Source organism: Lissotriton vulgaris, chromosome 1_1, assembly GCF_964263255.1.
Source record: "Lissotriton vulgaris chromosome 1_1, aLisVul1.2, whole genome shotgun sequence".
Classification (NCBI taxonomy): Eukaryota; Metazoa; Chordata; class Amphibia; order Caudata; family Salamandridae; genus Lissotriton; species Lissotriton vulgaris.
In genome coordinates this window covers 1851470773-1851614951 of record NC_141685.1, presented here as the reverse complement: position 1 = coordinate 1851614951, position 144179 = coordinate 1851470773, and the positions used below count along the sequence as shown (strand labels likewise).

General features: G+C 46.5%; 1 protein-coding gene across 1 annotated transcript; it reads left to right on the top strand.

Moving 5' to 3' along the window:
- The first annotated feature begins 22747 nt into the window (after nt 1-22747).
- SMIM30 (small integral membrane protein 30) lies at nt 22748-95646 on the top strand. Its single transcript, XM_086919343.1, has 3 exons — nt 22748-22882; nt 47302-47381; nt 93810-95646. Exon 3 carries the CDS (start codon nt 93879-93881, stop codon nt 94068-94070), a length of 192 nt encoding a protein of 63 aa, XP_086775469.1. The 5' UTR covers nt 22748-22882; nt 47302-47381; nt 93810-93878; the 3' UTR covers nt 94071-95646.
- Nucleotides 95647-144179: the final 48533 nt, after the last annotated feature.

The window sequence follows — 144179 nt, the reverse complement described above, 5'->3', positions numbered from 1 at the left end:
CACTGACGTGGGATACCAACAGGTGAAATGTTTGCTGTATGGTTTCCTTCCTGACTGCTGACCCTGCTGGGAGCTGCGTTTCGTCTTGCCTGCCTGTTTCCGGTCCCTTCGCCACACCACGCCTCGCGGCCCCCGCTCCACGGGCGCCGCTCGCAGGCGGAAGACACTGGTGGGGACTTGGTATTTGCTGACCCGGTAACGTGCATAGGAGCACCAACGCGGCCAGAGTACCTGCTGATCCATCTACCCAGGCAAGAGGCAGGACTGCGAGGACCAGCCTGCTGAGCGGCGCTCATCGGCCGCAGCTGGTCCTCTTCCCGCCCCCTCCACTGGATAAAATCAGTGTGGAGTGTCATTTCCTTGGGTTTCCTTCCTGACTGCTGACCCTGCTGGGAGCTGCGTTTCGTCTTGCCTGCCTGTTTCCGGTCCCTTCGCCACACCACGCCTCGCGGCCCCCGCTCTGCGGGGGCCGCTCGCAGGCGGAAGACACTGGTGGGGACTTGGTGTTTGCTGACCCGGTAACGTGCATAGGAGCACCAACGCGGCCAGAGTACCTGCTGATCCATCTACCCAGGCAAGAGGCGGGACTGCGAGGACCAGCCTGCTGAGCGGCGCTCATCGGCCGCAGCTGGTCCTCTTCCCGCCCCCTCCACTGGATAAAATCAGTGTGGAGTGTCATTTCCTTGGGTTTCCTTCCTGACTGCTGACCCTGCTGGGAGCTGCGTTTCGTCTTGCCTGCCTGTTTCCGGTCCCTTCGCCGCACCACGCCTCGCGGCCCCCGCTCCGCGCGTGCCGCTCGCAGGCGGAAGACACTGGTGGGGACTTGGTGTTTGCTGACCCGGTAACGTGCATAGGAGCACCAACGCGGCCAGAGTACCTGCTGATCCATCTACCCAGGCAAGAGGCGGGACTGCGAGGACCAGCCTGCTGAGCGGCGCTCATCGGCCGCAGCTGGTCCTTTTCCCGCCCCCTCCATTGGCCCCTCTCTTTGATAATCTGAGACAGTAACGCGCACGCGGGACGCGCGCGGGGCCAAGGCCGGGGCGAAGACCGGGCAAAGAGCGGGCCGTTTGAGGCCATTCGAGGTCTAAGAGGTCTGGGCTGGGCCACGTTACTTGGTTCTACGGTGGTCTAATTGTATGTGAGTCTGTTTCTTCTCATCTGTGGTTAGCTCCCCATTGTTCATTATGTGTACACGAGCCACACGAAGTAAAACTGCTAGGGGACTTAGTAGACCTAGTGGGACCCTGGATGACTTTTTAACAAAGACCAATCTGGCCATTGACGCCGAAATTAACAAAATGCAACACAGAGTCTCCCTTGAACTTGATGCTGCCCGCAAACTGTCCTTAAATATTGCCTCCTCAAAAAAATCATCACTTGGCAACCTTGCTCTAGCTCTTACCCCTGAGCGCACAACAGGCCCTCGCCCCCTGCTTACACTGGCAGAAATACATCACTGCCCATCTCTGCCTCCATGCGACCAAGTGAAGGACCTTTCACTAAATCCTCCGGAGGAGGTTGCGCCATCCAAACCTGTAGTTGGTGTAAGCTCACAGGCAAAGAGCAAATCACCTAGGGCTGCTACAAGGGATAACAATAATGCTTAAAAAATGGCGCTTCAGCAAAAGAAAAGCTTGGCCAGGTCTGCATTTGCCCGCAAAAAGGCTAAAATTGCGAGAGCCCAGTTTTTTAATTGCCGACGCCAATTAAACGCCTCTGCCCCTGGGGAACCAAATGACAAAACTTACATAGACTTGCCTGTTAGTGCTACTACCCATGCCTTGGAGGGAGTATTGAATGTTCAACAGGTGGTATCTCTTCCTGGTTCGAGCAAAGATGGGTCAAGGGAGGGAAGTTTGAGTGGGGTTGAGGGGGATAAGAGGGGTGATGAGGAATTTGTACAAACTGTTTGGGACACTCTTAAGAAGTTACTCACCCCCTTGGAACTCAAACTTTCTAGAATAGAAAACCATCTGCTCGAGATGAACAGGACAATTGTCACATTTGCCAGTCTTAGTCTCAAGCAGATGGAAGCTAGATTTTCACAGGGGGAGGTTTTACCTTCACAGCCTTTAGAAGTAGATGCACCAGTTGCTCCTTCTCTGGGACCCAAACTGTACCTAAACCTCGCACAAAAATAGGGAATAGCATCACCACTATCCCAAATCCCAGAGCATGCCCTCCGAAGGAGCCCTCAGTGCCACCTAAACCTAAGCTCACTGCCTCTCGAGCTGGGGCTGACTCACATCCCCAGCAGAGTACTGCACGATTAAAACCTGTGCCCTTAGCTGACCGGCAACCTAATCAGCCATCCCTCAATCCCCAGCCACCTCTTGAACTTAGTAGACCCAACTTCCGTGGTGGCTATATTGATCTACCACCGGAAGCTAGTTCATACGTCATTGTATTAGCTGGTGTACCAACTCTTGACCCACTAGCAAAAGAGGACCACTGGTCCCTTAAAAACAAGGTAATACACTGGCTAAATACAAATAGACAGCTCCCAAGCCACCAAAGAAGCCGGGTACTAATGGTGCGAAGAGTACCATGGGTCGGACCGAGCCACAAATCCATCATGGGCGACTGTATAGTGGTGACCTTTGCTGACCCCCATACTGCACAGCACCTCTGTTCATTGGCCCCTTGCGAAGACGACCAGACAGTTGTTGTTAGACCCCATACTTTTTTCTACCCTCCTAGAAATCAGCATAGGACAGGTGGGACTTGGACAACAATTCAAAAGTCCAGGAACAGGGGTTTTAGGAATGGGGGACCAAGCCAGAGTACCTGGTGGCAGGGTGCCCCTATGTCTAATATGTTTGGCTGTCTAGAGGAGGTTGATTGACTTGGGGGGGAGAACACAAAAAGGGAGCTGGCAGACCCTATTATGTACACCACGAAAGTTGTTAGTGTGGCTTGTCCAATGTTGCCTTCAGTCCAACAAACAACACTTGCCAATGCCCATAATCCCCTCCCGGCTGAAGTAGGAATTTTACCTCAGCATGTAACCCCTTGTACTAGCATCCCCGCTAACCAAATTAAAATAGCATCCTGGAACATAGCGGGTTTACGGGGTCGCCTGGATAATGATGATTGGGCAGATTACATCTCATCCCATGACATCATCCTTTTCCAGGAAACCTGGTCAGTTGCCCCACTGTTTAGACTAGGTTATCTAAACTTCTATAAACCGGCAACACAGGGCATGAAGGGCAGGGCCTCGGGTGGTCTCTCCATCTGGATAATAAATAGCTTGGGATTCAACACAAGAGAAATAGTGGGGATGAATCCTGATCTTCTTTGTATATCCTTAAGTAAGGTGAACTGTAAAGATATAATCCTTATTAATATCTATGCCAGAGGATGCCAGGGCGGCAAGAAGCAACCGATCCTTAATGATCTGGAAGCCTTCCTAAACGAGCACAAAAGCGACCAGCTCACTATAGTGGCTGGTGACTTGAACTGCTCATTTGAGCCCATCCTGAACCTTGCTAAGGATGTTGGTTTAGAAGAAGATTCCACATGGAACATTCCCCCGCTAGCAATTACCAAGGGTGTCAGGGGTACGGAGGCTGCTTTTAATTGGCTTGGGCTCTGCTTGGAATGGGGGCTCCGAGCAGTGAATGGCCGTAGCTTATCTGATAAGGAGGGGAAGCCAACTTTTGACAATGGGTCCTGCGCAAGCCGCATTGACTACATACTAATTAACATCGAATCTTGGGCATCTGTAACTGACATGACTATAGATACAAGGTCGGAGAGTGATCACAATCCCCTCTCACTTGTACTCAAGGTCCCAGGGCTAGGGCCACTCCAGGCGGAATCAGACTGTATCACATCTGACCTCGTCTTGTGTGACAACAGAAGACGGGTCAAATGGTCCAGGGTGATAGCTGACTCAGAGCTTGTCACTCAGATAGAAGAATTGGTCCTACATACTAAAGATATGATGATGGCACCATCTCCCAATGACTTGCCTAAGATTAATAACGTCGACCTTCACGAGGCATGTTTTGCGGCAATTAAGGAACTTCTCACTAGACCATGCCGGAAACAGAAGGCTAAGCAATCTAAAGACTGGTACAACAAAAACTGTAGAGAAGCCCATGGCATCCTTATTGCTGCGGTCAAATCTAGAAACACCCCGGACATTAGGATAGCGAGACAGGTTTATAAACGCACTATCTGGGAAGCCAAAAGGGATTGGGATGACTCATATTGGCTTGACCTTCTTCAAGCATGTGAGTCTTCCAACCAAATTAGATTTTGGGAGATAGTCAGGCGGGGCAGGGGTTTAGATTCATTATCCCCTGAAAACCATGTTTCAGCAGCAGATTGGTAAATTGAGCAGAAAAAAATTTCACCCAATCAGAATGCCCCCCAGTCGGCTGAAGGGCCCTTAACAGGGACCAAATTAGCTCCGCATGGGGACAGACTCATTTTTAGCTTTTCAGACACTGAACATGCACTAGGTTCCATTCAGTCTGGGAAAGCTCCAGGCATTGACGCTGTACCAGCTGACCTTTTTAAATTGAACTTAGATTTGTGGGTCCCTTATATCACAATCTTAGCAAATTCCATTGGAAAGGATACCGCAGTCCTGGAAAGGGGCCGAGATAATCCCGGTCTTTAAGAAAGGGGATCGATCCTTACCAAAAAACTATCGCCCCATTAGCCTGATCGATACCATCCAGAAAGTGGTATCACGAATGGCCCTAGCTAGAATACAGGGGTGGATTGAGCAAAACAACGTACTCTCCCCCATGCAGGCAGGGTTTAGATCAGGCACCAGCACCCTTGACCAGGTGTTCCGGCTTACCATGATGTACTGGAAGGTGGTCTTTTTGGGCGGTGGTGTCATCTACGCTGCCTTTGTCGACCTTCGGTCGGCATTTGACCTGGTTCCCAGGGCAAAACTCTGGGATGCCCTGAGAAGCATGGAATTTCCTCCAGAACTATTAGACCTGGTTAGGCGCCTTCATGAGGATAACTTTGCACGCGTAAGATGGGGCAAACAGGGTCAGGTGACCGCTAGCTTCCCTGTCGAACATGGCGTCCGGCAGGGCTGCGTGCTGGCCCCTACCTTGTTCCTCCTGTTTATCAACCGGGTGGTCGCATTCTTCAACGACACTCATACTGATGCACCTACCCTGGGGGGTTCAAAGTATCCCATGTTAATATTCGCCGATGACACCCTGCTCCTTTCAAGAACCCGTAGCGGCCTGCAGGCTGCCTTAAATAGATTTGCTGAGTTTTGTTCATTAAATTACCTCCAAATCAATGCTGACAAAACCAAATTTATGATTTTCAATAAAAACAAGCCTATCACCAGCTCATTCTCATTAGAGGGTGTTCCAATAGAACAGGTCAAAGTCATGTCTTACCTGGGCGTGACCTTGGACCACCAACTTACATGGAAACCCCAGCTGGAAGTGTTAACCCTTAAGTTTATTCGCCTTACAGGTTGTCTGATTAAGGAGCAGAAAAAAACCATGACAAAACGCATTACACCCGCGTTAAAAATATACGAGGCCAAGGTGAATGCGGCTACCCTGTATGGTGCGGATATCTGGGGATATAAAGGTTTGTCGGCCCTTACTAGTGCTCAGAATAAGTTCCTTCGGAACCTAGTGGGACTCCCCCAATCTTCCCCCATTACACCTCTGCTTTTAGATTTAGGTTGCAAACCGTTGGATGAGATGGCACAGTACCGTCTTGTTGCTCTTTGGCTTCGCCTCTGGACGACCCAAGAACTTAGCTTATTTGCCCAAGAATTAGGTGAGGTTAGAGCATTGTGGGGTGCCCAGAAAATTCCATGGCTACGGGAGGTTAAGCAGATACTGTATTTGATGGGCCTCCCAGAGCTATGGCTACATCCCGAATGTTCAAGCTTCCCATCGAAAGCGGAATTTAAAGAGCTTTATTGGGCTGTTAAAAAATCCGTACTGGTCTCCCTCTCCTCTGTTAATAACCTAACGGGACAGTTTCTAATGCACAAGATAACCCCATTTCTCGAACCTTACTTGGACTTGATATGCAAATCACTTGATCGCAAGCTGTACCATCAGTTTCGGGTGGGAACCCTACCGATCAAGTCTTTTACTGCAAAGTGGGCAATAAACTCAAGCGACAAATGCCCCTTTTGTCCTGATCAGGTAGAAAGCCTGGGCCATGTATTTTTTGCATGTCCTGCCTATCGATCGCCCAGACTAAAATGGTTGAGACCGATCTGTAAAACACTAAACTGTGGGGGTAGCCACGCAGCCCTGCTTAAATTGAGAGATCTACGCACTGCTAAATCAGTGATTTGTGTTGCAAAATTTTGGGGTTGGCTGTGGCTTATCCGTGTAAAGAAACTGTAAATCGCTTTTTTATTAATTTATATGTTTATGTATACTATATTTTATGTACTGGGGGATCCAATGTACAATGCTGTATACTGAAAATGCTTTTTAAAGATATTTGTTGTCTTTTATGAATTTTTTTATTCGAAATAAAGACTAATTGAACTGAACTGTTTGCTGTATGGCTGAATTAGAAAGCAAGCAAGCAAATTGGCTAAGAAAAGATCCCCCATCTTCAGTGTCTTGCATCTGTGGTAATTTTTCTTGACACCCCTCCAAACGCACCCCCATCCCCTCCTCCAGTTAAGTCATATATTTCATGACCACAGCAAATACCCCAGATTGCACTAGTGCCTTTGACATCTGCAGGTTAGGAAACACCCAGGCTAAACGAGATGCTGGCAGCACCTGGTATTTCGAAGGAAATCTGAAGGCATAATGGCCCTATTTCAAAACAATAAGTTTGCTTTATTCATACAGACTCCCTTAGATCATACCTCAATGCCCCCAAGCCAATGGGAAGTCAAGTGCCTCTTGAAGACATTGCACAAAGTCCTGAGAAATGCTAAGCTAGAACATGGCAACATTAAGTGGACAATTATACAAATGTCTGCTGGAATATCACAACACTCTCAATGCATCCAAATCCGACAGAGTGATGACACCATCACATTCACCTTTTGTGGCGGCCTAATGTAAATTACTTTTTAATAACAATTCTCTTCTGAAAAACACAACCTGAGAGGGGCATTGAATAGAGCTCTTAAGTTTACCAGGTTCATGGTTTAGGGGCAGTCACATCTCTTTCCCTTGCATTCTGGGATTTGTAAAATCAGAACTGCAAATCTCGGAATACAAAAAAAGAAGTACTGAGCTACTAATGTATGGACCAGGCAACACGAGCGATCTGTGGATATACGAGAATGTGCTGGCCTATTTGATATCTATCTGCATAACCACTAATCCTCGGAAAAATACTGAAATAACACTCGGAGCAAATCCTGGACGTCTGGTGGCTTTCATCATTTCTGTGGAAGCCTCTTCTTTTTCAAGTCAAAACTTTCCTTTCCTGCCTTTCAACCCCCCTCTTAACTCTGCGGTACGAACAATGGGATACATCAGCAGGGTAATATGCCCCCTTACTCTTTTACCTTTATAAGTGCAACGGGGAGTTGTGTTGTCTAGAAACTAGGCCGGGGGAGTAGTAGTCATGGTAAGTAAGTTATTTTACTTACCTGTATGTGAAACTGCACTCCCTCTTCTCCTCCTCTAAATGGGAAGACGCGCACCAGGCGATTTTTTTCTTTTACAGAAATAATTTTTATTTTTTTAAATAAATATACATAATTGATTGTACTATCCCAGTTACTTACCTGTGTTGTGAAATATTTGGGGTCTCAGCGAAAACCCGTTTCCATTGCTCCTCAGCTGTCTTCGGAACAGTGCCCTATGGGTAGTTGGAACGGATCTTCCGGAGGTCCGCCCAATCAGGGAGAGCAAACCTCAGCCCTTTCTCTCGTTCAGGCAGAAGCAGCTGCACGCCGAGCTGAGCCGAGATAACCCTGCCAATCAAATACGTCTTGGGCAGTGCTGTTCAATTCCCTCTGCCAGGTTATCTGTTGTACCTGATCTGTTTATTTATTTGTTTATTTAATGCAGTTTTACATATTGTGCGGACAAAGGTAAACTTCACAATTGAACCAGCGGACAAAGGTAAACTTTAAAATAGAACCAAGTACGTTACATAAGGAGATAACACGCTAGCAAGTTACAAGTACAATTAGTCTAATTAAAAAAGTAAACAAGCGTGCGCGCCTCGTGTGGCAGTGAGGAGGGGGCCTACGCCGGTTTCCCTTGTAGGAGCAAGCCGGAACCATTTGTCAAAGCTTGCTCCCGCAAGGGAATCACCAAAGGTGCATGCATTGCCATTGAAGGCAATAGAACGTGAGCACGTTTTTAGCTGAAAAGCCGAAGCGATTGCTAAAGGTCTTTGGCCTATGGAGCGCATGCTCGCTGTGTAGGCGAGACCTACAAATTAAGGGGGACAACGAGCAGCCCTTTCTGGCATCATGCAGGAGCTGAAACACAGAGGACATTCCTCAGTTTACTGTCACCTGTGTGAGGGGATCGCTGTAGAAAAGCTGTACCCATGACAAAGGGTAAGCCAAAGCCCTGCCAGGTAAGTAACCCGAATATGAACAGCCACATGACCGTATGAAATGCCATTAGCACCTCTAGAAAGAGCACAAGGGCATCCTCAAAAATCTCAGTGGCACGTCCTAGGACCCCATGCAGACACCGCAGATTGAGAGGGATGTTTAGACCAGGCACAAAACTGGATTGATCCGGATGGATCGCCTTGATCACTCGGATCCGCTGAGAAGCTACTAAATTGGTCAGCATTTGACCTCTGCATTTAACAATGAGTTGGGCTGTCTATAGTGCAATCCTCTGGTGTTTTGCCCTCTTTATGTATGACAACTATATTGGCCAACCTCTGATTTCTGGGCAGAAAGACCGGCTCAAGGCTTTCCCTAAACATTTGTAGTAGGTAAGGGGTGACCATAGAAGCCATCAGCTTGTACAACTCAATGGGCAAGCCATTAGGGCTCACTGCTTTACTGGAGTTCATATCACAGACTGCCTTCACTACTTCGTCTTCAGTGAGCTCTGTTCTAGGAGTGCCCTGTCTTATTGTGAAAGGCCTGGGAGTTGAATGTCTGTCAGTTATTCGTGAGATTGTTCTGTTGTGGCGGGAAGTGCCAGGGATTACAGGTGCGTGCAGTAAGCCTCGAAGGTGTTTGCCACTCCCTGTATCTCACATGCTCCTCCTTATCAGTCAGTATTTTCAGCACCCACCAATTTCCTCTCTCCCTCTTGACAAGTCAGGCCAGGAGCTTTCCAGCCCTATCACTCACCACATAGAGGCAATGCTGAGTTGAGCGATGGCTAGCTCAAGCAGCCTCCGAGGCAGTGACTCTATAGTGCTTCTGTTTAATGGTTAAATTATTGTGGGAGCCTTCCGGTTCGGGGTTAGTGAGCTTGGATTCTAAGTTGTAGATCTCCCGCTCATGTGTTTCTATAAGGGCCTTTTTGTCCTTTTTGTTCCTCACAATCAGTGAAGGTTGGCACAAAGCCTAACCGCACCAGATTTCTTCCTCACCACCACAATGGAACAGAGTCATTCAGAAGAGTCACAGGGCACTATGTCCCCTTCAGCACACAAAGTTTTGAGTACAGTTTTAAGTTCATCTCTCGCACTTAGGGTAAAGGGGATTACCTTGTGAACCACCGGTTGGGCATCTGCGTATAGACTAATATGGTGCTGAAATCCTTTGATGGTCCCAAGTTTGTCAGCCAACACATTGGCAAATTATCTCAACACACCTTCAATGTCTGAAATGTGCGTGATGTCAACACAATAGACATGAAGACCCTCTTCATGAAGAACTTTCTCTCAATACCCATCAGGAATATCTCCGAAAGTGATGAGGTGATCCGCACCAGGTATAAAATATAGACCCAACCGTACTAAGTCCTGACAGCCAATGACTACTTCTTAGCTCACAATGACAATCTTACACTGCAGCTGCCTTCAAACGTACGCTTAGTACTCCAGTACAGTACAGTAAGAGGGTTATCTTCCTACCCTCCCCTACAAAACGAATGTAACCAGGTTCATACGCTGTAGCAAGAAGGATACCCTCTTCACGTTTGTTGCTCGTGGTCCTTCACACGCTGGGTATCGTGAGGTTTCTCTGTCCTCATGTTCAATGTTACCCAGAAGGCTGAATGCAGGCTGGCTAGTTGTCATCAAAATATTGTAAATAGATCACCATACAATCCGCAAATCTGTTCATAGGATAAAGCTTTAATCAGCCTACCACAGCGTGAATTCCTCTTACCAGACCCAACAGTAAGCTAACAATATAAGAATAACAATGACATTCTTAATGGAACCCGAGAAGAAAGCTTCCACTTACTTCATGAATATTACATAGGCTTCACTCCAGTGACACAGGGTCAAAATGTCCTATTCACTACTACTGATGACAATCAGGTATGCTGCCAACACCGCGCTTGTGCTGCTTACCTCCTGGTAAAGACAGTAGCCTTCACCACTATAAGAGGAGCGTTTTGGGTACCCCATCCCGGTACAAAAAGACCGCAATCCGTGAGACAGGCCTATGTCATGGTGCACCCGCATTATCCGTGTTCGCCTATGACAATAAAATTAGTTTTAAGGATCCAGACAGCAGTCTAGTTGGGCATTCATGGCAGGGTTACTGATCGCTTGCCATGCAGAGGACTTTACGTACCCAAAAGCAACCAATGGTTAAGCAGCGACTGGCCTCTGAGCAGACTGGAAGCTGACAATAGGTCATTACGCCAAAGCCAGCTTGGGCTGTCGAGAAGATGCGACTTTAAAAGGGGTAATTTCTGACAGGCCTACTAACTGAAAGTCAGGATTCAAAATCCAAACCAGACCTAATGGTTTTGCCAGTGGTTGGTACATAGTTCATCAGATCTGCATGTTCCCTACTTCATTTACAACAAACTCTTGTCAGAATCAATAAAAGTAATCGGCAAGCAGCTACACACTGCCTCATAATTAAGTCTCCCTGTTTTCGATTTTTTTCTGATTTTTACAGATAAATACAGACAGAAAAACATTTATTTTCTTGTCTGTATTTATTTTTAAATGTGGATAAAAATGGAAATTGGGTGCTTTTTGAGTGATTCTAAATACACTTTGTCATGACTGCTAGGCCAAAAACGGTGTGGATTGATAAGTAAAGGGGTTTTAAAACAAGCATTGGAAATGCATTAGGTCTCACATTTGTTTGAGTTAGAACTATTGGAACTGTAAATAGCAATGTCTTTTACCCATGTGTTATGGAGTGTATGTGGTGTGTAGAATTTTGTGGGTTGGATTGGAATTATTTGCCGTGGAATTGTGTGGCATTGAGTTGTGTGGTGTGGAGTGGATTTGTGCAGTAGAATTGTGTGGCATGGTGTGCAGTGCAATTATGTGGATAGTGATTAGGTAGTATTGAGTGTAATGGAATTATGTGGAGTGGGATTGTGTGTTGTGGAGCAGTATAGTGTATAGTGGAGTTTATGTGTTGTGCTGTTGAATTTTTGTGGCATGATATGGAATTCTGTGGTGCCGGTGAAATGTATGTGGCATGTTGAGAAATTGTGTTGTTGAGTTGAATTATGTGGTTAGGTGTTAAATTTTGTGGTGTGGAGAGGAAATGTGAGCAGTTGAATTTGTCTTGTGTGGAACTGTGTGGATAGCATTGCCTATTTATTTTTGGTTTATTGTTAATTTGTATGGTTGCTGTATTTTATGATTATACCTATTTGTTGTACTGGGGTGTTGAGTGTAGTTTAGTAAATTTGAGTAGAGGGTAGTGTTAAGAAGTGGTATGTATTATAGTGGTGTTGATTTAAGATGAGTAGGGTGGTATGCTATGGATTTGCATGTTGTGTTTTGTTTATATATGGAGTATAGTGTTGTTTAGTTGAAGAGTGTAGTGTTGATTGCAGTAAATAGAGTGGAGTATAGTTTTTGAGTGTATTAGAGCATTGCTATGTTGTACTAAGCAAAAGTCTGAAAGCATTCCCAGGGTAGTGCAATCATTTTCGCAGAGCTACATACCCTTTATAATAACGCTGAGTGCCCACCAAAACTTTACTCTAGTTTTGCGATGGCAGACACCACTTCCACCTTTAAATCAAAGTTCTGTGATTCACATGCACCACAAGGGCAAGAGAAAATTCCCAAATGAGGATACATTAATGAGGCATCACAATGCAACGGACAGTATACAATGACTCATTCCTACACTAAAGACCATGGTGGCGCTGTCTGTTTGATTTTGAGAACAGTAAAACAACGTTTAACAACTCACTATACATTATAAGTATGTGTGTGACGCAGCGGCCATAGTGCCTGACTCTGGACTACGGGGTTCATGGTTTGATCCCCGGTGCCGGTTGCAGGTTAGCCCAGCACCATGTCACCCTTGGAAATAGCTTGCTTAATCTTCCCGAGGGCCCCCAGCACTGGGACACCACTTTGGAGGTGGCTGCGCGCCTTACTTTGGAGGTAGCTGTGCGCTTTACAAATACTGGTATTTCATTTCAAATAAATAATGTCTGCCCCCAGGCCGTTCTCATAGCTGTGTGTGGACTACAATAGCCTAAATTGTAGGAATGTGATTGTTAGCAACTGTTTTGGTACTGTCACTGGAAGCTCATGGGGCTGCAAGCTGCAGTGATCCTCTGAGAATGTATATATCTGGCACTTCCTATTTTACAAGCTAAGCTGGTCCCCCAGAAAATTTGGGTCTCATGCTGGAGCCGGCCATTAGTAAATCTTTGCCTCTGTCTTCGTGTGGGATCGTGCACCTTCTGCTGCGTCCACTGATGTAGGGGCAGGCTGGCGATAGGCCATCACAGCAAGGGCTGATTCCCATATAATGATCTGCCGGGACAGGGACTTACCATCAGGCACGCTGTGTTGTCTGTGAAGAGCTGGAGCTGGTAATGCTCACAAAGCACAGGGGTACAGATGAGGTGTTCAAGTGGACTTAAAACCCTGTCCACTAAAAAAAAAGTAATATCTTTTGAGTAACTGTATTACACACATAGTACCTGCACCTACAAGTTTATACACAAATAACACACGTATGATGTTTTTTTTTTAAGTATTATTTGTTAACCTCATTTTGTAATTGGGAGAATAAAAAGCTGAAGAGGCCACAAGTGATCTCAACCTGGGACCTTGAAATTACTCACCGATTTCCTCAAGATCAGCAGTAATTTGTGAGTTATTTTAATGGCAATATCGACTGGATAAGGATATCAGATAGTAATGTAACTTAGCGGGTCAAGGTGCGGAGCGCTGAAATCTGTGTGTAAGCAGCCGGTCTAAGTAGGTAAGATAATACTTTTGGTTAATGTGCTTGTTATGAAGCACTGTGTACAACTGCATGTTGCATGCTTAAACAGGTTTTTTTCTGGTTATGCCAGACATTGTTTATGTTAAGATCAGTGTTGCAGTCATACTGATGTCCTTAGTGACCCCTTTTTTCCCACTTGGGTGGGATTCCCTGTCAATAAGGGTGATTATCATCAGCAGCCATGGCAGGCGAATGAAAGGGTGTTGCGGATTTTAGAATAGGAAGTAGTGGACACTCCAGCTAGGGAAATCTATCTATATAAAGATGGAATTCAAGTACAACCATTAAATGAGCGAAAAAGAGCAATAGGGGTTGAGGCTGAGGTCTGAGAGAGCACAATAGGATGCTGTGATATGAGGGGCAATGTTTGGAGATTTCGCAGTCAGATAAACAAAGAGGCCACCTGGTGCCAAAGCCTCTGAACAGGGTAGCGGGCCTCCATGGCGCAGTTTACACACACACTGCGATTTGCATCTAAAAAGAGAGACCAAGCCGAACCAAAACTAAACTAAGGTGCAATGACAAGTTGGTTTTAAACACAACGTGGAGTGGAATGAAAACAAAAGTATTGCTTCAATAAAGAACAAATTAACTTGCAGAGTACGAGAAACAAAGACACTGGTGGAAAGCAGCTGATAGTGATAGATAGCATTGCAGCTGAAGGGAGGCGGAAGGATCACACAAGGGCAAGAAACATCAAAAGTGCTGACAATCCTAAATCACATCAGAAACAGAAGAAGTGAAAATGGTAACAAAATAGACACAGGAGGGATAATACTTGTAAGAGGGCCAGTCGCCAGGGACAGGAACCGCCCACCAAAGAGAGGTTGTTGGACTTGGCCCTTTTGCAGGCTCACCCCTGAACTTTTTGCCTTTTAATATGATATGATGTTAGTTGATTTCGGGTCTCTGCGCACTTTAGCACTGTGGCCCAGTGTAAAGTCCATGAGCTCTCTGAGTGCGTGTGGTGAGATTGGCCTGCCCTCCCAGAGGAATGCATTGGGGAATAAGTGTGTCCATGGTCGTTTCGTGATGTGTGGGGAGTGCAGGGTCGAGTTTGGTATGTGCGTACTCATGAGATTAAATGCTGCGCGATGGTGTGTGCAGCTTTATTGTGTCTAGTGGGGAAGTGCCACTTTTAGAAGTTGGCATGTCTGTGCAGTGAATGTGAATTGACTGTCTGGCTTGTGATTGGCTGGCGCTGGCTGGTGTGCCTGGCTCCAGGAGTCAGGATGCGTCTGCCCGGTGGTGAATGGGGAGATCTGCATGTTGATGGGAGGGAGGAGTTGCACCTGGGACCTGGGACCTGAATAGAGCTGGGCCTTCCCTCCACAATGCTGGCTCCACCTCATGTGGAGCGTCTGATGTCCCTGGCCTGTCCTGTGAATAGAGAGAGAGGCTGAGCAAAACAAAGTGCTCCAGAACCAATTGCATCTGGTTCGCCCCTTGCCTGCACCTTTGGAGACAAACGATTTCTGTGTATAAAAATGGGCTGTGACCCCATGTAAAATGTTCTTGTTCTTGACTTGAATCTACCAGGGGTGTGCTGCTGCTGGGGCCCAGGGGAATGCTTGCCTCCCTGGGCCCTGCTCAGCCCCTGGATGCCTGGAGGATTTTCCTTGTGGGGAGCTGTTTTGCCCCATCTTTGCTGCCCAGGACTTCTGGGACCTATTGCCTCCTTTTTGGATTTTACCAAGGCTTGTTAGAGCCTTCCTGCTCTTCCTTTCCAGACTGAGCGCGCCCTTTGAGTTGCTCCCCCCAGTGAGGGAGAGCCTGGGGGCTGAGGAGCGCGGTGCTGCAATCCTCGCCGAGGGAATCCCCTCATAGGGATTGCCCCCTCCTTGTGGGCTTTTGTGGGTGCCCACCTCGCTTATGTGGAGTTCCTGAATGCAGGTGCCCACCCTGCATAACGGTTGCCTATTTGAATCTAAGCTGGTGCCCACCCGCTATGTATTTGGTCTTATGAGGGAGCCTACCCCTCTTATTCCTGGGAAAGATATCACCGCCGCGGCCCACGGCGAAAAGGAAGTCAGGCCACCAGGTGCCTGATGGCAGGCGGGACTCCCGGTTTCAAGGAGGAAGTCCCGCACCCACCCGGCAGCCTGGGGGAAGTCGCCTGAAGCCGCCGGAGCCTCGCAGGCTCTCACCCGAAGTACCAGACCCCGAAGGAGGAACCGGGTGAAGTAAGAACGCTTCCGCAAGAGCAGCAGCGTGATCTCTGCGGAGGGGGCTCGAGGCACATTGCCGGTGCCTGCCCTCGCCGCATGCTGATAGAGGAGTCCCCCGAGAGCAGCCCGGTAAGTTCAAAAGGGCTGGGGGGCTCCATAGGTGCTTTGCCCTGGCTGATCACAGCCCAGGAGGATAGCAGTGCAGAGTGGTTGCGCCAGGGAGCGGTCCACTCCAACGATGGGCACCATTTTTAGTACGTCCTCACACTGGCCCTGAGGGGCCCCCGCTTCCCCGTGATGGCAGTCTGAGCGGGCAAGCCAGGAGAGTGGGCCGCTCCCATGTGGGGTACCATTGTCCCCAGATCCAGCACGCACCAACGTCGGCCTCATTATGTCTTTCAGAGCCCAGATGCCCCCCCCCCCCAAGTGGCCATACATGTATTCCTGGGTCCTGAGGGGCCCATGCTGCATTATTAGGATGGACAGTTCTTCCCCTTGAGAGGCCCCATTTTTCAAGGAGCCAGTGTGCTCCCGGGGGCATAGCTGATTTCAGAGCCTGGAGGGCTCCAACATGTGGCACCTTTGTTCCTAATGGCTAGTGAGAACCCATGCCGCATTTTTGCTTTCCCAGCTGCCCAGCATGTGGTGGGCAGCTACACCTTTTAGGTATTTCTTTCAGGGGACATATATTTGTGAATCTAGGAGTGAGACACACTCCTTTCGCCCCTACCTTGACTTCCACCGCTGCGCAGCACTTAGTGCCAGCCGCAGCATTTAGGCCCCATGTCATTGTTTTCAGCTGCCCAGCAAGTAGTGGGCAGCTGCAACTTTTAGGTTTTGGTGCAGTGGCGCAACCTGGACTTTCACTGCCTAGGCAGCAGCCCTGACTCTCTGGACATAGGGCGTTTGAGCCCCCTTTTTAGATGGCCAGTTGGCCAGGGGGATGGTTACTGTTATAGGGCGCAGGCCCTAATGCGATTTATGTGCTAAAGTGACTTATGTGCTAATGCTTTGGGTGCTAGGAAATGTATTGCGTATAGTATGTTTTGCGCACCGTTTGATACCTCTAGATATGAATTATGCATAGGAGGTTGTTTTACCTGTTTAGGTTTGTGTAAGGGAGATTATACTTCCCTGTGTGATTTACGCCCCTAGTGTAATTCTTACTTAGGTGGTTAGGGTCTAATGTATTTAGACTTGTGGGACATTGTGCCTGTTATGATTTACATTACAGGTTGACACTGAGTATAGTGTCTGCTAGTGATTACTGGCTGTGTTCTAAGTTCATATATTCTTTTCCTATTTCTTTACCAAGTGCTAATTCTGACAGTGGCCCACGTGGCCCTGTCATGTGTAAATAATCCCTTGTAAATATTGCCCGTGCCAGTTGGCACAATGTATATTGTGTGATTACTATCTGATGTGTTTTGAGAATACAAAGGCTATTTTTGATATAGTCTTGTGTGGTGTTCCTTTTGTGGGGGGCCTAGGATGTTGTTGCTGGTGGATGCGTGGGCAAATGCTTTACACATTGCCTCCGGGATAAGCCTTACTGCTCGAGTCACGTTGCCAAGGGGGTGAGCAGGGGTTATCTTTGGCGTGTAACTCCCTTGCCCTGACTAGAGTGATGGTCTCTACCTTGTTTGGGCGCAAGCCAAAGCCGACCAGAGATCCCATTTTTAACAGAGGTACAAATGCAAAAACTAGCTACTGAAAGGAAGGGAATTAACACAAGCACACAAAGTAGCAAATGGGGAGTGAGGTGTGTAATTTATGTCACTTGAGGAGCTACATCTTTGCTTGCAGAGCAGCGCATGCGCTGCTAGGCTTTACCTAAAAAGGAATTTTTATAAACAGGCTTAAAAAGCAGTAGCTATGCACATGGGCATCCGCAGAAATGTTTCCAGGGGGGGGCAACATTTTAACTTCATCACCATCCTCCGACATGATTGAGCACAAGTATTAAATACATTTAAAAAAATCTTAATAAGACAAAGAGCTTAAATAAACAAAGAAATACATAGGGGGAAGAAAAAAATCTTGTGAGGCGCCAAATCAGACAACCTGGCAAGTAATAAAACAGAGGAAAAACTAAAAATGACCAGAAAAAAAACAAAAACATTCTAAATCAGGTTGATGCGGTTCTAGAGCATGGGTACTCACAAACTTTCTCTCAGGGGCCAAATTTACAGTGTGGTTTGTGGCCGAGGGCCGCACTGGTGGGGGCGGGGTCAGGGAGGGAGGGGGGTGGGACTAAAGCAACAAAAAAACTCTGACCATGAGGTTGAACACAGGTCCCTGCAGCGGACGCCTTCATCTGCTGAACCATCAGACCCGGCATACACACATCTTTCTTTCTCTCTCTCTCTCTCTCTCGGTCTGTCTCTCTGTCTCCCTCCCTCTCTCTGTCTTCTTCCCTCTCTCTCTGTCTCCCTCCCTCTCTTTATCTCTCTCTCTGCCTCCCTCTCCCTCTCCCTGTCTTCCTCTGTCTCACTCACTCTGTCTATCTCTCTCACCTTCCCTCTCTCTCACCCTCTCTCTCTCTCTCTCTCTCTCTCCCTCTCTCTCTCTCCCTCTCTCTCTCTCTCTCTCCCTCTCTCTCTATCCCTCTGTCTCTCTCCCTCTGTCTCTCTCCCTCTGTCTCTCTCCCTCTGTCTCTCTCCCTCTGTCTCTCTCCCTCTCCCTCTCACTCCATCCCTCTCTCCGTCTCCCTTCCTCTCTCTCCCTCGCCCTCTCTCTCCCTCCCTCCGTCTCTCTCCTTCCCTCCCTCTCTCTCCCTCTGTCTCTCTCCCTCTGTCTCTCTCCCTCTCCCTCTCTCTCCTCCCTCTCTCTCCATCCCTCTCTCCATCCCTCTCTCTCCATCCATCTCTCTCCATCCACCTCTCTGTCTCCCTCACTCTCTCTCCCTCTCCCTCCCTCTGTCTCTCCCCCTCCATCTCCCTCCCTCCCTCTTTCTCCCGCCCTCCCTCTCCCTCCCTCCCTCCCTCTCTATCCCTTCCTCTCTACCCCTCCCTTTCCATCCCTCTCTATCCCTCCCTTTCTCTCCCTCCCTCTCTCTCCTTCTGTCTGTCTGTCTCCCTCCCTCTGTCTGTCTGTCTGTCTCCCTCTGTCTGTCTCCCTCCCTCTGTCTGTCTGTCGACCTCCCTCTATCTGTCTGTCACCCTCCCTCCCTCCCTCTGTCTGTCGCCCTCCCTCTGTCTGTTGCCCTCCCTCTGTCTGTCTCACTCCCTCTGTCTCCCTCCCTCTCTCTGTCTCACAGTCTCACTCCCTTTGTCTCACGCCCTCTGTCTGTCACCCTCTGTCTGTCTGTCGCCCTATGTCTGTCTGTCGCCCTCTGTCTCCCTCCCTCTGTCTCCCTCCCTCTGTCCCCCCCTGTCTCCCTCCCTCTGTCTCCCTCCCTCTGTCTCTCTCTCTCTGTCTCCCTCCCTCTGTCTCCCTCCCTCTGTCCCTTTCTCCCTCTGTCTCCCTCCCTCTGTCTCCCTCCCTCTGTCTCCCTGTTGCATTCAAAAAAGTACTTAATTAGGTAAGTAGATCCAGTAGTCGTTGGTATTCTTAAGTAGATATTTATTGGTTAAAGATGGTAAATAGGAAGGTAAGAAGGAGGTAAAAAGGAGGCCCCACCGGGAGCAGCATCCAGCTGCTCAGCCCACTCAATCAAACTGACCACACATTCAAACCATGCACACAGGAACATTCCAATGACATCACACACACAGGCTGAGCAGCAGGGAAAGAGATAAACAGGATATAACACTCCCTCCCTCTGTCTCCCTCTCTCTGTCTCCCTCTCTTGGTCTCCCTCTCCTTGTCTCTCTCTCTCTCCCTCCATCTCCCTCCCTCTGTCTCCTTCCCTCTGTCTCCCTTCCTCTGCCTCCCTTCCTCTGCCTCCCTCCCCCTGCCTCCCTCTATCTCCCTCCCTATGTCTCCCTCCCTCTCTGTCTCCCTCTCTCTCTGTCTCCCTCCCTCTCTGTCTCCCTCCCTCTCTGTCTCCCTCTCTCTATGTATCCCTCTCTCTATGTATCCCTATCTATACGTCTCCCTCTCTCTATGGCTCCCTCAGCCTCCCTCCGTCTCCCTCCCTCTGTCTTCCTCTCTCTCTGTTTCTCTCTCTCTCGGTCTCCCTCCCTCTGTCTGTCTCCCTCCCTCTGTTTGTCTCCCTTCCTCTGTTTGTCTCTAACTGTCTCCCTTTATCTGTCTCCCTGTCTGTGCCCCTCCCTCTGTCGCCCCTCTTCTTTCTGTTGCCCTGTCTCCCTCCATCTATCTCCCTCCCTCCCTCTCTCTCTCTCTCTCTCTCCCTCTATCCCCCGCCCTATCTGTCTCCTTCCCTATCTGTCTCCCTCTCTCTGTCTCCCTCTCTCTGTCTCCCCCTCTCTGTCTCCCTCTCTCAGTCTCCCTTGTGTGTCCCTCCCTCCCTGTCTCCCTCCCTCTGTCTTCCTCCTTCTGTCTCCCTCCCTCTGTCTCCCTCCCTCTGTCTTCCTCCCTCTGTCTCCCTCGCTCTGTCTTCCTCTCTCTGTCTTCCTCTCTGTCTTCCTCTCTCTGTGTTTCCCTCTCTCTCTGTCTCCCTCCGTCTGTCTGTCTCCCTCCCACTGTCTGTCTCTCTCCCGGTCTGTCTCCCTCCATCTATCGTTCCCCTCCCTCTGTCTGTTGCCCTCTGTCTCTCTCCCTCTGTCCCCAGCCCTATCTGTCCCTTGCCCTATCTGTCTCCCTCTCTCTCTGTCTCCCTCTGTCTGTCTCTGTCTCCGTCCCGCAGTCTCCCTCCCTCAGTCTCCGTCCCTCAGTCTCCGTCCCTCAGTCTCCGTCCCTCTGTCCCCCTCCCTCTCTCTCGGTCTCCCTCTCTCTCGGTCTCCCTCTCTCAGTCTCTCTCTCTCTCTCGGTCTCCCTCTCTTTTTCTCTCTCTCGGTCTCTCTACTTCTGTCTGTCTCTGTTTGCCTCCCACCCTGTATCTCCCTCTATCTGTCTGCCTGTCTGTCTCCCTCCCTATGTCGCCCCCTTCCCTCTGTTGCCCCCTTCCCTCGGTCTGTCTCCTTCTGTCTGTCGCCCTCTGTCTCCCTGCCTCATTGTGCTTATCTATAACTAGCTGCCCGTCCCGACCTTGTCCGGGAGCAACAGGCTTTCCCGACCCCCGCCCGTCCCGACATTGTCCAGCAGTCCGGGCCCCCGTCCGGCCCGACCCCCGCCTGCCCCGACATGGGTCCCCTTACCTCAGCCGCCTCTCCTCCCGCCTGTCCGCTGCTCGCACCGCCGCTGGCCTGTCCGCTGCTCCTCACGTCACCGCTCCTCCCCCGTGCCATGTCCGCTGCTCCTTTACCTCAGCCGCCGCTCCTCCAGCCTGTCTGCTGCTCGCACCGCCGCTGGCCTGTCCGCTGCTCCTCACGTCAACGCTCCTTCCCCGCGCCATGTCCGCCGCTTCTCGTCACGTTCCTGGACGCTGCTCCTCCCCGCGCTCCTGACGTGAGCACGCACGTTGCGGCCGGCGCTACTTCGGAGGGACTACTTTTTTTTTTACTGTAAATTTTTGAAATAACGGTTTTATTTTTTTATTTATATAGCCTATAACCATCTACACACCCTGACGATTCCAACCGTGTATCGGGTGTGTGGATTGGCGCTGTGGTTCCCGAGTTTACCCGCCTCAAAGGCTGAAAGTTCTTCCTTTATTATAGTAGTATAGATAATGTCCCCCCCTTGCCTCTTTCACTATCTTCTCTCGTCAATTATTTCTCACTCTTTCCTCTCCCCCTCTCCGTTTGTCTCTACTCCCCACTCCTTCTCTTATTTTTCCTCTTAGCTCTGTCTCTCTCTTTTATCTCTCCTCTGCTCGTATGTCTCCCTTAGCCTCAACATGGAGGGTTAGTTACATTTTTCCACTACAACATTGTCAAAATCGAATTTTCATTTTTTTCCATTTTAAGTCATATTGTTCTTTAAATGTAGTTATTTCAGTCCTTAGTGTTTTTTCTGGAGTATTTCCACTCTTAGCTGTATTAGCACTCTCCCCATTGCACAAATTCATAACAATGAAACTTTCAATTTCAATCCGGTCTGTCAATTCACAGTTTTTAAACTAAGAATGTTGGCACTAACCCCGCTCCCCAAACGACGCCCCCACCCACGCCCCTTAGCTTTGTATCTGATCGTTATGGCCTGCTGTGAGGGACTAAAGCTCACGGCCCCTGCTAATTGTGCTGCTTGAAAGCATCAGCAGCCCCCCAAGAGCTCAACGGTGTCTCCTGAGGCCTGGGATGCAGGGAGATGCTACATGCTGTGTCTCCTCTGCCGGCCCATTGTCATACTGCCCATGACAATGGCACGGCTGCCTCTGTGACCTGCTGGGACTCACACTCGGGCTGTACTGTAGCAGCCTTTCAGGTGTCGCCCCAGCAGGAAAGTCGGCCCAGGTATGTGGGCCCATCTAGAACTGGGCCTGGATCCAGGGGGGGGAGCAGCGCCCCCTCTTGCCCCACCCCCCCCACCCTCGGACGCCCATGGCTATGCACAAGGCTGATACTGAAATGTGCATATTATCATATAAGTGCATTAATTTATCTTCTGCTGGTGTTCATGTCAGTGAAACATGGCAGGCATTGGAGCATGACTGCATATTTTTTGGTCAAATAAATGCGGAAATATACCAGTTTAGCTTTTTTTTTCACAAAACCCATAATAAATAATGATACAGATAAAGTTGACAAAAAATAAATGTGGCTAAATACAGACGGAAATGACAAAACATAAATAACATTAAACCGGGAGCCCTACTCATAACTGCCTTTCAGCGACATAATGGCCCTACTTATTTAACACATTTCATCAATATGCAAAAAGTTCCACTAATATTACCAAAACTCCGCCGAAAATTGTAACAAATAACACAAACGTGTGATTTATTTAGGGGCTCATTTAAATCTTTGCCCTTCTCAAAGTCGGTCTTATTACTTTAAACACTTATTGGCTTAACTAACAAGAACTAAATTTGCTTAAATCTATAAATTTTCAATGTTCGCTCTAAATCAATGAATCGCCACAAGCAACACACCAATATGGCGATCTACATAATATCAAAGAAACGTATTACGTGCTTCCGATATGAGGGGGAGGCGGGGGGATGGAAAGCACGTGCTCAAGCAACGTCACACCGGCAACTTGCCGCCCCGCCCCCTCATGGAGTTCATGGTTTTCATACGGAATGCATTTCATCCACAAGTGAGAAAGAAAACAGTTAACTGTCAATAGCTAATGCGCTTTATGGGAGTTGTAGGCAAATGTCTTCATGGGATTTGTAGTAAAACGCTCATTTCCGCCTTTTCCGAATCTTGTTACGCATGTATGTGCTGAGACGAACGTCCTGTGCCGTGCAGTTACACTTTAATTTTGAACCGACAAAGACAGATATCACGTAAGTGGTCTTTATATATATATTTTAATTAAACAGGAAACGTACTGTTTTGCAAATTACTTGATCAATACCTATTGAATAGAAATTATCTTTTTTTAAATGTCTTCATTTGTCATCGTATTTGCACATTTACTTCCTGTTCCCTTAAATGCAGCTCTTAGCGCACTTTGCATGTTTCGCGTCAACATCAGTGCTGCGAGTATTGTTTTGTTTCGCACAACATCTTGACTGACAGTCACCGTCGTTTTGAACGTGCAGTTTTTGCAGATAAACCAAGCTCGCGGATACGTGCCTAGCACACATTTGAAGTGGCATTTCATTCTGGCAAGTTTTTTGAGTCCTTATGTGTGACATTACCTTGATCTTAGCCTGCTTATATGTGACATTCCATTGCCTATGTGTGACAGCTTAAGTGATACTTTATCACGAGCTATTCCAAGCAGTGAAAATCGATAATTGTCAAAAGCACCATCTTCAGTCCTGCCATGTACCACGCATCAAAGGTTAGACTAACGCATGTTAGTGCTGATGTCGGTATCACTGCAATAAAATGCATTAGTTGCGCACAGTAGCACTCCGGGGGCCACCACAGACCAACAATGGGTGCTGAATGAAGCTGCATAGCAAAGGCAGCAGGCGCAGTAATTAGCTGAACTCTGGCAGTGCTTGCGTGGATATTACTGGTCAGAGCCTGCCAAAATTGTCTCAACTTGCATTAATGCACACAGGGCAGACCGCTGGTGTCTGTGTTTTCAATGACATTTGCTTTAAGGCAGGCGGGGACTTGCTGTTTGTAATTATGCAGAGCCCAGGCTCACCCCTGAATCTCTGTGGGAAGCTACGTGGTCTTTCTAACCAAGGCTTGGGTTTGAACATAGAACAACACAGTTGGATGGTTATCTGAACATTACTGTGTCTCTGCAGCACATGGATCATGGTGGTGCTTTGCCTGTTGTTTTCCGGCTAGGCACCACCCTACTGTGACATCTCAGCGACGTGAGCCGATGATTGGTCCAGAAAAACACTAAGGCGGCAGCTTTGGTTTTTCCTTGCTTGCCGCCAAAGGAAACAATTAGCGCCTTGTGCTGCTGCGATCCCTCACAGTGCTCTCTGCTTCAGGGGACGTCCTGCTGGCAGAGTCAGTTTTTTGACCTGATAAGTGAGCTTCCATCTTGAGCCCTCTTGTCATGCCCATGCTTTCTCAGCAGCCTCCCAGGCCATATATTGAAAGCACCACTGTCTGCTGGGTGAGCTCCGCCTGTGACACTGCCTGCAGCCAGGAATCACTTGTTACTACACGGCGGGAGACAGAAAGACCAGAGCCTGCCTCAGCAGTAACAGCGCCTCAGCAGTAGCGGTGTGGTAAGTATCACTGTAGCATGGAAATTGCATTAAAGTGACTTTATTCTGTAAAAGCTTCACCCACAATGGGAAGCGACCAGCCGGCTCAGATCCAAGGAGAAACTGACACCGTTAGCTAGAATCTTAGCCACCCGATCTAGGGCACGGGCCGCGTACAACAACAATACATTTAAATGCCACCACAGAGTTTATTATAAACACACCTGAGTCTCAATCTCAATCAATCATTTGTAAAGCGCACTACATACCCGCGAGGGTCTCCAGGCGCTGGGGGGGGGGGGGGGGGGGGGTGGGGGCAGCGCTACTGATCGAATAGACAGGTCTTGAGTATCCTCCTGAAGGTCAGCAGGTCTTGGGTCTGTCGTAGGCTCAGTGGGAGGGTGTTCCATGTCTTGCTGGCGAGGTGGGAGAAGGATCTCCCACCAGTGGTTGTTCTTTGTATACGCGGGACGGTGGCGAGTGAGAGGTCTGCGGAGCGTAGCTGGCGGTTGGTGATGTAGAAGGAGAGCCGTCTGTTGAGGTAGGCTGGGCCAGTCTTGTGGCGTGCCTTGTGTGCGTGGGTGAGGAGCTTGAAGGATATCCTCTTGTTGACGGGGAGCCATTGCAGGTTTCTCAGGTGGGGGGTGATGTGGCCATGGCGTGGTTTGTCGAGGGTCGGTCCAGAGGAGTTTGGTGGTGTGGCTGATGGAGACGTACGGGCTTATACAGAAGACTGGGTCGAGCGAGTGGCCGGCGGAGTGGGTGGGCGTTATGACAAGTTGCCTCAGTCCGAGGTTGGCATGGTTATCGATCAGGGTTGTGGAGTTGTTGTTGTTCTCAAGGTGAAAGTTCAGGTCTCCGAGGAGGATGTAGTCTGTGGAGTTCAGGGCATGCGTACTGATCAAGTCGGCGATGGAGTCGCTGAACTGGGGGTGGGATCCGGGGGGTCGGTAGACGAGGGTGCTTCTGAGGGTAGAATTAGAGTCTGTGTGGATCTGGAAATGCATGTGTTCGGCAGTCCTGAGCGCGCCGTCAATGCTAGTCGAGACCCTGATGCTGTTCTTGTGGACGATGGCGATTCCTCCTCCGACTCCGTTGGTGCGGTCTCTGCGGGAGATCTTGTAGCCGTCTGGGATGGCTATGTCGATGTCGGGTGCGGAGGAGTCGTTAAACCAGGTCTCTGTCAAGAAGGCGACGTCCATGGATGTTGTGTCGAGCAGGTCCCAGAGCTCGACGGCATGCTTGCGTGCGGAGCGGCTGTTCAGTAGTATGCATCGGAGGTGGTTGGTAGTCTTCCTTGGAGGGTGGTTCATCAGCTCTGAGGCTGGTGTAGCTGCTGTTCCGGCAGGTGAAGGGGCCGTGTGTGCGTTTCGGGGCGGCCTTGAAGCAGGTGTGGCTTTGTCCAGAGTTGAGAGCGTGCAGAGTGCTGGCGTCGTAGTGGCGGCGGTCGTTGTGGCGGGTGTGGGAGCCAGGGGTTCTGGCGATGGGCACGGTCCAGGCACGGACGGGCGCAGACGGGCTCGCTTTAGGCGAACCACAGGCCTACAAGCAGGAAGTGCACCATGAGCCACACCGCTGTGCACCACACCATCTTCCCCTCCAACAAAACACAAAAGAAAAAACTTACAAATTCCCAGCAAAATCAAGAATTAAGGCAAAAGGCAAAACCAACATTAATACATTGTATAGTCCTTACATTTACCTAGTCTCCTAACTTTGCGAGACCTGATGCATGCTACTGTAGAGCACCACTAACAGCGGGTACTCTCAGAAGCACTTGTGAACAGATCACAACTAGGGGTGGTAAATTCGCTGTCTCCAGTAGGTTGTACCATCACGTCCAATTTAAGCCTAAACCAGTGCATTTCTTCTTAATATTGATGTTGGCCTGCTGAGGAGATAACCTCACAGTATTCTGTATATTCCACCAGCCTTTGTCTTCTAGTAACAGTAACACTGAACCTTTACTGGCCCTGACTGCTTTAGTTAGTGCTGAAAAAATTGATTTCCCTTTTTTCACCATAATGTTTTTTTTGATCAAGACATAATCCTCCAACATGGGAAAGTGGCTTGCTTGTGAGTGTTGTTGCCAGGCTGTGCCATTTTAGTCTGTTCGCCACAAACCTATGTATAACCTTTTCCTTAACAGTTGAATCAGCTTCTTTATCCTTGATGACCAGTTAGTATTTTAACCAGGAAGGGAACAAAGTAGAATGAACTTTCCTCCCTCTCAGCGTAAGAAATGGGGTAGCTCCTGTGGTGCAACGTGGTGTTGTTCTCCCAGACTTTCTGTTTGATAAACTCGTTCACACTCAACCCTGCTGCAATGCCTGTTTGCACACCCTCCTTAATTACCTTGTTCCCTCTCTCCACCAAACCATTGGACAATAGTGAATAGATATCAACCTTTACCTGTTTAACATCATGTTTGGCCACAAAATGAAGCATTTGCTCTGATACCAAATGTGACAGATTGTAAGTAACTAAAGTTCTAAGAGATCCCTCTATTGAGAATACTTGTTCCAGGAATTTAACAGCTGAGTCTGCATAGGAAGAATTGGCAAAAGAAAAATGTAGCCACATAGAAAAATAATGACCCAAAAGAATGACCTACTTCAAATATCATGGCAAAATATAAGTTCCTGAAAAGCCAAGACCTAATTTGTCCAAAGGTGTGTCAGGAATGTGAACTGGATGCATAGGTACTTTGGTTGGATTTCAGCGTTTGTCTGACAGTAGGCACTCAGGAAATTGTCCACTGATCTAAGGCAGTCCACCAATAGTGTTCCTTAATGCACATGCATTTCTTGGTTGTGCCTGGATTCCCCTGATGTGCTTTGGAAATAATGAATGAATGCATTTTGGAAGGGGGAATATGTAAATCACCTCTCAAAATTAGTCCACCAACCAGTGAGACTACCTGTGCATATGTTTTTAAATTGCCTTCTAAGCATCTAATAACAGGGCCAACCTTTAACAATTTATGTGCCAACGTGTATCAGCACCTCATCCTCCTGACACGATTTTAACCAGTCATCAGCAGTAAATATGAAATCACAATCCTGCAAAGTGTGAGCAGCATCAATGAAAGCAACAAATTGTATTTCATTGTCCTTTTCCTCACCAAATTCTGGTAATGGCATGCGTTAGTCATTCTGCTCTGAAATTCTTTCCGCAACACACACAACTAAGTGAAGTTATATTCTTGTGATGACTCTACAGGTTCTATGGTGCCTTGGGTGCATAAATCCTTAAGCCTGTGGTTCCCAAACTGTGCGCCGCGGCGCCCTGGTGCGCCATTATAAGTAGCCAGGGGCGCCGCCGCACGATGTGGGAAAGATAGTATCTGGCTGCGTTAGGCCCACTGTGCAGCGATGTCAGAAGTGCAGAGCGCCAGAACACCAGAGTGATTATGCGCGATTAAGACAAACAAACACACGATCACACGCACACTCGTGCACGAATAAACACACAAACGCTGCGTACAGGCTTCATTTCTAACAAGCCAAGCCCCATTTTCTTTCTTTACCTACATGGGGAGACTGGAATCAATCGGGTGTCAAAAAATTTATGAATCTCCTCGGTGCTATTATTGAAGTTGACACACCTCCTCATCTGAGCAGAAGAAGGATTATATAATTCTATGGTATTCGAAGGGCCTTCAATGTTGTATGTAGACCAGTAAAAGTCATATTGTCAGGCGTGCACATGAAAAAATTGTTCTGCATGTATTTGGGATACGTTACAAAATAAAAAGAGATATATGCAAGAAAGATTCTAGACTTGAGAAAACTATATATAGCAGAGATCAAGGTAAAAAAAAACGGAGGAAAGACACAGAATGAGAGTGAACGGGGCAAATTGAAATGAGGGGAAAACAACAGAAAAGTGGAAGAAAGAGGGGAGGAATGATACAGAGGACACAGGAGAGTGAAAGGAAGAGATTGAGATGAGGGTAAAAAACGGAGGAAAGACACAGAAGGAGAGTGAAGGGGAGCTTGAAATGAGGGGAATCAACAGAAAAAGTGCAAGAAAGAGTGGAGGAAAGAAACAGAATGAGAGTGAAGGGGGAACTTGAAATGAGGGGGAAACGACAAAAAAGTGCAGGAACGAGTGGAGGAAAGACACAGAGGGCACAGGAGAATGAAAGGGGGAGATTGAGATGAGGGTAAAAAAACAGAGGAACGACACAGAAGGAGAGTGAAGGGGGAAGCTTGAAATGAGGGAGAAACAATAGAAAAAGTGCAAGAAAGAGTGGAGGAACGACACAGAGGACACAGGAGAGTGAAAGGGGGAGCTTGAAATGAGGGGGAAAACAACAGAAAGTGGAGGAAAGACCCAGAAGGAGAGAGAAGGGGAGATAGAAGTGAGGAAAAAAACAGTGATAAAGGAGAGAAAAAGCGGAGCAAGAGAATAGAGGTCCACTGGACCACCAGGGATGAGGCGCAGGTGAAACCTGCAGGTGGAGAAGGGCCTCCAATATTCAAGAGTGCAGGGACTTGGGTGGGGAAAGGCCTCACTTAATGGTGGAGCTGGAAGGGAGAGCAATTTCACTGACGATGAGTCAGTGGTTCTAGCCCCACATCTGTAGCATCCACTGATGCCCCTCGGCTAATGTATTTATTTGTTACAACTAGCAGCCAGACTCGCCTTTCATGTGTGAACGTTTGAAAATGATTAGTCCAGTGTGCTCTGCCAATATTTATCAGTCTTTGGCATGGTCCTGCAGGTCAAATTCAAATCCTGAATAAAACATAAAAAAAGAAACTTGCTGCATTGAGGATAGAAATACAACAAGCATTTGCAATGCAATAGGGCTCGCATTAGTAAAGTTAGAGGTATTAGTATTGTAAATGAAAATTTTTTTATTTATGTTTTTGTTTTGAAAATAGCTAAATTAATAACTTTGTCATTTACAATGCCAATAGTGTTAACTTTTGCAAACGTGACACCTATAGCATTTGTAATGCACTATGTGTTGTATTTACATGACTTAGATGCATTAATATTAAAAATAACAATGGGTTGTATTTTTTTCAATATTTAACACTTAAATAAAAGTTATTGTAATTTATAATGGCAATAGCTTAAACTTTTGCAAGTAACTTTTTGAAAGATTATGTTTATTTTATTTTATTGTGATGAAAATACAAGAACAGAAGTGAAATATTAAAAAATGTTTGTGACATTTGTAATAAAGTTTGAAACATTGAGAGAACATATTTGAATCAGTTGTTGAATGGTTGCACAGATTGATGCTGTGGTGGCTCTGAGTGATGCTGTGGTGGCTCTGAGTGATGCTGTGGCGTTCAGTGATGCTCTGGTAGAGCATAGTGATATTGTGGTGCCCCTGAGTGATGCTGTGGTGATGCGATGGATAGTGAGGGCGATAGATAGATAGATAGATAGATAGAGGGAGGGCGAAAGATAGATAGAGGGAGTGTGAAAGATAGATAGAGGGAGTGTGAAAGATAGATATAGGGAGGGCGAAAGATAGATAGAGGGAGGGCGAAAGATAGAGGGAGGGCGAAAGATAGATAGAGGGAGGGCGAGAGAGAGGCAGGGCAAGAGGGCGAGGGATGGAGTGTGGGCAAGGGATGGAGTGTGGGCGAGGGATGGAGTGTGGGCGAGGGATGGAGTGTGGGGCGGGGGAGGGATGGAGTGTGGGGCGGGGGAGGGATGGAGTGTGGGGCGGGGGAGGGATGGAGTGTGGGGCGGGGGAGGGATGGAGTGTAGAGCGGGGATGGATGGATGGATGGAGTGCAGGGATGGAGGGGGGATGGATGGATGGATGGAGCGGTGGTGTGGAGTTGAGCGGTGGTGTGGAGTTGAGCGGTGGTGTGGAGTTGAGCGGTGGTGTGGAGCCATAAAAGCACTTCTATAGCAATAGGCGCAGGATAACTATTATTGTGCGTGAGGTGTTACCACGAAGGTAACACATTTGAAATGTGGCTCATGCGTCAAGGCTGGATTAGTATATCATTGCGTCATATTGGGTATACAAATAAGCAGTACGGCATTTATTTTCATAGTTTTATAATGCACTAGTAACGGCAAATGAACTGTGTGCACATTACACACGTGTTTTTTAATATGGTGTGATAACGGCAAATGAACTGCGTGCACATTACTCACATGTGTTTTTTAATATGGTGTGATAACGGCAAATGAACTGCGTGCACATTACGCACATGTGTTTTTTAATACCACACGCATGCTGTGCTAGCAATTTAGCACAACATGCTCCTAACATATAGAGCAAAAGGGTTAAAGGCAACTTTATATACAAATTTTACTGAAGCGCTAGTAAAGGGAAATAAATCACCAATATGGCGCTAGCTGGATGCGCCACATTGACTGTCTCGATATATTTAAAAAGAGCCAAAGCTGAAGGGTGAGGCAACTTTATAGACAAAATGCTATTAACAATGCAAACTATAGGGCTCACCACAGAAAAGCTACAAATAAAATGCTAAGAAACGGATAACTAGTAGATTATTGCAGCATAATGGGCATACAAATAAGCATTACAGCATTAATTTTATGGTTGATAATGCACAAATAACGGCAAACGAACTGCGTGTATATTACGCACATGTGCGTTTTAATATCACATGCATGCTGCGCTAGTAATTTAGCACAAAATGCTTTTAACAACATATAAAGTAGAAGGCTTAAAGGCAACTTTATATGCAAAATGCCATTACCGATGCAGAGAAGAAGACGTTCTATAGAAGCACTTCTTTTGTAGCAATGGAAGCCAGCCTAACTCAATTATCGTGCGCTAGGTGTTACAAGTATAGGAACAAATGGGATATGTGGCGAGGCGCCAGGGTAACTTAACTGTTAGTGTTGAGGTGCTAGCAGGAAGGAAATAAATGACCGATATGGCACTAGTTGTACGCGCCACATTGTCTGCCTTGATGTATTTCAAATAACTAAAGCTAAAGACTGCAAACGCGCTAGCAAAGCTGCATACATAGCTAGATCGTAAATTTAGTCAATGTATTTTAAACCTGTTAAAGCCGAAAAGTGCAAATACGGCAACTAGCTTACATAGGTAAAACGCAACTTTAGCGAATGCAATTTTAATCATCGAAAATGTACAGCTGAAAAAGTGCGCGTTCACAGATTGATGTGCAACATTGTCTGCGCCCATATATTTTCAACCAAAATTTGTAAAAATGCTTAATAACGCATGTACGCCAAAGCACAAGGCCTGGCACAGAAGCAGTTTTTGTGTAGCAATGGGCGTCAGGCTAACATAAGCATTCTGCATGAGTTGTTATCAAGAAGGGCAAATATTAGAAAAGTGTCGGGCCGTAGCAATTTAATTGCTATGTTTTGAGGCGCTAAGAAAGAGAAACAAATCACCTATATGGCGCTAGCTGGACGCGCCACATTGACTGTCTCGATGTATTTAAAAAGAGCGAAGGGTGAGGCAACTTTATAGACAAAATGCTATTAACAATGCAAACTATAGGGCTCACCACAGAAAAGCTACATATAAAATGCTAAGAAACGGATAACTAGTAGATTATTGCAGCATAATGGGCATACAAATAAGCATTACAGCATTAATTTTATGGTTGATAAGGTGGGCACAAGGAAGGCCCTGATTACAACTAAAGGTTTAAAAATCGCCTCGTTCCTAAGCGAAAGGGAGTGCCAAAATAGCAAAATACAATTTATCTGAATTTCTGAAAACACTTCTACAAGATCTATAAACACCATGGGGCTTATTTACAAGCCCCTTGCGCTACTTCGGTGTCGCTTTTAACATGGGAAAAGTGATGGAAAAGTGGCGCAAGGGGCTTGTAAATCTGCCCCCATGTTCCGTTTAGCGCACCTTAGATTTGTGATGTTTATGCAGTAAGATTATTCTCCGACAGCCTCTCTGCTGCCTTTTGAGGCAGGTATATACTAATTCAAATACCTAAAAGTAAAATGAATTAATTGACCTTATATGCAGGAGTGAGCCCAGAAGTTGCATGTGTCTAACAGATTGCCTAACTTATGCCTGAGATACCGATAGGGGAAGTTTGACTGACTGATTATTTGTTTTTTTTCTAATAGAATGTATGATGCGTTCTCCTCAAAAAGGGTTCCACAGTTCCCCTTCCAAATGCAGTAGCAGGTCGAAGAGTCATTTTTTAAAGAACATGAGCAAAGCGTAGCCCACAAGCAGGGATCCCCGAAACTGGCTACCAAGCATGTAGTGCGTGTAAACTCTGTTTTAGTGGGTAGGGAGAGCTGAAAGTGCAGCCTTCTATTGCCTACGGATCCATGACAGAAAATAGAAGCCAGGATGCTGTTCACAAGTGGAGCGTGTTCTTCTGATAGTGGTGTCAGAAAAACCACTAAAGGGCTTCTGTGCCTGGATCTGAGGAAGTGTAGTTTAAAATAGTGCAGAAAGCTATTTCTGTGCCCGAAGACTCCTGCCGATAATGCTCCATCACCAGCAGGGGGTGCCGTTTCACCCACAGTTACGTGCCTTGATCTTGGTTTGAATGGTTTTATATGTTTGCTCTTTCAAGTGCTTGCTTGCAAGGCTAACGCCCTTTTAAATAACCACGCAAGCAGTATTAATCGCTGGCTGATGCAAAGATCAGCAGACAGTCTGAAGGAAGAAAACAGGTTCCGATTGCGGCAGGGCCTACTTGGGATTTCATCATTCTAAAACAGATTAAATCTGGAGCAGTCTTTTTCTACACTAGACGTTCTTAAAGCTTTTGAAAAGTATGTGACACTGTCTGACCTTAGGGTTTCCATGTTCAGCAGACTGACTGCTCAAGCGAACTTGAGAGGGCGCATTCATTATTGGGTGATGCTCATGCGGCAGAAAGTGCACAGTCGGTGTGAGGAGGGTGCAAACTCTTCCTGAAGAGTGACTCACTCTGGGACGATGCACATGCTCTGTGGAGACGGCGCATACATACATTTGCTAGAGCCAGCCAGCTGTCTCGGAAGGTTGGCAGTGCGCGCAGTCTAGGCCGAGGGCACATGGTTGGTACCGGTTGGTTATGGGCTGTGGTGAAGATGAATGGATGTTGAAATACAGAACGTTCCTCCCCCGGTCTACTAGGCGTTTTCCCCCTCCGCTTGGACCACAGAGCACGCAAGTTCAGATTAGTGCTGCTTATGTTATGTGGCTACTTGAAAGTCGGGAGCAGTCGGACCCCACTGAAAAAGTATAGGTGGTGAGACCCGTACTAGGGGATGGCAAATGCCTTTCCGCCCTCTTTAAGCATCATGTGCAACGTGCTGCAATGGTCACGCATTTTGTTATGAATTGTAATATTCATAGAAACAATAATAAAAAAACCAAATAAAAAATAATGGCATTATTAATAACCGCAGCGAACATAAGTAAGTGTGTTGAAAGAAAATATAGTAGTCCAATGGCATGGCAACACTAACATCAAATCGCTAGATAAATACAGACGGTAAGATTTTCCATGGCTAAGATCTTAACCTTGAGGACTCTGATTTAAGGCAATGTATTCTTTTTTTGTTAACTCTTTTTTGGCATCAGATTTCAACCAATAATTATCGTCCAACCCTGATGCTATTCACCTTACACCATGGGGCAATTTATGCCGAATCCGCAACGTATATCTAACTTGTTGAGAAAGCGAAATCATAATGATAGTAATGTTATTATAAAGCGCTTCGCCAGAGGGTTTCAAAGAGCTGTACATGGCAATGGGGGTAGAGTGAGCTCCAACTTCAAATGAAAATCCGCGTGCGCCTTTCTTACCGATTAGAAGCATTTCGGGTACCCGATTAGTGGGTGAAATCCATTTTCGTCCCGCACTCGGCAGAGTAAGGAGAAACTCTCAGATCCAATTATTGAAAAGGAGCATGCAGCAAGTTCCTCTTTTCATAATAGCGCAGAGAAGCACTGTCAGCGCTTAGAGGCAGACGAGGCGCTACTCTACCCAGAGCACGCTCAGCCTTCTCATAGCTGCAGCTTATTTACATACGATTATTGTCAGTGCTGTTAAAGGCAGGCCATCTACTGTAAATACCACTGGGAGAAAGATAATAACGTGCTGCACTGAGCCCAATGAGAAGGCAAACAATGTCACGGAAATAGAGCGACAGACGTGATGTAGGCAGAGAGTCCAGGCAGGCCCTACCACAGATCACTGGCACGTTCTAGCTGATTAAGCAACATGTATATCTGTCTCCCCTGAGCCACCGCAAGAAAGTGCTGTTTGACAGGACCACTGTAAAGCCCGACAGGCCAGTTAAAAGTACCGAATGTGGCCAGGGTAAAACCACAGCCTGGGATTTAAATGGCTGAGCTAGGTTGTAAGCAATTAGACGAAAAGGGAGATTGGAGAAAGAAAATAAAGCGAGCACATTATGGGGGTAGAGAGAGTGGAGAAACAGAGGTGTAGGTAAAAGAGCGTGATAGAGAAAATAAAATAGCAGAGAGGTGCTTAAAATAAAGAGACATGGCCTGGCGGCCGTGAATAATTAGGGGGGAGGAGAAATGCGAGACCCGGCCGTGAAAGTGAAAGTACGGGGGAAGCTTCAGAAGCCTGTGGGAGGGAGGCTGATTGCTTTGATGTGGACACGAGGAGGAGGGGGGGGAGAGAAATGCACGGCCGTGAAAGTGGCTCTTGAGGCAGGCTGGTTAGGAAGCAAATGGCAAGGGAGGGAGGCTGAGGCTTTGATGTGGGGAGTCACAAGTGAAGTGAATAATTAGGGAGGAGAACTGGCAGGCTGATGGGCAGAAGGCTCAGGCAAGCTCGTGCACGAGGCGGCGTGCACTTCCCAAAATCCTCTGACAGCCCTTGGCCTTTAGAAATGGTTTGACTGCATTAGGGCTCGTTTCCTATTCCTGCGTAATAGGAAAGGACGAGCCCTAAAAAAAAGGATTGCTTTGACCACAAAATGCATGTATGAAGTACAGATTTTTAATCTGTGTGCTGTGTAGCATTAAAATGATCCCTCCTGCATTCCAGTGCACAAACTCCATATTAAAAGGTGAAATGCCAATGGCATGAGGTGGGAGAGTGGGCTCTGGGTGGGCCACCATGTCAAGTCAACCCAACAAATACGTGAACCACTGCAATATTTGAGTACATCCTGTATCTCTCCCTCGCTAATGTGCATCTATAAAAAATATTTTTTGTGTTTACTTTCAAAATGAATAAAGTGCTGTAGATGTGCACCCCAGGTCTTGCCAATATGCTACTCGTCACCTTTAATTTAAAGAAAAGGTGAAAAATCATCTGTCCAGTGTTCCAAAATTTGCAATGTGATGCTATTCGGATACTACTTGATGTGCTTCTGAGAATGACTAATGGTTTGTGAATAGCTAGCTAGCAGCTGCTATCATTTCTATCCATAATACCTTCATTGCATCCCAATTAACAGGAAGTATTCCAGAGGTCTTGCTTACATTCCAACCCCCCCCCCCCCCCCCCCCCACCCGCCGGTGAACAAATGGTGGGGAGCCACGGCCAACTGCCTTTTAGGTCAAGGGATCCACTGGTTAAAAATGTTTGGGAACCACTGCCTTAAGCAATTGTTTAAGCTTTTCTCTGACAGACAAAGTAACTTTTTACCTTTCACTCTGATATGGTGGACAAAACCCTCAACAGGCCCAACCCATTCTGTGAAGAGTTCCTGGTGTTACACCCCCACAAGGCCTATAGAAAACTGAGGCTGGCGGTCCAAAAGCTGCCCAAAAGGTCACTTGAAAGCTGAAAACACACATCAATATCACACTTCATTCATTCATTAGTGACCAAGTCCAAAGGAGACTACCAGCCGGTTCCAAATCATAAACTCATCAATCAACAAAAAAGATAGAAGAGGAAGGAGAAAAGAGGAATATCCCACGTGTCATTCAGAGGCAACATCAAAAAAGCAAAACCACAAAATAATACAAACTACACAACAGAACTGCAAAGGTCCATAGTGAGGGTAGGGGAACTAATTAACTCTGCAGGAAGGCCGCTACAATCAAGAGAACCAAGAATTCAAATTTAAGAATCCAATTTAAGAACTTAAGGTCTCAAGAACCTAAGAATTACAAGAATCATAAGAACTACCGAAACACAGGTGCATTAAGGCTTGAGGAGATGAGATCAGGACGTGAGAGATGTACGGTCACATCCATACCCAACAAAAGGAAAAAAAAGAGCAAAAGCTTAACCGATATAGCCAGCATGGGGAACTCAATGATGGAAGAAAATTCCCTTTATATTCTGGTTTATGTTGTAGGGCCCACCGAACAGAATGCAAAAACCACAACAGCTAGTTATCAACCACAGATCTACACAAAATGTGCATTTCTAAGGGACGCGGGGCAGCCCTCTGTACAAGTAATAAAGTCTCACAGGTCTTCCCTCCCCTTTGTGCCCCTGTGAAAACAGATCATCAACACCTCAATGTAGACATGCTTGCCCAAGGCAGCAAAGGTAGAGAAGGTAAAGAAGGAAAGGAAGGTAAAAGCGAAAATAATGCCATAGTCACAATTACCCCGAATTTAGAAAGCCAGAAAGGAGGACCACCGCTCAACGAAAAAAACAGTAACCCAACAAATGGGGACTCCTTTGGACTCTGACAAGCAATGAAAACTGCCCTTGGGGACAACCAGATGGCAACAGTAAGAGCCAAAGCTTTTACTGTAAGGACTGAGCTAGATTTGGGTCCACCACTCAATCCAACTGTCACAATTCTTTCAGGGAATCCAAACTCTATTTGCGATATGCACAATATCAACTCTAGTAATGTCATTAAAACTGGAAAATTGCCAACAACAGCCTCTGGCTTAACCCTTTCATCAAAAACATCCAATGAGGAACCCGTAGGGAGCCTAGCAAGTTTGAGAAATGGACTTACACCATCAAATAACAAGGCCATTCACATTGAGGAAGGGAATCTTATTGATCGTCAATACCCACAGCTCCAAAAGCCCCAGAGGCAAAAAAACTCAAGCTATTCCTGCCCAGAGACAGGTTCGAAAATTTAGCATACTGGGACCAGCCCTGGTGGGGCAAAGATTCTAATGAATATCGACAACACAATACAAAAATGGGATAACCCAACAGCAACAGATTGCCTCAACACTGTCTTTCCCTCCTCTTTTAATACACAATCTACTAATTCCACTTGTAGTACACATCAAATACCTAGAGAAAGAGGATTGGGAATCACAGACGTCCTAAAGGACGATGCAACTGGCAATCAAGGGCAAAAGTCTTTTAGCCAAGATAAGCAAGAGATTTCCCCTACTTCCAGTTTCTCTGATTTCTGGCAGGCGAAGGCTATTCCCGCTCCTATAAACAACAACAAAGGAGCCAATCGATTTGGATTCAGATAAACTCTGAGTATCCTTACTGGACTCCATGAAGCTCACCATCAAGTCAATGCAGTACCACTCCGACAAGATGGACATCCAACTATCTATCCTCAACTCAGTGGCCATCCATATCTCTAACATTGATGGCAGACTAGCTGACAGGAACAATTTGATTAAAAGGGCCAGGCAGATACGGAATTGGTACCAACACACTGCACCTGCATTGCCATTGTTGACAAACTCCCCACCCTCCCGGTGGTTATGGGGGATATCCTAGCAGACATCAGGAAAATAGCAGAAAGCTCCAGCGAACCATCTCAGGAGGCTCCAATAAATGGCCCTTCGATGGGATCACCCTACTGCGAGAAGACGAGGTCAACAAAAGATGGGTAAAGGGACCTTCAAACGACTCTCAAAACTACATACGACCAGCCAATCGCTCGGGCGTCAGGCAGTCCACTTTTGACAAAAAAGCAGCCCACTACAATAGCAAGGATCATGGTGCAGAGTTTCAGCTGTTGCATGTCAAACACAAATCACAGCAATAGGCAGTACGCTCGCAGAGCTATCCTACCAGCTTCATGATGCATTAACTAACCATGAATGGCTATATGCAGAGCACTAGTGCCGGTGCTCAGCACGAAGAGACAACAATCCGGTTGAACGCTACCAGTATCGTAGCTCTGAACAGCTCACCCCGCAAGAGCACACTGAGGTCACCACAAGAGGGGGAGGTTTATCCACTATACTTACTTGCCCCAGGCCAACCCCCTCCCAGCAAGAGGGATCTGTGGGCTTCTGAAGGCAGCCAAATGAACAGGAGCTGAAAAGCAATTAAGGGCACAGGCAAAGTCAGAAAACAGAAACCACAGAGAAAGCAGCATGTTAGCCTTTCAACACCTTCAGCATACATACTCTCCAGCCCATTTCAGTTGGCAAATATTTCTACTTGAAGAAAATATACACCACCACGATTCATAGTAGAAAAAAAACCTCAACACAGTTGGGCGGGATACAGTCTCACTACTACAAGGTGTAGTGACCTGTAGCACAAACTCGATAGTTTATCCCTCAAATATCGATAAATTGAGTCGACTTAATTTGCCAACACTTGTTGCACAGATGGTAAAAACTGCTATAATATGCGCTGACATTGTCTTAATTATTTGGCTGGACATAGTGTCTGCCGAGCACTGCGACTACTGCAAGCCTGGAAAAGTGAAATGGCCGCCGAGTGAAATGAGTTGGAGCTCTGAGCTCGGCCGGTTCCCATAGCAGACAGCCGCTGTGTTGTTTGTTTTGTGTGAAAGTGAAGAATAAAAGATCCATGAAATAGCGAGAGAAAGGACGAACAGCAGAAAGGAGCGAGGGCCCTTCATCATCGCGCCATCTCCCTTCTGAGCGGAGAGAGCTGCCGTGACTCACAGAGGTGGTCAGAGAAAGTGACCCGCTGAGCGGACAGAGCTGCTGATGTAAATCGCGCTTTTTGGAAACTATCTTCTAAATAACAACAGTAAACTCCCTTGTCTCGGTGTGTGCCTCGGTGCTGTGACTAACAGAGGCGGTCAAAAAAGTTCCCCGCTGGGCGGACATTGCTGCGGGCTAAAGAGACACGGGGAGGTCCATGGACAGCCTTTACCTTGCGGGAGCGAGTAGCGATAGTCGTGATAATTGAAAACAGATGGTGCCGCTGCTCGCTCCCACAAGGGAAACGCCAAACGTGCACGACTGCCAATAGAAACCAATGCAAAACATGCACGAGTTTCAAGCAAAGTCCTGAGCGATTCCGAAAGGTCCCCTCCTCAGCAACGCTTGCGCACTGCGTAGGCAAGACCTAAAATGGGAGAACGGTATGCGGGTCTTCATCCACTGCTCCAGGAGGATGACTCTATCATTGCCCACTGCTCCCTCAGGCAGCCTCGCAATCTGGATGTTATTGTGCCTGTTGCATCCTCCCGCATCTTCAGCCCTGTACTTAAGGTCCACACCCGCATGACATACATTTGTTGTTGCAATGTGTGGTACGCCAGTCATAGTTACTCAATTGGCTTTTAACTTTATCAGCCAGTTTGTGATTATCTACCCTAAGAAGACTCATTTATGTGGCCACCAAGGCCACCACTCAAATCTGGTGCTGCAGTGTTTCCTTGGAATCCGCAATAGCTGCCAGTATTTTATTCAGTGTGAGCTGCAGAGCAGTCGTCAGAGCTTCTAGACCAGGTCCCGGGGGCGACCCCCTCCTGGGTTGCCCCAGTGTTTCTGAAGATGGGCCGCTGTCTTTTTGCCTGGTTCTGCCCATCGTCCTGGCACTACCAGGCCACCCACAGGCTCTAAATCGGCAGTTTGCTCAGCAGCTACTCTTATCCACCTGGTCCGTGCCCCAATACCCTAGATCTGTTCACTGGGGCACGCAGCCACTCTCCTTCAGTCTCAAACCACCTCCTCCTCAGGGGTTTACAGTAGGTGTAGACCCACGCCAAGCAACCTCCGATCCAAGCTCATAGGATCCCTACAATGCAGCCAAAGCTCTATCCTGGACCCCTGCCGAATCTCCATGCTACACCGGTCCCAGACATTTTCCAGGGCCGCAAGAACCAATCCATGTCAGTGGATGAAACCAAAGTCCCTCGCTTCAGGCAGCCCTCCTTGTCGTTTACCACAGGGGTGCTCTCGAGGTGCCATCTGCAGAAATTGTCAGGAGGTGGGCCTCCCCGCCACCTCCTGGGTTCTCCTCTAGGTCACCACTTCTTGTTCAGGCCTCTTCTCTAGGCGGCGTCTGATTTAGCACTAGGCCCCAGCCACCTCGTGTAAGGGGGAACCTTGTTGTCCCACAGGGCAATTGCCCTGTGTTCCGTTTTCTCACCTGCCATGCAATCTTTAGCTGCTGGTGGGAGGGAGGGGGGGGGGGGGGTTGGTGTTTGCTGTCACCACCAGGGACTGGGGAGAAAGGGGGTTCAGAATTGGGCCAGGCCCGAGGCCGTGCCATGCTGCGTCTCTCCAGGCATGGGCGAGCGTTGTATGACAGTCTTGTTTCGTATCAAACAGACCCCAGACAGACAAAGGTTCTGGTTCTTCGGTGCAGTTCAAGGCTGCAGTCTACTGGCCCAGGGCATGCCGCTGCAGTCCCAGCCCGTGATGCCCAGCATGATCTGGCAGGGTGCCTTCAGATGTGCCGTCGTCTTACAGTGCTCCCTCTGCGATCGTTCTCTCAATGGACTGCCTACTGCCACAGTGGCACACCCTTGCGCGCTGTGTACTCCTGTCATCCGCCGGGGTCAAGATTGCTTCCCAGGTGGCTTCCAGGGGATTGTTAGTAGATATAAGAAGATTGTCGGGAGAGGAGTGCTCGCTTTAAGTGTCCACCATCTTCTTCGGCCAAACCCTTGTTGAGTCCTGCTTCCCGCATCTTGCTAACGCTGCCCACCTCCTACCCAGTGCCCCTTCCTCCTCTCATGACTCAACAAACAGAGAGGTGGAATCGCCATCATCCACAAAGAAATCATGCACTGCTCCACCAGCACAGACAACACCAGCCCAATCATAGAACACCTCAACTTCAGAACTCCAAACTGACTGCAAAACATCCAGGACCTCCCCCCAGCTTTTGCGACTTCATCCCAGAATTTATCGCCCTACTCGCCATTGACTCCAAACACTACATCTTCGTCTGAGACCTCAGTTTTCACCTCCTCAACCTTAACAACACCAACAACGCCAACCACCTCGAAAGCTTAAACAACTGCTGCACGGGTCCCAACTAGTTATAACCTCACACACATCGAAGGACACAAATTCAACCCCATCTTCCCGGCTAGCAACAGAGTCCAGTACAACTATGTCACCAAGCTCACCTGGACAGACCATGCCATCCTCCACATCACCATCACAGAACCCCCTCCTGGCACCCTCACCAAGCTGCCCAGCACCTCACCCTGCAACTGGAACAAAGTATCAGAAAGCCAGTGGACCGACACCTTCAACACCTCACACCCTGATACCGCAACCAACCTAGAACAGGCTGGCCATTTATCTGCCCGGATCAGCGATTACTCCAACAGTCACCCCTGTCAAGTCTTCCAGAATCGAGAGATCCTCCAAACAATACAGTTGGGACACCACGGTACGGGGAACCACAAAACGCAAGCAGCTTGAAAGGAATTGGCAGACCAGCAAGGAGACCACAGACCTAGCCTCAGTCAGGACATCTCTCAAGCAATACCATCAACTCCTGAAGGAGCCTAAAAGGAGCACCCATGCCTTCGGCAATTAAGCTAGTTCTAACCACAGCGAAGAACACCTCAATGTAGAGAGTTCTCCATCCCCTCAGATACCGAAAACGTTATCACCTTATCCCAGGAACTCTGCTACACCCTGGCACGATTCATCCACAACAACATTTTCACCATCTACAAAAACCTCAAACCCCAACCCAGTGCCTCTGACATCCTCGGTCTCCTTGCATCCACAGATGCAAACCCTGACCACCTGCTCACCACATGGAACCAACTCACCACACAAACTACCACCTCAACGCATAAAATACTACAGCCATCATGAACTCTGTCCACTCAGCAGCACCCACGGAACCCCTGTCCCTACCACATCTTCAGCCTTGGAAGCAAGATGATCAGCAACAAGTTCACTGTCCTCTTCAACGCATCCTTTACCACAGCCACCTTCCCCAAAGAATGGAAACAATCAAGAGTCAAACCCTTTCTCAAGAAACCGTCCGCCGACCCCAGCGAACTCGATAACTACTGTCCCATCTCTCTGCTTTCCTTTCCTGCCAAAGTTTTCAAAGGCCATTGTTCGACCTGGCATCTTTGGCGTGGTTATACCCATCTTTTTGCCTCTACCTCCTGTATTTTTTGATGCTGTGCTGGATTTAGTTTTTCGCTGGTTTAGATGCTTTGGACACTCTGACACTGCCGATCAGTGTCAGAGTGTAAGTGCTTCCTGTGTAAATTGTTATTGTTATTATGATTGGATGTACATGATTGGCATATTTGTATCACCATGGAGTCCCTAGTAAAGTGCACTGGGTGTGCGAGGGCTGGTGATGACAAATGCTACTAGTGGGCCTGCAGCACTGATTGTGCCACCCACATGAGTAGCCCTAAAATGGTGTCTCAGGCCTGCCAATGCGGTGCCTGTGTGCAGTCTGTGAACTGCCATGTCCTCCTGGTCAGTGTTTCCACTGACCAGGCCTAACCCTTCCCTTTTTGTGCACATTGGTCACCCCTATGGAAGGCCCAAGATACCCCCTTGGGCAGGGTGCAGTGTATGTGAAAGGTAGAGCATGTACTTGTGCAGGTGACCTGCTCTGGTAGTGAATAACAGCCATTTTTGTTTTTCACTGCTGCAAGGCTATCTTGCTCCATAGGCTATCAGGGAGGATTTTGGCTACAGTGGCTACCAGCAGATCTTCCCATAGGAACAAGATAGGACATAAAAGTCTGGTATCGCTGAACTCAGAATTTAATAACACATCTTTTAGGAAAGGTTGTTTTTAAATCCTGTGTTTGAGAACAGCACTTTTAGAAAGTTGCTGTTCTCTTGTCTGACCTTTCTGTGTGCCTTGGCCTGTTTGTGTATGGACTGTCTGGTTTGAGAGTGACAGGGGCTTGGGATTCCCCAGGAGGCCTGCTGAGTCAGCCCTAGGATGAATGACTGCATTGCAACTTAAGTGGTGGGAGGAGATAGCACCTGGGCCTGAATAGGGCTGTGCCTGCCTTCCACAATGCTGGCTCCACCTCCTGCTGGGCGGCTGACGACCCTGCCCCTCACTCTGAAAGAAAAGGAGAAATCCGAAAAACAAAGTGCTCAAGGAACACCCATAACTGGTTCAGACCAGGCTCAGGGCCCACTTGCACAAAGATAACAAAGTCTTTTAGGGGTAGAGGAAAAGGACCCCTGACAACAGAAAATTAGATCATCCTGGAATCAAGAAGAAACCTCTGCCAAATAGAAAGCTGAATCTGAAGAAGGAAGACTGTCCGGCTGTTGCTTTGCTGGACTGACCTGCTGTTGCTCTGCTGCCAAGGAGAGGAGAAGGACTTTGCTGTTGTGCTGTGTCCCCTGTCTTGAAGGAATCTCCCAAGGGCCTGAGAAGAGCTGGCTCCCTGTTTTTGAAGTCCCAGGAACAAAAGGACTTCACCCCCACCTTCCCTGAACTCTGCTGAGAGAGTTTTGTCCTTCCCAGAGTGCTTGGGCCAGTTGTGGTGCCTCTGGAAGTTGTACTTGTGCTGGGAAGCTAGAAACTAAGATTGAGAGACTTTTGCAACTGAAAAGTTATTGCATCACTCGCTGCGGAGCGCATCCCCGCTCAGGGAGCGGGGCTGTCTCAAACGACTCCCCAAGGTCTCAGGAGCAATGCATCGCTTGTTTTCCACCGCACCAGCTTCTGCTTTTGGAACTTTGTCGCAACTAAAGGTACTGTTGACTCAACGTGTCGCAACTGTGAACTTTTCACGCAACTGTGGATTATTTTATCGCAACCTAAAGAACTCTTTCGCAACCATATTCTTGAACTGTGTATGTTGGATTTTTGTCGCTTTGGTCTTGTGTAGTTTAGATTAAATGCCATTATTTTTCTAAACTGTTGTGGAGTCAGTTTGTGGTGTTTTCACTGTGTTACTGTGAGTGTTGGTACAAATACTTTACACATTGCCTTCTGATTAGCCTGGACTGCTCGTGCCAAGCTACCTAGAGGGTGAGCAGGGGTTATCTCAGAGGGTTTCCTCCTTACCCTGACTAGAAGCAAGGGTCCCTATTTGGACAGTGGTACCTACCTCTGCCAACTAGAGACCCCCAGTTCTAACCGCCATCAACCACCAACTCATTGAACACCTTGAGAACAACAATTTCCTGAACACCTCCCAATCCGAATCTTGCACGAACCACAACACCGAAATCGCCCTGATCGCTGGCACCGACTACTCAGAACCCTGCATGACCGGAGAGAAACGGCTGCCCTGATCCTCATAGAGCGCTGAACACCATTTGACACCATATCTCACCGCACTCTTATCAAGAAGCTTCACCACATTGGAATCTAAGGAGATGCCCACAAATGGAACACCTCCTTCCTCACTGGAAGAAACTAAAGAATTTGCCTACCACCTTTCACCTCTGAACTCAAGAACATCATTTGCGGCGTCCCTTACGGCTTGTTCCTGAGCCCTACACTGTTCAACGCCTACATTACCCCCTTGGCCAATATAGTCAGAACCCATGGCCTTAAAATCATATCCTACACCTACACCCTGCTCATCCTTGTGCTATCAGAAGACCCCTCCACCATGAGGTCAACTTCCCCAAGTGCATAATGAGTATCGTCAACTGGATGAAAGACAACTGCCTAAAACTCAACACAGACAAAACAGAAGTGATGATTTTCAGGAACAACACCTCCCAATGGAACAACTCCTGTTTGCCTTCCAAACTAAGTCCCTCGCCTACTTTGGCAGACCATGCCTGCAACCTTGGCATCATCTCGGGCAGTAAGCTTGCCCTATAAAGCCAGGTCAACACAGACTCCTCTGCCTACTGCCTCACTCTACGCATGCCCAATAAGATCTTAAAATCGCTCCCCGTCGACACCAGACGTACTGTAATTCCAGCTCTAGTCACCGTCCGGCTGGTCTACGCAACGCAGGAATACGTAGGAATCATCTAGCGCTTCCTGAAGAGACTGTAACCGTGCATAATTCAGCAGCCAGACTCTACCTCAACTTCCCAAAGTAGACTCACATCACCCCCTGCCTCCGGAAGCTCTGCTGGCTCCACATTCAGAAGAGTTGTCAATTCAAGATGCTGCTCCACACCTATAAAGCCCTACACAACCAAGGACCAGCATACATTAACCAATGTCTGAACTTCCACCAATCCTGTGGACACCTGCGCTCCCCAAGTGTCTCCCTCAGTCACACCCCTAACATCAGCCTAAGCAACAGTAGATGACCCTCCTTCTACCTCTTTGCGAAGTCCTGGAATGACCTCCCCCTTCATCTACGGGCATCATCCGCTCTACTGGAATTCAGGAATGACTCGAGATCTGGCTGTTTAACTGTACCGTCCCATCGCAGCAGGGCCTTCATCAATTGGAACCTAATAGGTGATTAGCCATGATTTATAAGTCTTATTTGATTTAAAGTCATATATTTTACTCTTTATTTCAGGTAAAAAGGTACAAAGCCCATCCACCAACCCCATATAATGCACAAGGTGGTAAAATACTCCAAATAAAAATGTACAGCGTTAACATCTGGATTTAAAATATTTTGATCTTTGCAATAAAAATATCTACTTTTCAACTTAAAAAAGTTTTTCTAAGGGCATGTTACAACATAAAAAAAATTTCACTTTTGTTATGCTGGAAATGGAAGAACAATTACTTCTGGAACTCATAAATTTGGGGCTGAGGTGTGGCAGTGATAAGGACATGGAGTCATGAGGGGCGGAGTCATGTAAAACAGCGGCTGACCTTTAACTTCTACATTTCCGCGCCTGATTTAGGCAGCTCAACTTACTGCAACCTCCCCACATTGGGTACTTTACATAAAGACGGATTGTCGTCCCTGCATTTTAGTTAAGGCTAATTGAGAGTTCAGCCATTTCACCATGGGAATCTACTCTGGAAACAGTATATCATTCTATCAAATTTATTAAGGCCAGCACATTTGAGCCTTCCTGACTGCCAGTACCCCTCCCTGTGATAGATGCCCGGCTGGGCCCTATGCGAGTACCCTTTCCTCCTTTCTTCCTTTTCACTCCCACAAGGTGCACATCACGCAATCTTACAGTCATCCCCATTGTGAGGTCCTGATGATACCCCATATCAATAGTTGGGTCGAAACATCTGTGAATTCTTGAAGCGGTCCATTTTGTCAGCCACTATTATTGTATGAGTAGGCTGCGAGTACCTTTTATGTATTGATTTAATGGTCGTCTTTGTACAATTTGCTGAAATCTCGTTTTTATGTCAGTCACAACCTTAAAAATATAGGTTTCACAATCACTTGGGACACGATGGACTGGATTTATAATAATGTCATTACAGTATATAAACAACATGATTTCATACTAAATTTGTGTTATATGCCTTTTCTCATTCAGACATCTCTTTGCCTTCGATTATTGTGATTGTGCTATTACATAATAAGTATTAATTGTTGATTGTCCACAGGAAGCGTTGTTTTTGTTAAGCCAACTTACTGGAGGACATAAACTTACAGAACATAATATCACGTCCTTATTTTGAATCTTCTCTCTATTTCTGCAAAACATCTTTCAGTGTCTTATATTTCTCTTTCTGTCTCACAAAGTATCCCATAAAAATTGGAATTCATTATCTCCTCCATTTTCTTTAGCACTCTTGCTATTTTCCTGACATACTTTAGTGTACTTCTTCCCGCATTTTATCTATCTCACCATAATGTTTTGCTCTTTTGTTCAACATCAATCATTCTTTGTCTGTATTCAGACTTGTCGCAAGCGTTTTTTTCTGTTTTTCTTTGCATCACTAAATGCATTTCTCTATTCACCTGCATGCCACCCTTCTGATTCAATTATTCTCTCTTCCTGTATACAATTTCCTTCCCTGCCAATTCTTACTGTGTCATCATGTTACCACTTTGTTGTCACCCCTAATGGGGAGGGTTGTCCCTTATGTTACAAGTCTGTGTAAATACTTCCCCGCTTTACTCACTATCCCGTTTTTTAAATGTATTTTTGTGTCTTGCTTTTCTTGTAGGTGTTGCCTGACAGCATATCTCTTTTCTGAAGTATTGTTGCAGATTCTTTAAAATATACTGTGTCTTTGACTCTAGCCTGGTGAGTATTGCCCTCTCACCACATGCTATTGGCTGTTTTTGTGTATCATTCTAACTTCCATACATTGCAGTGCTTAAGGGACTGTTTAACATCTGAAAATTACATTTAAATCACACATTCTTTCTCATAATGCCTTGTATACAGTTGGCAATCCTCTTGTATTTATTTGATTTCTTTCAACTTTTTTAAATGTCTTTGGCAGTGCGTGTGTGCAACCCTGACATTTACGTAATTACCTAATTGTTTTTTTTGTTTTCACACAGGGCTGTTTCTTTTTAGATCATAACCACCACTTTTACCACAACCCTTACCACACTCGCCATTATCAGAACCACCTATATACATCTACCACCATCATTACGACCACAATTACCTTTGTGATTACAACAGTTAACCCCAGCATTACTACTATCCCCAATAACAGCACTTCCACCTCCACTGTTTCTGCCACAACCACCATATGGCTCTCACCACCATTATCCCCACCATCATTTCATCGACGACCAGTAACACTACCGCCATTATTACTAGAAAAGCTAATGTGTCTGGACTTAAAAGGCTAACACATACAGATGCTGGCATGAAACCTTTTTGTTTTCATGGATTCAGTCTTCAATGCAATATTGTATTTTCAATTCTGGTTTATTTATCTGTCATCTTTTGCACTTTATTACATTCCTGTTTTCTTTGGACAGCCAGTGGGCTGATCCTGAATGTGCTAGTTAGGGGTGGTGGGATGATGTGGTATTACAGGTTTTGGAAGGAACTTTCTCCTTGTATAACTCTCCACTTCCATTTTAAACCCTATTGAAATGAAAGATAATTTGTGAAGAAAAGGAGCAAAAGAAGAATAATTGAAACACTTGGTAGGTAAACCCCTTTCTATTGTAAGAAGACCCTCTCTTGACTTGTACTCCTGAAACGTCTGTCCAACGTGAGTATAACTCATGCCCCACCAGCCTCTTGGAGCCCATAAAGGGTTGACTACCTGGGAACCCTAAATGAAGAACATCTGTAGACTGGTCTTCATGGGTGCCCTTAGTGAGTGAACAACACTCCTGCTGAATACACCAGTACCTTGCAAGTGGCTTAAGGCCTCGGGGTGTACTGCACAGAGTGATCTGCCTTGAGGACCATGGGAGTGCCTCTGTAGGAAGACCCCTACAAATAATGCAACTACCATGGGCTGGACTGGAGGTCTATGCTGTTAATTTCACCAGTTTCTTCAGTAGAAGACTCAACAGTCTGAATGATGCACGAAGAACCATCATGATGTCAGCAGCTAAAATTTGTGAAGCGGAATGCTGCAAAAGAGCATTCCATGTGGCTAGAGTGTGGTATTAGAAATCCACTGCGGAAAAACCCATGCTATTTTGTCCAGTGAGTAGAAGCTTCCCTAAAGCAAAGGAAGACGCTCATATGTGCCTTTTTGAAAGGTTGCTGTAAGAATTTGTAAGTTTTTATTGAGGTGGAGAAGGATACCTCTCAATCAATAATTACAGTCCTGGAGGAGCTTCGCGGGCGACCAAGATGGCCGCGTAAGCTCGGAGCTCCGTGGACCGTCCGATCCACCGCAATCATCCTGCTTGAAATCCTGACCCACGTTGGTGGAACTGTAATGCTGGTGGCCTACTGAGGCGGGGACTGCAATCGGCTTCCAAATCGGGGGCTCCTGAGCAAAGTAACGTCGAGCTGAACTCCGCTCCGTGACGGTGCCATTGTACCTCCGGACTTCGTCACTTCGCCACTTCGCATGATCGGACTGTGTGGTGCCCGCCTGCCGCCTCCTTGGTGAAGACACAGCGTTCCTGTCTTGCCCTTGTCGACCTGGTCGAGACTTCTTGATCCGTCTGCCTCTCGGCTGTGGACCCAGACCTGCTGCCGCTCTGCCTTTGTTCTCCCGTACCCATCATGGCGGGCAGAGGTGATCCGGACAGAGCATCGAATAAAGGTGGTCGGGGCAAATCGCAAACACAGAACAATCGCATGGAGCGATATGTCAACCTCAAGTCACCACCTACATCTGGGGCCGTCTCTAAAGGGACCCCATCGACTAGCCCGCCGGATGGCTCGGATCCTACCCTCATGGACATCATGGGTGCCATTACTAGCCTCCGTGCCGACGTACAGCAGCAGCACGAGACTCTGTCCCATAAAGTGGACTCCATGGCTATTGACGTTACCCTTATCAGGGCCGACTTGGGCAAGACCAATGAGCGTGTGAAAACTCTTGATATTAAGACCGCCAGTCTGACCTCGGATGTCTCCGAACTGCAGATTGAGGTTCGCAATCTGCGGTCGACTGCTGATCTGTTCTCAAAGCGGCTGGAGGACTTTGAGGGGCGAGCCAGGCGGCAGAACGTCCGCATAGTAGGGGTACCGGAAGGGTCCGAGAATGGCGCAGCGGACCTGTTTGTGGAGGACTTGGTCAAGACTCATTTGGCGCCCTCTGGACTGAGTAATTTCTTCTCAGTGGAACGTGCCCACCGTGTACCAGGGGGCCCACCTAAAACGGGAGCGACACCGCGACCGATCGTGGCGCGCCTCCTCAATTTCAGAGACCGAGATGCGATCCTCCAAGCATCCAGATCGCATGGGCCGCTCCACTACCAAAATGCGGAGGTGCACTTCTACCCGGACTTTACCAGGCTGGTACAGCGTCAGCGGTTGAGCTACGCGGGGGTGAAAAGACGCCTCGGACATGGGTCTCAAGTACTCCATGCAGTTTCCGGCGAAGCTCCGCGTTGAATACAAGGGACGTGCCTTCTTTTTTGACTATCCTGAGAACGTCAGCGAGTGGCTGGACACTGTTTCCCCTGCGCGTGATGAGCAAGAAGATGATGTTGGGGGCGCCTCGGGCGGAGCGGAGCGGCAAGAATGAACTGGGAGCTGATGCTACCCCTGCCTCGAATGACCGCCGGACTGGTGCTATTGTTGTTTCTTATTCTCTCCTTTATTTCCATGGTGGGTGGCGGGACGATTTCACGGGGATTCCTCACTCCTCTGGGTCTTTTGTAGAGTAGTTAATGGGGCGACAGGCACACTGCTGGTTGGGGGGGCTTTTTAGTCTAATGCAGGGGTGCAGGGTGGGGGGTTTGTTGGGCACGTTTATGGTTTGTGTTGTTTTCCTTTCTCTTTCTCTAGTGTGGCAATGGGTCAATGTTGCTTCTGAAGTGTTTCTTATGCGGGTGTCTCTGGGCTCTGGGTGGGGCGGGCAGTGGAGGGATGAGGGGTAGGATGTTAAGAATTCTCAGTTGGAATGTTAACGGGTTGGGTGATCGGATCAAGAGAGGGGTGGTGATACAACTGATTAAACAACATATGCCAGATATTGTCCTTCTTCAGGAGACACACTTGGTGGGCAACGCTTGCAAAGCTCTGAATCGTAAGGGTTATAAAATGGTGGCACATTCGGGGTTCTCTTCCGGCTCCCGGGGGACGGGCATACTTATGCGCGCGTCCCTTCCCCTAGAGATAGATACCACCTTGATTGACGATAGGGGGCGGTACGCCGCCGTAGCTGGTAGATGGGAAGGGCGTTCCCTCACGTTGTTTTCTGTGTACGTCCCCCCAGGGCTCCAGTCTAGTACTTTTCATGACCTTGGTGGTGCCATCTTGTCTATGCCGGCTGGTCGTTTGATAGTGGGGGGTGACTTTAATTCCGTTTGCTCCGGTCTGCTTGATCGCCAACCGCCCCGCGACCTACGTGGCCCGCAGCTGTGGCTGCCGTCCTTCCTTGAGTCTATTGGGCTGGTGGACGGGTGGCGACTTTTACATGCCACGCTCCGCCAATTTTCCTTCCTATCGGGTGCACACGGGAGCCTTTCGCGCATCGACTATGTTCTCACATTAGCTTCGGACGCACTTGCCGTTTCCGAAGCCCGCTTTCTGGCGCGGGGCATATCCGATCACTCCCCTTTGTGGGTCTCCTTTGATTTTGGAGTGACTCTGTCGGAACGTCCGGCAGTGATCAACCCATGGTATTTCCGGGATTTCAAGACCCGCTCCCTCCTGGCCAAAGCCATTGATCTCTACTTCTCCGAGAACGTGGGCTCGGTGAGGTCGGCCGTTACACTCTGGGAGGCTTTTAAGACGGTGCTCCGTGGCGAGGCCCAGGCGCTCATCGCTGAGACCCGTCGCACTAGAGACTCTGACATGCTGGCTATCGAGCAGGAAGTACTGCGCCTCGAGGCCCAATTGGGGCCCGAGCCTGACCCCTCTGTCCTCCATACTCTCTCGCTGAAACAGGCGGAGTACCACGCCCTGGCTACTAATGCCGCTCTCATCCTGTCCAAGGAACAGCGAGGCCGTATTTACGATGTGGGCGATAAGGCTGGGAAGTTGTTGGCTTGGCTCGACAGCAGGGAGATGGCCAGTCGTGTGGTGCCCGAGCTCGTTGGAGACGACGGTGTGGTCCTTACGGACCCTAGCGCCATTGTTGACTCGTTCGCTGGCTACTTTCAGGGGGTCTATGAGTCTGCCTCTGACTTTTCGGAGGCGGACTCGTCGGCCTTCCTCTCCGACATTGACCTGCCCAGTCTTTCCGAGGAGGAGAGAGAGGACTTGGATAGAGACATCTCTGCTGAAGAGATTGACCTTGCAATCCGCTCCCTAAGGACCGGGAAGGCCTCCGGGCCTAACGGTATACCGGTGGAACTGTACAAAATCCGTTCGGACGCGGTCTCCCCGCACCTCCGTAAAATGTTCTTGGAGTCCTTTGAGAGAGGCTCTCTCCCCCTGGATCAACGACTAGCTACCATCGTGGTCATCCACAAGGAGGGTAAGCCGCGGGACGTTTGTCGTTCGTACCGTCCTATTTCTCTCCTTAACGTGGAACCCAAGGTCCTCGCCAAGTTGCTGGCTAATCGCTTGGTTGGAGTTATCAGCGATCTCGTGCACCCCGACCAGTCTGCCCTTAACTTGCGCCGCCTCCATGGTGTCATGGCCAGGGCCCACACTCTCGAGGAGCCGGCTGTCCTAGCGTCCCTGGATGCCACTATGGCCTTCGACTCGCTCGAATGGCCGTACCTGTGGGCAGTGCTGACCAAACTCGGGTTTGGACCTGTCTTTGTGAGCTGGGTGAAGCTCTTGTATGCGGACCCGATGGCCAATGTCACGGTCAACGGTTGCCTTTCGGCGCCATTCCCCCTGCGTCGAGGTACCAGACAGGGTTGCCCCCTGTCCCCCCTCTTGTTTGCCTTGGCCCTCGAACCACTTGCAGCACTATTGCGTGCGCATCCTGACTTGCGAGGCATTACATGGGCCCCTGGCTTTGAAGACAGGGTCTCCCTTTACGCCGACGATATACTGCTTTACCTGACTTCCCCCTGCAGATCCCTCATCGTGGCCTGCGATGTCATCAGACTTTTTGGGCGATACTCTGGCCTGATTATCAACTGGGCCAAGTCCTCCCTTTATGTCCTCAAGGGGGATACTCCGCGTCTCCCCAGAGGCTGCGGTATTCAGATTGCCACGTGCGGTTTCAAATACCTGGGCATTTACATCTCTGGTAATCCCAAGTTGAGACATGACAACAACCTGCTTCCTCCTCTACAGCGGTTGCGGCGTGACGTGGACAGTTGGCGTAAACTGCCACTCTCCCTCCTTGGCCGCGCCGCTCTTTTCAAGATGATGGCCCTGCCCAGATTCCTGTATGCACTCCAAAACGCCCAAGACCCTGTCCCGGCGCGCTATTTTCGTGACCTCGAAGGCCTTCTCCGTACCCTCCTCTGGGAGGGTCGCCCCCGCATTGCCTTTCACAAACTCACGCTCCCCTGGTATGATGGGGGCATCGCCCTCCCAGACGTACGCCGTTACTATTGGTCCTCGCAGTTAGCTGCCCTAAACCATGGTTTCTATGGCCCAGTGGCGAGCCCCGGCTATGCCATGGATAGGTGGCTGATGGGCGATGGTAATTATTATCGGGCCCTATACTCGAAGTCCTTCGACCGACGGTTGACGGGCCCCACCCGCACGGCGGTCCGCACCTGGCGAGCGATTACTAAGGCACAAGGGTGGCAGGGCAGACTCACGAAGTTCACCCCCCTCTTTGATTCCGACATCCTGGGTAGACTGTGGCACACCAAGGGATTTGATAGGTGGGACCTTATCGGCATCAGCATGGTTGATGATATGCTCTCTAAGGGCTTGATTAAGACCTTCCCCCAGTTGCAAGCTGAGTACCAGCTGGGCGCGACAGAGTTTTTCCGCTACGCTCAGCTGCGACATGCGCTGCTTTCGGCCTCTCCGCCGGACGGCGTCATTCCCGAAAGTTCCCCACTGGAAGACAGGATCCTAGATGGGCACATGCCGGACAGCGCGATCTCACTCTCCTATAAAAAATGGATCAATGCACGCACGGACCTCCTCCTTAGTTTGAGAGACCAGTGGGTAGCAGATGGCCTTGAGTTGGACGATGAGGATTGGCAGAGCGCGGTTTCCTCTCCTAAGGAGGTTGCCATTTCTTCCCGTCTTCGCCTCGTACAATTTAAGGTCTTGCACCGGGTGTATATGACAGGGCCCCGATTGATGCGCATGGGTTTCTCGCCTGACGGTCTCTGTCGCAGGGGCTGTGGGGCTCCTGCCACTTTTCTACACATCCTCTGGGACTGCCCGGTGATCGCCTCCTACTGGAGAAGGGTACACCGCGTTATGGAGGAGGTGACTGGCGTGGCTGCCCAGGCGGAGGCCCGTCGATGCCTCTTGAACATATGGGAGCCTTCTGACCACAACGTTGCACAAACTAGGTGGGTTACCCTTGGGAACATGGTAGCTAAGAGGGACATAGCCCAGAGATGGGGTGCGGCCGAGGCCCCCCTGCTGGTTCAGTGGAAGGCCAACATGGACTGGTGCATGTTCAGGGAGAAGACAGTCTATGTGGCTAGAGGGAGACCTCGAACTTGGACTTAAATTTGGGGAGCGTGGAATGAATACAGGGGGGATGTGTGCTTACCGCCTGAACCAATCAGTCAGAATGACAATGTTTCTCCCTAACCTGTGACGCCAACTGAGCTCTACTGTACTATATTCTCCTGATACCTTCCCCCTCCCGCCTCTTTCCCCATCCTGCTATCCATCCTCGATACGTGTTTCCCTGCCTCATACCGTACCCATCCCTGACACCCAGCGTCGCATTACTCACACTGCCACTTTCGCGCCCGTGGGCGCTTGTTGTTGTGTTTATATCATGTAAAATTAACCTTCGGCGATTATGTCTCAATTGTTTGACACTATTTTTCTCCTTTCTCATTGCTGCCTTGCCTCCGGGATGTCAGGCTGAATAGCTGTGTGTTCTGATTTCAATAAAGGTTTTCAAAAATTAAAAAAAAATAATAATAATTACAGTCCTTGTCAGGGTTACCCACTAAAATCACAAAATGTGTCTATGTAAAGCATTTATACAGTACTCTAGCTGTAATAAAGAAAAAACACAATACAAGAAAACCACAAACCAATTTAGAAAACCAAAGTAACGTTTAATAAATAAAGCGACTCCAAAACGACAAACACTGAATAAGAGGATCCGGAGTTATGAATTTTTCAAGTTTAAGGTTCAGAATAGTACCAAAAAGCATTACGTGGTTATCTGGTAGCACTTGAGTGATACCAAGAGTAAGTGATGGCTGACTACAATGAAGAGTAGGTTGACTATAGAAACCAGATTCGATCCAGTCAGAAATTTTACCTTCGGCCTCGGGAATGAAGGTTCAGAATCCTCAGTGGGTCAAAGCAGTAGTTTGCGGACAAAGAGAGCCATCTGTTAGAAAGCCGTTGGATGAGGTCTTGGTTAAGCCTGTTTACTTTTGGCAGGGAAAAAGAGTGGGAGAAAAGGCCCATCACCAGCCCAGAAGCTTTTTGCACCTCTGTGCGGTAAAGATTTCTACCTTCTAACAATCTCTTTTTTGGAGCTGACATTCTTCAAGTGGGGCCACACTGCAGGCTGCAGCCAAACGGTGCACCACAAGGCTGCATACCTTTTACGTATACGTAGTGAGAGCAACCTGAATTTTGGACCGAGCAGCAGTGCGCCTTCAGCGAATCAGCTTTGCAGGTTGGACATGATCCCCCACCAGTTCTCAGGGCAAAAAGTTGGCAACTTTTTTTTTAGGTTTCAGGATTTCTTAGGAGGAATAGTCTTTGACACCAGCGAAAGGACCGCCACCATGGAGATAGCACTTGAGGGTCAAGGTTCAATGCATCAGAGGTCAACAGCAGGGTCCACGGCAGGTCCAATTGGAACTGGTCAGCTGGTAATGGAGGTAAAATGCCTCTGGAAGATTGTTTTGTCCCTGTAGGTAAAACTGGAAATTTGCTTGATCACCCTTGTAGTCCACTTATGTATGGGAGAGGAGGTCCACACTTCAGGGCTCTTCTCAGGTCACAGACAACAGGTCAAGTACTCTGCTTTTCTTCAATGGGTTCAGAAAATGTTTTGTGTGGGGTGCTGGGGATGCTACATTTATGCCCTGTGCCAGCCTGTGTGTGGGTTAAACTTCTGCCCACTCCCTTACCAATTGGGTAAAAGTTCTCAGGGATGACCATACCTGCTTTTACAGTATGTCATCTATGCCCTACTACAAGCAGTCCCACACTGCCTCTCTCTGCTTCATGCCAGTATAGCAGAATCTTTTGTCTCTTGTGAAGAGCACCTGTGCCTAGGTGTGGCTAGAGAAAAGAGCAAACCTTCCCCTGAGGTCACTCTAAACTAGTTGGTGGGGCAACTCCTCTCCCACTGGCCCTGTTGCCTGCATGGGAAGGGGGCAGGCCCAGGTGTTAGCTTCATATGCCTGTCACAGGGTAGGCCTCTTTGAAGTTAAATGAGTTCCTGGGCACAGCCCAAAATCTAAGCCTTTCAGAGGAACAGAACATCTCCCCACACTCAAGACCTCTGTCTCATCTCTGGGAGCAGGTTCACACCTTATCAGAGGGGCTATTCAGCTTCTGAATGACAATGGGAAGATCATTCAAATGGGCGTCAAGGGGCTTTGAGCAGGCAACAGGCAACATTCTAAAAGTAATTATTCTAAAATATTCATTACATATCCGACATTACCAAATAATTGGGCTTGTAATAAATATTTTATTAAGTCCAAGAAATAATTTTGTAGCTGTGGCCTATGCGTAAATAACATCTTTTTATTATATTTTTTTTAAACATTGTTTCATTTTAGTATTGGATCTCAATTCTTTTCTCTGAACAGCCAACCCTCTGCAGGGAAATTAGCTTTCAGAGCTTTCTTTTACTATAAGAATGTGTTTAACATAAAAATCTTATGGTTTACATCTTTTTATTGTGTTTTCAAAACAAAACCACCACCTACATCCAACAGGCCGGTGGGGAAACATCATAAAGTAGATGAGAGGAGAAAGGAGATTATGACTAGAAAGAAAAGGAAGAGGCGAGAGAGGGGGAAATAGGAATCCCAGCGCTGGCTATTAGCGTGTGTTACGAGGGTACATCATCTTATGTCTTTAGTTCCCTGTGTGAAGCTGTCTTCGGGTCCTGGGAGAATTCCCTAGTGAGTCTGAGCACCTGTAGGTACATGTAATTTTGTTAAATTCAGTAGAGGAGAACTCCAATGTGGATCTCCAGGTTTTATCAAAGTGGGGGAGTCTACATGATATGCTAGCTGTTATCTTTTCCATACCTACTATCTCCCATAGCTTATGGAGCCAATCCAACTTGGTTGTGATACCCTCCTCACCGTACTTAGCCAATATCACCTGCTTGGCTGCCCCCACATCCAGCGTAAAAGCTCTTCCACCACATGATGCCAAGTGGTATGTTGAAGTGTTGGGAAGGCAAAGTAGTATGTAACTTGGGAATCATGGCAGGTCGGTGTCGTAGGTAGTATTTATTTCAGGTAATATGGAGTCCCAGAAGGGATGTATCTTGGGACATTGCCACATCAGATGGGTCAAAGAGTCTACTTGGCCACAGCGTCGCCAATATTAAGCGTCTCCCCCTGGCTTCCGGCGCGCCGCCCAGTCTGGAATATAGTACCAGTAGTGCGCTATTTGGAGGAACATCTACTTACCTGCTGTACTGCAGGAGGAGGCTCTAGCTCTGTGAAAGATGTCCTGCCATTCTTTTGGAGAAAATTCCTGAGCACATTCTGTTTCCCATCTACGCTGCCCTGGTGTCTTACTTCGCTGTGTGGGTTTAATAATAAATGCATATATATATCTTAAAGTAAGCGTTTGCCTGAATGTCTAGTTATGAACCATTTTTCAAATTTTGTTAAGGAGCGACCTGCATGTACGCTAATATGCGGTTGTGAAACCCAGTGCCCTAGGGCCAGGTACTGCCAATATGTTGTTTTAGGTAGGCCGTAGCTCCCTGACCGCTGGGGAAAGTCCATTATCCCCCTTCTCATCAAAGAGATCGCCCATTCTTTTCCAATTGGCTTCTTACCATGTAAGGTAATCCTGTCCAGAGCAAGACTCTGGGTGGGAACTCTGGGTGACATATGGAAAGAGTCAAAGGGGTTATGGGAGTAGATAGACCCTGAGCCACCTGGACCTTATCCCATTCAGTCATCGTGGCCTTCAATACCGGGGAAATGTAGTCCCCCACTGGACGGTGTCGCCTGGGAAGCCATGGTACCTTCCACATATGTATAGCTGCTATTGCCCAATCATTGAAGCACAAATTCTTTTCGGACATTTGCCTGTACCATTCTATCATGTAGCACAGTTGGGCTGCTTGATAGTACCACACTAGGTGTGGGACCCCCAGCCCACCATCCACCTGCTTCAAGTTTGTTTGTTGGCATGCCATACAGGCCTTTTTCCCACCCCAAATGAGGCCCACCAGAAGGTGCTGCAGTTTGGCAAGTATCTGAGGGGAGGCTGCAGCGGGAGAGTCTGCATTACATACAGTTTGTGGGGAAGTATAGTCATTTTTATGGCGGCCAGCCTGCCTAACCAAGAAAGCGTGAGTTGACTCCAACGTTGGAGTTCTGCCCGAGTGTTTGTCAGTAGGGTGCCGTAGTTCTCGCGTGTTGTACGGTCAAGCGAGCAGAATATTTGGAGGCCCAAATAGGGGATGCCTGACTGAGTCCACCCAAAGGGAAAGTCCGTTTTTAGCTGCCCTAGGTCAGTGTTGGAAATGGTTAGGCTAAGAGCTTGTGTCTTTTGAATATTAATCTTAAAGCCCAAGACCCGGCCAAACTCTATGAATTCCTGCATGAGTGGAGGTATAGAGGTAAGTGGTTGAGTGAGAAAGAGCACCACATCATCAGCATAAAGAGAAATCTTGTGTTCCCTGTCCCCATATAGATCCCAGTGATTGCGGCGTTTTGTTGGACACGCTCCCCGAAAGGATCCATGTGCAGAGCGAATAATAGGTGTGATAAGGGACACCCGTCAGGAGCCTCTCCAGATTTGAAAGGTTTGAAACTTGACCCCATCCACACTAATCCTTGCCTTCGGTGCTTTATATGTGCTATTGTCCCACTGTAAAAACTGCGGCCCCAAGCCAAATCTCGCCAAGGCCAGGCGCAGGCATGGCCACTGGACCGGGTCAAAAGCCTTCTTGGCATCAACTGACCGGAGCAAGGTCGGCTTCTGGAGTGCTGGGTCTTGTCGATGAGGTGACGCAAGCGTCTGGTGCCGTCGCTACAACCTCAGTCCAGATTCATCCCAAAAGGTCAGGATCCACAAGCCCTTTCAGGCGAGCTGCTAGTATGCTAGTGAAGATTTTTATGTCTACATTCAGCAAAAAAATGGGGAGTTATGACGCCCACTTCTTCAGGTCCTTGCCTGGGTTTGGCACGACCACCACTGTGGCCATGCGAATGGAGGAAGGTATAGTTCCTTCTTTGCTGAAGGAATTGAAGATTTGTGTAAGCAGTGGGACCAAGATTGGCGCGAAGCTCTTGTGTAACTCTGAGGAAAACCCATCCTTCCCCAGAGCCTTGCCTAATGCAAGGCCCTGAATCACTCTCAATACCTCATCTGGCCTGATGTCCGCATCTAACTTTTCTGCATCCACAGACAGGAGAGGGGCGACCTGTTCCTGAGCTACGTATGCCGCAGGCTGCTTCCTCATCTAGGGAATCTGCCATATAGAGAGCTGTATAGAAGTTTTCGAATTCAAGAGCTGTTGGAGAATCTTCTTGCACTGTACTACCATGGGGGGTTTCAATCTCTACTATTCAGCGTTTAATTATTTGGGAGCCTACCTGGCAACCAGTAGCTTCACAGCCTTATTCGCCCATCATAAAAGTGGAGAAGGTAGTATTAGGCCCTATCGGGGTCCAATGATTTCAGTTGCTTGTGGGCATTCGTAAGTTGGCGGCGTGTCTGGACAGCACTTATGTGGCGGTGTACCATCTCCTGTTCTTTGACCCGAACCTCCAGTTGGCCACTTTATTCCTTCCTGTCCCTGTTCAGTTTGGCCGCTATTGCAAGAAATTGTTCCGAAAGAACCGTCTTCAGTGTGTCTCGCAGTAGGTGTTCATTTGTGTGACCATCATCGTTGGTGTCCGGAAAGGTTTGTATGGCCTTGTGGACTTTTTTAATGTTGGCCTTATACGTAAGCAATTGATCGTTAAATCTCCACACCTCATGTCTCTGACAGTCCCCCTCTAACTGGCAAGAGAGGCAAATAGGAGAATGGTCTGAAAGCGATGCAGTGCCTATGGTAGTGTCTAGTTTCCTTAGAGTAATTTGTGGTGTAGGTAAGAAGAAGTCAAGGCGAGCATAAGACTGTGCTGCTGAGAAAAAGGTGTAGTCACAAGCCATAGGATTGCGCTGTTGCCATGCATCTACAAGTCCAACCCCCGCCTGCCACTATTGCATCGATGCCGATAGCGCCCCAGGGTGACCCGTCCTCTGTGTGGTTCTGTCCAGGGCAGGGTCCTGTACTATATTGTAGTCTCCCCACACTATAAGATTCCCACCTGAGGTTTCCAGGACCGAGTTTAATGCGTCCCGAAGAAACGCCTCTTGTCCCTCATTTGGCCCATATACCGTTGCCAGTGTATAATCGTGACCTCGCATGACCACCCGTAGTGCCAGCAACCTCCCTGGTATTTCTGTCTGCTCATTTAGTATCTTTCCGGAGAAGTGTGTAGCAAATAGAGCCGCAACACCTGCTTTCTTCCCTGCCATAGATGAAAAAAATTGGCGATCAAACCAGCGAGACCGGAGGCAGATCCAGTCTGTGCGTTTAAAGTGAGTTTCTTGCAGAAAGCATATATTCCATTGGATTTCCTTGAGGTATGTCAGGAATGCCTGCTGTTTTGCTGGTGAGTTAAGGCCCCGGCCGTTGAGACTCACTATTAAAATGCTAAGGGGCGCCATTGGCATATTGTGGTACGTCAAGCCGGGGTTCCCTTCCCTCCCGACAACCAGCAGCCCTTTCCGCTTGGTGTCCTCCTGGTGAAGGGGGCTACCCAGATCTTCCCAGTTGGGGGACTCCCAGCCTCGTTCCAATAAAGTAGCTATCCCTCCCCTCATGGTGCATAGAGAGTGAGAGGGCCCTACCTCTAGCTATGTTGGTCCCTCATTGGCAGGATGTCCCTCCCTCGCCTTGTCCCACCCTTAAATGTATCGTCCGGGACTTATGAGAAGGCCCTGCGTAATGTGTATCCAGAAATACATGTTCAGGGTCATACTCAGTCCCATAAGCCTCTCGCAGTGTAGGCAGCCATGAGTTGTCCATGAATTCTCAGTTCCTAGCGGGTGTGGGTTGCAGCAAAGAGGCACACGAGAAAGAAGAAAAACAAGAAATATCTACAGGAGTTGAACTTAGAAAGTGTCAACAACAACCAGACTGCCCATACTTGGGCACCTGTAGCGCCATGGTGCATGGGTCTGTCTGGTTGGTGACATTGCAGCACCATCTTTTCGTACAGTGTGTGTAGGGTGGGCTCTGCCCGCGATGGCCATTCTTATAGATTGTCCGGGATCTGCCGACAACCATCAGGTCACAACGGTCTGGCAGACGTGCTTAGGACACCCTCATTCTGTTGCTTGGTCTCCCCCACCATTCCTGGCCTGCAGGGGAGTGCCTCTCATCCCTTCTGGCTCTCTTTTTTTGAGGGTCTTGTTCTTGAGTCATCGCGCGGATGTTGGTCCTCCAAACCACCGGCCACAAAGTCAACCCCCAGGGCTGTCTGCGACTCCTGCAGGGACCTCAGTGCCTGTGTATCTTTATTCCATACGAAGAGTAGACCAAAGGGATGGCCCAATCTGTAGCGAATCTTGTGATCGCGCTGAAATGTGGTGACAGGGAGCAGAGTCCAGAGGCGTTGGAGTGTTAGTTGGGAGGGGTCCTGGTAGATACCCACTTGTAGGCCTTTGAACTGGATGTTTGCCTCACCCCGGGTGGCTGCCATAATAATTTCTTTTTGCCAATAGGAATGAAGGCATGTGAGGATATCCTGGGGCTGGACTGTGTTCTTTGCCAGGCTGCCAGCCCTGTGCGTGCAATCCCAAATGATCTCCTGGCCGTCTAGTGCCGGGGCAACTCATCAGAAAAGCCGGAACACATCATCCTCCAATTTTCTTGCATTTGCGCGAAGGGGAACTCCTTTAATGCGAACATTAGAGTGCCGCAACTTATTTTCCAAGTCTTCAAGTCTCAGACATAATTCTTCATTACGATCTCTTAGTTTCATCAGCTCCTGTGTGTGCGAGCTGAATTCTTTCTCCCTACCGTCGCCTGTCTTTTCCAAGGTATCCAAGCGGTCCCCTAGCTCGCTAATGTTCATTCTGACCTGTTTGTGATCTGTGGAGATCTCTTGTCGAAACCCCACAAAGTCGTACCGTAGCGTGGTAAACAGCTGTTCCATGAACCGCTGGGTGGTGGGCTTCTCTTTCTCCTAGTCAGACGCGCCTAGATCCCCTTCCCGACTTTGAGAGGGTGGCAAACACGCAGCTTACCCGTTGGGTCTTTTGCCCCCTAGTTTCTGTAGGAGGGCTTTGATGTTATCCTCCTTCCTGGCACGGCTGGTCCTCTTTTTGGTAGATCCCCCGGTATGTGTTGAGCAGGTCCCAGGCCATCTTTGAATATGCCTGACTCCAGGTGAGTTCAGTCAGGCGGTTCCAGTGCGTCCTCTCTGTGAGCCTTAGCCTTGCCACACTGGCTTCCCTCGTGCTGGGTCTCTCCGGATTTCGGCCTTAGAGACCAGTGAAGATCTGGCTTTAGGGATCTATGTGTCGCTGTGTTTCATCAGCACATACGATAGTTCACCGTATCCAGATGGCCCTGTCCGCCTTCCATTTCCAGGGCAGGCCCCGGCTTCACTTAGACCCTGTCGCCACCACCTCATCTAGGCCTGAGTAGATCTCCGGGTCTAGGACAGGCCCACCTGACCTCCCAGTCGGAGTTTCCTCTGTCCCACATGTAGTTGCCCTCTGGCCAGGGGCCTCAGGCAATAGCTCCTAGGGCCTTTGCTATGGGTCCTTTTTGCTGTGGCTGTGGCTATGGCTCAGGTCTCTCACCTGATGCTGACCGTCACGCTGCCTGCAGTCTGAACTTGCGAGCCGGCAGGCCCGAAAGACCCCAGTGTCCTTTCTCGCAGACCCCCGCCGCCTCACCTCACTTTTCAGGGGAGCAGACTCCCAAATTCACACTGGAACTCCCGGACCACTCCTCCAATCGGCAGTCAGGGAAGGCCCATCCGTCCCTGGGCCAAGATTCTTTCCACTCTGTCGCCACCTTAAAGCTAGTCTGCTGGGACTCGCCATGGCTCTAGCTGTCTCTGACGCCACCCGCTTTGTTGTGGCTTTGCTATGCTCCACACCCCAGAAGGGCCTCAATCTCTCTACTGTCCACGGATCCAGCAACCCGCCTTCAGTAATGGGGCCGCGGCTCCACCGGTCACCCAGGTCCCGAGGTGTCTCCGTCGATCGTGGGGGCTGCAAGTGACTCGCCAAGCAGTTCTCTTCTCCTACACTGCAGCTGCTTGACATGCAGGTCACCAACAGCCCTGGGCGGCCACCAAAGCTGCTGAATTTCGGCCTCGCTCCGCGAGATGGCTGCTATTCTAGCTCCATCTTGGCCATGCCCACAACAACATTAAAATTGTATATGTTCTGCTTTTAACTACCATGCCTTAATATAACTAAGGCTTACATAGAGGATATTTTATTCACATTTAAAAGGAAGGTTTAGGCCTGTCAAGAGAATTATTTTTACAGGTTGAATTTGCAGTTCAAACCTGCACAGCCAAGCTACACAAGGTAGGCGTGTAGTCATGTTTGCATTGTGACAGCAGGGGGTAGGTAGCCCAATGAGAGGTGCCGCCCACTGGTGACTAAAAGGCCCTGGGTGCACTTTGCGCACTATATACTAGCAAATTATAGGTAAGTTAAATATGCCAATTTGGAGGGATGACCATTTTATCATGTTGAAAGAGGGGGCACAGGCCCTTTTCTACTGGACAGCCGTGGTATAGAGCAGAGCATTCTACAGCCAATAAAGCAGTCAAGTAAAGAATCTATGGGTTCATTAAGCAAAAGATAGTCATTTCTAAGACTGGTCCCTCACATCACCCTGCAGGGTGACTTACCCACTCCCATGGGAGTTCTCATCGCTGAGGCATAAAAATCTGTAAAGTCAACAACAGTGATGTAGTCAGTCCCAGGAAGATGCTTCGTGAAGTCCTTAACCTGTAGTAAAGTGGGCCACCTCAACAGTTTAGGATTCTCACTCCATGTTTGAATCAGCCATCTCAGGGGTCAATGGCATGCCTGAACCTGAAAGTGTACCATGAACAAGCATGATTTCAGTTTTTTCAGTGCCCAGATCACTGAAAATGCCTCCCTTTCAATTGCACTCCACCTTTCTTCCTGGGTGAGTAGCTGATTAAGGCTACAGGTTGGTCCAACATTCAGCTTCTAGAAAAACGCTCCTATCTCGAGCCCTGAAGAATCTGTCTACATGAGAAACTCTACTGAGAATTCAGGTTCCTTTAACACTGGTGCAGAATACATGGCTTTCTTCATGGTGTCAAAAGCTTTCTGACACACCTCTTTCCAGACTGCCTTCTGAAGCTGCTTCTTGGAATTCAGCTAAAGTCAAGGGAGCCTGGTTAATAGAGTTAAAGTGTTCAGACTTCCACAGCCAGCAAAAATAGTCAAGACAAAAATCTGGGGGTAGTCTATGAAAAAGATAGTTATTTTAAACAGTTGCTGAGTACACTCTGTGACAGAGGACACCCACTGAAGCAAAGAAATGTCAGTCATGATACAGTGTTCACCCATGAAAGCCTGTGTGGCCACATGGCAACAAAAAATAAAATATACACCCTTTCTTGCTAGAGGTAGCCTGCCAAATCACCTGCCGAAAGACTCCTGTTACAGACAATGCTGGTGTGCTTCCTTCCATCGTAGTCGGGACCTGGAAGCAAGCTGGAGGAGGAGGTAAAGCCAGATGCCCTTCCAACACCGAGAAGAGAGTGTAGGGTGGAGGTGGAGCCGATCTGGACTGTGTGTGTTTTGGGACTTAGAGCTGGTCCTTGGCAAGCTGTGTGTGTGTTTTTATTTATGTATCTGTTTATTTGTGCCCCATGTAGACAATGACACCCTCTTGTGAGCACAGAACACCACTGGATGTATCAAAAGCGAAAGTAGAAAAAGTTACACTTTCGCGTCCACATTAAACAAACAACCTTGCCACAGATCAAAGGCATAACAAGTCACACTTTTGCGTCCACATTAAACAAACAACCTTGCCACAGATCAAAGGCATAACCAACAGACTCCAAAACGACCATCCAAGATTTACATATAGTGTCCCAGAAGGGCAGGAATAATGGAGATAGTGTTTCAATGTTTTGGGGAGAGCCCTGGAGGACCAGTGAGGCATCCTACCCCCTGGCAAGCATCCTGTGCAGGGAGAAAGTTGCAAAAGTCACAAGGCATGGAGGATCAATGATCCCGGCAGAATTTTAGCCTGAATTCAGTTGCTCTAGTGGCTGAAATTTTGGTGTGTCCTGGGAATTTATGGGACCCACTGACTTCTGGTTTGTGGACTAAGCAACCAGGCACAGCAGTGGAAATCTAATTTTTCATTGGTATATTCAATTTTTTGTGATGGTTGCTTTTAAACATGTGTCAATTCAAATAGGTATGTCTTTTCGAAAGTGTAAGGAGAATTATGATAAGTTTGTGAAATAGTACTGCCATTCTTATGTGCAGTGAAATGCCTGTTTTCCTAATATTGAGTTCATTATGTACACTCGGTGACAAAACCATTAGTGATGACTTTTTTTCATAATTGCTACAGGCGTATTTGGGTGTATTGAGGCTCCAGGGGTTATCAGAAACAATTAAAGGTGCTTCAAGCATATGGGCTCTGTTAGACCTGGCACCATTGGCTTGGGTGCTCCCTATTGTAATTGTTGTAATGGATTAGTGACTCCATAATTGGCTTATTTGATTTACTTGTAAGACCCTAGTACAGTGCCCCATGAGTGCCCAGGGCTTGTAAATCAAATGCTGCTGGAGGGCTTGCAGTGCTGATTATGCCACCCACCGCAGCAGCTTGTAACCTATGGCTCAGGCCTGCCATTGCAGAGCCTGTGTGCAGCCTAGTGCTGCCATGTTGAATTGGCAAGTGCACCCACTTGCCAGTCCCTAAACCTTATTTTTTCTACATATTAGTCATCCCTGAGGTAGACCCAAATGCAGGGTGATGATAGTGAATTACAGCCAATTTGGTTTTTTACTATTGGAAAGCTACCTGTTCCCATAGGCCAGAATGGGCAGTTTGATTATAACATCTTATAATCTCACCTGACTCTGGGAACTAGGTGGAAATTCGAGTTTAGTATGCCTGAACTCAGAATGATGAAATACATCTTTTATTAAAGTTGGTTTTAACATTCTGCGTTTGAAAATTCAACTTTTAAAAAGTAGGTATTTTCTTGCCCAACCATCCAAGCCTGCCTCTGCTAGATTGTGTATTCCATGTCTGGGTTGTGAGTGACAGGCGCTGGCGTGGCTCCAGGAGACAGGGTGAGTCAGCACAAGGCTGAATAGATCTATTTCCTTGAGGTGTGGTGGGAGGAGTAGCACCTGGGCCTGAATAGGGCTGTGCCTGCCTCCCACAATGCTGGCTCCAGCGCCTGTGGTGTGTCGGATGACCCTGACCCACACTGACAAAGGAAGAAGTTGTGCACTGGCAGACTGCACCCAGGACTGGTTTGGACTAGGTACAGACACTCTCTGCCTTCAGAGACCAAGGATTTTGCAGTATAACTATTGGTGCGCACACCCCAGAACTTTAGGTATCTTCTGGGAATCAAGACGACCCTTTGATTAGGAGAAGAACCAGAGAAGCTGAAGGAGGAGACACCCCTGTGCTGTGTGTTTGGGGGTTGGCCTGCAAAGGTTGCTTCATTGCCAAAGAATGGAGAAAAAGGACGGAGTGTGCTTTCATCATCTTGAAGAAGAATGTCCAAGGGCTTGAACTGTGCTTGCCTCTTGCTTGAAGTCTCAGGGATACAAGACTTCACCCCCAGCTCCCCCCTGAATTACCTTACTGGGAATTGTAGTGCCTGCTGTTGTGCTGGGTCTTTTGAGAGACTGTGTTTCGCTGGGAGCTGGAAGCGTGACTCAACGACGAGAAGCGTGTCTCCACCACAGCAGTTGCCGTCGCATCACTGAAGAAGCTTGCCGCCGCTGCCGGTGTCGCCATCACATCGTCGAAGCACGTCGCATCACCTGAGAAGCGGGCCGCAGTGGTCGCCATCACATCACCGGAGAGGCGTGTCGCAGGGCCTGTTGCTGCTCCAAAGTTCATGGAGTCTCCCCACGGCCATCTGGTGTGTACGCATCGGATCTACGTTGTCGCACCGTAGCCAAGATGCCATTTTTGTCGCATCGCCCCGGAGCGTCATCGCATCAGATTGCAGTAAGAAACCGACACATCACCTCCCCACACAGTAAGGAAGCAGGCATCAACTCCCTGCATTAAAGTACTTTTCTTTTTTAAAAAGCAGAAGCACTGAAGTGGCAGTGATTTATTGTGTTTTGTAGGACCTGTCATCCTTCTGGTGGTCTTCCCCAGCTTTCTGCCTGCTTACCTCTAATTTTTGCTGTATCTTTCTGTTGGCCTTCGAACTGAGAACGGTACCACTACTACCACCAGTGCTAAACTGCATCTGCTTCTCCCCTACACGTGGTGACCTTGTTATATACCCGATCGACATATTTAGTTTATTTAAAAGTCCCTTGTTAAGTGGTACACCATATGCCCAGGGGCTCTCATCTAAATGTTACCTGTGGGCTTACAGTACTGGTTTTGCCACCCATACTAGTAGCCTTTCAACCATATCTCAGACCTGCCATAGCAGGACCTGTGTATTCTGTTTACTGCCATTTGGACTTGGCATGTAACACCACTTGCCAAGCCTTAACCTTCCCTTATATTTCACATAGGTCACCCCTAAGGTAGGCCCTAGGTAGCCCTAAGGGCAAGGTGCTGTGTAAGTACAAGGTAGGATAGAAAATGTTAAGTTTTACATGTCCTAGTAATGACAAATGGCTACATTTGTTTGTCACTACTGTGAAGCCTACTCCTCTCATAGACTAGCATTGGAAATTCCTTAAACACTTTAAGCTGTAATTCCTGATTACAAAGGATTAGCAAAATCATGTTTCATATAATTGAAATGGTAATGATAAATCCTCTTTAGTGGGTATATTGGATTTGACATTGCTATTTTAGAAATGCCTCATAGAAAATACAATCAAAAAATAGGGGGAAATAGAGGTTAAGATTAGGTTCACCCTACTTACTGAATACAGTTCCCCAGCATCCAGAATACCGGAATAAGAAACCTAACTATAGGAGGAACAGAGATTCCACTGAACATGTGTGAAAAAACCCTCTTTCCAGAAAGAAAAAATATTTTCTAGAGTCCCCTCACCCACCATGGTTGCCCCTAGGTTGCATGCTTCATCATTGGGGTCCTCTCAATCCGCTGCGGATTGAGGTTTGCTGCAACTTGCGAAACTACATAGGAGCACTTTGTTTTGAAAATATGTGTGGTGGAGTGGGAAACAAAAAGGTTAAAGGTTAAAAATACCTTGCTAGTGAGCTAATATTTTATTCCTGCTCCTAGTTGGTATGTTTAAAATCGGGGGTTAATAATAAGAAAAGACCTAACTTTAACGAGTATGGTGTCCCTAGTATTGGGTCAACATGCTTCGCGCTATCCCCTAAAAGCTCCTCTTCAGGGCCACACAAGGACCAGCCCTGTGCGTACCACTCCTAAGCAATCCTATGTATAGGAAACGATGAGGTGAACACCTAATGTGTATACACCTAATACTTAATACATACGGGTAAACACTGACGTGCGTTATCTGTAGGAAAGAAAGCAATAGGAAAATTAAGTCGCCTGCTTACCAGCCATGCTCGCAGGCCCTTAACACATGCAGCTTCTTATCTCGATCAATGTACTCCTCTATAGTGGGTGCATTTATCAACTAATTTGTGCGATCATCCAACGTGGAAGAATACTTTCATACACGATGTCTGGTGAAAATAAGTGGTTACGAACAAATTAAAAACACTTGTGAAGAGAGACACCAATTGACATACAGCATATAGCAAATAACTATATGCATATTGATGACACTTACTTTTGTTTAGGCAGTAATATGCCTCATGATCTGCAGGGGAAGAGGGGCTTGTAGTCACACTCTTAAAAAAAAGTAATAGGGATATAGAGTTGTAATTGGAGTGGAATGAGAGAAGAAGAACCGGGGAAGGTTTGCTCCCGGTACCTTGACTTGCCCTGGAAGTAAGATTAAAAACCATATTAGTTCCTAGGGAAAAACGGAACTGAAGGAACAGGTCTAGAGAGACTTACTTCGTCAAAGCGCACCTCTTGGCATATCACCTAATGGCACCCCTGGAGACCCGTTCTTACTGCGCCGGTCTCCTGGTGGCTATTACGTAGTTCCGATCCGCCTAGTCATGCTCGCTCGGATGACTAGACTGTATCTTACACAAAATGGCCCCAGGATCTGGCATTGCAGTGGAGCCATCTTGGGCGAGTGACTGTGTGCCCAGATGGTCGTGACCGATCAACTTGGTGACCAATAATTGAACATTAAAAAGGAAGAAATGACAAAAACAACCCCCGAACGATGGGATATCCAGACGGGTGGATTGTGATTTGTACAGGACGTTGCGAGTAAAGGTCAACCTGCTTGATGTGCAAAGAACGCGAAAGCTAGACTTGGGCTCATTTTAAAAGTATGGAATAGAGGTAGGGCCATCTTGAAATGTCTAAAAACGTATTGTATTTGGCGAAAGTCACTGGCTTGTACAGGTTTAGGTGGTACCAAATACATAATTGTATACACATTATTTTCTTTCTGTGAAAGCCTGAAAAACCACAGCTATACCTTGTTACTCGTTGATTAGCCTGACCAGAACAGAATAACTAGAGTCAGTGTTTATCGACCTTGCTCACAATGTTCAGACTAAACTCCAGGAACAGGCAGAGCGCGAGCGCTGCCGAGAGTTCTCATGTGAGAGGCATAAACAGAGCTTTGTAAAAATAAAGACATGTAGTGTTGTGCCCAAAAGTAGCATCATGGCTACAGGGCTCATGTTAACCTAAAGATGTCGACAATGAGTCTAGGAACCACGTGACACAAGGGCCTGTCTTAAAAAGGCCCTAATATTTGTTCAAGATTTTAAGATATGCTGACAGGAGCTTGCATAGGTTGCTATAAATGCAATCCACTCCCTACCCTTGTTTTATTGTGTTTTTTTTTTAACCACTGGAAGCGTGTTTGTTCAATTCAGTTGTCTTGACAAGTCTCAGTAACAGTAAGCACAGTAGTGTTGTATCTCCTAGCTACTGGGAATGCCGCTATCTATAACATTACTACATTTCACTTTTACATTAAAGGATTTTAGAGTTAGGCTGACTAGCCATCTATTTGTAGTGACATTTCACTGTACGAGCATGGTAATATTTAAGAAGTAGTTTCTGACATTCAATTTAAAGTATATGTCACCAAATTGCAATCAATTCAGCAAAATACAAATGTCTGCTAGCTCCACATGGCTCCAGAACAAAACAGTGGTCCAGAATACTTTCACCTATATTGAGATGAATGTGTGACGAGGCATAGCCCATCTCTAATGCCAATGCTGCTCTTCAGAAATGTACCTGGTAGTTGCAAGGAGCCAACTTCTTGTCAGAGAGCTAGCAGAGAAGCGAAGCCACAGTGAAGACGCAGCTGAAGCCGCTGAGAGGTGCCACACGTGAGAGGTGAGCGGCTGAAAATCCGATAAGCCGAGAGGAGCCAGCGCCCGAGCCCGAGCAGGGGGAGCGGGAGTGCAGTAGCGGTAGCGGTCCCCTCTGGCTCCTAGCACCGGCAGCTAGAATGGCGGCAGTTACCAGCTGCTACTGGCGGCGGAGGAGAGGTACGGTGAGCAGCAGCAAGAGGTGAAGACGGAGGTTGGCGGGAGAGGAGAGAGGATAGAGCGGAGCCCCACGACCCCACGGCCTGCCTCGCCTCGTTAGCCTAGTACCATCTCGCCTCGTATCGCACTGCACTGCACCTTGTCAGACGGGACTGGCGAGGCCTCAGTCCATGTTTGCCGTCAGCTAAGCCAGGATTCAGGAGTCTGCAAGGCGTGTGAGTGGCCAAGCGGCCGAGTGCGTGCAAAAACGCCGAAAACACCGTAAATACCACCGAAAGCCTGAGAGTGAGCCGGGGTCGGGAAAGGGACCGACTTGGTCCTCCATCTAGCCCTCCATCTACCCCTCCTTCCAACAGTCAGACAGAGGTGAGGCGACCGGACTGTCACTTTGCGCAGTAGGTGCCGTAAAAGGTCGTATTGAGCAGCAAGTTCCCATGTGCCCATGTGCCCGAACCAAGCCGGAGCTCGAGTTGGGGCTGAGGCTTGAATTGGAGTAGAGGCTGGGGGCAAGTGGAGCCGAGCGTGGCAAGCAGCCAGCTGTGGGCCGAAACGACCGACCAAGCAACACAGGCAACACCAAACCCCACGAAGGAGTAGCGAAGGAGTAACAGCACCAGCTCCCAGCTTCCAGCAACACTAGGCACCACCAAAGAGTGAGAACTAAAAGTTATTGAGCAGCTGAACTGGTGAGGAGCGGCGGGGGGTTGTGCGGTAGAGGCGAAAGGACGGTAGAGGTGGTGTGCAGCTGCCGTCTAGGGTGGTAGTGGAGTGTGGAGTGTGGAGGGGCCGTGAGTGGACAGATTGTGTAACGACTGGACCAGGCCTAAGTCACTGCTCAGGCCAGGAACGCCCTGTTCACTCTTTGCCACCACTTCCGCCTTCTTCTCAAGCTAACCATCACCACCTTCTGTTTCTGCCAACGCTAAGTTAACCCCAACCCCCCCGACCCCGTCCCTGCCATCCTGATATTCCATCTCACAGGAATAAGCGCAAAGGTCCCAAAGGGCAACCAGAGGACCTGACACCAGGGCGGTGGAAGCAATGAGGTCTGGGAGGACTCGAAGGAATCCCCCACAAAGAAAATCCAAAACCAAAACTCCTATTTTCTCCTCCGAGGATAGTGCAGCCAATCTCCCAACCACCACGTTATTATCTCCGATCTATTCCATCTTTGACTCAATGAACCCTACTGGCAAATTTTCATTTTTGAAGGGCCCTTTATCTGCAATTTATCTGCCCTGTTCCAATTCCAACTCAGGAAAGAGCACTGGAACAGAAGAAACAAGCAAGTGCATGCAAGCAACTCAGGGGAATAATAAGTTACAATACAAACACAAGCTCAAGTACTCATGGAAATCAGAAGTCATGACTCAGTGCAAGAACAAGTGAAACATCCAACACCACCAGGTGTCATCAACAGAAGTATGGACAGCCCCAGAGAAGAATCATCAAAAAAAGCACATCATACAAAAACCCAAAAAGAACCACAAGGATATCTATATCGTCAGTTCCATCAATAAGCGACATAAATCTAGATCATTCAATGGCTGGAAGCCCACAGGTCATAGGCAATAATGATGGATGTCATAACATCAGCACTCAAGACGCAGCTTACAAGGAACATCCAAGCAGCCATTCAACCCCAAGGCTGGAGTCACGCTTAAATCAAGTAATGATAAAATCCAATAAAAAGAGTGATGTGTGTAACTGTCTGGAGCCCCAAACCCTCCCAGATAATAAAGGAAGCACAACAACGCATAAAGAAAAGCTAGACAGCAAAACAAGTACAAGTGATTCCAAGCAAATAAAACCGTATAATAAGTCAATAACCACCACAACTGAGGTACAGGAAAAAACACTAAGTGGACGGCGCCCAAACAACCTATCGATCCTGGAACTATTAAACAAAAACCTAATTGAGATTTCCAGTGGGTCGAATCAGGACGTAGAAGCCCACCCGCATACAGATTTATCCAATGGCCCAGATGTTGATTGCTGTAAGGAACCATCACTATTAAAAATCTCAAGTGCATCGGCCTTGTCCGATCCAGCTATTGCAAAAAGCCCTGAAAACACACATAAAAAAAGTGTGGACCAGCGAACCGCCATGACACCTAAAGAACACTCACACCGGAAACCCACCATAAACAATAATAAAGCAAACCAGTGCAAGCAAGCAGGGAAGCATGGTCTCAACGAAAACTTGGAATCTATAATCACTCTACACAGCGCACTGGGCAGCATACTTGAAACTTCAATCAAAACCCTTAACATGCAGTCTGACAAACTTGACATTCAAATACATATCATGAGTACAATAGCTGAACATATATCCAGTATAAACAAAAAATTGGACACAATGGTTAATACCTTTGACATTTTTCAGGACCAGATTCACCCCTGGGTACCGCCCCCGACATGTACCTGTAGTCCCATCCTGGAAAAATTGAAGGACTTGCCATTAATACTCAAAGACATCCTATAGGAATGCAAGCACGATAACCAGGGCACCAACAGTATATTAAATGGAACGGACCTCATTACCTTAGCCCATTGCAAAAACATATCAAAAGAGAGGCAAGATGGCCGCTACTGGGTTGTAGAAGATAGTCGCACCTCACTCCCACTCCTGAACAGAATCTAATACAGACATGCTGCTGACCTATTGGTTAATACAGAATCAGGCAAGGATAGGCATATGCACAGAGCTCCGGATACAGCGTGTGATATCTGCGGCATTGAAGGTTCTAAAAGCCTGCTGGAGGAATCTGTACTGCGGCTTCAGAATATCCAAGGAGATGTCTCCGCGTACGAGGCAAGAAAAGGAAAAGGAGAAACACCCACCGGCCCCAACCAGCACGATTAAGGCGCTAGGACAACGAGACGGATCAAGCTCTGGGAGCGTAATGAAGATGTCTCCGATAAGCTAGCGGTCGACCTCCGCAACTAGTGCAGCTGCAAAAGCACAACAGAAAAAGGCAGACCAAGAGAAGAAGCTGGAGCCGAGGTTAACACACGCTGAGGTAGCCAGCAGCGAACCACTGCCCCGGGCAGCGAGAGTAAGAACACAGCAGAACAGTCGCTCACTCACTAAAGACATCACACTCACGCAGCGGAACAACAGCTCGGCGATCAAAGACACTAATGTAAGGCAGCCCCCATTAACGTAGACCTTTGCGGCAAAATCACCGGCAGGAACGGCAGTCAGCTCTTCAGTGAGTCACCCTCCCTCGGAAGACGCTGGGCCGGATAATGCCGTCCTCGAGGACACAAGCGTCGTGGTTGCCAGGCAACTGGAAGGAGCAGTCTTGGAATGTACGCCTCCCGCGGAAAACGCTCCGAGATTAGCATGCACGGACAACACGCAAGTGGTGAGCGGGGGTGCTTCAGAGGGGGCAGGGGCTGCACTGGGGGGTACAGATAATCAGAATAACTCCCAGATGATGGACGCTTTGCTGCAAGTCGACGCAGGACTTAGTAGCAGTAGCAGGCAGAATCGCGGAGCAAAGTGGGGGAGCCTGGTAAGCTTGGACTCACAGAGAGAGCGTGGGGAGAGCAAAGGGACCAGGGGGGGCTCACCCGAAGGGGATAGGTTTTTCTCTGTAAATGAGGGATCTGACTCTACCCCTTCAAGTGAAGGTGAAGAGGAAAGCTCCACAGGTCTCAGCTCAGATGTGAGCTGCACTGGCTCTGGGGGCAAAAGCATGCAGAAAAGAAGGAAGTCTACTGCCAGACCGGTAGGCGGAGGCTCCCTAGCCAGCACGAATAAAAAACTACTATGGGACTACTCTGCCACTTCTAACGTATACTGAGAAAGCAGCCATGTGGAAGGGGCAGCCGGAGGGATTAATGTTGAATCTCCCCCGCAGCACGCTACACTGGATTTAATGTTCAATACTTTAAAACAGATGCAGGGGGAAGCCAGGGCAGAAAGCTGGAGAGCTAGACAAGCAACCAAAAAGATTCAAGCTTCGCTCCGGAAAATAAACAGGAAGTATGAAGAAGTCGAGGAAAGAGTGTCTCAGGTGGGGAAAAGAACTGGTAGACTCGAGGATGACGTAACGGATTGGCAGACTTCTAAGATGGAGCAAGAGAAGGTTGTGGAGGACCTTCAATGGAAGATTGAGGATTTTGAAAACCGCCAGAGGCACAATAACGTGACACTTCTTGGACTAGAAGAGGGGGTGGAAGGGCAGGATGCTACAGGTTACGTTATTAAGTTATTGAAGGGTGCTTTTCCTGAGGCTCAGTGGCAATGGGAGACAGAGGTCAAAAGGGCACATAGGTTTCCACTGACACTTAAGAAGAGACGGAATGGAAATCAGGATACCTTGCCTAGGGCGATGCTAGTTTTTCTGGGGGATTTTTTGGCAAGGCAAGAAATTATGAAGAGAGCCAGACCAGACTCCAAAAGGACATATGAGGGGGTCACTTTTTTTGCAAGACCTGATTTTTGCAATGTGACAGTTGAAAGAAGGTGGAAGCTTAGGCAATTAACTACTCCTTTCCAACACCAAGGCTCAGAAGCATACCTAATGTTCCCGGCAAAAGTAAAGGTTATTACTGGAGGACAGGCTAAGAGGTTCTTTACTGAAATCAAGGCAGGCGAATTCCTAGTGGAACTTACTGCGCAGGGAAGGGGGAAAAATAACAGAGGAAAAGGTCCACCTACCGGCCCATAGGGCAAGACACAACTAGCAGCACTAATAGTAATATTAGTCTTGGTTAGGGAAGGAGAGGGAAGCAACACTACAAACTACCGCAGCCACACATAGGTCATATGTGACCTATTTGCCTGTAGAAGGGGGGGGGGGAAGACAGTGGGAGAGGGAAGTCACGGGGGTAGGGATGGAGGAGGGGTGGGGGGCTGGTGATGGTTGTTTGGAAGCTACAGCACAAAATGAGAGGATACAGAGAGCTAAGCTGGTGATAAGAAAGGAAACTCTTGGCAAGTACATATGGCGTTAAGGATTGCCTCTATAAATATGTGTGGCCTTAATGGTGGAAGTAAAAGGCAGAAGATGGCTGCTATGCTAAGAATGTTAAGACTAGACGTAATTTTCCTCCAGGAGACACATATTGAGGGGAACAATAAATTCATGCTGGATCAATTGGGTTTTGAGGTGCTCGCCTACACAAGACAGGGTACTAAGATAAGAGGGGTCGCTATACTAGCCAAGAAGGGAGGGGTGAAAGTTAAAAGGAAAATAGAGGACCAGTGGGGGAGATGGGCAATGGTCAAAGGGGAAACAGTGGCTGGCAGCTGTACAATTGTTTCTATCTATGGCTCCATGGATGACGAACCAGAGGTCTTTGAATATCTAGACACAGAGCTACCACTGTCGCCAGAACCTGTAATTTGTTTCGGGGAATTTAATATCAATGGTCTGGCTGGTTTGGGTATAACGGGAGGGTGTGTTTATGGGGGTCGGAAGAAGAGGACATGCCAGGCTATATGTAATCTAGCGGACATAATGCACTGGTGGTTGTGTGGGCCCAGAATAACCCGCCGGGGACGGGTAGTACCTATTACTCGGCGCCGCATAGGATAGTGGCCAGGCTAGACTATTTCTTCATTTCAAGCCCTTTGCTAGGTGGTAGTCAGCTGGAAAGGCTGCCAAGGATCCTATCGGACCATAATCCATTTGTGTTAACACTGCCACTTGATAATAGAGGAAAGAAGGTTCACACATGGAATTTTGAGAGAGGGCTTTTCAGAGAAGAAGGATATATTAATCAGATGCAGGAACGGATTGCATTCTTTTGGGAGACTAACAGGGGAACAGCCTCCCCGGGTATGGTTTGGGATGCGTTCAAGGCCGGAATTAGGGGGGAAACACTGAGCTACACGTTGCAGAGGGGTAGGAAGGAGAAAATCAGGATGGATCTTGCAGTCCTAGAAGAACTTTTAATTGATACCATAACTAACCAAGATTCAATAGATGAGATATTACTAAAACTGGAATTAAATAAAGCAGAGGCTAGTGAAAGCATGGCGAGGAAGGCGGCGGGTAACTATCTTGCTAAAAAAGAAAAATGTTACGAGTATAGCGAGAGGGTAGGTCACCTGCTAGCAATTCGGACAAGACAAAATTTGGCGGCAGGCGAAATAAAAGAAATTAACGATGGGTTAAGTGGCGTCTTAAATAAGGTAGAAGATGTACAGGAGGTTTTCAGGAAATTCTACGCAACCCTGTATGATTAGAGCCTCCATAACACAGATTTAGAAATTATGGAATACTTGGCAGAAATACCACATGTAGTGCTAAATGAAGAGGGGAAAGAGGAGCTAGATATCCCTCTCACCCTACAGGAAATACAAGAGGCTGTGAATAATCTCCCATCTGGAAAAGCTACAGGGCCCGATCAAATTCCGGCAGGATTTTATAAAACCTTCCGGGGTACGCTGGGGAAAGATATGCACGAGACTCTTAGGCAGGCATAGTTAGGGATCTCAGTTCCACACTCCTGGGCAGGGGCAGATATTACAGTTCTACTGAAAAAAGATAAACCACCACTAGAACCAGGGTCCTACAGGCCAATTACGCTTATGAATGCGGACGCCAAAATCTTTTCTAAATCATTGGCACAAAGGTTAAGCAGGGTCATTGAGAGTCTGGTTAGCAGCTCACAGCACTGGTTTATACCAGGGAAAGGGACCACCCAACATACAAGGCAAATGATTACCCTTTTGGATCCTGCAGGGGTTGCAGGAGAACCTGTTGCAACTGTATTCCTTGATGCGGAAAAGGCTTTCAACAGGGTCTCCTGGAACTATCTTTGGAAGGTCATGGAATAGTTTGGTATTGGCTGGGGTTTCATTAAAGCAATCCAGGCCTTATATATAGAGCCGACTTCGAGGGTAAGAATTAACAAAGGCTATACAGAGGCAGTTCAGATAAAGCGTGGGACAAGGCAGGGCTGTCCAGCCCCGCCTCTCTTCTTTGCTTTGTATTTGGATCCTATTTTAAGAAGGTTTGATGGCACAACAATATCCTCCCGGTCAAGCTGCACGGAAGTGAACACAAAGTATTCGCTTATGCGGACGATGTGGCTAGTATTACACCGAATCCAGGGAGAGCTATAGTAAAAATTGAGCAGGAGGCAATGAACTTCGGGGCAGTGTCAGGGTATCTGATTAATAAGGGGAAGACACGGATTGTACAAAATAGGTTTTCAATACATCAGGATACTAGGGTGGTGTCTGAAGCAGTATATCTAGGGATAAAAGTGACCGCTGTTTTAGACAGACTGGTGGAGCTAAATTTGGAGCCTTTACTAGTAAAAGTAAAGAAAAATACTGAAAGAATACACAATCTACACTTAACTCTGCTGGGCCGCATAAATGTTACTAAAATGATCACATTCTTATACATTTTTAGAGCCATTCCGTTATTTTTCGACCACTCATGGTTTAATAAACTAGAATTAATACTCAATAGGCTTATCTGGGCGCAGGGGAAAACTAGGAGAGCGTATCGGTATATCACACTCCCTAGTGAAAAGGGGGGCCCCAGACTATAGGCTCTACTACTGGGCAGCGGCCCTGCAGTATTTTCAGGGGTTGATGGGGGCAGAGGAATCGAGCAAGGGGATGGCAGACCTGGTTTCACAAATGCATATAGCGCACTGGTGGGTAAGGAGGCTGAGAACGGCTTGAATGAATGAATGAATGAATGAATGAATGAATAACTTTATTGTGTGGTTACTTAAAACCATTACATTAAGACCAAAGTATAAAATTACAAAAGTTAAAACCGAAAATGTTTCTGCAGACAAGCATTTATGAAAAGTTCCCAGAGTTCACAAGGGCACACGCAGTCGGGGACCTGGGAGGGCCACCCAGTGTCCCGCAGCAAAGTCTCTATTCCTGCGCGCCCTTGGCTGCCATCAGCTCGGACCAGGTCTGTTGTATAAACTTTCCGATCAAGGCCATCTGTTTTACTATGCTCAAGGTGTATAGTTTATGGATTGCCTCCATAGCTGTGCGTGACCCAGCGTCCCTAAGAATGGGCCTGAGGTAGAGGGTGCGGGGTGCACGTAGAGCAGGGCAGCAGAATAGTAAGTGGGCCAAAAACTCACGTTTGTAATTACAGAGTCTGCATTCCCGAACTCCCGTGCCAGCATTTCCTGGATGATATAGTTCTTTGAGTGGGAGGGGGTGCAGTCTATAGGCTAGAATCTTGTGGAGGGCTGGGAGGCCCACGGCCTGCGTGAGATGATTTCGAGGGTTATACGCGGTGTGCGGAAAGCATAGAGACTCATGAAAGGCTCTTTTCGCGAGAGCAGGCACGCACTTGCTTTTTTATCGCGTGTTTGATGGTCGTGTAGTTGACAAGGTCTGGATTCCACGACTCGATCGCAAGGTTAAATTGGGTCATTGCTGATTCAATGGTAGCTGACCAGGGGTTCCTGGGTTCCATAAAGATGTGTTTCAAGGCAGCCTTCAGTGTGTTGTCACGTGCCGCTGTTGTGAGGTAGTAATATTTACTTAGGGCTGCCATCTCTTCCAGATTTTGTTGGTTGAGGGAGAATTCCAGGCGAATTAGAGTGTTTCTTGTACATTTTGGTAAATGGTACAGTCTCTTGTATGCCCCACAGTGAATTTTTTTGAACTCCTTGTTCAGTTTGCCTGGATACGCCTGTTGTGCGTAATTAAGGGCCGGCATTAACTTGGCCTTGAGGACTCTTTGAATAGCAGTTGATGATGGACTATATAAGGAGGCTTGTAGTTTACATAGGGCGAAGGTGATGGTCTTCCATTTACCCTGAATTTTCTTTAGGTGGGTGCCACACAGCCCCGATTCGTGGAAGGAGACCCCCAGGTACGTGCATTTCTGTGTGCTGTCCAAGGTCAAATGGCTGAGGCTCCATTTTGCTCTTTTTTTTTTGGGGGTAGTGCCCAAAGATGACTATTTTTGACTTGGTCGGGTTTGCTACCAGCCTGTTTTTGTTGTTATATGTTGCCAGGGCGGTAAGTGCCTTTTGAAGTCCTATTTTTGTATGATCCAGGATTACGAGGTCATCCGCGTATTGCATAAGATAAATTTTGGTTGCCCCGATCTTTGGCGTTGCTAAGGCGGCCACCGACAGGGCTATCTCCATGTCTGCTGTGTATAAATTAAACAGCAGGGGCGCCAACACGCACCCTTGTTTTAAGCCACGGTTCGTGTCAATCTTGTCGGTTGCAGAGTCACTTGAAAGTTTAATTCTTACCCAGGTGTTTTGATACAAAGATTGTATCGCTCTTAGCAAAGAGGGGTCGATGTTCCAATGGACCAGCTTTCTCCATAGGATGGTGCGATCTACTCCATCGAATGAGTAATCGATGAAGCAGGCGAATAATGGGAGACTTTTTTGCAGCCGCGCTCGATTCGCTAGGTAAGAAAGTGCTGTGATGTTGTCTACAGTCGAGGACCCTGGTCTGAAGCCGGTTTGACAGAATGGCAGGAGATTTTCTTCGCTTGCCCAGTCTGTAATGTCCTTCAGGATGGCACTGGCGTAGGCTTTGCCCTCGATGTCCAAGAGGGCGATCATGCGGTAGTTTTTGGATCCGATTTGGTCCCTTTCTTGTGAATTGGGTGCAAGAGCCAGCCTCGCCATGAGTCAGGCACATCCCCCGTTAGCCAGCAGTCAGTGAATAAGTAGGTCAGATTTTCGGACCAGAATTCAATATTTGATTTGAACAAGTGGCCTGGGAGGCCATTGGGGCCTGGTGCGCCGTTTGGTCTGATTGTTTTAAATATTTTGGACACTAGAGTTTTTCCGGGAGGGGGCATTGTATCGATGATTAAAGCCGGATTCACTCTTAATGAGGGAATGTCGTGTGGCTGGGTGATTGGTCGTTCTTCGTTGTAGAGCGCTTTTACATGAGAGACCCAGACTTTTGCCTCTGGAGTTTTCTCTGTGGTTTGTGCCTCGACCAAGGTGACTTATGTAACTCCAGAACTCTTGTGATTTCCCGGGGCTCAGCAAATCGAAGATTTTTAGCCACTGAGCCTCGCAGTGGTTACGCTTTGCAGCCACACTTTTTTGGAGTGGCTCTTTGCGGCCTCCTGCAGTTGTATTTTGTTTGTGATTGTGCGGTTTTTACTGAGGGCTCTTCGTTTTTTGTTTAAGTCCTTTGCACTTGTTTTAATTTCTGCATTAAATCCAAAGGCCGTCGGAGGATACCAGTGGGTTGTCCTTTGTTCGTCCCCACATCCCCGGAGTTTTGCCGCTAAAGTCACGTTGATTCCGTCCCATATTGCTATTGCGTCCTGGCTGTGTTTGCGCGGAGGCCAACCTGCCCACGAGTTTTGCCCAGTTGTTAAAAGTTGAGGTGGCTACCTGTCCCCGTTTAATTCTTCTAGGCAGCTTTATTAATTCTTGGCCGTCCGTTGCCCCGATGCATACGGGCCTACATCGTGATTTCACTAATAAGTTCATGGTGATTGTTAGGGCTGCATGGTCGCTGTCATTGCATTGGTGAACCATGAAGTTTGTCATTTGGGCTTGCAGTTTGTTGCTTAGGATGATATAGTCGATCGTCGTTTGATTGTTGTACGTGTGACCGACCAAGGCTCCCGGGGTGTTCTTTAAGAGCACTGTGTGGGCCGTCAGCAGTTTATAGGACTTTAAGAGTTCATTCAGTACTTTGGCGGCCCCGCCCTGTTGGTTTTGCTCAGTAGAGACCCCTATGTTGTGAGTGTTGAAGTCACCGGGGATGATGCAGTCTAACGATGAATGGCATAGCAGTAAGGTTTCTAATTGGTTTGCCAGTGTGAGCGAGTTAGTTGTGTTCTCCTACAAGTTATGGTAGATGTTGATTAGTAGTATTGGAGCAGTGCCGTTGGTGGAATGGGGGAATTTCAGAATGCCCGCCTGAAGGGTGTCTGGTTGGTTATGAAATTCCGTAAATTCTATATTCAATGAGTGTTTTATGTAGACACAAGTCCCCCCCTGAGGGTCTTCCGAATATGTTGTTCTTTTTTGCTGCTTTGCTATATTCTGCATATCCTCTTAGCGACAGCGGTTGGGTCAGCCAGGTTTCCTGTATGCATATAATGTCTGCTTCCTCCAAGAATTTCACCGCGGCTTGATTTAGCAGCAGCTTTTTGAGGCCTGAGACGTTCCACGTTAATATTTTTAAGCTCTCGGTAATTCTCTTTTTTTAAAAAAGTTTTTACTCGCTCAATGGGAGTGTGTTGATAAGATAGGGCTAAATTTGCAGGACAGCGTGTGTTAGGAGCTGGAATTTAGTGCTGATGACAGCCAGGACCAGTCATTGCTTGCGTGACCACTGGTTATGCACAATCGATTTCCTTGGCTGGGGTTAGTTGTAATCTTGATTGGGGTTCCATTGATTGAACTGGTGTTTATGCTGCCTTTACACCCCTGGAGGACGGACACAACTTTTGGCCGATAGATGGAAGAAGCATTTATGCGTGTGATGCCAGCCACGCCCTGTTCCTGGTTGTCCAGCTTAGAGTGTGACATCAAGGTTTTTAAAATTGAGGGGTATTTTTGTGCCGGCTTTGCCTTTATCTTTATGCCCCAGCTTTCCAGTAGAGAATGTTGGCTCCTCAGTACCTCCGCCAGGTCTGGGCTGATGAAAGTTAATTCCGTTGTTTCGTTTTTATCCTCCGCATCCGGGGGCAGGAAAGAGATGGTTTTGATGTCTGTGGTTTTTATGCCTTCCAGTCCCGGGATGTTTGCGCAGAGTGTTAAAAGATTGCTGCGGTTGAGGATGTCCCATTTACCTTGCGAGGTATATTCTGGATGTAACAATATTTTCCGATCCTTCGCGCTTGCTTGACTTGCAGAGCTTGCGCTGGCCTCATTGAGCCAAATTTTTCCCTGAGTCCCGATTGGAGGTAGTAATGTCGAACCGGGCTGGTAAGAGTTTGTCTGCTGATTTGGCCCTGTTGTAAGTTGAGGCGCCTCTGTGAGCATTAAGCTGGGTGGGCTGTTCTTCCATGGCCTGTTCAAGGCGTGCTCCAGTTTGAGGCATGTTGACCCGGGGGGGGGGGCGCTCTGGAAGTCTCCAATGGTGTCATTGGTAGTTTTTGAGTTATTGGAGTCTAATGCTCCGCTCGATGTAAACTTAGTTTGCGCAGGGTGCTCAGAGCTTGTTTGGCGGGACTCTTGCTCGTGTGGCGTAGCTTTGTTTGCTTCATCGTGGCTGTATACCTGTGATTCATGCGCGTGTTTTTGTATAATTAGAGCTGTAGCGGGTTGAGGGGCTGCAAGGAGAGCTGGCAAGCTTGGATCCGGAGCTGAAGTGACTGTGTGTGGATTTCCAGTAGTTGGTTCGATTACTTCTGCGGTATGCATGGTGGCTGCCAGGTTGGGTGTTTCATCTGTTATGATGTTATCGGAAGGCTGCTTATTGGGCCGTAGCCAATTGTGAATAACACTGGTGGCATATGCATTATTTTTCTTCTCCTTGTTGAGTTTTCTTAGTTTTTTCTTGTTTTTCCTTGACAGATTTTGTGACTCTGGGCTGGGCGGTTTAAGGGTTTGTTGAGGGACATGGTTTTCAGCCTTGGTCAGAGTAGTTCTTGTTCCACAAGCGGTGGACGTTGTAGGCGAGGCCATGGAAGCAGGCTTTTCCGAGCTGCTTGGGCAGGGAATTGCTGGGCCTTTATCCATAGAGAGTGCCTGGGCGGAACCCTGTATAATTAAAGGCAAGCTCTTCTAGCAGTTTTTGTTGTTTGCTTCACCCTTGAGGTCCTCTATTAATGTGGTCATGATGTTTGGAAGTTTTTCTAAGCTGTGCAGGATCGGACTGCAACTACATGACTCTGGCTTGAATTGTGTGCTGTCTTGCGCTCTGCGTATCAGAGCGTTCAAGTTGTCCAGTTTTGAGTCTATCCCAGAGATCAAGTTTGACACTATTTGTAGGATATTGATCTGGACATCAAGCTTGTCCGCGTGCATTATCGCTGCTCCTGTCATTGAGAGAAGGGCTTCACTGATCAGTGATAGATGGTTTGTGTTTGCAAGGCCGCTATCGGAGAGCGGGGGCAGGGCCGTTTTATCGTGTTCCGGGGGGCCCGGTCTTGGTGAATTCAATAAATGATTTAAGGTCCTGACGAATGGTTGTCGGGTTGCTCCTTCCTTTGTAGCGGGGGAGCCGTTGGCCAGACCTGTGTGCATCGCTATGATGGGGGAAGTTGTTCCTCCTTTCTTGTCGACGTAAGTGCTGTCTGAAGTGTCGTACATATTCGCTTTGATTGAAGGAGGGGTGCTCCGCTGGCAGTCCTCTGGTGGGGGAAAAGTCAGGACCTGGTGTTTGGTTGGATGAGCCCGAGCGTCACCCTGTCTGGTGTCGTAAGTTTGAGGGGTATTCCGCTCTGGAGGGTAAGTATTGTTGGTGAGAGGGGGATCCTGTTGGCCCGAGGACTTGCGACTCGGCCCTTCCTCCTTTACTTTAGTAGTAGGTAAACTGTCCGAAGTCCTAGGACAGGTGGGGGGGAGGTTGTTTTGGGGCTCAAAAAGCTTCTTATGTCTCTGATTCCAGCGGAGCAGTTTGAGCGTTCTTTAGTGCTGGGCCTAGGCTTGTGCTCGTTTAACTTCGGGGGGCTATAAGGCTTCCCCATGATGTCAATCGGGGGGTGAGCTGTGGGGAAATGAGCCGGCAGTTCCACGGTGAAATCGATGTGAGGTCCCGGAAAGGTTGGAGTTGCTCCAGTCGCTCCCGCTGATCCTGAGTGTTCCCCGTCCCAGGGCCTTGATACGTCCCCCCTAGTTCTAATACTGGAGGGTAAAATAGCTTCGCCTTCCGTCTCTTGGCAGAGCTATGTGGCCAGGGCCTCTCCTGGGATTGGATTAGGGTAAAGTTTCTGGTCCTCATTTTAGGATTGGTTTGAGTGACTTGCCGGCTCCTAGGCAGCTGCTGCTCGGTTGGTGGAACCCACATAGTAGATGGAATCTGTGGGATCTCCTGGAATCTCCTGCTGAGTTTAAAGGGTTCCCTGGCCTCCCTGCTACTGCAAATCCAGTGCTTGTACTGGTGGGCGAGCGCAAGTTGCCCGGGGGAAGGACCAAGCTGTGTGCCAAAAACCGTGGACGGCCCCCTGGTCGCAGGGAATACGTTGTTCAACTTCGCCTAGGTGATGTACAGCGGCTCTGGGCTCTAGGCTCTGGGTATGGCTCTGGGTATGGGTCTACTGTGTACCGGCCGCTGCTGTGCGGGGAGTTGTAGTTTTGAGGCTTGGGGCTCTGGCTCTGGCCTGCTGCTGGTTGCTATGCTCCCGTCGCGCTCGTGACCCCTGTTGATGCGGGGTGCGCTGGGCTTGGCGCCCCCTGGCCTGCTGGACTACTGGCCTCCTGGCCCCTGTGGAGGGTTGTGGGGAGTTGTGGGGAATTTTGGGGGTGGTGCCAGCAGAGTCCGTCCCGTGCCTAGGCAACCCTGACCTCTGAGAGCGGTCCTGGTTCCCCCAGCCGCACTTCCCCCTGATGCTCCCGGCCACCCCCCTGCACCCAGGTCCCAGGCAAAGTCCACTGCTCCGGCAGCTCACTCTCTTGGGAGAGTGCAGGCAATGAGGTGGCTGCTATGCTTGGCTTGGCAGCTTGCTTGCCGCTTTCTATTGCGTCCGCCGGCTGCAGGAGAGAGCCTTTCTCCACTTTTTAGCCGCCTGGCCGCTTGGCGCTGTAGCGGGTGAACGGCCGCGGCTGGGTGACAGTTAGCGGCAGGGTGGTGGCGGCGGGAATGGCTGGTGTTCGCTTCCTCCGCTTACCGCTTTCCGCTTTCTGCTTTGCTACCGGGCTGTGGTGGCGGCGGCTCCGGCTCTGGCACTTGGCTCTGTCGGCAGCGGCTCGCCGGCGTTACTGGCATCCTGCTTGCTGCTTGCTGCTTGCTGCTGCTGCTCTCTGGCTCTCTGGCTGCTGCTGCTCTCTGGCTGCTGCTCACTAGCGCCCTCCAGTGGTCAGACTGAGAACGGCTTCTTGAATACGATTGACTTCAGTTATTTCAAGCATACGAGGTTTAAGACACTAAGAGCGGCATATAACATCTGGAAGGCAGTATCAAAAAAGCTGGGGTTAGGCAGATATAATAGATATACTCGACTGTACACGAACCATTCACTCCCAGGGGATATTTTTAGGGATACAGTTATGAGGGATTGGGATAATAAGGGGATTAAGAAGGTAGGGGATCTTTTGGATCAGGGGGTATCCTACAGTTTCAGGAACTACAAACAACATTTAAGCTATCTGGTAGTAGCTTCTTTAAGTACTTGCAGGTAAGAAGCTATTTTGCAAATAAAAAGGGTGGTCCACTAGGATTTGGTCAATGCCGAATAATGGATTACATAGAGCGGTGTAGACATTGTACAACTCGGCAGCTATATGCAGAACTCTATGTATTCAAAAGCGATGATGGGGAAAAATATGCCATAAAGTGGGAAGAGAAAGTAGGTTCTCCGCCTGAGGGATTACAGATATCTCTTAACCTGGGACGTAGTGTTTTATGCTCAGCGACATTACAAGCACAGCACTACAAGACACTGTACTCGCTTTATCACACTCCTGCCAGAATTGCACAATGGGGTGGTAGCTCAGGAATAACCTGCCCGCGTTGTGACTCAAGCAATGCAGACATTGTCCATATGTTCCCGGAATGCCCACAATTGTATTCTTTAAAGGTGGCAATTGAGAAATTCATGGAGGGTTCATTGGGGATTGAGGTCAAATTCTCAGCTGAATTAATAATACTGGGGGTGTTGGAAGGGGTAGAGGGCCTCCCTACAGAGTTCCTGTTTATGGCAGCTGCAGTTTATCGGATTTGCATAGCAAAGGTGTGGCTCGATAGGGCTCCGCCAACCTTTCAAATTTGGATTGCAAGGTTACTCTCTACTTATAATTTGGAGAAGGCAATATACGACAGTAAGGGACAAAGAGCTAGAACACTGGGTGGGAAGATATGGCGACCTATAGATCAATGGAAAAAAGGGGTGGTTACCGGAGTAGCGTCTGGTGCTGCGTCTGGGGATGCATCTATATTCATTGCTTAGTAGTCTTTACTAGAGAAGTTGTTCTGGGGTACTAGGGTCATATTGCATGTTTAAATTGGCTCCTGATTAAAGGGAGGGTATGTAATGGCTTTTTTTTGGTGGGGTCCTATGAAACAAAGTGTATGTGTAAACCTTTTAGTATTGTTTAAAAAACACATGTGTCATGGTATATTTTGATTAAGTGTGCTGTAACACTTACTGGAATATTTGGAAAATACAAAACTTTTCCAGCCTTTCGTTTCAGTTTTTGTGACCCTTGTGAGCCCAGTAATGATAGTGTTGGAAGTGGCTTGAAATCTACAAATAAGACAGGAGAAAGGGCCTTCTGGACATGGCCAGTTGTCGCAGGCGCATCTCTGTTGTCCCTGAGGTCGAAGAGCTAATAGGGATTGGGGGGTGTACCTGAGACGTGTGTCTTCTGATGAAGCCATGGTCGGTAAAGGAAATATGGGCAGAGTGAAAGGCCCCTAGCCCCGTTCTGTCGCGGACGGGTGTAGTCGGGCTACTCTTTGGCTACTCTTCGGCGTAGCTTCGGCTCCACTGCGCGCGATCGCTGCACGCTCATAAAGGGGCGAGGGCTAAATAGCCCCGAGAGACCCAGGTGCTAGAGTGCTAACCGCCAAGCAAATACTAAACAGGAAGTGGTGTCCTCCCCCTTGCTAATCAGAGGGAAAACGAACAAGCAACCCGAAAAGCGGCTACTGCACACCAATCAGCAGAGTGTGGCGATTTGATCCGTGAGTGTAAGAAATGCGAATTACAAATTTAAAAAATACAAGTAATTCCGTTTTTAGTCACAGATTAAAAGATATGGCAAATCACAAAGCACATTTAGGTTTGAGCGCAGGCTCAATACTGTAGCCTCTGGCGAGCTAGCGGGTCAGGAGGAACTGCCACTACCCCTTACCGCAGCGCGTAGATGACAAGCTCAGCCTAAATAGCCCCGAGAGACCCAGGTGCTAGAGCGCTAACCGCCAAGCAAATACTAAACAGGAAGTGGTGTCCTCCCCCTTGCTAATCAGAGGGAAAACGAACAAGCAACCCGAAAAGCGGCTACTGCACACCAATTGGCAGAGTGTGGCGAGACAGGTGAGTTAATATCAATTTTGCTGGCACTAACTCTACTTTAACCCCTTCCATGCGGCCGCGATTCCCCTGGTGTGCTGTAAACAACACGAACAGGGGCGGGCCGTGACGAACCCCAGCCGTCATCAGCACACGAGCACCATAGTGCATGACGGCTGGGGTTCGTCATCAGCATGGAAGGGGTTAAAGAATTAGTGGCTTGCTGTGTATATTTCACTCTGACTAACATTCATATTCATTCATTGTTCATTACTGGTTTTACTTCTCTTTATTTTCTGCCGTATTGTGCTTGAGCTGATTTCCGTCATTGAATATCCCTGGCACGAGCATCAGGCAGGTTTGCACTTTGGAGTTCTGTGCCAGTGTTATTGCGCACATCTGAATTCAGACAATTTCCATTTGACGCGTCTCCACAGTGACTTTGTCGATGTTTGTCACGCACTGCAACAGTTCTGGAATCCTTATCGGAGTGTCCGGTGCAGCTGGTGCAGGGAGGTGGGAAGCATGTTTTGCGACTCTTTTGTTTTCGCTGACTCGGACAGCACTGCTACAAGTAAGAAGGGACAGCTTGGTTAGCTCCAGTGGTGGCTACAAGGAAGGCTGATGGACCTCTGATATTATGTGTGGACCTTAGACAACCTAATCAGTGTGTCTTGGTTCATAAATATCCCCTTCCTAATATTTCAAATTTGTTGTTGATTGTGGATAAAGCTAAGGTTTTTGGTACAATAAATCTAACGTCTACTTATCAGATCTTGTTGGATGAATTGTCAAAAGATTTGACTCCATTTGTCACACCATTTGGTACTTTTAGATATGTCAGGTTGCCTTTTGGTTATGTTCCGGCAGCCTCCGTTTTTCAACACGCCATGGAGAAAATCTTGCACGATGTAGAGGGGATCTACTTGTATCAGATAATATACTGGTACATAGACGTGAGGAGGTGGAACATGGCAGTAGAGTTAGACGTCCTGGCCAGGGTAAGTGTGCATAATATCACCATCAAGTTAGAGAAGTGCAAGTCAGCGAAATTGATTATCGGGGTTATTCACAAACTGCTAATGGAGTGGTCCCAAAGGGAGAACTAGTAAACACCTATGAAAATATTGCCTCTCCCTCATTCAAAATAGAAATTGTGTGTTTTTTGGGCATGGCTGAGTACTACAATAATTGTATAAAAAATGTTGCAGATGTTAGTTACAACATGAGAAATGTATTAAGCATTTGCAATGGCATCGGTCTTGCCTTTATGACCTTATTTAGGTATGCAGCACATTAGCCTGGGTGCTGAAACATCTACTGTTCTTTAACATGGAGGGAAATTAAGCACCAAACTGCTTGACACGCCAGGTATGGGAACACATGGAGAGAAATGTTGCCTTTCTGCGGGAAATGGTATAGTCCAAAGTTCTGTTTTTAATATAAAATCAGGGCCTTCAGTGGTCATATTACTGAAAATACAAGATTTGAAAAAAATAATATTGTATACGGGTGCTTGTGGAAGACAGTTTCTATAGACTGGAATCTAGAGCATGCTAAAGTGATTCTGGTATTTTACTGACCTCTCCTGGTCGTTGTCTATCAAGAAAGTTAAAAAGAATCAGTTGAACAGAAAAAAAGCCCCTAAGCGGAAGCAGATAAGTCCTAGGGCTGATTTCCAGAGCCCACAAAGTACATACACATTTAAGTATATACTAAAGTATATACTAGAGGTCTTGAATGCTCGACTTGAAAAGGGAAAGACATTGGTGTGGAGTACAGAATGTGAGAAAGAATTCTGTGATATCAAAACCCAACTCGCACAAGCTTCTAAGCGTAGAAACTTTGATTCCACTAAGTCTTCTGTTATCACCACTGATGCAAGTTTAAAGTGTCTGGGTGCGGTATTGCATCAAGGAGGTTCTGGTCCTGACAGTTCTATTATATTTATCTTGAGGAGTCTCAAAGGAGCGGAATGTAGATACTCTGTCATTGAAAGAGAACCTCTTGCAGTTCAATGGGCGATTTAAAAATTTGAAACGTTCTGATCGGGTACCTAATTTATGGTCAAAACGGATCACAAACCATTGTGTGAGGATTTCATGAATAAGGGCATTAATTTAGTTTCTCCTCGGATATCTAAGTGTGTTGTAAGTCTACTAGGTTACAATTTTTGTGTGAAGTATATTCCTGGAACTGAAAATGTCATAGCAGACACTTTATCTAGGTTGGTACCCGAGATCAATTTGGAGCAAGAGTGTGGTACTTCACCAAATAACCCAACCGATTTTGTATGTGAAGTCGACTATGAAATTATTTGGGAAGAACAATTGTGGAAAGCTGTGAAGGAGGGAGAAGTACTTCAGGATGTAACGAATCTCATATGTTCTGGCTGGCACCATAAGGAACAAGAAGGGATGCATTGTAAGGATTACTGGTGTGTAAGGGATCAATTGTCATCCAACAATGATATGCTATGGAGAGGAAATAGGTTGGTTCCTCCTGTTAAACTACATAAGGACAGTTTTATATAATGCGAACCTGACCCGAATCGGGTATCAGAGCGCCTTACCTAGCACCAGTTCATTTTTTTTTTTTTGGTTAAACACAGGGAGACTAAGTGATTTGCCCAGAATCACAATTTGTTCAGCCTCACTGCCAAGACTCGAACCCAGTTCCCCAGATTCAAGGTCGACCACCCTAGCCGTTAGGCCAACTCCTCTCCCCAACTTACTGGATCAAGTGTAAGGTGTCATCTAGGCATTTCAAAAACGAAGGAGAGATTGCACTCAACTTATTGGTGGCCTACTATGGATCTCCAGGTGGAACATTTGGTGAGAGAATGTGTGCAATGTGCTTTGAGTGAGAAGAGTATGAAAACAGGAACTCAACCCATGATAATCAGGAGGCGTCCAAGAGGACCGTGGAAAGATATTGCTTTGGACATTCTAGGTCCCATACATGGAGATGGCCAGGACAACACCTGTCATAGTGGTGATGGATTTATTCACTAGGTGGCCTGAAATAAATTTCTCTAGGGGTGTTGACACAAAAACTGTGATTAACTTCTTGAAAGATCTTATTGCTAGGTAAGGCTTGCCAGAAACACACTATCATCCTGAATCAAATGGGATGGTGAAGAGGTTTAACTGAGTTCTTAAAGAGACTATCTCATCGGCAAAGACTAACTGTCTTAATTGGAAAGTAGAGGTTTTCAAGGGAGTGGGTGTGTATAGGTTCACACCAAACACAACTACAGGGAAGTCTAAATTTTTTTCTTTTTCGTAGAAGACATCCTGATACCTTTTTAACCCCTTCCCTGCTCATGACGAGCTTAGCTCGTCATGCAGTACACTGCTCCTGGGCTCATGATGAGCTGAGCTCATCATGAAGAATGGGAATCTAGGATCTCCAGCACAGGAGGGGAATTCAGCAAGCAGTGATGTGGTTAAAACCCCCCTTGGGTGACTACGTTTCTCAGTGGGCTACGTGATAATACGGACACTGAAAGTTAGAAAATACAAGAAGATAAGTACAATAATAACAAAATGCTATTCGATGGGGATGCCATTGGAACTGTGGACCATCCTAGTAAAACTGCATGAATCAAACTATGTACGGGTTCGCTGGGGAATGCAGGGGAAGGTTACCAATAGATTTGCTGTCACAAAGGGGGTTAAACAAGGATGCATTTTAGCACCAACCCACTTCTCTTTATTCATAAACAGGGTTGTTCATTCTTCTCCACTTATCCTACATATGCTCCAACATTAGCTGTTATGAAGATACCCCTACTCATGTTCGCGGACGACACCCTGATTATATCCAAGACCCAACAGGGTCTGCAGGCAGCTCTATCTCACTTTGACAGGAAAGTCTCCATTGTTTTCTTTTTCGTGGAAGACATCCTGATACCTTTTTAAAAACCCCCTTGGGTGACTACCTTTCTGATTAAAAAACATTACATGGAGGGAGCCAGACTGGCATGAGAGGAAAGGGAATTGATTAAGCCAACCGTTGGAAGCCATTATTTGCTTCTACATTCCCCCTCAATGGAACCATATCTTGCCATTGTCACTAAACCATTTCACAGGTTCTTGTTGACTAAGTTCCCTTTTAATTTAATCCACTTCCAGCTGGGTTGCTTCCCTGAATGGGTGAAACCAGAGGCAGCCCCACTTTGTAAATGTGACAATAGATCTGTACAAAATACATTGCACTTTACTATGTTCTGCAGGTTTTTCACCGTGGAAAGGGCTACATTTTTGTTACCTATCTTAAGAAAGGAAGGCTTTACTCAAGTAAGGCCTGCTGTAATTTACCTTCAGCTCCTAGGTAGCACTTATGTTATATTTAGTGTTGCGAGTTTCTTGGTAGCTGCGATGAGAACGAAATCTCGTTTAACAAGAACATGAATTTATTAACATTTGTACTGTTCACATTCCTTGTATTGAAATGAAATTTTTATAGTTAATTGCACTTTATATAATTCCTGCTGCTAACTTGCTTTACCTACGTGCATTTTTGCATTTGGAATGTATGCATATTGAATTTTATACTTTTTATGATTTTAACAATCGAATAAAGTGTACTTGACTGACTGACTACATTTCTCAGTAGGCTACGTGATAATACTGACACTGAAAGTTGTAAAATACAAGAAGATAAGTGCAATATTAGCAAAATGCTATTCGATGGGGATGCCATTGGAACTGTGGACCATCCTAGTAAAACTGCATGAATCAAACTATGCACAGGTTCGCTGGGGAATGCAGGGGAAGTTTACCAATAGATTTGCTGTCACAAAGGGGGTTAGACAAGGGTGCATTTTAGCACCAACCCAGTTCACTTTATTCATAAAAAGGGTTGTTCATTCTTCTCCACTTATCCTACATATGCTCCAACATTAGCTCTTATGAAGATACCCCTACTCATGTTCGCGGACGACTATATCCAAGACCCAACAGGGTCTGCAGGCAGCTCTATCTCACTTTGACAGGAAAGTTTCCATTGTTTTCTTTTTCGTGGAAGACATCCTGATACCTTTTTGGAACCCCCCCTTGGGTGACTATATTTATCAGTGTGCTACGCGATAATACTGATACTGAAAGTAGGAAAATACAAGAAGATAAGTGCAAAAATAGCAAACTGCAATTCGATGTGAGACACGCTGTCAAAGCCACAAACGTTGCTGTGGGTGATTTTGTCATGATTAGAAAGCCTGGATGGATTGAAGTTCTCTAAACATTGAGAGTGATTCAGATTTTTACAAATGCCATTAAAATATCCAATCATAGGATGTGGAATCTTGGTAAGGTAGTTGGTATGACGGGAGAATGTTGGAAAAGGATCACGAAAATTTGAGTAGCAGAGGTGAGACTATGTGTGTGAATAGTGACAAGATCTGTTGTAACAGTAGTGGTGGTACTCTGATGAAATGGATTAGGAAAACTTGTAGTCCCTTGTATATGGATGATTATGTGGTCTAGCCCACTTAACCTGCTTTGGCATATTTCACATTGTTTCTTAATAGTCTGTTTGCTATAGCTGTTGGGTATATATTTGTTATCTCTTTCTTATCTCTTTCTTGACAAATGTGTTTGTTATGCGAATGTCTTTAACATGTCTTTAACATGTTATTCACTCATTATATTTTCTGCTTGTATTTTTTAGGTTTGGTGTTCTTATATTTCATTATATGTGAGGGAGATGTGTGGTAATGTGTATTAGCAAAAGTATATTCTGGAATGCAGAGAAGGGATAGGAATGTTGGGATTCAAAGGGTTGAGGTTGGTAGACGTAGCTGGAGGAGCTGTTTTTAGTTTAAAGATACTGATAAACCCTATAATCAAGAGCTTGTGACTACACCTCTTCCTTGAAGAAAATTACTTTTTAACATACTTTTTCCTATACAAGCTGTATATCTTACCACTGTTAACTTTTTTTCCATAGATTAAATTGACCTCCTTGGTTCAGTAAAATCAGAAAATCTGCAGCTACCGGATCGCAATTAAGAAGAACATGGGGATGTTCGTGAACATTGTTAAACTATTGCCAGTGATCATCTCGTTGCTCTCTGTGCTTCCTGTGGCTGAAGCCATGGATGGGGGAGATGCAATTGCTTTTATTTTAGGAATTGCGCTTAGTGTTGTTGGTTTTTGTGCCTGCTTAGGGTTCTATGCCAGAAAAAGACATGGTGATGTAGGTATGTGAGGAGATGTTGGATTAATGAATTCCAAAGTTCTTGTAATGTGCATTTGCAGTGCACATAATCGTGTAAGGAGGATACAATGTATATCTTGTTCATATAATATGCAAAGGACAGAAATGTCTCATTTCGTTTGATAAGGAATAACAGTTGCAATCTTTCAACAAGTAATCACTGTTTATGACACTTGATGATGTGATTTGATCTTTTGTTGATTGTGCGTTAGGTAACATTCTCTTCTCCTTGCCTAACATGAAGTATGTATGTAAAGGTATATTTAATACATCTCTTGTAGCTCCCTATGCTTCTTGAAAGATCTATTCCCATCATAAAGTCAGCTCTGGCACAAGGATTTTCAGAGCCCTAGGCAATTTGATTTTTGTCAGTTGGGTGTTTCATGTTTCTTAGCAAAAATACCGTTTTTGAGGCCATTTGTTGGAATCTTGTGCTCTCAAGTCCGTTTGTGCTGTTGTCATAGGACAGCTGATTAGAGTGACAAATTATCTGTCAACTTTGCTGCTTTCATGCTTTTTTTGTGAAATGATTCATGCTTTCTAACATTTCTGTTTGAAAGTCAAAGATAGTGTCGGCCTGTAGAAGATCACGGTTTCAAGAGACCAGAGCACAACAGATAGACTGATGCCACATGGAGCCAGATTCACACAGGGTTTTCAGTGAGTGTCTCTCTCATTCCTGCCTTGGTGTTACTTGCTCCGGAATTTAATGGAGTGAGACTCACAGGAAAAGGTGTAGTAAATTGGGCCAATGGTTTTTACAGTTTCACCAAATTATTTCTTTTATTGTGTATCTGAAGTCCAGGCATGAGAATTCAGAGACAAAATAATATTCCATTGAGCAAAGTCTGTAGGTTTACTTTGTGAGTGAGCAATACAGCTGGTAAATTCCCGGTTTTCTTTTGGTACACGAATCTCTAAGAGAATCCTCACTGGCTTTGTACTCCATGGAGTTGCTGCTTTGCTTATGCTAAGTGTATGGACTGTAAACTCCATTATGAAACCGCACTATATGTAAAAACATGAATGAAACCGACAATAACCAAACAACATCTATACATTCACTGTCGACTCCACCTCAGATTAACTGATATGGTCATGTTGCAAATTCGTTTTTTTGCTTTTTTTATTTACATAAAATATATTTACTGTATGAGTGAATCTGTTGTGCCACTACATTGAACTATATCACATCAACTAAACATCCCTAGTGAAGCTTTTAATTGTTCGAAGGAAACCCTATTATAAAAGCATTCACTTCAGAATAAGAAACCACATTGTCTTTTTTTCTTTTTTGACCTGCCTATTTGTTTGCTAAATGAGTATTTTGTATTAAAAACGGGTATGTTATGATTTACTTTTTCCAGTAATGAATGGGCACTATGTTAGAAAGGAAAATTATCATGTTTTAGCAAGAAGACTAGCTCATTTGTTAATTTCTATTGTATAAAAAAACCTTTACAATAATTTTAGATATTGTTTCCTGTTATTTGACTGTAAGGTCAGTACCTGAATATCCCTTTTGTATTATTCAAAAGTGCCTAATTAAATTTATTTCAAAGACAAAGGACTTGTCTACGGTATATATTTCAGCACAGTTAAGATTTCCTCAGGCCGTCTGGTACAAAGAACAAAACAGACCCTGCTTGCTCCAAATCTGAAGTATGCCCATGTTTCTAACTAGCCAGGCCCTTTCTCTTCTGCTGGTGTTAAGGCAGACTTAAACATATTTTTTAATATGAGTCTCTGTTTGCTTTAGACTTATGGTATTTATTTAATTCTCACATTTTTCCAAAGTGCCCCCACCAAAAGGGTTTCATTGGGCTGTACAATAGAACAACCTAATTTGCTGCGCATCCATTACAAGTAACAGGAATATAGTGCCAATAATGTGGAATCATTAATATGTTTTACCAGTGTGAAAGGAGACTTTAGTGGAATTAAGGGCTAGTGTCAAGCCAGAGGGAAACATAGTAGTTAGGGAATGCAGAAGTGAAGAAGCTGAGATAGAGGAGTGGAAACAGTGTGAAATGGGCTTGTCTTCAGACTAAGGGGGTCGTTATGATGGCTTGCATATTGTCACCGACCGGCGATGGTGACCCGCCCACCATAACTCTCCGACCTCCATTTACCCCCACCATGTTACCATGGCGGGGGGTACCGAGGAGGACGGAAAGTCAGTCCACCGCATTTCCGCTGGTCGCCAATCGTCACGATTGCCGGCCAGGCGGAATTCAGGCATTATATGGCAGCAGTGTCTGGAAGACATTGCCATCCTTATTAAGATGCCTGGCGGTGAAGACCTTTCCATGGCGGCGTTGCAGCCATGGAAAGGCATGGGGAAATTGCTTTTAAGGGCCCCTTGCGCGCCCTCGGGCAGTGGGGGGATGGGTGGCTGCACTTGGTGGGTACCCCCCTCATTGCCATGCACAACGTGGCAGGCACCGCGCGGTGCCTGCCACGTTGTGCATGGCAACGCACAACCTGTATTTATGGCATTGTGGCGGGTGCTGCTCACACCAGCACCCACCGCAATGTTGACAATACGGGATGTCACCACCAGGGTGGCGGTCACATCCTAATTGGTTGTGCGGGCTGCCGTACCCCTGGCGGCCGGTCCCTACACGGCTAGGGTGGCAGGCGGACTGAAGTCCGCTTGCCATCCTAATGGGGCTCCAAGTGAGGGAAATATACCTTTTCTGCGTCGTTGCCCCAGAATTTTTGCCTTGTGTTGGACCCCATCTTTTTGAATGCTTTAGAACTCTGCTCTTTAACCCTGCGAACCAGTAGTAAAGTATGTGCGCTCCACCTTTTAACATTGTCGAATTTGCATATTTCTGATTGTTATATTTACCTTCACTATAATGTCCTACTATATGTTACAAGGTGTACCCAACAGCTGGAGGTTAAATACCACTAGTGGGCTGCAGCAGCTATTGTGCTACCCACTACACTGGCAGTGCAAACATGGCTTCAGGCCTAAACTTGTAGCCTGACTGTATTAGTGTAAAAACTGCAATTCGAGTTTTCAAAATAAACCCTTGTGATTGGTCAAAGCCTCCCTTTTAAATATTAAGTCTCCCCTATGTAGGCCTTGGGCCCCACTAGGCATTATACGTGATATTTAATACCACGGCATGGAGAGATTTAAGGTTAGCGTGCTTATAGAGGCTAGCACCTAATAGCTATTTTTCATTGAAGGAGGCCTAGTTGCCAGGAAACCAGAGTACAGAATTAAAAAAGAAACCACTATTTTTGATAGTTATTAAAAATAAAATTCAGTGGTGAATTTGGGTTTTTAATACACATTGAGGCAAGGTCATTTTTTTGAAAGTTACCATATCCCTTTAGTAAAGCTAATTTGTATTTGCTGTCCAACTTCTCCCAGCCATGGTGTAGCATTTGAAAAAGGAAATACCTCTAAAGAGCTACACAATAGGTCAATGTGATGGATATGTCAACCTGAATGGCAGCAATTACCCCTTCGAGCTCTGTAGAGGTATGGGTGGTGTGAGCTTCTTTTTGAATATTGCAGTGTCAAATACTGCTCAAGTATAAAAGCCTGCTTGACAGATCTACTAAGTTTTCACATAACGATTTGAGGTGAACTTGAAAGGAAGAAACAACATGGCAAGACAATTTTTGTGTATCTACTGTCTGGTTGCTCAGAAACCCTTCTTTTGTACTAGCAGACTTCTGTCTCTAAATTTTGTTTGGACTACAGTGGCTGCTTCTAACTCGACTGTGGTGTTAGACATGGGGTGGGGGGAAACGAGCATTGTCATAGTACACTCCAAACATACTTCCCAAGCCCTCAGAGCCCAGGTTTAGGTGGCAGAAGACATTCCCCAATTTGAAAATGTCCAACTTGAGTAGTGTTGGCCCTGGGAACTTGACTATGGTATGCCCAGTAGTTATTTTCCACCCACTAGCAACCACCAGGCATAAATGTTGCACCTTCAGGCACACACTTCAGTACACTGCTGGAGCTGAAAAGGAACAGGAGAGGACTGGACCTGCTCCATCTTGTATCCAGGACAAAAAAGTAGATTACAAGGCTGACTTGTTCAAGCTCCATGGATAAAACAAGCCACAAGAGGCCTTTCCTGCAACTTCTCTGTTGACCAGTGGCAAGCTGACTGTTGTTGGCCTCTGCCTGACGCCCTGTGAGTCACTAAGGGCCTCCCCTGAAGTCCTGGATGGCCTTTTGAAGTGTATTACTGTTGTGGGTTGGGACTAAACGGACTCCAGGCCTGATTTAGAGATTGACAGACAAATATATATATGCTGGGACTACGGAGTACTCTGTCTCTCTGAGAGAGAACCCAGCGTCCAAATTGTGAGAGGTCTGCCAGCCCAGCAGACATCTCTTGCAGTTACAGGAGTAGCCATCATCTCGGAGGCCGGGGGGGGGGGGGGGGGGGGGGGGGGGGGGGGGGGGTTGAGGGGGGGAGGGGGTTGGGATAAAGTAGGAAGAGAGAATTGCAGGCTGATCTGGTTGATAGCTGGGTGATACTACGTAACAGGGTTTTGTCACTTCAGAGACCTGTATTTGCTAGGTGAATCACACACTGGACCTGAGCCTCTGGGTATGCAATGACGCAATACACTGGAAATAAGAGGAGGCTAGTGCCATCACTACACTAATAGGTCTTAACATACAATGATCATGCGCTGACTACAGTTACATAAACATACAGGTTTCATCAGCATCACACAGATTGTATTGAGGCACTCCTAAGGTCAACACTTGGAACATAGGTTGGAGGTAATGTCACTCCCAAATAAAAACTCGTACCACACGCTGGCGTTATTAGCACTCCCAAAGGTAAACTCAGAGCATATTTTTAGGTAAAAGGTTCATGTAAATATCAAATACTCAGAAAATGCTTTTTCTTGGAATTACTGTTCATGCAGAGGAACACAGAATTAAGTCTTTAGTCTGTGAGCAACTAGTTCAAATGCTAAGGTTGAACGGATGGCTCCAGAGTTGGAATTAACAAGAAGCACTGGAGGAAATTACAGAAAGGGCACAGAGGAAATGTCTATAGTCTCTTATGGCGCTGGTGCTCGCTCCTGCTAACTACTATAGGAGGATTAGTGCACACTAACCTGATATAAAGTACTTAGTCTAGTTCTTCCACCTGACTGTGGTTCGAAGAAGATCTCAGAGCCTTGGCCCAAGGAGTTGTAGGGGGTCCAGAGTAGATGGCAGCTGGGGGACATCAAGAGAGCTGAATCCACGTAATTTACTCTACACTATGGACTTGAAGGAGCCTGGAGCACTTCTTGGTTCTGGCAGGATTCTTCAGGTGAGTGGGAAGGGCGAAGCTTGTTCCACAGGGAATGAGGCCAAGCAAAGTCTCTGGTTTATATACCCTCTCAAAGGCTCGAATAAAGAAGCTGGATCATGTAGGGCACACAGCCTTCTATAAGGTTCTCATACCTTGGAGAAAATGCGTATTAGTATACTCATTTTGACCTTACAGGAAGGGCAGGGGCAACATAAACAGTGGAACCAGCTACAGGAAACAAATGGATTGTTCTTGCCTAAATGTGCACAATGGAAAAAAACACCAGACGCTATTAACAGCGAGTGCAAGGCATTCTTTTGGCTCACTGGTTACTGGGGGAAGCTTGCAAAGATTCAAAGGGAAATACACCAAAGCTCTGGTAAACGACAGGTGCAAGGCGCTCCATGGGTGCACAGGTCTTGGGGTGCAGGATCAGGTGCAGGTAATCACAAGTTCATGATTGAACATGTGGGGAAGTGCAAATGCAATTGATTCATAAGGCTGCTGGTGTAGCATCAGTTATGAGGGATGCTGCGAAAACTTGTCATGAGGGAGTTGGGGAACTTCAGTTATGAGGTATGCTGGGACATGGGGGAACAATGCGTGCATAGGGGTAAAGCATCATGAGCTCTTTGCACTACAGCACTATGCAGAGGTCGCAAGAGGGGGTTGTGACAGTTTACTTTGCAAGGAATAACCTACAGGTTGTGATTTATCTGGGTGACTGTCACAGAAGGAACAAACCAGAAAAGGGGCCTGGGCATTGCTGACTGGTTCCCAAAGCTGTTCTTCAGGATCATACCCTTTCCAAATAATCGCATAAAACAAGCTTTTTCTCATGCTTAGAATCAAAGATTCTCTGTACCTTAAATTCCTAATGACCATCCAGTGTTAAAGGTGAGAGAGGGGGAACACAACATGTTTGGCCACAATAGGGCTTCAGACAGGTGCAAGGAGCTCTTGGTGTGCATGAGTCTTTCGTTGGGGAATCAAGTGCACAGGAATTACAGGGCTATGGGTAGACATGTGCAGAGGTGCAAATGCAATAGAATCGCAAGGGTGCTGTATGAGCATCAGACATGACGTTGTTGGGGGAACATCAGTTATGAGGGATGCTGGGAAAACATTCATAAGGGAGTTGGGGGAACATCAGTTATGAGGAATGCTGGGAAAACATCAGGTTCGAGGCATGTGGGCTGCTGAATTCATATCTGTGCGTAGATCGCCGCCTAGTGTTGGGTCCGGTTGATTGCACATTGTTGTCCTGGAAGAGTCTTCGAAGTATCACGAGATAGGTGGCTCCTCCCCTGGACTACAGTGCGCATGGGAATCCTCTCCATCCTCAGATTGTTTTTTTCGCCATTGGTTTCGGATGTACTTTCTCGACTCTAGTTCGGAAACTTTGTATTGACTCTTTCCTAAGGCCAAAGGGCCTTCGAAGCGTCGGTATTGTCTCGTTCGGTGCCTTTTTTCTTTCCAGTTCTTCGAACCGGACGTCGGAAGCTGTTTCTCGCCTTCGACACCAAAGGCCCAGACTACGACGACGATGGACCGGAGCCCGTTTAAACGATGCCCCTTCTGTAATTCCAAATACCCCCACATCGATGTGCACCCAGTGTGCAATAAATGTTTGTGCCCCGAGCACGACGAGGCCAGCTGTATGGCCTGCTCGAAGTTCCGCTCCAAGAAGACGCTTAAAGTTCGGCGCGCAGCGAGGCAGTCGCCGCAACAGTCGGCACCCGAGCCAGTCAACATTTTCGAGGCCGGTGACGAAGAAGGCGTCGAGTATGACGAAGAAGAAGATGAAGAGGTTCCCGAAGAACGGTCGGAACCGGCGTCGGAGCATGACTCCAACTTCGAGATGGACGGGCAGACTGAAGAATACGTCCACGAAGAAGACATCGTTGAGGTAGGGGACGACGAAGGGGCCATCGGAGCCGTCGAAGACGACTCCAGTGATGAGCCAGGCCCAACCGCAGTAGCGGGCCTATAACTGACATTACGCTCCCTTCGGCTCAGGTCGAGGCATCGCCGAAAGGCCTTAGCCAAGATCTTTCTACCCGTTCTATAGCCCTGCGTCCAAGCCAGGCTAAGAACACATCGAATGAGCCATCGGTTGATTCATCAAAATCGAAACCGAAACCGAAACCATCTGAGCAGAAATCGAAACCGAAACTACTTAAGATGGTGGTCGGTTCGTCGTCGACGTCAAAGACTATCGACGACCCTTCGGCGCCGAAAGTGCCTGTCGCCTCAAAGACTGGAGCGTCGAAGCAGAGTTCAACCAGCAAACACGTCACCTCGACGCCGTCAGCATCGACGTCGGCGTCCACGCACAAACATGGCGACAAGGCCAAAGGCCTCCAGGAGAAGAAGGCCGTCGAGCCGAAAATCTCAGGACTCAAGCTGCTGCTCAGCAAGCACCTCGAGCCGAAGGCCAAAGCCGACCCAAAGCAGCAGGTCTCGTCGACGCCGAAGGCTGGGGATGCTCCACGCCGGGAGCTCGGGTCGACGCCATCAAGCAAGCGTCCTCCTCAAGTGCTGAAGCAGCCTGAATCGACTACCTCGTCAAGCTCCAAGACCGTCGGACAGACCCCGATTAAGTTCGGTCTTCCGCCAACGGCTCGAGCAAAGCAGCTCGACCTCCATAAAGGTGCCGAACCTTCCAGGACGTCGTCGACGCCATCAAAGCCCGCCACAGAAGGGGTGGTTTTCCACGAACCCTCCTACGACAACCAGTCGAAACTCTTTATCGACGCGGAATCAGGCAGGCTCACTATCCACAAGCGGAAGATCGCGCCTGAACGTCCCTTGGAAAGTTACAAAATTCCTCTCAAACGAAAAAAGAACTCGGCCACCTCACCAGTTCTCTACAAGCCCGTTCAGGAATATTCACAGCAAATGGCATGTTCTCCAGCACGGAGTGAGGAGGACATGGGGTACGACTATGGGCAAGCGGCCTATGCTTATAATGCTGACACTGATCATGATGAACCACAACAGTGGTCTGAGGCTATAGATCAATCTATGGACCCTGATGATCCACATGCTGCTCCGGACACTCAGTCCTATGACGTCAAAACATCGCCAACAGAGGACACTGCGGCGTTTAACGCTTTGATTGAAAGGGCAGCACTCAACCATGATGTAGAGATGCATGCGGAGCCAGTGGACGAAGATTTCTTGTTTGACACTTTCTCCACCTCTGAACGTTCCACTAAGACTTTGCCTATGCTTAAAAGGGTCCTCAAGCATGCTGCGGACATCTTCAAGGAACCCACAAAAGCTAGGGTTAATAACCCACGTATTGAGAAAAAGTACAGGCCTGCTCCAGTGGACCCCACCTACATCAAAGGCCAGCTCCCCTTGGACTCACTTGTAGTGGCCAATGCCCGCAAGAGGGCGAATTCTCAAACTAGTGGTGATGCTTCGCCTCCGGACAAAGAATCGAAGATTCTAGAGGCGTCAGGGAAACGAGTGGCAGCGCAGGCTGCAAATATTTGGAGGATTTCCAATACACAGGCCCTGTTGGCTAGATACGACTGGGCACACTACGACACCCTAGAACAGTTGTTGCAACACCTGCCTGATATGTACAAGGAGGGAGCTGAGATGATTATACAAGAAGGAAAACTGATTTCTAATGCGTCCATCAAGTGTGCACTGGACGCAGCAGACACAGCAGCTAGGGCCATAAACACTAGTGTGATGCTAAGACGTCACGCATGGCTCCGCATCTCTGGTTTCAAGCCCGAGATTCAAACTACTCTGCTCAATCAGCCGGTTAACCCCGACTTCCTTTTTGGTCCCGAGGTAGACACAACACTTAAGAAAATAAAGAAAGACACTGAGACAGCCAAATCCATGGGGGCTCTGCAATCTCAACAGTTTCGGGGCAGTTCCTTTCGTCACTCCGGTAATAGGGGTGCCTCGAGGGGACAGGCTTTGCAGCAGGCGCAGTACACCAAAGGCAGCACGCAATCCACCTGCACCAAGAATACCAGGGGTGGATACCGTGGGAACAGCTCCAAAGGCAGAGGACGTGGCAATAACAACGCCAGATCCTCCGCCCCCAACAAACAGTGACGCCCTGTCACTGCCCCCCGACCATCTAACACCTGTCGGGGGAAGACTCCAGCAGTTCCTGCCAGTCTGGGAAAGCATTACCATGGACAGGTGGGTGAGACAACTTATCCGTTATGACTATTGTCTAGAACTAACCTCCACCCCCCCAACATACCCCCAAGGCACCGTCCTATGTCCTCAGAGCACACGCACTTATTGCAGCAAGAAGTACTCTCCATGCTGCAAAAAGGGGCAATAGAACTCGTGCCTGCAGAAGAGCGAGGTACAGGGGTGTACTCTCTGTACTTCTTGATCCCAAAAAAGGACGGATCCCTGCGGCCCATTCTAGACCTCAGACCCCTCAACCAATACATCCTTTCAGAACACTTTCATATGTTAACCTTACAGCAGGTCCTGCCGTTGCTCAGTCAGGGCGACCTCCTAGCAACCCTGGACCTCAAGGATGCATATTTCCACATTCCCATTCACCCAAGTCACAAGAAATATCTCAGGTTCACCATCAACAATCAGCATTACCAATTCAAAGTTCTGCCTTTTGGGGTCACAACTGCCCCAGACTGGCTCGTTCAGGCCAAGTCAGCCCAGCAGTGTGCCAGCCACATGTCGCGCACGATTCACCTCCTTCACAGTCTGGGGTTCTCACTCAACTACACAAAGTCACACCTGCAGCCAGCCCATGTGCGACAGTACCTAGGGGCAACCTTGAACACTGACGGCGACAGCGCAGCCAAACTCTGCCAGGGTCGACAGCATGCAGCTGCTCATTCGGAGGTTCAGGCCTCAACAATCACTCCCAGCGCAGGTGTTCATGCAACTGATCGGTATGATGGCATCCTGCATATTCATAGTCCCGCACGCGAGACTGCACATGCGTCCCCTTCAAGAATGCTTGGCACAACAGTGGAACCAGGCTCATGGGCATCTAAAAGACCTAGTGTTGGTGACCGGTCGTGCTTACAACTCTCTGCATTGGTGGAATCCACAAAACCTTTGCAGGGGACGACCGTTCCAAGAGCCTGTCCCACAGATAGTGCTGACGACGGACGCATCTCTCCAGGGTTGGGGAGCGCATGTCCTCCATTACACGGTGCAGGGACTATGGACAACACAACAGCAGAAGATGCATATCAACCTGTTAGAGCTGATGGCAATCTTCATGGCACTGAAGGCGTTCAAGTTGCACCTGTGCAACAAGGTCGTGTTGATCCGGACGGACAACATGACTGCCATGTATTACATCCAGAAACAGGGAGGCACACACTCCCTGCAGCTATCTCACCTAGCCCAGAGCATGTGGAAGTGGGCCATTCAGAGGAACATCTTCCTCATGGCGGAGCATCTCCCGGGAGTAGACAACCAGATGGCGGACCTGCTCAGCAGGCACAGTCATCAGATGAACGAGTGGGAAATCCACCCCTCGGTACTCCAGCCATACTTCCAGCAGTGGGGTCATCCAGAGATCGACCTCTCCGCCACAAAAGAGAACGCAAAATGCCAAAGCTTCGCCACCAGGTTCCCACACCCGCAGTCTCAGGGCAATGCGATATGGATGAACTGGTCAGGCAGATTTGAGTACGCTTTTCCCCCAGCCCCACTCATACCGCTGGTGGCGCGCAAACTGCGGCAGCACTCCATGACGCTCATCCTGGTTGCTCCAACGTGGGCACGGCAGGCTTGGTACACCACGTTCCTGGAACTTTCAGTGGTACCTGAGCAGCGGCCGCGCCTCACTCCCAGCCTCCTCACTCAGAGCCATGGAGACATTCAGCACCCAGATCCTCAACAGTTGAGCCTAGCGATTTGGTTCCTGAAGTCATAGAGTTTGGCTACCTCAACTTGCCCCCTGAGTGTATGAACATCATCAAGGAGGCAAGGCGGCCTATAACCTGGGCGTGCTATGCAGCCAAATGGAAACGATTTGTCATTTACTGTTCCAACAATGACATTAATCCGCTAGATGCACCCACGCAGAACATCATATGTTACCTACTGCAACTGTACCAATGCAACCTGGCATATAGTTCCATCAGGATACATTTGGCTGCTATAGCGGCTTATCTTCAGAACAGACAGCACCTTTCACTTTTCAGAGTGCCTGCCATCAAAGCCTTTTTGGAGGGCCTTAAAAGAGTGATCCCTCCCAGACACCCTCCTTCGCCTGTCTGGAATCTAAATGTCGTTCTCACCAGGCTCATGGGACCCCCCTTTTAGCCTCTCCATTCTTGTGAGATACAGTTTCTTTCTTGGAAAGTGGCCTTTCTAATGGCCATCACATCGCTGCGAAGAGTCAGCGAGCTTCAAGCCCTCACAATTCAAGAGCCATACCTAAAAATTCATGCTAATAGGGTGGTGCTGCGCACCAACCCCAAGTTCATGCCAAAGGTAATCTCGCAGTTCCACATTAATCAAAACACTGAACTGCCAGTTTTCTGTCCAAACCCTGACTCAGTGGCAGACAGAGCACTGCACACCTTAGATGTCAAAAGAGCTCTCCTGTATTACATCGACAGTACAAAGAACTTTCGCAAAACTAAACAACTGTTTGTTGCCTTCTCTCCACAACATAAAGGCAACCCTATTTCCAAATCAGGTATAGCCAGGTGGATAGTTAAATGCATTCAAATCTGCTATCAAAAAGCTAAACGCACTTTAACAGGTCCCCCAAGAGCGCATTCCACACGCAAGCTAGGGGCATCCATGGCTTTCCTGGGTAACATTTCTCTAGAGGATATATGTAGAGCAGCCACATGGACCACCATACATACATTTACCAAGCACTACTGCGTAGATGTACACTCCAAGCAGCAAGCGGCTGTAGGACAGGCTGTTCTCAGAACTCTCTTTCAGACTGCTGCAGCTGGCACGGGCAACCGCCGATAAGGAGGTAACTGCTATTTATTCTATGCACAGATATGAATTCAGCAGCCCACATGCCTCAAACGGAATATGCTACTTACCAGTATGCATCTGTTCTTGGCATGTAGGGCTGCTGACATTCATATCGCCCACCCTCCTCCCCGGTGCCTGTCGCAGCTGTAGCTCTCGGAATCATCCTCAGGCATGGTCATCACTTACTGTATTACACTCCATCTCTGCCACAATGGCGAAAAACAATCTGAGGATGGAGAGGATGCCCATGCGCACTGTAGTCCAGGGGAGGAGCCACCTATCTCGTGATACTGCGAAGACTCTTCCAGGACAACAATGTGCAATCATCCGGACCCAACACTAGGCGGCGATCTATGCACAGATATGAATGTCAGCAGACCTACATGCCAAGAACAGATGCATACTGGTAAGTAGCATATTCCTTAAAAGGGAGTTGGGGAACATCAGTTATGAGGGATGCTGGGAACACATCAGTCATGAGGGAGTTGAGGGAACATCAGTTATGAAGGATGCTTGGAAAACAGGCATGAGGAAGTTTGGGGAACATCAGTTATGAGGAATGCATTGAAAAATCAGCCACAAAGAAGTTGGGGGAAACATGAGGAATGCTGGTAAAACATCAGTCATGGGAGAGTTGTCTGAACAGCAGTTATGAGGGATGCTGGGGAAACATCAGTAATGAGGGAGTTGGGAAAAACCTGGATCAAGAGGATGGGGAAAACTTCAGTCTTGATGGCAATGGGCCCGATTCACAGAACTAACTTAAGAAAAAATCCTAAACTTACTACCATTTCAGTATTCACAGAAGTTAGGAGTCCTAACTTTCGGACTCCTAAATGCCTTCTGTTAATACCAAAAGTCTTAAAGTTAGGATTTTTCTCACTTTAGGAGTAGCAAAGTTAGGACTCTTAACTTTAGGACTCCTAAATGCCTTCTGTGTAGACCGAAAGTCTTAAAGTTAGGATTTTTCTCAGTTTAGGAGTCCTAAAGTTAGGAGTCCTAACTTTACTTTAATTTAATCGGGCCCACAGTGTGCATAGGGGTACCGCCCCATGAGTCCTGTGTGCTAGACCACTACACAGAGGAGGCAAGAGGGGTTTGTGACAGATATGGTATAGGAAGCTAGCTCTGCATATACTATACCAAAGTTGGGTATAATGAGCACAGAGTCCAGAGGATCCCCAGAGGTATAGCAGAGGCTAAATTAGATAATCACTTACATCTGTATTTGTGGTAGTGTGGTCGAACAGTTGGGCTCATCAGGAGGGTTTGTCAAGCATTTATTGTATTCACTCAATTAAGGCTAATGTGTCACACTCAGAGCGAGTCCAGACCAATTAGGTAAGTATAAAAAAGGTATACTTATAGTTTATTTCTAGAACCAATCAAGACTTGGTACAGGTTGGTAATAAGTACTTTAAAATACATGACTGTTCAAGGAAATGCAGTTGTTCTTGTAATTGTAACATATACAGGTTGATACCACTTTTCAGAATACTTGGCATTGCACAGTAAATACTCTTTGATTACTTTTGGCTTACCTTACAATAGTTCTCACGTTTCCCCATACATTAGCAGTTCTACATAGAACCCTTTCTAGACCCAAAATCTAATTCTATGGGTCCCTGTGGGAGAACAAATTGTTATCAAACGCAGAATTAAGTATTGGACTTACAAGGCTGAGGTTTCCAGGTAAGGACAAAGGTTCCCCAAGGTCCAAGTAGACACTCTAGTTACACCACTAGGGTGGCTGGGTGCAGAGTGCAGGGGCCCAATGTTAGCCAACGAGTGTGGAAGCAAAGCTCCTGAGGTTGCGGCCGGTACTGCAGGGGCCAACGACTGACACAAGAACTGCACCACCAGCGGCACTGTGGCGGCCGTGTGCAGGAGGTAAAGCAAATGTTGTGATCCCTGAGCTTCTCATTGGAGACAGTCACTTTCTGAAAGTTGCAGGCTCGTTTTGAAGGACTTCATGGAAGCGACCAACGACATGGAAGGCGATTGAGGATCTGGGAGGATGCTTGGATACCGTCGGGTGGGCCACCCAAAGCAAGGAAGGGCTTGAGGGCTTATGTGTCTTAGGCGTCGGTTTCCTTAGTCTGTGATCGCTCGCCGTCATTCGGACAGACTTGGTCGGACTTCCTGGAATGCTTCAGTCAAGGGAGCAGTTGTCTTAATGCCTTCAGTCGTGGTCAGGGGGACCCTTCAAGTAAAGGCTGCAGGTTTACTTTCAAAGCTTGTGGGAGGTCTGGTATCACTGGATCCCAACTTAGGATCGCTGTGGGGACTGAACTGGTATGAGTGGATGTTTGGGTCTGTGAGTGGGTGTATGAGGATCTGAGTGGTGCATGAGTGGGTGTGTGAGTGTCTAAGTGAATCTGTGAGTGGGTGTGTAAGTGTCTGAGTTGCTCTGTGAGTGAGTGTATGATTCTTTAATTTTGACTCCATTTTACATTCAAACTCCATTTTGTGTTGCCTTTAAACAGGCTGCATGATTCACGAAGTGTCTCTGCCCTTTTGGACTGCAATGTGTTGAAATCCCCTCTGTCCTTGTCTTGAAACTCATCTCAGACACCAGCTGGCCTAAACTAATTCTTGCCTGGACCACCTAATCCCTATATCAACTATCTGTTAGCCTTTAGTATTCTTCTTGTGCTGTATCTTATCTTTTGGCCTTCGCTATTCTCTCCCTGTGTTTTCCTATTCCACAAACCTTCCCTTTGAAGCACGCAAACATGTTTTGCCATTACTGATTGAACTATAGGTGCTGTCATTGATTGACTTATGGGATCGGGCAAAGACACGACTCAAGGGGGATGTTCTGGTTACATGATTCTTTGTTTTGAATGTTTTCCTAATAGCTAATGTTTGCCAGATCTTGCATGTCTATGTTAGGCATTTTGCATGCTTGCAAAAGCTAGGACTGCCCCTTACTTTTATGCTGAGTTTTGTAACCCTAAGCATATATAAGGCCTCTGTTTTCTGTATTCCTCAGACTGCCTCATTCAGTTGCTAATGCTTCTGGGTGACGTAATCTCACATAATAAAGATGTCTTTTTATTTCAGCTTCTGTGCCAAGTTCTTTATTCTATTAGTAAGACCCCTGAGAATGAAGATTTTGTTTCTTCAGTAGGAGTGTCTGTGTGGGTCTCTGAGTAGGTATGTAATTGTGTGAATCTATGAGCAGGTGTGTAAGCATCTCACTGGGTCTGAGTGGGTGTGTGAGTGTCTGGGTGGGTCTGTGCGTGGGTATGAGATTGAGTGGGTCTGTGAGTGAATGTGTGAGTCTGGTGCATGAGTGAGTGGGTGTGTGAGTGTCTAAGTACATCTGTGAGGGTGTGTGTTAGTCTGAGTGAGTCTGCATGGGTGTATGACTGCGTCTGAGTAGGTATGTAATTGTGTAAATCTGTGAGTAGGTGTGTAAGCATCTCACTGGGGCTGTGAGTGTCTGCGTGGGTGTGTTAGTGGGTGTAAGAGTGTCTGAGTGGGTCTGTGAGTGGGTATGAGATTGTCTAGTGGGTCTGTCAGTGAATGTGAGTGTCTAAACTGGTCTGTGAGTGGGTGTGTCTGAGTGTGTTTGTGAGTGGGTGTGAGTGAGTCTAAGCAGACTTAAGAGTGTCTGAGAGGGTCAGTGAGTGGGTGTATACATGTCTGAGTGGGTTTGTGAGTGGGTGTGTGAGTATATGGGTCTGTAAGTGGGTATGTGAGTGATTGTACAAGTATGTCTGTAAGTGGATGTGAGTGTCTGAGAGGGTTTGTATGGGTGTGTCAGTTTCTGAGTCGGTGTGTGAGTGGACCTGTGAATAGATGTGTGAGTTGGTCTTTGAGTAGGCATACTAGTGTCTAAGTGGGTCTTTGAGTGCGTATATATATATATTTAAGGGGGAGACGCACGGCCCGCAAACAATGGAGAGCAAAAGAAGCGGGGTCAGGGTCGTCCCCGGAGGAACTAACAACCGATGGCAATGCAAAATTAATTCCTAGGAGTGTATCAGAAACCCAGGAAACTAAATCAATTATCAACCTGTTTAATATTGATCTATCAGAAGAAGAAAGACAGCTGCTCAGCTTGGGCTTAAGTTTTTGTCCAGAATCAAATTTCCAATATACCAGAACAAGAGCTGACGTATATCAATTTATCCGAAAGCTAAAACTTAAACTACACCTGCAAAAATCCTTAGTGGAACAATTTTTTTTTCCTAACACCAATGATGCTCTACGACTTATGGTCTCTGATTTACATCTGTATAAACATTTGTGTCAACTAGCCTCAGGAGAGGAGACTAGTACGCAGGAAGCATCAAATGTGTTGGGGCAACAAAAAACAGAAACCCCTTTTAGGCCAAAGTCAAAATTTATCCCTTTGTCTTCACATGATGGTCTGTATACTTTTAGTGAACATGTGGTGAGACAAATCAAAAAATTGACCCATGCCAACAATAGAACAAAGAAAAAATATACGCATCAAGAAAGAAAATATTATCAATTGATTTCCAAATTACAGAAGGCAGACTTGATTATACGAAATTCGGACCAGTAACAGATTATTTAAAAGAAGCATACAGCCAATTAAATAATGTCACCTGTTATAGAAAAAGTACTCCATTGAAATACAAAGCAACCCAAGAGACATTGTTTAGAAGCCTGTTAGCTTGGAAAGGTTTGGGCCAACTAAGTTGGGATGAATATAAATTTGTTAAGAAGGAACATCCCTTTGTACCTTATATTTATTTTATACCTAAGGTCCACAAGAGTTTAACTGCGCCACCGGGAAGACCAATTGAAAAACCTCTCCAAATATATTGATTACTTTTTACAGGCCCATATGAAAGAGCTAAACTCTTATGTACAAGACACCTGTGATTTTCTTGTTAAAATTAAGGATTTGCCATGGAGTACTGATCTATTTCTAGTAACGATGGACATCAGCTCACTCTATACATGTATTAGACATAGAGATTAGCTACGGGCTGTGGAATATTTTCTCAGTAAAAGACCAATTGAATATGCTAAACATACTAGGATGTTACTAGAAATGTTGTCTTTTTGCTTAAAAATAATTATTTTCTGTTTAATGGCCAGTTTTATCAACAAGTGCAAGGTGTAGCTATGGGGCCAGTTTCTCCCCGAGCTATGCCTGTCTTTTTATGGGCTGGTGGGAGGAACTGGTCCTCAGGCGCAATTATGCAGACATCTGCACACAAAACATAGTCTCCTGGATGCGTTTTATTGATGATTTATTTATTATTTGGTGTGGATCGGACGAAAGTGTGCAAGAATTTATGGAAGATATTAATTGTAATGATTTAAATCTTAATTTTACTTTTGATATCAGCAGGCACTCTGTGACATTTTTAGATGTACAGGTTTTAATACAAAATAATGTTTTAACAACTAACTACCTTTTTTTAGAAAACCCACGGCTGGCAACACATTATTACACGCTACAAGTGCTCATCCCCCACACCTAATAAAAAGTATACCATATGGGGAGATGCTTCGCATCCGACGTATAGGTAGTGATCCATTAGATGCGAAGGAAAAGCAAATGGAAAGCCTTGCTAGGTTTTTAGATAGAAGGTACAGCCATAGAGTTGGGACGGCCGCCATGAAAAAATCCCAATTAAAACCTCGGGATGAACTCCTTCAATATAAACCCAAAAAGGAACAAGGAGTGCAAAATGTTAAGGAGGAGCCGACTAGACTGATTCTGACATACTCTAAACAGGAAAAGGATTTGAGAAGCATCATAAGACGAAATTGGTACTTCTATCCTGGAGGATCTTGTGATTGGTGACCTAATGCCCCCAAATCCAGCAATCACTTTCCGCAAAGCCAAGAGTATGGGCAACATGTTGTCTAGGAACAATCAGGAGAGTTTTAGAAAGGAAACCTGGCTGTCCTCCAGAAAGAGTTTTTATAAATGTTTAACCTGTAGGGCCTGTCAGTTTGGTACTAATACCAAGACTACAGGACGGCGTTCTCTGATATTTCCAGGGAAATTAAACAACATCTTACATGCAAGACAGAATATTGTGTGTATGTCCTGGAATGTGAATGCCGTCTAAAGTATGTAGGTAGTACCAAACTGGCAGTACACAAGCTTATTTTACAACATCTAAGGGCGATCATCAATAAAGATCAGAACTACCCAGTTGTAAGACATTTTCAGAGTGTGCATAACTGTGAACCCCAATTCCTCTGATAGTTTGCAATTGAAGCAATCCCTCTAACAAAGAGAGGAGGAGATAGCGAGGCCCGTTTACGTCGACTAGAAACAAACTACATATTGGAGTTCGATTGTAAATGGCCGGGAGGTTTAAATACAACGGAGGACCTTCATACATATTTGTGAATAGGTTTAAAAATGGAGGTTGCCTCTGCTATTATGTAGTTCAGTCCCTTGCCCTATACATTAAGGAACCTTACCTTGTCCATGCTTAGAACATTGTAAACCATGTATATTTTAATGAATTTGTTGAATAGATAGAGAGATTAGTTCTTAAAGGGTAAATTAGATGATATCTTTTTGGAACCCTCTATGTGTGGGTATTTCCAGTGAGCTGCCTTTTATGATTGGTTTTAAGACATAGTGGGTGGTTTTTTATCTGTGTCTTTTTAATCAGTTGTTTTAGGTATGTCGATGGGTGGTGCTTATTTATATTGGTTTTAAGTACTCCTTGTCCCCTTTTTCCTCTTTGTCTTATTGCACACTCCACTGAAAATCCAAGAGTATCCTGAAATAAAATAAAATAAATAGAACTTGTATAGTATCAATAATCTTAGAGAATCTCCTTTCAGGTATCCACTTACTATTTGCACTAGATAGGCACTAGTCACTTTCAGTACTAGTCACTTTAACTTTATAGTACTGTAGCAACTTGGCACTTTATTACATTCAATGAAGTATGAATTGAATGAATTATCATTTGTATGTCTATCTTTAATAGACAGAATTAAGAATGGGGCAAGATGCACAAACGTTGATCTTTCCTAGATTGTTTAACATGGAAATAATTGCCTGTTGACAAAATTATATATAAGCATTAATGTATTAATTATGAGAGACAACTTAAATGTATTATTATTGGATAATAATTGTAAAGTGACGGCAGGATGTTTGTTTTTAATTACGTGATGGCCACGCCCACTGTGGCGTGGTAAATGGAACACTTAAAATTCCGCCGGAAAAAGCCTCCCTCTGACTTCGAAGCCCATAGCCCCTGAGGAAGTGTTGTTTAACTTGAACCGCGTAGGGCTGGACATTCATTTTGTGTGAGCTGGTGCCTTTTCTTCGAGTGGCTTTCTGCAATAAAGAAATTCCCTGGTAATATTCACCTGAATTGTGGCTTCTTCTACAACAGGCACATCTCTTTGTGTGGATGTTTTGCGGCTTGTGCCTGAGCCGCGGAAGAGTGCCCCGGTGCTTTTTAGCATCCCTGCAAGTCCGTCACACGGCGAACCTGCGTTGGTAACAGGTGCCAGTATTGGATAAGTTAATCATGCAACTTGAAAGACTTTGCTCACAGCCACCAATCCACTTGGATAACAAGCGCATATTTTGAAGCAGGATGTGAGGCTGCCCACGAGGGAAATATGACGAGCACTACATTTACCAGGAGGCCATCGTGAAGGCCACGCCCACTGAGGCGGCGTAAATGGAACACTTAAGATGCCGCCGGAAAATGTCTCCCTCTGACTTCGAAGCCCATAGCCCCTGAGGAAGTGTTGTTTAACATGAAACGCGTAGGGCTGGACATTCATTTTGTGTGAGCTGGTGCCTTTTCTTCGAGTGGCTTTCTGCAATAAAGAAATTCCCTGGTAATATTCACCTGAATTGTGGCTTCTTCTACAACAGGCACATCTCTTTGTGTGGATATATATATATATATATATATATATATATATATATATATATATATATTGTTTTACAGCCAAATTTGCAGATCCGCCACAAACTTACATGGGGGTTGTTCTGAGGATCTCTGTGATTCCTCCCACGTGAAAATAAAAAAAATCAGGCCTTTTTCCTTCCCCTTCACAGGAACCTCACAGACCCCTATATTGTCCATGAGCTCAGGGTACCTCTACACTTACCCCTTCTAATTCATTTAATATGAATTTTCACAGCCAGGATCCATTCCCTGATAATCATAGCAATACTGGTGGCATGTAAATCCACAATTCCTCTGCGATGGCTCAAAGTCCCTAGACATATATATTTGTATTTGCTTGGAAATCTCAAAAACTACTGAACGTATTTACACCAAATGACAAAAAGCACTGTTTCTAGACCAATATCTAGCTTTCTGGCAAAATTGGTGTACTTCTGTTCAGCCATTCGGGCTGTGGTCATATCTAAATTCCCAATGAGAAGTGCATTGGGAAAACGCTTTTAACCTCTCTCTTTTTCTTGACCCCTGCTTGATAATTCACCTCAAAACTTTCAAGGCAGCAGCTGAAGTTAGCGGCAAACTAGTTTTAACAATTTCGTAAAGATTTGTCAAACAATGTCAGTAAGTCATTCAGTGTGGAGAAGTGTGGCTCACTGGTTAGAGCAGGCAGACCCTGAAGCAGAGGTCAGACCCGGGACCAGGGTTCGATTCCCGACGCGGCAGGGTGTTGAGCTCAAATGTCCACGGACTCGATAATTCTCGCTTCGGTGCCTGACCTAATCATGGGTTCACACTATGCAACTCTGGGCATTAAGCTGGCTTAATCTCCACAACGGCCCCCCTGCGGCGGGTTGCCTGGCTTTCACCTTGGGGATGCCCTGTAGGGGCTATCTCACAGGGAAAAGCCAGGACGGGTTCCCAAGGCAAGCGCGGAGATACCCCTTCGGGGGTCGATTCTGGCGCTATATAAGAAATGCAATAAATCTGTTCTTTCCAATAAATTATTATGAAGTAAGATACCTTAGAACGGTCGTAAATAAAGATTTTTTTCTGTTTAGCTAAAGGTGTTGATTCAGGCACCATTCTAAATATTCATTTTATTATTTTCTTCACGGATGAAACATTATGTTGCTATTTTGGCATATTATTGTTGAAGTTCCTGACTCAATATGCGTTTGATTAATGTTCGTATTGGACCTTAAAAGGAAAAGTAGCCCCAGATGATTTGTCCAGTATTTTTTATTTGTCGTCCATTTGAAGAGTCTGTGGAATTTGTTTAAAAATGTTTTTTGGGGCAAACAGGCCTAGGGGTCAGGGTGTTTCTACCTTGCCTCCCTTTCTTGTGTTTACACGCTTTTTAACCTTTTTTCATGTAACTCGTTCAATCAAGTCACAAGAAGGCTACCAACACTTCCTGGTTTGAAGTGTTGGCAGCCAATCAGATTGCAGGGGTGAGATCGGTAGGGTTTAAGGATCCTCCATATCCCCAGTTGAGACCCCCTCATTTTCTCGGCCCCTGCTTGATGAATCACCCCGAAACTTTGAACACAGAAGCTGACCTGACTTCCTCAAATGACGCCAAAGATATTAGCAAAGCAAAAAAATGCTTTTCATATGGAAACAAGATCTTAACTATAACTACCTACTGGCGACCGCGGTAGGTAATATGCACATATATACATGTACATTTATATGTACATATATATGTTAACTACTGGTGATCGCCAGTAGATAGTTATAGTTGCATTAGGGATGGCATTGGAGATGGCATCAGTGATGTAACTGATCATGTCATAAGTGAGGTAATAGGTGAGGTCCTACGCAGTTCATTATGGGGCCATGAGTTATAGTTAGCTGAGGTAAGTACAACTGCTGAATTTTACTGGTTTGTATGAGTGAAATCTGAGCCTAACCATAATATCCATGTAACCGTTGGTTATTTAAATCTGTATATATATATATATATATATATATATAATTTTTTTTTCACTGAAAAAAACTTACGTTTCAGAGACGTTATGGTTAGGAATTAGCATTTGAAAAATCTTTGAAATTCACTGAAAAAACCATAGGTTTCATGAGTGTTAGTTAGCTGGACATTTCACTCGTACAAAACCATAGACTTTCCTCCGTTATAGTTAGTTGTGCTAACTATAACTCACGTGCCCGCAATGCACTGCTGATGATGTCACATATTACATCATTCATGACATGATTCCATGGTAGGTCTGGACAAATATAAATAATTGTCATTTTGATCATGGAAAAAATTCTCAGACTCGGCTTGTTGTTTGCAGTGTTTTATATACAAGTAAAAGAGCTCTATTGTACAAGGATTATTCGAAAAAGGCAGCCAACACGTGTTTCGCCCCCTTACAAGGCCATATGGCCTGGGGCTTCATCAGGGCTGTGTGTGTGTTGATACAAGATAATACATTTGGATCAGTGTGGGTTGACGGAAGACACATTAAAAATACATGAATGTATTCCAAGAAAGTGCAGTATGTACAATGTAGTATAACACAAAAAATTTTAATATGTACCAAGAACGTGCAGTATGTACAGTGTAGGCGAATACAAAAACATCAATATATACATATATATGGAGACAAATTTAGTTAAAGGTAAATCATGTATCATTGATTTTGGGTAAGACCCTCACAAGTTAAGGTAATATTGTCCCATTCATTATGAGAAAATGTAAATGTGTGGAAAGCATAATTTCATTATGGCAATTAGGTCATGATCCATATCAAGGAATAGTGGAAGATCAGTAATCCGTAAAAAGAAACACAAATTGGTCATATAAAATCAAGTTTTGAGTCGCAAATGTCCACTCGTAAAAATATCAGCAGGCATGTCAAGGAAAATAGATACATTGCAGGATCACATTGAGTATCCGCAAAAACAAATGAATAGAATTGCGACTATATTTACATTCAGGAAGGGAAAAACAGGAAAAAGCAAGTAAGACTGAGTCCGATATATTAGCATGGAGCTATTACGATCCGGTGAGCTGTGATGTGTAATTAAAAACGATGACTGTCAGTGGCTAAAGGTTCGGTGTGTACTATAAGTCTAGGTGGAAGGCGGCGTGATTTATGGTGGTGGTGTGATTTCAAGAGATTAAGACCAGGGTCCCTGGTAAGGTAATTCGAAGTTATATTCGGAGGGTCTATTATAGGAGATTGTGCGCGATGAGTCCCGTGAAGTTTAATTAGGACACAACGTGATCGGGTGGGAGACTAGGCGGTCGTGGGTGGTATTAGGAGCTTACCGTAATCTTAAATAGATGGGCCAAAACTAGTCCAGGCCAATTGCAATCATAATTCTTAATCTAAAATAACGAGAAGTCACTGTTACACTCCATTCGGGCGCAGCCTTATTTGCACGTAGGTAGGGATCCCTGTTAATTCTTTCCCGCAATTACCTTTCAGTCCGGGCATCAGAACATACCTAAGGGAGAACTGCTATGAACTCGCAGGAATTGCAGTGAGGAGAAAGTATTGTTGGACAAGGGGAAGGAGGTGTTATCTCCACTGGAACAGCGAGGATACAACCGCAGCACCCCGGAAAATACCCTGACAACAGTCTCCAAAATGGAAAGGGAAAAACACTCTGCAACTCAAAAAGATCAAGGAAGGAAATACAGAAATCCGTTTCATCACAAGTTATCACAATGGACACCAACATATAAGAAAAAGTTTGAAACGCCACTGGCATCTTCTTCAACACACCCCAAGTCTAAGTGAACATCTCAAAGAGTACCCCAAAATGACTTTCAGAAGAGCTCCGAATTCAAAAAGAATGCTGTGCCGCTCCGAGTTTACTGACACGAGCAAACACAAATCCATATTTCTAGACAGACCAGCGGGATTCCACACCTGCCGCATCTGTAGCATCTGTAAAATCAGCAAAAACAAAACTACTCAAGTACCAATGCAGCAAGAGAAAAATTTCACCATCAAAGAGTGGATTGATTGTAACAGTAAATTTGTCATTTACGTTATATTTTGTCCATGCAACAAAGCCTATATTGGAAGCACAACCTGGCCATTATGAACCCGCATCCAAGAACACAACAGAAACATCCATATGTACAGCACAGGCCTTCTACTGACAGAACATTTTCATCAGGCACACCCACAAAAGAAAGAGTTCACCTTCTTCGGTGTAGAAATAATACATCAGACCAAACGAGGAGGCAACCGGGAACTCGGATTCAGGAGAAGGGAATGTGAACTTATCCTCTCCTTCAGCACAGGGAAACTGGGCCTGAATAAAGATGCCGAGATACAAGTGTGGCTAGGCGATGAGTGAGTCCAACTAACCTCTGCTCATCACTCGTCCAACAATTAATGCGACATTTAAGAACAATCAATCATTATAAATGGACTAAACAACATCAGTGATCACATCCTACTATATATTGGCACATTATGTTAGCCATTAATGATGATATGTGGTAAATACATCCTATTGCATCAACGCGTTGAAAAAAGTAGAATTACACAAGACTACTTGAATTGTAGAAAATCCAATATTTCTATGTGTATATCCTCCGATTCATCCTCCCTTAATATCTCTCCTTGTATCTCCTCTCTTGTTTCTTTTTCTTTTTTCTTTCTTGACCAATCGTACATCTTGCATGGCCATTTTTTTCCCCATTGCAACCAATACACCAATATAGATACACACATTAGCCCTTAATAATGGATGTCTATCTAATCAAACTCAGTAGATAAGCACATATGACAACGATGTTTTTCGATAAGAAGAGGAAAGCTTCTATGTCGTTGGATTTATTTTCCATTTCATACTACAAAAATCACCCGGTATTCACAATGAATGTGGAACCAGCATCATTCCAATATAGCACCCTCAGAGTCTGTCTCCACAGAGAGGAAGCAGATCTCCATCTGAGCCGGAAGTGCTCTCTGCAGGTTAAATTTATGTAGGGGCTCGCGCAATGCGAGGCTGATGCTGGCGTTTGCGAAGACCGAGTACACTCTGGCATTGATGCTCGGACTGAAAGGTAAGCGTAGTAAAAAATTCACAGGGACCCCTACCTACGTGCAAATAATGCAGCTCTCAAATGGATTGTAACAGTGACTTCTTGTTATTTTAGATTAAGAATTTTGATTGCAATAGGCCAGGACAAGTATTGGCCCATCTATTTAACATTACGGTAAGCTCCTAATACCACCCACGACTGCCTCAATTCTCCCACCCGATCACGTTGTGTCTCAATTAAACTTCACGGGACTCACCGCGCACAATCTTCTGTAATAGACCCACCAACTATAACTTCGGATTACCTCACCAGGGACCCTGGAGACCCTGGTCTTGAGCTCTTTAAATCACCCCACCACCATAAATCACACCGCTTTCCACCTAGGCCCATAGTACGCACCGAACCTCTAGCCTCTGACATGGTCATCGTTTTTAATTACACATCACAGCTCACCGGATCATAATATCTCCATGCTAATATATCTGACTCTGTCTGACTTGCTTTTTCCTGTTTTCCCCTTCCTTCATCATCTTCTGGGCCGGTTTCCCCCTGACTGAATGTAAATATATTCACAATTTTATTTATTTGTTTTTGTTGATACTCAATGTGATCCTGCAATTTATCTATTTTCCTTGGCATGCCTGCTGATAATATTTTTATTCGTTGACATTTGCGGCAAAACTTGATGTTATATGACCAATTTGTATTTCTTTTTAGGGTTTTACTGAATCTTCTACTATTCCTTGATATGGATCATGACCTAATTGCCATAATGAAATTATGCTTTCCACACATTTACATTTTGGCATAAGGAATGGGACGATATTACCTTAACTTGTGATGGTCGTGCCCACCATCAATTATACATGATTTACCTTCAACTAAATTTGTCTCCATATATATGTATATATTGATATTTTTGTATTCTCTTACACTGTACATATTGCACGTTCTTGGTACATATTAAAAAAATGTTGTATTGTACTGCACTGTACATACTGCACTTTCTTCAAATACATTTATGTATTTTGAATGTCTCTTCCGTCAACCCACACTGACCCAAATGTATTATCTTGGATAAACACACACACAGGCCTGATGAAGCTCCAGGCCAGATGGCATTGTAAAGGGGCAAAACACGTGTTGACTGCCTTTTTCAAATAATTCTCCTACAAAGGAGCTCTTTCACTTGTATCTAAAACACTGCAAACAACAAGCCGAGTCTGGGAATTATTTCCACAATCAAAATTACGATTATTTATATTCGTCCTGACCTACCTTGGAATTTTCTCTCTCACCAGTGGGATGGGGGGTCACTCACTATCAAGGACAAATATCTGCTGTGTATTTTACTCAATAATATGGCCGGTAAGGGATTGGGACTGCTTTACTCCCCCTTCTAACTTTCGAATCATTCATGACATGGTAAGTGACATCACTGATGACAACTCAAATGACATCACTGATGACATCATCCATGTGACAATCTGATACACCTCATCACACACTAGTATAACCTTTGATCACTCACTATAAAATACAGAGTACCATATTTGAAAGCAGTGACACACACATGCCAGTTACTACATACGCACTCACTGATTCCTAAGTCTACACACACAACTGTCCATTCCCCCACAGAATCACTTATACATGCAGTCACTGATCAATGGTAACACTATCAAGTATACTCATACACCGATATAGACATTGACACATCAGCAGTCATCCTAGTTGATTATGCAGTGCTGCTACTCACTCATGAAAAGAATCAATCACACTTACATTTACTCACCTACACAGTTATACACACAACTGATTTATACATACACATAGTAAATCATAGTATGTTAAAAAATCACTATTACAATTATACACTCATTCATTCACTCTCACAATCACTGACTTACGTATACTTATTTATATACACCAACTCTCATATACAATGCCTGCTATTTTTCTACTTTATTGGAGATGTACCACTGACACATATATTCACTTACCAACACACAAATAAACACACTCGGACACCTAAACAACTGTTTCCATAAGCACTCCTAAACCTGTATGCCTAGACAATCAACCATTCACACATGTATGCATAGAGTTACAACTCTCCCACCCAACCACAGATACTCAGTCTCCCTTACAAATACTCAGCCAACTAATATAGACATTCATGTAGATAGTGACCAATTGATGCAGCAGGTTATACAACAACAGAGACATTGATACACACATTCACATAGTTTGGTTACTAACCCATATATTTACCGCCGGGGAGCTGTGTTGCAGAGAGGCGTTCAGAGGCCACGTCCCTTTTTATAACACTCTGCAACACAGCTCCTTGGCGCTTAGTGGAGGTACATGGTGGGCTAGTTGGCCCCCTGGGGACCTCTGTATTGAAGAGAAATTAATTCCCCAACTTAAAATGCTCCATAGGGCATGTTTCCACACATATCACCTCAGGCCCCGCCCCCTACCTTCACCAATGTGCTTAACGCGCCCGTGGCACGTTTTTAGTTGGTGAATTAGGTCCCCTGGCGGCCAACTAGCTCACCAGGTACCTCCATTATGCGCCAGGGAGCTGCGATACAGAGGTGTTCTGAGGCCACGCCCCTTTTTGCACCTCTCTGCAACGCAGCTCTGTTGTGCTTACTGGAGGTACCTGGTGGGCTAGTTGGCCACCAGGGGACCACAGGATTCAAGAGGACTTAATCCCCCAACTTAAAACGCGCCATGGGGTACGTTTGCACAGTGATGAAGGTAGGGGGCGGGGCCTGAGGTGATATGTGTGCAAACATGCCCTGTGGCGCTTTTTAAGTTGGGAAATTAATTAATCTTCAATCCAGAGGTTCCCTGGGAGCCAACAAATTCACCAGGTACCTCCAGTATGCGCCAGGGAGTTGCGTTGCAGAGAGGTGTTCACAGGCCACGCCCCTTTTTTACAACACAGCTCCTTGGCGCAGATCTTTTTTAGGTTTATAGGAACTACACGACATGGCACCACCAACGTTGATTTGGTACTTATTTAACGGTCATATCTGAGTAGTTTAGTCATGTTGTTCTCAGAGACCCCTGCTCACATTTCTCCAGAGACATCTGTAGTGGGAAGGGAACTATCCGTCATAGCTGATTAGGCATAGCCTATGTATTGGCGGTAGGTTTATCAAGTTTGAAGGACAAATAGTGCCTATTGTGCATAAAACCATGTCTCAGTTTCCTTGAAACGTTTTCTTTCAAAATAATGGCTGATGAAGAAGCTACTGTGCCAGCAAAATGTGCTGCAGCTAGGGAGGAAGAACAAGAAGGTGAAATCAACATTTCAGAAAATGTTAAAACTGCCCTTACTTTAACTGGCAGACTATGGAGTCACAGCTACGGGTGGGACAGTCGCATTCGTGATTGAGGCACAAACCCTACTGAACAGAGATATTCTATTCATAGGTTAAATTCCCACAAGCAGATGCACAAAAAAAACATTTAATTCTTACACTGAAGATGAAGCACCAAATAAATACTGTCCATAAGAGGACATTGAAGTTCCGCTCACCTACCAGGAGAAGATAAATTGGTTTCAAGGCGCCCTCCCACACACAAAAGAAAAAGTGAGACTCGGTCGGCTCAGAAAAGATGGAGCAACTTGGCCAGTCAAAGCCGCCTACACACCACATCGAGACATTGACACAATGCCAGTAGCGGACCTACGACCACTTCATAAAGAAATATTAAAACATTACAGAAACCTGACACAGTTCATGATGTGACACTCACACTTCAGCCAGCAAGGGCAACACAGGCAGGACCAAGTCAGTGGGCCACAACTAAAATTATTCCACAAACTCTACACTTAGTTATGGGTAAAATGCTTACTAGAGGTGAACAAATGCCATTCTGGATAGCTCAGATTATAACACAGCTAGAGGCACTATTTCCACACACAAGCCCTCAAGAAAAACACAGAATGCTAACAAGCTGCTTGCCTATGGGGATACCTTCCCAGATAGAGGATTGTACCAGAACTCATGGTATCCCTTCATGAGCAGTAATACCAGATGTATTAAGACAAGTATAGAATCAGTATGGAACAGAACCTGCTCTGAAAGTAGGGATGAAATTGTTCAGAAATTTTGCCCAGGCATCAGCTATTATTTTAGCAAACATGAAAAGGGGAGGCAAGTCAAGTCAAATAACTTTATTTCGATTCCATATAGAAATCATAAAAGTGTACATAGAAAATTTTAAAAAGACATTGCAATTAATCCACCATAAAATCACAATACATGTTTACATAATTTTTAAAAATTGAATCACAGTACAGGGGTTTTTGTTTTTGTTTTTTTAAAGCTAATTTCCATCAAGACTCAGTATCTATTTCTAATCACCAAAGCTGATCTAATAAAGTTTAAAACGGCATTACAAATATTTGCCGTTGACAAAGACAATAAGAGGTCATAAGCTTCTTTATAATAATGCGTTCCAAATGATTCTAATAATGGTTTGATGAAAGTGTTTCTTGGAACTTTATACAAAGTGTAAAAAAGAAGAAGGTGAAGAGTATTTTGCGAAACCCTATTATTACAGGGGCAGCAGGGTAACTTCTCCCACCAACCCCCCTGCTTTGGAAATGCAAACAGAAAGTGTAGAGTGCCAAGGCGAAATCTTGTAAGATAAAAACGCCATTGCGTGTTCATAATATATGACAAATAGAACTGGCGAACTAGTCTTCCTCGTACACATAGTACATGATCATTTGTCTTTAAGGAACCTAGATTAACACTATAGGCATTTTTGATAATCTCCTTAGCATCCTTACCAAGCATTTCAGGATTTATAAACATCTTACCTAAACCTATTTTATTAAAAGTCTCTCTGACATATCGTAGCCTGATGGCCACAGACGGTCTCGCCCTTGTCCCGGGCGATTCACAGGGATTATAGTGAATTTTAAGGACCATAGGGTGGTATCTTATATAAATGATTGGTTTGTTAGTGGTAATGATGGTGGAGTTTCCACACGAAATCTGACATATTTCTATCCTGAAAATATGATGCTTCCTACAAACAAACCCCGGCAGAGATATGGCTTGGATTTCATCCATCATCAGAAACCACTCACAAACAACCCAACTTTCATCTACTCTAATAGAAATACTAGATACTACCCTAGGGTAAACCACCCAAATTTGTACCCTAGTTCAAATAATCACTACCCCACTAATCCTAGGGAATTCTGGAATATTCCACTTTCAAACATGTTCTATCCCTTGACTCCAATGAACTTAAACGACTGACTGTATTTAACTGAACAACAAAATATATTAGTTGGGGATAATAGATCAACTTTTTCCCCTTTCATGGAAGATAATATGTCCATGCAGGTCTCGACCTATCACCATCGTATTCTAGGTAGAGATAGGAAACTAACAGCTAATGATGATACTAATTGCATAGAGACTTGTGCAAATCCTCACCTGGACCAAAGATGGGGGGACAGTACAGATACTTGTAGAGTTGCAAACACGGGCGATGATGTGGATGTGGGAAATGATGGTTAAGATATACATACATATGAGGCTGTTGATTTGGGAACTAATGACATAGGAAATAGGGTAGATGAGTGTGCGCAAGCCCTTTCTCCAGATAGATTGCATGTGGAAAATGAGGGTAACTGTGAGAAGGTTGGCAATTTCCGTGTACTTTCTTGGAATATAGCGGGCTTTGGCCAAAGGTTGGAAGATCCGGCCTGGGTAGAATTTGTAGATTCTTTTGACCTAGCCTGCTTACAGGAGACTTGGAGTATTGTGGATTTGAGTTTGGATGGTTTTCAAGCATTTAACATCCCAGCAATACCATCGCAAACAGGGTGAGCTAAGGGTGGGCTTCTGACAGTAATCTCTGTAAAACATAACCTAAGATATGTTAATAGAGTGGTGGAAACACCTTGGTACCAATTACTTATCATTAAGAATCTTTTTATTGAAACGGTTCTTCTTATTAATTGGTATTATAACATATTTGATCCTAATGAAACTGTAATTATTGATAATTTACAGGAAGAGATTGCCAATGTGAGAAATAGAGTCTTCCCTCTCCTTATTATATGGTTAGGTGATTTTAATTGTGAGTTATGCAAGTTTAGTGGGTCCAGGGCCTGTGGTCTGATGGATTTAAATGACCATCCTATGGCCCATTTCTCTCACACAAAACAAGGGGATGCCATAAACAGTATTTTAATAAACAATAATTTATGTATTCTCGATATGATTAGTTTTTCGGGTAATGCGAATATACCCACCTTCCAAGGCACGAGGGGCAGAACAAGTACAATTGATTTTGCAATTGTATCAATGGGATTTTTTAACTACTTGAAAGACTTTAAAATTGAGGCAAATCCAGCTAGCGATCATAATCCCCTAATTTTTAGTTTTACCATTGCTTCTGACCTAAAACTGTACCAGGAACAACCCATAGTATACACTCAGAACCAGGGTGTCACTGTAAGGTGGAATAAAGTAGCCGTTAGGCAACTGGAGATGGATATTTTCAAGGAAAACGTGGCTCAGATCGAAACCTGCCTATCATTTAATCCTGACCCAGTCCATATAATTACGAGTTTCGAGAAGCTAATGGAAAATGTAGCTACCCCTACCGCGCCTCGGGGGAATGTCTTTTCTTAAGTATGTGGGCTAATGAGGAGGAAATGGGGCGTGGCAAGCAAGGAGAGCGGCCCGATGGCGGGAGGCGAGGGTAGCCGAGACTTCTGGGATACGAAGTCCGGCCCCTGACGCTCGCGGCCTTGCCTGCTCACTGGAGATCCTCTGTCTCAGTCCGTAGCTCCCAGCAGTCCCTGATAGCGCTGCGGGACCCGCGAAGCGGGTTCCGCGAGGTCTGGATGAAATAGGCACGGTAAGCCCTCAACAGCAGTGTCCAGCACGCTTCAGCAAGAGTGTCCCGGTGCGTCCAGGTGCAGCGTCCTTTTCACAAAGGGAGTGGGGCGTGGCAAGCAAGGAGAGCGGCCCGATGGCGGGAGGCGAGGGTAGCCGAGACTTGTGGGATACGAAGTCCGGCCCCTGACGCTCGCAGCCTTGCCTGCTCACTGGAGATCCTCTGTCTCAGTCTGTAGCTCCCAGCAGTCCCTGATAGCGCTGCGGGACCCGCAAAGCGGGTTCCGCGAGGTCTGGATGAAATAGGCACGGTAAGCCCTCAACAGCAGTGTCCAGCACGCTTCAGCAAGAGTGTCCCGGTGCGTCCAGGTGCAGCGTCCTTTTCACAAAGGGAGTGGGGCGTGGCAAGCAAGGAGAGCGGCCCGATGGCGGGAGGCGAGGGTAGCCGAGACTTCTGGGATACGAAGTCCGGCCCCTGACGCTCGCAGCCTTGCCTGCTCACTGGAGATCCTCTGTCTCAGTCCGTAGCTCCCAGCAGTCCCTGATAGCGCTGCGGGACCCGCAAAGCGGGTTCCGCGAGGTCTGGATGAAATAGGCATGGTAAGCCCTCAACAGCAGTGTCCAGCACGTTTCAGCAAGAGTGTCCCGGTGCGTCCAGGTGCAGCGTTCTTTTCACAAAAGGAGTGGGGCGTGGCAAGCAAGGAGAGCGGCCCGATGGCGGGAGGCGAGGGTAGCCGAGACTTCTGGGATACAAAGTCCAGCCCCTGACGCTCGCAGCCTTGCCTGCTCACTGGAGATCCTCTGTCTCAGTCTGTAGCTCCCAGCAGTCCCTGATAGCTCTGCCGGACCCGCGAAGCGGGTTCCGCGAAGTCTGGATGAAATAGGCACGGTAAGCCCTCAACAGCAGTGTCCAGCACGTTTCAGCAAGAGTGTCCCGGTGCGTCCAGGTGCAGCGTCCTTTTCGCAAAGGGAGTGGGGCGTGGCAAGCAAGGAGAGCGGCCCGATGGCGGGAGGCGAGGGTAGCCGAGACTTCTGGGATACGAAGTCCGGCCCCTGACGCTCGCAGCCTTGCCTGCTCACTGGAGATCCTCTGTCTTAGTCCATAGCTCCCAGCAGTCCCTGATAGCGCTGCGGGACCCGCGAAGCGGGTTCCGCGAGGTCTGGATGAAATAGGCACGGTAAGCCCTTAACAGAAGTATCCAGCACGTTTCAGCAAGAGTGTCCCGGTGCGTCCAGGTGCAGCGTCCTTTTCACAAAGGGAGTGAGGCGTGGCAAGCAAGGAGAGCGGCCCGATGGCGGGAGGCGAGGGTAGCCGAGACTTCTGGGTAAGCATGGGCGAATTTTGCGAATTCGCGATCTGCAAATTTGCGGATTTGCGAATTCGCGATCCGCAAAATTCGCGAATTTGTGCGAAATTGCGGATTTTTGGTTTTTTGCGTGTTCGCTGGGTTTTTTGCATGTTCGTGGGGCTTTTTGCGTCTTCGCAAGCCGCTTGCATAGCGAAGTTACCTATGCAGTCGTTTATGGGAGAGGGAGAGAGAGATAGATAGATAGAGAGATAGATAGAGAGAGAGAGAAAGAGAGGGAAAGAGAGAGGGAGAGAGAGAACAAGAGAAAGAAAGCAAGGCCGGATCTCTGAAGGGCCAGATTCCTGAGTTGCCCCTACAGAACATACAGCTTTTTATTTTTAGCAAAATGCATATGAAAATTGTGCTGTAAAGGTCTCCTTTAGTTTAACCCCTCCTGACAACTCCAAATGGGTGTATTTGCCATCCTCTCCCTTCTTCCTGTTTTTTATATCTGTAAGTGCTTCCCGATGAGGTTTAATTCCTTGGACAGGTGCCTCGTTGCCTACTTGTAACTATTCTCTGACCCTGCTTCAAGGGTCAGAGCAGGGTCAGAGAATAGTTGCAAGTAGATAACAAGGCGCCAGGAAGCAATTAGCAGTAGGTGTCCAAGTTTAAGTTAATTTGTTTGTAACCCTTTTGTAAAAGGTTACAAAGAAATTAGGTTCAACTTTTGCCCCTGCTGCTGTAACCCTTGCTTGGCTGAAAATTCGTCCCCGCTGATTCGCGGATTTTACCGCGATTTCGCGAGATTCGCGGATCGCGAAATCGCGGAAAATCCGCAAATTCGCCCGCGAAACGGATTTTACGCCCACCCTTACTTCTGGGATACGAAGTCCGGCCCCTGACGCTCGCAGCCTTGCCTGCTCACTGGAGATCCTCTGTCTCAGTCCGTAGCTCCCAGCAGTCCCTGATACCGCTGCGGGACCCGCGAAGCGGGTTCCGCGAGGTCTGGATGAAATAGGCAAAAAAGGGGGGGCAAAAGCAGTACAATACGCCACTCCTTTATAAAAGAAACGTGAATTACCTAAAATGATCAAAGACACCTATGCTGAATTAGGAAGAGATAGTTTGGGAGCTAGAGCAACAAAACCTCAACTCGTGTGGTCTTGAAAAGGATAGCACCAAACAAGTACCCGATTCTTCCTAGAAGAAATGAGATACTACAATAAAAAAACAAAAGAATAGAGAGAACAGATCACAATCCAGAGGTGCATCTCCTCAACAGGAACCCTCCAAAAGGAGGTACAACCTTAGGAATCGTAATAACATTGAAAATGCTGACAGGTATCGGAATACTGATACATGGTTCTCTCATTCCTTTCAGGGTTAATTAAAAAACTTCAGAGAGGGAAGGACGGTCAGAAACCAGACAAGAAGAGCGTACAAAGACCAGAGACACTCACCGCGCTTCAGACTATACTTCCAGAAAAGAAGATAAACCAAAATCAAAACCTCCATTTAAAAAGAAGGGAATAGCAGGTCTTAAATTTACTCATGCCCAGAATCCTGAGGACTCAGCTTCTGAACGGGGAATGGACTCTGAAGATGCTAGATAGCACAGCAGACGTAACAATAGCTCACCAGAACCTGATGGAATATCTGGTGACAGCGGAGTAGAATGAGCATATTACGGTGGAAATACATGATACAAGGGTAAGTGTCCTACTTAGGTTACATGAGCGAAATAACACTCCAAATAGAGTGGGACAAACCCAGAAAATGTAAAGGTTTCTATGGGAAAACCTGACTTATGGATATGACATCCTTTTGGCTGAAAAAGATTGGTCACCTCAGATTGTTATGGATTGGGTAAAAGAAGAAACAGTTATTATATCGGGCTTCTCTGACCTCGTTCTGATATATTTAAAACCTACATACACGCAGGAGTGGGCAGTAGCACTTGCTCCAGCATTATATCACAACCATGTTGGGTGGGATGCTGAGCCACCTCACCATGTAATACCAGTAACAACTCCAACTCCACAGAGTCAGTACCCAATAAAACAAGAAGTGACAAAAACAGGCCAGGGAGATCTTAGATCCACTTGAATACCAGGGTGTAATAGAAACTTTCTATAATGAAACCCGGTAATTCTTACCATCTAGTTTTAGACTATAGACCCTGAACACATGCACTAAAACATTTTCAGTACTTAATGCACACAGTGCCGCATTGATGATTAACATTGTGCAGAAAAAGATACAAAACAACACTAGATATCTGTTTGAAAGATTCAATTATCAATTCTAAAAAATAAATAATTATTGCAAAGGCTGAGCACCTATTAGTACAAGAAGTATTTTTAAAATAATGAATGATAAGATTAGCCCAGATTGCTCCAAGAATAACATTCACCCCACTCAGGAACTATGTGATAGCCTATCGACCTTTTTCAAGGATAAAATTAGAATTATCATTGATGGCCTTGAAAGAGACAATTTGTTTGGGGGAACAGAAGATCACAGTGACAATAATATTAGAGGTCTACCAGATACAATAAAGTCGAGAAAGATAGGGGTGGAAAATACGACTCTCTTAATCAACTTTGAGATACCATCGGTGGAGGAATTTAACAGAGTGACCTTGGGTGTCTCCTCAGGATCACCTTTAGACCCGTTACCACATAAATTATGGAAGGAACTGGGAACAGAACTGTTCCCAATACTTCAGCAGGTCTCCAATCAATCTCTATCTAGTGCATCAGTACCAGCCAGTTGAAAAAAAGCACTCGTGACACCTCCCCTGAAAAAGGCAACGCTTTATCCGACTAGCCCAAAAAACTATACACCTATTTCCCTGCTACCTTACCCAATAAAGATTGTAAAGCGATTGGTCAGCAGAACACTCTCAAAGCATTTGGAAACCAATAACATTCTGGAGGATGTACGGTTTAGCTTCTGTCGTGGACACAGAAAGGAGACCGCCTTGGTGACTGTGATGGACGATCTCCGAATGCGTGCAGATAGAGGTCAATCAGCGATATTAATCCTGCTTGACCTGTCTGCCACATTTGACACAGTCAACCATGAGATTCTTCTGGCCAGACTTGAAGAGGTAGGGTAGTGGCACTGCTCTAAAGTGGTTTCAGTCTTACCTATCGAATAGGAGACAGGCAGTGGCCCTCCCCCGTATCAGTCTGAATTCACAAATATCCTGCATGGTGTCCCCCATGGATATGTAATTAGTCCAATATTGTTCACCATCTATATGAGCCCCTTGATTGCTGTTATAAGGGCTCACAATGTCAATATTGTAAACTATGCAGATGATACCCAACTTATTTTATCTTTAGAGGGGGACCAGTCTACATCTTTGGGAGACTTTCTTGCTTGTATGCAGGATACAGCACACTGGCTGAGAAAGAAATCACTACAATTCAATGGAGATAAGACTGAGATTCTTTACTGTGAAGTCTCCCTCGCCACTTCCCATTAATTTTTGCCCATTACCCACAGCCATTCCACTGGCTCCTTCGGAGAAGGTGCATCATTTGGGAATTATGTTCGATAATAGATTGACCCTTGAATCACAAGTAAATAAAACAGTGGGGAGCTGCTTCTCGATTATTAGAGCCCTTCGTAAGGTTCTTCCGATTCTGCCAGTTCAAGCTCGAGCACTGGTAGTACCAAGTACCATTTTAAGCAGGTCGGACTATTGCAACGCCTTGCTGCTGGAGTCTCCAAGATATTTGATTGAGATGCTCCAGAGGACTCAAACAATAACAGCTGAGCTAGCTTTTGGAAGGCCAAGATGTTCATCTGCCTCCTTGACCTTGTCGGAGCTGCATTGGCTTCCCATACTGCAAAGAGTTAAATACAAGTCCCTTTGTATAGTATTCAAGGCTCTGCATCGTTGTGGACCTAAATCAATAAAGAATACATTTGCCTAAAATGCACTAGCTATAAGTCTCCGCTCCTCCTCCGCTAAGCTGGTGAAGGTACCAAGATGTAAAAAAACAAAATCAGGAGTTAGGGCTTACAATACTTCTGCTGCACAACTTTGGAATAGTCTTCCACTCGAGATGAGACAGCTGGAGGACCTTTTACAGTTTAGGAAAAGACTAAAGACATGGCTCTAGCCTAGAGTATAACCTGACTTAACTGACGAGACCCCTCCACGTACCATGAACCCAGTTGAGCACCCGAATGATAGCGCCAGGATGCTTGTAGGGTGCACTTTATAAGTGATTAAAAAAATAAATAAATATCACAAATGAGTTTTATTGCCAAAATATAGCGCCTGAAAGCAGGTATTTGACAGCATTCTCGGCGCTAGGTTCCTAGCTTCAATTTAGACGACTCCCCAATGGTATAACAATAGCCATGGCTTGTTCTCAGCTAGGATAACAGAGTTACTTCAGAATTTGGATGACGAAGCATTTTCCTATTTAGATAATATTTATCAGACGGATGATGATTGTTAGATCTGGGGGTCTCTAGTTGTCAATGGTATTCACCTTTGTCCAAATAGGGACCCTTGCTTCTAAGTCAGGATAAGGGGATTACACTCCTAAATAACCCCTGTCACCCCCTTGGTAGCTAGGCACGAGCAGACAGGTTTATCTCAGAGCCATGTGTTAAGCATTTGTGAATATACACAGTAATACAGTGAACACACTACAGATGGACAAAACACAGGTTTTATAAAAACAAGTATTCTTTATATAGACAACACAAGACCACAAACGGCAAAAATCCACAATATTTTACTTAAAGTTGACTTAAAGATGGTAAAAGTTACTTCGTTCAAGTTGATGATAAAGGCAACAAAGTTCTCAACAAAGTACCTTGCATCTTTTGGCAAAGACACGCTTTCTGGGAGGTGCGGCGGCGGCACGCTTCTCCGGTGGTGTGACGATTCCTGCTGCGGCGGTGACACGCTTCTTGTTGCGTCGCGCTTCCAGCTCCCAGCGACACGCAGGCTTCTGCAGTTAGAATTCCCAGCAAGGAAATTCATGGGAGAGCTGGAGATGAAGTCTTTTGCACCTGAGACTTCAGCAGGAGGCAAGCACAAATTCAAGCTCTTGGAGAATATTCTGTAGATGATGAAAGTCAATAAAAAGTTCCTTCTCCTTTCCCTTGGCAATAAAGAAACCACTGCCGGTCAACCCAGCAAACAGCACACTGGCAGAGGGGCAGTCCAAACTCCTGCCGTTTCCTTGGTTCTTCTCCTTGGCAAAACGTTTCTTGTTCCAAGAAGTGATCTAAAGTTCTTGGGTCTGAGTCCCAATATTTATACCCCAAAATCCTTTGTTCTCTGAGAGGCGTCTGCCTAGTCCAAACCAGTTCCTGAGCACTCTGCTTACAGGACTTCTTCATTCCTTTCACAGTGCAGGGCAGAAGCATCAGACACCCCACATGAGATGGAGCCAGCATTGTGGAGGATGAGCACAGCCCTGGAGCACTTTGTTGACATGATTCCTTCTCTTCTTTCACAGTGCAGGGCAGAGTCAGCCGTACCCCAGGAGGTGGAGCAAGCATTGTGGAGGGAAGGCCCAGCCCTATTCAGGTCCCAGATGCAACTCCTCCATCCCATCTAAATGCAGATCTCAGTATTCACCACTGGGCTGACTCCTTCTGTCTCTTGGAATCCTCCAGCCATGTCACTCAAACTCCAGACAAGTAATACACAACCTAGCAGAGGCAGGCTTTGGATAGTTATTCAAGAAAATTCCAACTTTACTAAAAGATGTATTTTATCATTCTGAGGTCAGGCATACTAAATTTGAATTGCTACCATGTTCCCTGAGTCAGTTAGGATTATAAAATATAATAATCTAACTGCCCATTCTGGCCTATGGGAAACAGGTAGCATTGCAAGTGAAAAACGAAAATGGCTGTAATTCACTATTAGGACATGCTACACACCCCAGAGCATGTCCTACCTTATACTTACAATGCACCCTGCCCTTGGGCCTACCAAAGGGGTGTCTGATATGAAGCAAAGGGAAGGTTTCGGGACTGGCAAGTGGTTGCACTTGCCAAGTCGACATCGCAGTCACAGACTGCACACAGGCCTTGCAATGGTAGACCTGAGACACACTGTACAAGCTGCTTCTGTGGGTGGCACAACCAGTACTGCAAGCCCACCAGCAGCATTTAATTTACAAGCCCTGGGCACACATGGTGCACTGTACTAGAGTCTGACAAATAAATAAAAAAAACCAATCATGCAATCACTAATTAGTACATCAATTTAACATAGGGAGCACTTGCACTGTCGCACTGAATGGCAGTGGCACAGTGGTGCCCAAAGCATATAACCAGCAGAAATATACAAAAAATAGAGGAGGCAATCTAACAAGATGGAAGGGAGACTCACGCCAATGATGTCAAGTCTAACAATGATTTAAAGGAACACTTGACCAGGGGAGGCAAGATACATTTGTTGTTCGCCTTCGAGGGCAACAAATTCAAATTTAAAAAATCACAAATAGCCCATCTCAGTGTCTTATTTTTAAGATATGAGCAGAGAAAAGCCTGGCAGACAACTTTTTAGAAAAATGTGCGCTGCTCCAACCTTCTACATCTTTGAAGAACTTACAATCCATATTTGGAATTTTAAATTTTGGCAGACATACATTTTAGATTAGGCAAAACAAGTAAAACCTTTCTACGACCTAATAAGCCCTGATTTTTTCAGTTAGGCATTGGACACAGGAACATACAGATATCTTTAATTCCCTACAAGCTGACATTATAGCATTAAAACACTTGCAGACACGTGTCAAAGTCTGCAACCTGGAGATACGGGTCGTCCCCTGGTTATCAGGATATACTTACCTAACCTTCAATGAAGGTAAGACAGTCCCATTTGCATACAATTCACACTTGTACACAAACGCTGAAAAGCGTTTTGCCTCAACAGAAAAAAGTCAGACAGCAGTACAGACCACTGTAGCGAGAGAAAAAGCTCTGGCTCAGGGGAAACGAATAATAGCTGTAACCCCAGTACCAGCCTTAGAGGCTGTTAGAAAGACTAGCAAGCCTGACGCTAAAACCTTACATCCAAGATGGATACAATGGGCTAATTATATCACTACTACAGATGAAGAATACAGATATGACTCTACACTTAAAATAAGAAATCCTCTCCTAAATGAAGTAATACCTCTAGATCATTATGAATACATTATTTACACTGACGGATCTGCTCAGCCGGCTGTAGGAAGTTAACAGCAATACAGCGATTATGAAGGGTCATATGCAAGAAGGGAAGTTCCATCCTAGAAGTATGAAGACACAGTCTCTAGGAGACTGCACAGCACAGCTGGCAGAACTAAAAGCCCTGTTACTGGCACTAATAAATACGGAATGAGAATTCCCTACACTAATCGTGTGTGATTCTTTTTATTGTGTCCAGTCATACAATGAGCATTTTCACTACTGGGGTAAAAATGGTTTTAAAGACTCGAAAGGTGGCATAATTAAGCATAAAATGCTATGGGAACAGGTAGCTGAGTTGAAAAATGAACTATCAAGAGCTCACCCGATACACACGTTGAGTCATCAACGAGATGGCGTTCACGTTGGAGGGAATTCATTGGCTGATGAAGCTGCAAAGGGGGTAGTATGAACTACTGCCATAGCTGCAATCGCTCGTTCAAAAATGAGAATAGATAATGGTAGCTGTCATTGCATCAAGCTAAAACAGCACAGCCTTTCCTAAAGGTTTTCCACTCATGTACTCCTACAAGTTAGATGCAAATAAAATGATATATGCTCACATTCCAGGAGTGGGGGATGGAGTAATACCAAACATGGATCACAGATTAGGTTTAAATCTAGTGGCACACAAGGGTTTAGGTTCTGTACATGCAGCAAATACCGCAACTGTTTCTTTATTGAAGCAATGCTATTTGTGGCCGGGATTAACTAAACAGACGAACAACTTTGTCTCTAAGTGCAACATCTGTCAGCAGATGAAGGGTTCCAACCTAGGCACATCCGGTACAAACACTAATAATAATATCAGACATACCTCTTGCTTTTGTCTATTTGGACCACAATCGGATGGGTCTTATAAGTATATGTTGGTGGCAGTGTATTCATGCTCTATATTCCTATGGGTATGGCCTCAGCGTTCAGCTGACGCTCAAACTATTATAAAAGATTTGCGAGTCTCTATAGGCACATACGCAGTTGGCAAATTACATTCTGACCGTGGCCTGCGTTTAAGTCTAGGGCTTACATGGAAGCCATAGTTACTTTTAGGTGTTGCGGTACTCCCCTCCGTACTATCCAGGGGAAATTCGGTCATGGAGAGGAAAAATCGTGACTTAAAGCAGTCTTTAACAGCAAGAGTACTAGGTTTGGGTGGTAGTTGGGTCAATCACTTATACAGGATCCAAAGAGCCCATAGCAATGTGCCAAGAAGTTCCCTAGGAGGTGTCACTCCTTACGAGGTCCTATTTGGGACGAGAATGTGGGTACCTGGTTTCGATTGTGAAAGCACATTGGCTGATGAGAAACCATTTGACATCAAAAAAGTTTGGCTGTTTTACAGGATTTCAATGAATTTCCTGTACTACCAAGCTACCTGTAAGTAAAACACACCCCCACTGGGGAAGTCAAATCAGCCACAGCAAGACCTGCCTAGATCCCAAAAGTCAGGAATCTGGCCAGAGAAAAGATTGTGGACAAAAAAAAATGTAGCCCAACATACAGAAAGCCAGTCCCTGTCTTGGCTGTCAAAGGAACAAGAACAGTACTTCTGCCTTTTGCCGGCAAAAGAGAAAAGAGATTTGTCTCCATTGATCCGATCAAACCACACTATGTAGCCGATACTGAAACGTAGGCCTTGTGGGCTCCTGGGTAGCCGACGCTCTCCTTTTGCTGCCATACAGGATGTTCATACAGAAAGACTTATAACATTTGAAGAGTCACCAATATCAAGAAATTGACTTTCCAAAAATGAAATGGAACCTGTTTCTCTGGAAACAGTACATCAAAACACAAATGAAAGACAAATTGCAATTCAGCCTACCACCTATATCTACATCAATATGCCTCTACAAGAGGTGTCTGCCAGTTCAACAAAATCTGCCAAGCGACCAACGATAGATTGAACTGCATCTGGTTACTTCATCAATTTTGAAACCTTCTCTCTTGATCCCAGTGAACATGAGACAATGCCAGCTCCAATTTCCTGCAAGCAAAACTTTGTGAATTCTACATTTTTCTGAAAAAGACCTAGCTGGTCTCACCATGGTTACAGCTCTGGATAATAACCGGAATATTGTTTCTTCTATTCTGGATTGGCATAGTGACTGTCTTCTGCTCACTAATGAAAGGAAACTATCTTCCAGAACGCTCTCCAGTTCCAAATGTGAACTTGGTCCTAAAACCTCAAACATCTTCTTGTTGTGATCAGAGACCTGTCCTTCGTGAATATTGCAGCTGTTCCAATTCCTGACGGTATAGTTTAGGAAAAGGTTGATTATGATATATTTGGTCCCAATGGACTTTTGAAAATACCATATTTATTTAGAATTTCTCTAAATGATTTCATTTCCTTCAGTATATTTTCTGACAATTGGGAATTTGAAACTGTAAATAATTTGTTGTCTGATTTAGAACAATCCGCTGCATTTTCAAGCACTGAAATGTTAGAAGACACATAAAACCATAACACTATGTACTGTTACCATCATTATGGTCATCACTTTTTACACAAATCCAGTATCCCACGTAATGTTTTACATACCAACATTTCCCAAAACCACCCAAGGGTAGTTTGAAAACGTTTGCACACAAATTTTCATATTTTTCAGAGTTTAACACTTCTGAGCCGATTCATATTACTATAAGGTTGCACCTACAACTGCACAGAAATATATGCTAACGAACACCAAACAGATTTTTTCTGCATCCTTTGTTGCTTAACTGTCTGAACAGGGTTTCGACTTGTGAAAGGACACTATAGACATAAAATCAGTCTGGGGTTCAAAGGAAAGGCAAGTTCAGGGAGCAGTAGCACCAGAGCGTGCCTCATTCCACAGCAGATAATATTTCTTAATTACACTGTGCAACAGACTTCCTGTCTTGGAATAGCCAGGAACAAGGATTTGAACACACCTCGAATTCCAACAACTTCACACATCAATTTTTCATCATGTGGAGGGGATACAAAGGATTACATCATGCAGTACAATAAGTCAGACCCCAATTGGAAGGGATGGTTGGTTTGTCCCACAGACACAAACAGATGTCAATTAAGATTCAGGGGTACAGCCGAAGGGTTTAGTATCCAGTGGCCAGACCAATGCTATGAATAAAGAGAACTTCCGCGGGTGGTGACATCATACAGTGTTGGGAAGTTATACCCCGATTGGCTGAAAACCTCAACACTGTCCCACGTGAAACAGCACTTATCTTTACTCTCAGGTGAGGTAGATCCAAGGAATTTTTTATTAGGCGACCGAAAGTCACGTCAGAAACATTTCTTATATGCTGTCTATAATGAAATCTGGAAAATCTTTCAACAAGAAGCTGCGGGGAGACTCTGTGAAATAGGATTCACCTAGAAAAGGCATTCGCTGCAGTTGACAATGGGATGACAACATTCAAGATTAATTTCACTGGGCAACATTGTATCTTCTGTTATAGATATACTAGAACAGGACTTGTCCATATAATACAGACAATCTCAACTACGTTCTATTATGTTATTAAGCTGGATGCTACAATCATTGCACGCCGGTTATGTGCCTTGGCAATTTATCAATAGTACGTCTTTGTTCTATGCATAAAATCTGACAAACAAAATAGATAACTATGGCACATAGGGGAGCAAAATATACAATGCTGTGTATTGAAAAACTGGACCAGTTACCTTTTACCGTGGCAGAGTCACAATTCAAAGGATGGTTAATCTATGGCCATATAACATTACTGGTCACAACTTTCCATTTTCAGTATTGCCTAAAACAAAAACAGGCAGACAGATATGGAGCGATGGGTAGGGAATTCATCTAGGAATCAGATTTAGATGCAGGAGTGGGGACATGGAAGAGTTTCTAAGCTGTACAAACTACAAGAACGCTTTTAGTGGATCTCTTATATGCCGGAATATCATACTTCAAGAGGCCTATAATGGTTCAGTTGCCAACTTATCCTGTCACTTGACAGGGTCCCCAGCTGCCGTGATTAATTTGGTGTTCACGTTACATTCAAATGAGAGTTACTTGATGCTGAATTATGTATGTTGTTGTGGTATGCTACCGGGCATCGCATATCTTGTCACTGTAAGCTCAGGGTTACTTGCTGTATGCAAGTATGGTTTCCACCGACCCATATAGTCAGGGAAGCGCTGTTTTGGCCTTTGTTGAATGTTTCTTTTTTGCAGTTTGATACTTTGGGTCAAATGAAAGCCATGCTTTTACAGAAAACCGTGCCCTTAACTTCCACCGAAAGACTTATGATCTTAAGGTCGCAAGGTCCTCAGCTGAGATACTGCACTAGTACAAACAAACTAGCCTTTCATTTTCACAGAAATGGTACAACGTATCTTTAACATGTCTGATATAATGGGTATAGCACGCCTATTTAAGACCATAGTGTTGAAAAGTAATAATGACAGGAACAAGAGTAAGCAGAAGTCCTGTTTCTTTAACCATCCACTATCCAAATTGAACTCCGGTGGCAACATTCTATTGTTCGCTCCCAGGGGAAGAAACCAAGGAACAGAAAAGGAAGGGGGGTGGTTCCATTAGGAACATGGTAAGATTACAACACACCTCCCTCCCTATACAACGTAATGTATGCATTATAGATACCCAAACATTTAAACTTGTGGGACTATACAACTTTGTCCCTCCTCCACCATTGCCCGTTGTCAAATTTCACTACATTGTTGATGGCCTTTACAATGCAACAAGGGGGGGTAGAATTTATTTTGGCTGTGGTCTTCCTCCACACATCTCTTGATCTGCACCACATCATCTACTTTCCTCATGGGAGCTTTGACTCCATGATTTTCATCATACCCTTCATTGTACTTAGCTTGGTGCAGTTCAACATTCCTCACTAACCCCTGCTGGCAGTTAATGTTCGCAGCCCTACCTCCACCCAACCAACTAGGGTTAAGCTATGTGCATGGTCCTCTCCCCCTGAGTGAGATAAAAGTGGAGATTCCTGTTACCAGGTTGGGTGTGGTGTGATATGCCCACAAACAGTCACGTAGAGATGTTTCCAGCTCGTGACTGTTGGCAATGGTCAGTTGAATGCGTTCTTTAATCGGCCTGGTCGTCCTCTCAACTAGGCCATTGGCCTTTGCGCAATATAGGGCTGTCAATTCATTTTTAATGCTCAAGTTCTCTAGGAAATCCTTCATTATTTGGGACATAAACTGTACCCCATTGTTGGTGACTGTTGGACTTGGCCCTTCTGGCAGGTTCACCCCTGAACTTTTTGCCTTTTAGTATTACATAATTATAATGATTTCTGGTCTTTGCGCACTTTAGCACTGTGGCGCAGTGTAAAGTGCGTGCGCTCTCTGAGTGTGTGTGTGAGATTGGCCTGCCCTCCCATAGGAATACATGGGGAATATGTGTGTCCATGGTGATTCCTGATGCATGGGGAGTGCAAGGTCGAGTTTGGTATGTGTGGACTCGTGTGATTAAATGCTGCGCGATGATGTGTGCGGCGTTCATGTGTCTAGTTTGGAAGTGCCACTTTTAGAAGTTGGCCTGACTGTGCAGTGACTGTCTGGCTTGTGATTGGCTGGAGATGGCTGGTGTGCCTGGCTCCAGAAGTCAGGATGGGTCTGCCCCAGTGGTGAATGGGGATATCTGCATGTTGATGGCAGGGAGGGGCTGCACCTGGGACCTGAATAGTGCTGGGCTTTTCCTCCACAATGCTGGCTCCGCCCCTGTGGTGCGAATGATGACCCTAGCCTGGCCAGTGAATGGGGAGAGGGGCTGAGCAACAGAGTGCTCCAGAACCAGCTGCGTCTGGTTTCGCCCCCACCCTACACCATAGAGACAAAGGGATTTTGTATATAAAAAGAGGCTGTGACCTCTTGTAAACTTTCTTGTTTGCCAACTTGAAACAACCAGGGGCGTGCTGCTGCTCAGGCCCAGGGGAAGGCTTGCCTCCCTGGGCCCTGCCCAGCCCCTGGATGCCTGGAGGAATTTCCTTTTCTGGGAGTTGCTGTGCTCCACCTTTTATGTCCTGGACCTCTGGGATCCATTTCCTCCTTTTTGGATGTTGCCAAGGGGGCCCTTCTTTAGGGGTCCTCCCTTCCTGTGCCCCCAGCGCCTGGTGGGTGCTTTATTCTGCATTTTTAGGCAGAGGGCTGTTGTGTTCCCTCTGGAGGAAGCGCTCCTGCACTTGTGTGTACCTCGCAGGTGCCTACCCTGCATTATGCGTGATTCTCGCTATTTTCTAAATTGAGGGTGACATCCCTTTTGATATGCACCATAACGGGTGCGCACCCTGTTTCTACTCTTAATTTATATACCGAGGGTGCCCACCCCTCATTTGCCGGTAAGAATCATCGCTGCGGCCCTCGCGCCGCAAAATAGGAAGTCAGGCACCGTAGTGCCGGACTCGGGCGGGACTTACGGTTCTGCGAGGAAGTCCTGCCCGCCGCCGCGCTCCGATTGGGGGGAAGCCTTGGTCCCGCCTTTCCGGTCTCCTGTGTGGAGAGGGAGACCGTAGTTGCTGCCTGCCCGCGAAGGAGAAGCTGCTGAGCCGCCCGGGCCGCACCCTGAGTCCCGGTCCCGAGATGGGGGACTGGGTGAACAAAGGCGCTCTTGGGCGGGACTCCCAGGGATCGGGAGAGCCCCGCTACCGCCGCTGAGTGAGGACTTCTGCCTCCACCTCTCCAGCTGGTGAGTTAGCAAGTGCTGGGGCGGGCTCCGGGTGTGCCTCAATGGTGCCGGTCCAAGCCCGGCCTGTGTCTTGAGCGGCTCCCGCCTGAAGGGAGGGTCGCTCCAATGTCAGGGGCATTGATGCATTAGAGCCCACGAGGGCTCCAGCGGCCACTGTCCTTCTGAGTCCACAGGGAGGGGGCTCCAATGATCCCGGGTGCATTGTTGTGTTGTTTAGAGCCTGAGAGGCTTCCACGCGCAATAGGGGCATTTCCGAGGGTAGAGCGGCCCCGGTTGGCAGCGGGCCGCTCCCCCAGAAGCTCCAACGTGTGGTGGCATTATTGTTGAAGAGCCCACAAGGCTCCTAAGGGCACTGTTGTTCATTTAGAGCCAGAGGACTCAAACCGATTGCGCAGTCTTTTGTCCAAAGGGCTAGTGAGAGCCCTGTCGGAGTGATCCTTTCCAGCTGCCCAGCAAGTAGTGGGCAGCTGCTACATTTAGGTTTTCCTTTTATGGACATGTGTTCTTCTCGACTCAGAAGTGAGTCGCACTCCTTCGCCCTACCTTGGCCTTTACCAGCTGTGCAGCACTTAGTACCCTCTGCAGCATTTAGGCCCCTTGTTATTGTCCCCAGCTGCCCAGCAAGTAGTGGGTTTTGGGGCAGTGGCGCGACCTGGACTTTAATGTGAGTTATGTGCTAAATGTGATTTCTGCTCTAAATGTGATTTATGTGCTATTATGATTCATGCGCTAATGCTTTGGGTGTTAGGAAATGTACTGTGTGTAGTATGTTTTGCGCTTCCTGGGTGCTAGTTCTAAAAGTGCTTATTCCTGACAGTGGTCCATGTGGCCCTGTCCTATGTATATAATCCTCTGTAAATTCTGCCTGTGCCAATGGCACATTGTAAAGTGTGTGCTTCTTATCTAATGTGTTTGGTATAATACAAAGGCAATTTTTATATATAACCTTGTGTGGAGTTCCTTTTGTGGGGGCCTTGGATGTTTTTGCGGGGGGTGTGTGCGCAAATACTTAACCTACATTGCCTCCGGGATAAGCCTTACTGCTCGCGTCACGTTACCTAGAGGGTGAGCAGGGGTTATCTTTGGCGTGTAACTCCCTTGCCCTGACTAGAGTGGTGGCTTCTGCCTGAATTTGGCCTAAGCCTTAGCCAACCGGAAATCCCGTTTCTAACAGTGACCAAAATTAAGGGTATACCCTCCTTTGAGAACACATTTTTGAGGAAATCTAGTACTGTGTTAGTATTTACGCATGAACACATTTCTGGGTGACACAATGGGAGGTGTAGTCGATTAGGACCAACATGAACCTCTTCTGGACACCTAGGTTATCCATGGGTCCAAATATGTCCATGGTTTAAGAGGCACAACAATAGGGGACGGAGGAGCCTTACGTAATGACTTAGGTTTATCACTTCTGGCACAGCTGACGCAGTCTTTCACTAGCTGTTCCGCCATAGCGTCTATCCTGGGGAAGCAAAAGTTCGCTTGTACTCTACTTTTTGCGAGACTCCGTACTAAATGTCCTTTGTGTGCTAGTTCCATTATTCTTCGTCTGAGGCCCCCTAGTGATATTACTCTGCTCTGACGATAGACTCTGTCCTTAATGATGTGCAACTCATTCCTGACCTCCCAGTAGTCTCTGAGTTCTGATTGTAGATCACTGCATTTGCTAGGCCACCCTTTTCTAAGTACAACCTTTAGTCTGTCAATCTCCCTGTCTTCCTCCATGTATTTCTTCCATTCTTCCTCTGTGATGGCAGGGTTGTCTACCACTTTGATAGGGTTGTCCAGCATTTCCTCAGGCTGTTCCACATCTAAGGGTGTTCTAGATAAAAAGTCTGCAATCTCCAGGAATGTATTCCACCTTGAAACTATAATTCTCTAAACGCAGAATCCACCTTCCTATGTGTGGAGTACAATTTTCCATGCCCTTCACCATGAAAATAGAAGTGAGGGGTGTGTGGTCTGTACGAACAGTGAAGGTCAGCCCCCACAGGAAGAATTTAAAATGCTTCACTTCCTAGAAGCACGCCAGGGCCTCCTGTTCAATTACGGAGTATTTCTTTTCTGCGCTTGTAAGACATTGGAATGCAAAGGCGAATATCCTATCTTCCTTTCCGTTTCTTTAAGACAGGGTGGACCCCAAACCTTTGTTATTGTTATTGTTATTGTTATTATGGGTTTATATAGCGCCGGGTCACCTACAGGTCTCAGGGCGCTTTGACCACAGAACATAACATCCGAGAAAGAGAAAGGGTGGAGTGCCTAAGCTGGACTAAGTGCTGTTCGGAACAAGCTGGTCTTCAAGGCTTTCCTGAAGCGGAGTAGATTCTCCTCCTTTCGGAGTGTTTCAGACAGGGCATTCCAAAGCTTTGGTAATAAAACCGAAAAAGATCTCCCTCCCATTGTGGCCAGCTTAAAACGAGGACATACAAGGAGTTTGGCATCAGAGGACCTGAGATTTCTTTCTGGTCTGTATATCTCGATCCGTTCCTTGATGTAGGTCGGGCCTTCCCGTAAATGGCTTTGTGGGCTATGCAGAGGCCTTTGAAAACAGACCTCTGTCCAATTGGTAGCCAATGTAGATCTTTTAATAATGGAGAGGCATGCGTTCTCCGCGGGAGATTGAAGATAAGTCTTGCGGCGTTGTTTAAGACTACCTGAAGTCTGTTTGTTAATATTTTTGGCAGGCCTAGGTATAGCGCATTGCCGTAATCGAGTCTTGACACTATAGTGGCCGAGACCACTGTGCGTAACATCGATTGGGAGAGAAGAGGGACCAGTTTACGCAGCTGTCTTAGAAGACCTGTACAAGTGCCAACCACGGTGGAAACCTGGTTGGTCATTGAGA

Bases quoted from the DNA above. Each gene is read 5' to 3' on its own strand.
- SMIM30 (XM_086919343.1), top strand. From the start codon at position 93,879: ATGGGGATGTTCGTGAACATTGTTAAACTATTGCCAGTGATCATCTCG.